General features: G+C 38.3%; 8 protein-coding genes and 4 long non-coding RNA genes across 20 annotated transcripts in view; 8 read left to right on the forward strand and 4 right to left on the reverse strand.

Moving 5' to 3' along the window:
- Positions 1 to 835, forward strand: part of LOC126625403 (uncharacterized) — a 2,407-nt gene extending 1,572 nt beyond the window's left edge. Inside the window, exon 2 of the long non-coding RNA XR_007624426.1 lies at positions 22 to 835. This is a non-coding gene — a long non-coding RNA (uncharacterized LOC126625403). The remainder of the gene's footprint in view (positions 1 to 21) is intronic.
- A 16,981-nt stretch (positions 836 to 17,816) lies between these two features.
- LOC126625756 (uncharacterized) lies at positions 17,817 to 24,344 on the forward strand. 2 transcript variants are annotated; one of them, XM_050294811.1, is made up of 7 exons: positions 17,823 to 18,466; positions 20,787 to 20,861; positions 20,942 to 21,455; positions 22,191 to 22,576; positions 23,289 to 23,515; positions 23,628 to 23,775; positions 23,961 to 24,344. In XM_050294811.1, the coding sequence occupies exons 1-7, from the start codon at positions 17,948 to 17,950 to the stop codon at positions 24,087 to 24,089; spliced, it is 1,998 nt and encodes a 665-aa protein (XP_050150768.1). In that variant the 5' UTR covers positions 17,823 to 17,947; the 3' UTR covers positions 24,090 to 24,344. The 2 variants fall into 2 exon arrangements, with proteins under 2 accessions (XP_050150769.1, XP_050150768.1); XM_050294812.1 differs by lacking the exons at positions 23,628 to 23,775; positions 23,961 to 24,344 and adding an exon at positions 22,677 to 22,810 and having other exon boundaries at positions 17,817 to 18,466; positions 23,289 to 23,458.
- A 3,350-nt stretch (positions 24,345 to 27,694) lies between these two features.
- On the forward strand, positions 27,695 to 34,571 carry LOC126625757 (E3 ubiquitin-protein ligase COP1-like). Of its 7 annotated transcripts, none has more exons than XM_050294813.1 (15): positions 27,695 to 27,785; positions 28,456 to 28,555; positions 28,835 to 29,241; positions 29,324 to 29,401; positions 29,482 to 29,637; positions 29,723 to 30,016; positions 30,519 to 30,676; positions 30,792 to 30,857; positions 30,984 to 31,062; positions 32,242 to 32,397; positions 32,498 to 32,596; positions 33,216 to 33,320; positions 33,641 to 33,820; positions 34,007 to 34,117; positions 34,198 to 34,571. In XM_050294813.1, the coding sequence occupies exons 3-15, from the start codon at positions 28,927 to 28,929 to the stop codon at positions 34,366 to 34,368; spliced, it is 1,968 nt and encodes a 655-aa protein (XP_050150770.1). In that variant the 5' UTR covers positions 27,695 to 27,785; positions 28,456 to 28,555; positions 28,835 to 28,926; the 3' UTR covers positions 34,369 to 34,571. The 7 variants fall into 7 exon arrangements, with proteins under 7 accessions (XP_050150770.1, XP_050150775.1, XP_050150777.1 ...); XM_050294818.1 differs by having other exon boundaries at positions 28,871 to 29,241; XM_050294814.1 differs by having other exon boundaries at positions 27,699 to 27,785; positions 28,462 to 28,555.
- A 4,542-nt stretch (positions 34,572 to 39,113) lies between these two features.
- Positions 39,114 to 41,593, forward strand: LOC126625035 (uncharacterized). The gene is made up of 6 exons (XM_050294114.1): positions 39,114 to 39,414; positions 39,514 to 39,596; positions 40,101 to 40,187; positions 40,359 to 40,507; positions 40,771 to 40,902; positions 41,276 to 41,593. Exons 1-6 carry the CDS (start codon positions 39,273 to 39,275, stop codon positions 41,463 to 41,465), a joined length of 783 nt encoding a protein of 260 aa, XP_050150071.1. The 5' UTR covers positions 39,114 to 39,272; the 3' UTR covers positions 41,466 to 41,593.
- A 5,322-nt stretch (positions 41,594 to 46,915) lies between these two features.
- On the forward strand, positions 46,916 to 52,278 carry LOC126625875 (heat shock factor protein HSF8-like). Its single transcript, XM_050294990.1, has 2 exons — positions 46,916 to 47,494; positions 50,835 to 52,278. The coding sequence occupies exons 1-2, from the start codon at positions 47,192 to 47,194 to the stop codon at positions 52,089 to 52,091; spliced, it is 1,560 nt and encodes a 519-aa protein (XP_050150947.1). The 5' UTR covers positions 46,916 to 47,191; the 3' UTR covers positions 52,092 to 52,278.
- LOC126625888 (uncharacterized) lies at positions 47,569 to 48,130 on the forward strand. The gene is made up of 2 exons (XR_007624497.1): positions 47,569 to 47,764; positions 47,913 to 48,130. It is a non-coding gene; the product is annotated as an uncharacterized LOC126625888 (long non-coding RNA).
- Positions 52,279 to 62,469: 10,191 nt separating the features above from the next.
- LOC126625885 (protein SAMBA) lies at positions 62,470 to 65,477 on the reverse strand. The gene is made up of 3 exons (XM_050295003.1): positions 65,244 to 65,477; positions 64,896 to 65,006; positions 62,470 to 62,884 (listed from the first exon to the last, which is right to left on the reverse strand). Exons 1-3 carry the CDS (start codon positions 65,413 to 65,415, stop codon positions 62,823 to 62,825), a joined length of 345 nt encoding a protein of 114 aa, XP_050150960.1. The 5' UTR covers positions 65,416 to 65,477; the 3' UTR covers positions 62,470 to 62,822.
- A 124-nt stretch (positions 65,478 to 65,601) lies between these two features.
- On the forward strand, positions 65,602 to 68,215 carry LOC126625880 (uncharacterized). Its single transcript, XM_050294997.1, has 4 exons — positions 65,602 to 66,003; positions 66,926 to 67,313; positions 67,448 to 67,614; positions 67,854 to 68,215. The coding sequence occupies exons 1-4, from the start codon at positions 65,857 to 65,859 to the stop codon at positions 68,148 to 68,150; spliced, it is 999 nt and encodes a 332-aa protein (XP_050150954.1). The 5' UTR covers positions 65,602 to 65,856; the 3' UTR covers positions 68,151 to 68,215.
- A 4,157-nt stretch (positions 68,216 to 72,372) lies between these two features.
- LOC126625887 (uncharacterized) lies at positions 72,373 to 81,026 on the reverse strand. Of its 2 annotated transcripts, none has more exons than XR_007624495.1 (3): positions 80,896 to 81,026; positions 73,546 to 73,604; positions 72,373 to 72,558 (listed from the first exon to the last, which is right to left on the reverse strand). It is a non-coding gene; the product is annotated as an uncharacterized LOC126625887 (long non-coding RNA). The 2 variants fall into 2 exon arrangements; XR_007624496.1 differs by lacking the exon at positions 80,896 to 81,026 and adding an exon at positions 74,367 to 74,497.
- Positions 81,027 to 87,468: 6,442 nt separating this feature from the next.
- On the reverse strand, positions 87,469 to 89,242 carry LOC126625889 (uncharacterized). Its single transcript, XR_007624498.1, has 3 exons — positions 88,987 to 89,242; positions 88,153 to 88,264; positions 87,469 to 88,066 (listed from the first exon to the last, which is right to left on the reverse strand). It is a non-coding gene; the product is annotated as an uncharacterized LOC126625889 (long non-coding RNA).
- A 2,284-nt stretch (positions 89,243 to 91,526) lies between these two features.
- LOC126625884 (uncharacterized) lies at positions 91,527 to 95,719 on the forward strand. Its single transcript, XM_050295002.1, has 5 exons — positions 91,527 to 91,636; positions 91,872 to 91,997; positions 92,987 to 93,076; positions 94,128 to 94,395; positions 95,338 to 95,719. The coding sequence occupies exons 2-5, from the start codon at positions 91,955 to 91,957 to the stop codon at positions 95,609 to 95,611; spliced, it is 675 nt and encodes a 224-aa protein (XP_050150959.1). The 5' UTR covers positions 91,527 to 91,636; positions 91,872 to 91,954; the 3' UTR covers positions 95,612 to 95,719.
- An 819-nt stretch (positions 95,720 to 96,538) lies between these two features.
- On the reverse strand, positions 96,539 to 107,443 carry LOC126625883 (syntaxin-22-like). The gene is made up of 7 exons (XM_050295001.1): positions 106,904 to 107,443; positions 106,317 to 106,410; positions 105,973 to 106,112; positions 105,731 to 105,805; positions 97,330 to 97,487; positions 97,146 to 97,246; positions 96,539 to 96,927 (listed from the first exon to the last, which is right to left on the reverse strand). The coding sequence occupies exons 1-7, from the start codon at positions 107,095 to 107,097 to the stop codon at positions 96,862 to 96,864; spliced, it is 828 nt and encodes a 275-aa protein (XP_050150958.1). The 5' UTR covers positions 107,098 to 107,443; the 3' UTR covers positions 96,539 to 96,861.
- Between the last annotated feature and the right edge of the window lie 2,668 nt (positions 107,444 to 110,111).

A 110,111-nucleotide genomic window follows, 5' to 3' on the forward strand; every position in this document is an offset into this window, starting at 1 on the left:
TATGTATACGCCCTATCTCAGGTCCTTGGCAGATAGAATCGTCCAAACCAAACCAAACCAAAAGTTTTGTAGAAGCCCCAAAAGCGACTTCATCGTCGAGTTCCTCAACTTAGTGCTTCCGATTTAGAGCCGAGTTACCAGGTTCCGGTAGTGGTCCGGACCGTCTCCCTCTTGGAGGATGAGCTGTTGACAGACAAGACAACGGAGTTGAGGAAGGTGTCGCTTTTGATCAAAATCTCGGCGTCGGCGACGGCGACGTGGCAGTCGAGGTGGGTCGTGATGGTTCAGGATTGGCTGGGTGGTTTAGGCAGAAAAGAAACAAGTCGAGATATAGGCTGGTCAGCCGGGTTACAAATTGCATTTAATTCAAAGTGGTGAGCAGACAAGTTCGTGGATTCAAAGATCATATTTGGGCATGGTGGTTCTAGCGAATTCCACGATTTCCAACAGCAAGCAGGGTAGCAGCAAAACGGTGAATTTTGGGGTTCTTGAGATCGAACAACAAAGAAAGTGAAGAGAGAGTAAAGAAGGATGGTGAAGGATGAGGAACAGGAAAGCAAAGGTGACATGTAGGGCTAGATTGACATGTGTGGCTTAATCATTGTCTACGTAAGCACCACGTCACAGTTTAGCAGAGAATTTCACGGAAAACTTAATGGATGCTTGAAAGTGTCTCATACTTCTAACATTAGGTATAATATTAAGATGTAAAAAAACTTGATGTATGGAAGTTTGAAAACCACGATACTAATGTAGTAAAGTGAGTATCCTAAAATATTTTTGTAGACATCAAAATTTCGGTGAAATAAATGTTGATCAATAATTAAAATTTCAACATTCACGTGTCACATAAATTTTACATATAGCATGTGACTCAACGAAAAATCGAGAATCATCAGAAAAGTCATCAAACATGACAAGTGTCAACACATGGCAGAAATGATTTATTTCATCTGATTATTTAAATCTAAAAATCAAGTTTTTAAATTCTATAAATAAGAAGCCGAGACATTCATTTTGAAAAACCAATTCATAACCAATTCACATCACACCAAAACCTTGAAGCTTTGAAACTTTAAAGCTTCCAAGCAAATCCCGAATGATCAAAAAAGCTTTCTTCGTTTTTCGTCAAATCCTCCTTCAAAATCAAGCCCCAACTGCCCTTGAAGAACTTCCATCAATTCAAGATCAAGCCCCGACGGCCCTTAAAGAAAGTGTTCATCGTTCATTGTTCGTTCATCCTAAAATCAAGCCCCCGACGGCCCTTAGGATCAACAACATCAATAAATTCATCCATTGTTCTTCAAGATCAAGCCTAAAAGCCCTTGAAGATCCGTATACCACTGTTCATCCTAAAGATCAAGCCCCGACTGTCCTTTGGATCAGCAGCCCATCCACAAATCAACACCTTACGGAGATCGAATTAGAGGATTAAATTTGAGAGAGATTGTAACCTCAAAATCATTAATACAAAATATTATTTTGTACACGTGTTCTTGTCTCATTCATCGCAGGAATTTGTGTTTACAAATTTGGCACTCCCAGTGGGACCTCTCTACCTCTCATATCTTTCTCTGTTCAAGGAAATCAAAGCACACATTTCAAAAATCAAATGGCATCAAAGAAGGTTCAAGCTGTTCTCGCAACCAATGCAAAGAACAAAAGCGTCATCACCATAGGTAGTGTCACTTCGGGCGTCACAACTCGAAGCAAGGTAAGAGCTCTTTTTGCCGCCTCTTCCACTCTTGCATCAATTTCGCCGAATGAACAAGAGGACCCGAGATATGAGCATGTGATCACCCTAGCCTCACTAAAGGCGCCAAAAGAGGAAAGCCCAAGGAAATACTCAGAGCCCTTACTTTCTGATGCCGACTCAAGTAACAGCATAGCCATGCAAGTCATGACTATTGGAGCAACTTCAATCGATGAGCAGCTAGCTAAAATGAATGAAGTGATCGCAAAACTCACACGGACTGTGGAGGAGAAAGACTTGCAAATCACTGCACTCGTCAACCAACTAGATGCGAAGCCCAACGTGAAAGTCGAGCCAGGGGTTGATCCACTAAAGAAATGAGCCGATGAAGAAGAGGAGCCTCCGGTGGAGAAAATCAAAGATAATCTAGAGCCAGACCAAGCAGCGGTGCTCATGGGATCTCTCTCTATCCAACAGTTGTAGGAGATGATTGCTAACACTGTCAAGGCGCAGTACGAATGAAGCTCACATGACTCCGTATTATACTCAAAGCCTTACTCCAAGAAGATTGACCCTTTAAAGATGCCGATGGGTTATCAACCGTCGAAATTCATACAGTTCGATAGAAAGGGAAACCCAAAACAACATGTCGCCCATTTCATTGAAACCTGCAACAATGCCAGGACGGAGGGAGACTACCTTGTTAAGCAGTTTGTGCGCTCGCTGAGAGGTAACGCATTTGACTGGTACACTAACCTCGAGCCCGAATCTGTCAACAATTGGGATCAGCTAGAAAGGGAATTCCTCAACCGCTTCTACAGCACGCGCCGCACTATAAGCATGCTGGAGCTAACCAGTACGAAACAGTGAAAAGATGAACCTGTCGTTGACTACATCAATAGATGGCGTTCGTTAAGTCTGAATTGCAAAGATCAGCTTTCCGAAACTTCCGTCATTGAGATGTGCGTTAAAGGAATGCACTGGGGGTTACATTACATCCTTCAAGGCATAAAACCAAGAACATTTGAGGAGCTGGCAACTCGTTCCCATGACATGGAGCTAAGTATCACCAATCACAGGAAGAAATAACTGATCACCGACTTCAAGAAGGATAAGGTATTTGCCCCAAATGTAGACAATACCAGGAAGAAGCCCACCAATGAAGCTTTTACCGTCAACACTACCCCCATCAAGACCTCATCTACGCCTATCAAGATCTTCTCCAAGACCAAAACACAGGAGATAAAGAGAGGTGAGCCTCCTCGCACCCAAGACAGGTACAAAAACACCTTGAGGGAATTATAGCAGAAGGCGTACCCTTTTCCTGACTTAGATATGGCTACAATGTTAGACAACTTGCTAGAAAAGAAGGTAATCAAGCTACCCAAATGCAAACGTCCCAAGGAGATGAATCGCGTAAACGATCATAAGTACTGCAAGTACCATCGTATCATGAGTCATCTTGTCGGTAAATGCTTCGTCCTCAAATAACTTATCATGAAGCTAACACAACAAGGACAAATCGAGCTTGACCTTGAAGACACAGCAGCAACGCATACTACTATGATTGTGTTTGGATCATTTGATCTAGTGCATCTTCAAGTGACATCTGACCATTCCCGTCAATGCTCAAGCTACATGGAACCTTCTACTCAGCCATCGCTAGGGGCAAACGAATAAGATGCACATGCCAATGATGAAGAAGGATGAACATTGGTAACCTACAAAAAAACGAAGAAGCCAAAACCACAAGCCATAAGGCCAAAAGGGGAGCAAATGAGAAAGCACCGTCATCGCAACAATAGGAAGCTCAAGGAAAACGCAAGAGCTGTTAATCCAACGTACGCTGGGGAACTTATGGAGCAAGAGCCACGCATTCATGTCTCCTTGCACGAGTACTTCCCAAATGACTTCTTCCAATAGTGCACTACCGTCGCCTGTCACATGGTTGAAGTAGAGATGGAAGAAACCTTAAAAGGCAAAGCTATTGCCACTGAGGAAGAAATTACCCTCATACCTAAAAAAGGTCTGCCGACACACTTTATCATTAAGGAAGCACTACAATTGCCAAAGAAGATGCGAATAGCACTAGCAGCGGTCTTGACAAGTCCCGGCGACCACGAAGTGCAAGAAAGCAAGGACGAAGGCTTGAAGCTTCGACCACATGAATGTGCCACATGTTGTGCCACCTATGACGCAATCGACTTCACTGACGAAGACTTATTGTTGGGATCAAAGCCTCATAACCATTCTCTCTTTGTCTCGGGGTACGTAAGGGAGCACAAAGTCAACCACATGCTTGTAGATGGTGGGTCGGCCATAAACATCATGCCAAAGTCAACAATGACAACAATCGGCATCAAGGTGGATGAACTATCCCTAAGCTGTCTGCTGATCCAGGGTTTTAACCAATGAGGACAAATGGCGATGGGCATGATCCGATTGGAAATAACCATTGGTGAACTCAAATCGAACACAATATTCCACATGATTGATGTAAGAACCTCCTGCAGCTTGCTCCTATGAAGGCCTTGGATCCACAAGAATGGAGTAGTGTCATCCACCCTCCACCAATGCTTAAAATTCTACTGAGAAGGGGTAAAGGTGATCCAAGGTGATACCAAGCCATTCACCGAAGCCGAATCACACTTCGCATACGCCAAGTTCTACATGGACGAAGACATGGTGCCTGGAGCTTTTCTAGAAGATATCAAATCCACGGGCAAAACAACACCTAAAAAGCAGAAGTGGCAAGCCATGCCCAAAAAGCAAGAAGGATAAGATACGCCATCTTCAAGCAAAAATGATGATGAGCCTACTAAACCTGCAACAACCAAAGGGAATAGGACGCCCTCAAATGGACCAAGCACACCAGTCTTCCGATACATCCTGATGTCGAGAAGAAAGAATGGTCAATCCCCGTTTGAAACTGGAATAAGCAAAGTCGATGCACAGCGGCACAAGGATAACGTAAAGTTGCTCAAGACGAATGCAATTTTACCTCTGACACAACTAAGCGACGCTAAGGTTGCAAGACTACCACAAGGCTTCATAAAAGCTCTGCCAAAAGGGGTGGAACCAAGCTTTCTTCTAACCAAGAGGACTGAAGAAGGTTTTGATCCAAACGTCTACAAACTCATGTCGAATGTTGGGTACGACTTCGCCTTCTTGTCAAATCCTGGAAAGAAATTTTCAAATATCGTCAAAGACAAAGAACGTGACCTCACCGAGACTCAAAAGAAGTTGAAAAAACATGGTTACGGAGTTGACAACAACAAAGCTAGACTTGGCTTCACACCAAATGCACCTGTTAAGATTTCAAGTAAAGCGAAAAATGCTAGCACTCAACACATTAGCGTGAGCATTGAACAAGATCAAGAGGAACCTAAATCCGCCTCTTAGACGTCAATCTTCGATAGGATGAATCGTTCAAGGCCTAGAATTTCAGCATTTAATTGCATTAGTGGTCAGAATCGAACCTCTATCTTCAAAAGGCTTGACATGCCAACATCCCGAAGCTCTGTTTTTGAAAGGTTGTCAAAACCTAAGAAGCAAAGCAACACGGCTAGCTCTCCTCCTCATCGGTCAGCTTTGGAAAGACTTGAAGACAACAAGAAGCTTTCTAGAAATAGGGAGACAACGTTAAAGGAAGAAAAGCTCGACGGGTTAGTAGAAAAATGCGATATTCGAAGCTCAATTCCTTCAAGGATGAAGCGCCAAGTAATCTTAGAGGTTGACACAAATGGACCATTGAAAGTGAGAAGGCGCACCATCATCCACACTGGACAATCTTCATGCCAACAAGCCCAAGAGGACGCCACTGAAGCGGAGGTCCAAGAAATCTTCCCCGTCATGATCTAAGAAGACAAAGAAGATGAAATCCCTAAGGAAGGCATCACTTCTGGCTCTTTCAACTCAAAGTCTTCACCTCGATCGCCGGGGGCATGCTCCAAGTCAAGTGAAGTTGAAGGATGGATTCATGTCGCTCTAAAGAAATTACACACGAAGCCTACGTTGCATCCAAAAATTCACCGGTCAGAAAGAGGGCAAGAAACCATTGTTAATACACTTTCAAGCCTAGATGAAGCTAAGATTGTCAACATGATCGAAGCTGATTTAATTCAAGAGCTCATGAACTTGAGACAGAACTTAAATGTTGCCCTAAAAAAATCAGGGCAATTCCGCGCTTGCATAGAGTTTTGTAACTCAAAACAATACGACCCCTGAGGAGGCAGCATGATGTTCCTTGTTCGCACGAGCCTAAACTGCACGAACCAATGCTCCTAGCCCGTAAGAGCATAAACTGTGTACGGCAAAATAAAAAAAAATAAAAAATCATCACTCATTTGAACTACGTTATGACTTGATCTCTTCTCTGGATGGGTACGTAGGCAGCTCAAACATTCAATTTCGAATTTAGTCACATCAAAATAAAAAATAAGAGTTTTATTAAAGGCTTGACTAATGAAAGTCAATTTTATTACAAAGGCAACAAATATTATTTTGTTATAAAAAAAATAATAAAAAAGGGAATTCGGTCGCCCCCAACCTCTTCTCCATCGACAGAAAGAGAGTCAGAGCCCAAGCCTCCCTCAATTTCACAGGGCTAGAAGCCGATAAACTGGCTGATACCACTAGTTGCACAAGGGCCCATTCTGCTTCCATCGTCTTCTTCTTCCTCGAACTTCCTCTACATTGGTGCGGTCAAGCCCACCAACACCTTCATCAATCAAATCCCTTCCTCCGCTGCGAAATCCATCTCCATCACTGACCATCGTCTCTGTTCCAAATGGCGATTCAGTTCAAAATCAGAATCCCCGTCAACTTCGGTTCTGTCGCCATCGACGGCCGAGTCTCCATTCCCATTCAATGACCCCAATCTAATGTCGAAGACCAAGAAGAATATCCATTGACGACCGTGAAGTTGTTTCTTGTAACTGAAACGGCAATGGGGGCGAGAGTCCAAGTTGGCACCTTTGCAGTAGCGCTAATCTTGTTCGTGATTTAGAGCGATTTTGCGCAGCAGGTTTCTTTAACGTTCCCCGTGAAACCTAGATTCGATCCGATACGAGTCCCAACCTCCCAGAAGCTGAGCAATTTCGATGATGCGGTCTCCGTTTCTTTGCTGCAACATCCTCAACAACATCTGGACCTACCGCAGACTGCCGCAATTCAATAACTTTCTTCGCGGCTCCACTGCAAGAGGTCTCCGTCCCGTCGTCGGTGGCTGTTGCTGTTGTAGAAACTGGAAGGATCGACTGAGGTGCATCTGCTGCTGCAGATCCGGCGAAACCAGGGATCTCTCAATCCATGCTCGTCTTCTTCAGCGGCCATCGTCATGTTCTCCGTCCAAACTTCACGACCCCTGCGTCTTCCATCACATGTTACTCCAGGAACTCCCTCCTCAGCGCATGCAGCAGCTCTTAGAAGGCCGGCGGTAACTAAGCGATGACTTGAACCTAGACCTGGCATTCGTGTCGTGTTTTTCGTGTTCGTGTCATTTTCGTGTTATACCCGATATCTTAACAGGTCGTGTCGTGTAACACCCGTTAAAATAAACGGGTAAAATGACCCGACCCCAAATCGACTCGATAATATTAACAAGTAATATGACCCGACCCGTTACCCGTTAAGGAAAATATTTTTTAAACCAATAAATAATCAATTGAAAAACATAATACTAAATAAGTATATACATACCATATTGTCACATCCAAAACATAAAAACGCATTTTTCTTTTAAGTATATTTTCACTTACCTAAAGTCTTTAATAGTTTTTTAATTAATGTAGAAGTGGAAAAAAAATATAGAAAAAATATATAAACGCTCGTAATGACAAGCTTTACAAATTTCATGAAGAGTTTAACTTCGAAATTCTCCACTATAATCATATAAATCATAGATCAAAATTTAACCGTTGGTTGTTGTTTACATTTACACTTCATTGTTCTCATCAAATTTTGTTTTTTCAAATTTTCCTTTTTGAAAACTTGTTCTATTAGAAGATGCAGGAAGATGAACGATTTGGATCATTGATATTATATTTAGAGTTTTACGGTTAGTGAAAATATTGCTTGAAGTTTATAAAGTTTCTACAAACTATATGACATCGACTCATATTTTAGTTAATCGTAAATATTGAAACGTGATATCAAAGATCTAAACCGTTCATCTTCTTACATCCGCCAGATGATCATGTTTTCAAAAAAGAAATTTTTTAAAATGAAATTCAGTAAGAAGAATAAAGCGTAAATGGCAATCGACGGTTAAATATAAATTTAAGGTTTATGAATTATAGTGTTGAATTTCGAAGCTGACCCCTTCATGAAAGTTGTAAAGTTTGTCACTATGAGTGATTGTATATTTTTTTTACATTTTTTACACTTCTACAATAATTATGATTAATTTTGCACTCAAATAAAAAACATAATTCATGAAGTTTTGGAGGATTTTAAAAATCTAAACAATAATATAAGTGTAACCATTATCTACTCGTTGATGAATAATGATGACTCACGAGTGTTTATATATTCTTTCACATTTTTCATACTTGTATGTATGTCTTCTTAGTTCTTGCCTATACAAATATTATATTAGTTTATTTTAATTTTGGACAACAACATGTTAAGTAAAATTTATCCTAGTAATGATAATAAGGAACTGTCATAATAAAAATAAATAATGACTAAATTTTTTTTTAAACTTATATAGAATAATAATACAAAACTATATATTTAATATAGAATATATTGTATATATTAATATGGCTATTGTATTTTATAATAAATATTTTAGTAATTAAACTTTAAAATTATCAAAATAATTTTTTTCTTAACGGGTTTCCCGCGTGTATACCTGTTAAGAACCTGTTATTAACGGGTTCTTAACGGGTCACCCGATAATGACCTGATAAGTTATCATATTGACCCAAAACCCGTTATTTTGCCGGGTCTACTCGAACCTCCATATGGAACGTCAGGAGCATGCCAAACAAACTCCTTACCCGACGCCTCAATCTTGGCATCTCTACTCTCCTCTTCGACCTGACCACCGTCTCTGTTCGCCATGGCTTTCCTGTGCAGGGGAGTAAGGTGTCTTGAGAAATTCCTCTCGAGTTTGTCCTTGCCGTTTCTGTCATAACGGATGCGCTTGAAAATTGGGTAATGGATGCATGATGCGGTGATGGCTACCGTTGTTGTGAAGGTGAAGAGGACAGCCGGAGTCAAAGAGCTCGAGAATTGACGAAGCGAAGTCAGGTGGCTGTGCTCAGTGGCTGCGCCTGGCTATACTAAGTAGCTGCGCTCGGTGGTTGTGTTCAGTGGCTGCGCTCGGTGGCTGTGTTCAATGGCTGTGCTCGATGACTGTGTTCAGTGCTCGTGCTCAGTGGTGGTAGTGGTGGAGCTTCTTTCGCTGTCTCTTCGCTCTCTTCTTCCAGCTCTGTATCATCATCTTCTCTGCCAACAACCTCGAGCTTGTCACTTTGGCCACCATGATCAAAATTGGCGAAGAATTTCAGTGACCACTGTCAAACGACTAGCCGGTCGTGAGGCTCGACGCCTTGCACCACCTCAAGCTCGTCATTCTGGCCACCATGATCAAAATCAGCGAAGAGCTTCAATGACTGCTGTCAAACGACTAGCCGGTCATGAAGGTTGACGCCTTACACTCTGCCTCAAGCTCCAACTGCTCCTACACCTCCGCCATGGCTGCTTCCTTTGAATGTGATTAACAAAACCAAAGTTTGTCAACTTGCATTTGCTTGCCTCTGTTGCTCTGCACTGCCTCAAGCTACCGCGGCACTCCTCCTCGCCCATGCTGTCATGCCCTCTGCAAACTTCTGCTCGCCTTTCATCCCATGAAGCACACACACACACACACACATATATATATATATATATATATATATAGATCATAAAAAAAAGTTCAAAAAAAAAAAAACTATTGGTGTGATGACTGTGCAAATAATGGTCTCTAAAGAAGCAAATGAAAAAATGGTCCGCATGCGGAGAAGAGTGTGGTGCAGTGAGGAGGCCCATCGAGGAACCCGCAATGCCAGTCTAACATACTCATCATTGAAACATACACAGACACACATAAAAGGAAGATGCATGCTACTATTAGCAAGTCAAAAGAAAGAAAAGAAAAAAATGGGTGGTGGCGACAAATCATTGAAGGGAAGAAACAAAATGGGGGGAATGGTGCATCAGGCACCATCTTAAAGAAACAAAAAAATAAAAAATAAAAAATAAATAAAAAAATGAAAAGAAAGAGAAGTAACATATCTTAATGAGATATGTGTTTTAGCACAATACACCGAATAAAATAAAGCATGTCTATTGATATCTCCGAGAAATTACAAGTACAAAAAAATATAAAAAATAAATAAATAAAAAATAAAAAGGGGGAGACTTCACAAAGGTTGCTCACGTGAAGCCTCAGCACTCGGCAGAACCCTAGAAGAATAAGGCACTAAAGATTGATGACGTGGTGCCTCAATACTTGGTCGAACGCCAGATAGCGAAGGCAAAAGGTGCCTCTGGAAGAAAGCCACGAACTTCTGATGGTCACTTTGAATCCGACCTTCAGATTCCTGTAGATGATCAAGCTTTCTCTTTATTCTCGTCAAATAATCATTCGCAAGCATGCGCAACTCTCGATTCTCGCGCTTGAGACGTTTGATCTCTCGTCCAAGGGATTCCACCTCGGTCGTCAATGATTCAACCTGGCGAGTTCGAGCAAGTAGGCGCTGACTCATATTAGACACAGAGCCCGCACACTGAACACTGAGAGCCCGGGAGTCTTGAACAACCAACTCATCAAACCACCTTGAAAATAACCTATTATCTCTAGGAGTGAGAAGGTTCCTAGCTACGACCGTAGCCGTTGTTACATCCCTCATCACAGAGTTTTCAACTGTAAGAGGGCCATTAGAAGAAAAGAAGGACGGGCACCATATATTACCCTGACGCTGCGCACCTATATCACTCATGAGACTCAAATCTAAGCAAATGTTAGACGGGTATGCCATTTCCAAAAAATGGTCAAAGAAAAGGGTTTGAGGGAGTAAAATCTCAGAAATACGGCAAAGACAATTTTCAAGGGCGAGCAATCTTCAAAGAATGCATGTTGAATACGATTGACACCTCTTTATAAGGAAATGCAACACAACCATTTGTTCAAAAATTGAAGAGACACCACTCTTCGAATTTCAAAAGACAGATTTTCCTGTGTAAAGTCCGTCAACACTTTTCAGACGCAATCTCAGCTTTTCAGTTATCACGTGCAACTTTGTCAAATATCACTGACTGAGCTGAAAACGAGCGAAGTTCATTATTCCAACCACCACACTTTTGGCCGACAAGCGTGGGTGACAAGGCTGGATCCACACTACCACTTGCTATTGGGAAATCACTATATAGTTCGACCTCCATCCTCTATGGCAAGACACACATCCAAAATGCCTGACTCTTCTTCCTTGCCAAATGCATCTACAATCAAACCCTTCAACACACTCAATTTTCTTCCTCCCTGGAAACACCTCTTCAACCAAGTCACACCAGAGCAAAAGTATCTCATATCACTATGGTTGAAAGCAAGAGTATCTCATAGCATGCTTTCTCCATATCTTTTTCTTTGTCCTCGTTCTTCTCTGCAGAGCAAGAAGAAAGAGAGCAATCAGTCGGCACTTGGAATCAGCCTTCCGATTTGGAACCGACTGTCTAGAATACCTTCCTTGATTGCTCGCCTAGCACTGCTCTCAAGTACTCATCTTCAACTGTTGATGCACTGCCAACGAAGATACCAGATGCCTGGAGAACAGATGAGGCAAGTGAAAATGATGCATCGAAGCATGTGGAGACAAGCGCAACAAATACATGTGTTGATCATCTGTTACTTCTTTAAAAGCAAAAACATCTCATATCATCAGGGTCGAAAGCAAAGGTATCTCATATCATGTTTTTCCTCTATCCTTTCCTTTGCCATTGCTCTTGCCTGCAGAACAAGGAGAATCTTAAAGATGACATAGCTAAAAACAAAATTATATACAATTACAAAAAGGAACAAAAATAGTGGTCCCAAGCTATGGTTTTATTATGAATATAAAGAAGTGTAATCAACTCACAAAGGCCAATTGACGTTTGTGCACGCCGCCTTGTTTGTCTTTTTATCTTCTCTTTGTCATTACCATTAAATAAAATTATTAGATTATTTTTGTTAAAACTTAAAGTTTTAAGCCACTTAGTACTACAGTCTAGTATTATTCCTCTTCACTTGTAAGTGAGAGGTCTTAAGTTTGATTCTTATTAAATGCGAATTTGAACCACATTATTGCTAACTCATTGTGAGGCTAAGCCCCTTAGTGTGGATAGGCTTTTTAGCTAAAATGATCATTGAGATTTGCATAACTTATTACTTTGGTCCCTGAGATTTGAAATCAATAGAAATTGTCCCTGAGTTTGTCCACTATCAATCATTTCGGTCCCTCAATGAAAATTTATATTAAATAAGGATCAAAATGACAAAAATACCCTCAAATTAATAAACAATAGGCCAAATGATTTGATAAAAATTAAAGGTATTTTTATCATTTTAGCCTTATTGAATGAAGATTTTTTTATGGAATGTCCAAATGATTGATGGTGGACAAACTCAGGGGCTACTTCTATTGATTTCAAATCTCAGGTACCAAAGTGAGGAGTTATACAAATCTCAAGAACCATTTTTGCTAAAAAGCCGTGTAGATACTATCGTTTGTCCTTACCATTAAATAAAACTATTAGTTTATTTTTTGTTAAAACTTAAAGTTTTGAGCTACTTAGTATTACAATCTGGTGGTATTCCTCTTCACTTGTAAGTTTTACAAAAGGTGAATTTGAACCACATTATTGCTAGCTCATTGTGAGGCTAAGCTCATCACTCTCCTTTATTGTAGATAATATTGTTTGTTAAAAAAAATAAAAAAATAAAAAAAAACCTTAAAGATTTGAAGTTCTTTCATTTATTTTTCTAATATTTTTTAAGACCATTAAGATAATTAAACGAATATGATAATGGATTTGGATTGTCTGCCTTCTCCATCCCATACCCTCCTTATGCCCTCCTATTTATGTGGTCACGGTTAAGCCACGTCAATATTTTATATTCACATTACTTTTTGTCTTATTATTTCTATAAAAAAAATCAATATAAAATGTTGACGGGGCTTAATCGTGACCACATAATATAGGAAGACACGGGAAGAGCATGGAATGGGGAAGGCAGACAATCAAAGTCCTATGATAATAGCATTCTCAAGCTAGGATGTTTTTCGTGTCAAAAGTTATGGGCTTTACCTCTGTTATTAGTGTACACCTTTTAAAAAGGTATAGGATCCATATGGAACAGTATGATATTTGTTAATATAGGTTTTACCTTTAGTGAGATGATACAATCTATATTAGATAAGACTAACAATTGAGCCCCGTGCGATGCCACGGGTTTTAAGACCGTTTAAGGTCACATTATTTTACATATAATATGTTTACATTGAGAGAGACGATTTTAAAGTGTTATTTACAAAGAGATGATACTTTTTACAATCAACTCAAATCACACTGACAGTATGCTCTTTGAGCAAGTTCTCGACAAACTTGAACAGTAAAATGGACAAATCAATAGGTTGTAGGAGATGAATGAAATTTCAAATTAATTTACCATGAATGGATCAATGAAGAATCAATAGTAACGGTAAACATGGTAGTCATACAGATTAGGAAGCCATCCATCTATAAGCCAGCCCTCATGAATTCACCCACTTCCACTATTCTTCTAGTGATTGATAAAGAAAGCGAAGCTACCAGCTCTGCTGTAGTTCCTGTAAGTAGTCCCTAACCATATGAGCAATAAAGTCTTTTAAAAGGAATCCTAATTTTCTCAACATAAAAGAAAACCATAAAAGCATTACTAATTACTATATCTGCAAGCATGTTGGTATTGATAGACTTGCATGTTTTAATTTATTGCCATTGTCATAAACTTGGTGTTTTCCTAAGGTATAGTGCTTCAAATGTTGAAAAGTTAACATGGTTTTCACACAGTAAGCAGACACCTTCAATCTACATTTCCTTCCATAATGCACTATCAATCAAAGTCCTACTCAAGACTAAAATTAAAAATCCTATTTATACAATGCCAAAATATGCAGATATTCAAATTGAAAAAGGGTTTATTTAAAAACTGATATTACTATTTTCTTAATTTATACAATGCCAAAATCAAATATGCAGATATTCAAATTGAACAAAAGGGTTTATTTAACAACTGATATTACTATTTTCTTAATGAGGTGTGAAGAAACAGCTATTGATTTGGCAAACAATGAAATGAATGCTATTTAAAAACTGATATTACTATTTAGAGTGCCTTACTTTTCAATATCTATTTTCTTAATGCTAGAATTTAGAGTGCCTTACTATTTTCTTAATGAGGTGTGAATAGTATTCAAATATCTATTTAGAGTGAGGCACTCAATATCTATTTTCTTATTCTCTAAATATCAGTAAGGCACTCAATATCTATTTTCTTACTGTTCAATATCTATTTAGAGTGCCTTACTATTTTCTTAATGAGGTGTGAATAGTATTCAAATCACTATAATATCTCAAATCATATTGAACAGTAAGGCACTCTAAATTCTACTTCTTAAAAACTACTTTTGATTTGGTAAACAATGAAATGAATGCTAAAATGAGTTATGAAGAAACAGCTATTGTATTATATAAGTCACTTCTAGCAGTTAAACAAATTATATCAAAATGATGATTTCTCACATCTAGAAACACGAAATAATTAATGTTAGAAATACTAATCAAATGTGTTCATACCAACACTCAAAATCGAAATCACTAATCTGTATATTATAATAAGGTAATGAAGTTTTGAATATATTTATGTTTGTTGCAAACTGAAGTACAACACAATCAAAGATAAATGGAGTCAAAATCCTAACCTTGGTCCACAATCATTTCAACAATATCATATGAAAGAGCCATATCAGACTTGTTCGAAAGAGTCAGCAATCTCCTCGTATTCATATAACTTAAAAACATATGCCATATCAATGTATGTATCCATTTTGGTGTCTATCGTCTGCACATTTGACTTAAGATATGCTAATATTACTGTCAGTTGAAAATCGAAAATTTTCAAGCACATGAGAATTGGCCAATGCAACACTGAAGGTCCCTTCAGACTGAACAGAAAGCTTATTCCAAGAAGTTACCTTAATTCTTGAATGCTTATTCTTTACATATAACAAGTTAGTAACCAAATTCATCACAAAATAACACTCTTTATCATAATTAAAAGAATAATATAATAGTAATAATAGCAGAAGCCTTGGCCATGAGCATGCTGCTTGGTGATATGCATCAGTTGGCCCTGAGCATGCTGTTAGTTGCTTATATGTATCAGTTGTCAGCCGTTCATATGTTGATTGTAAATTTTTTATTGTTCAGTGATGTCCATGTTTACAAATTGAGGAGAACTCTTTCTCAACTACAAAGGATGAAATAAATGAAACAAAAACTAAATAGAAATAATTTTGCTTGTCCCAAAACAAATTTTGGATCAAAGCACAATGGAGAAATATGGAAGGAAAACTAACTACTTGTACTCAATTGTTTAGGTGGGTGCCCCAGAAGTTGAGAGATTTTGCAGGGCATTTCAAAGATACCCAAATTTCAATATTATTATTGATCAAACAACGCAATGAACACACACATTGCATATACAATGAAGACATTACAGAGTACATGATCATCGAGAGAGACTAACAAAGGTGATTGGTTACTTGACCAAGAAATATATCGAATCAAAATTCAAATGGAAGGCTTCACATCAACCGACATAAACAAATAACAATCCAAAGGTACTGATATAGCTACAATGGGAACGACTCCAAAACCCAGAACTTCAAATGTAAAATTCTAAAAATTCATCAAAATTTAACTACAGCCCAATTATATTAAATCACAAATTTGATGCATATTTGGACTTGAATGAGATCTAGAAGGTACCTGAGGTGATGGACAATGGTTTGAGACCAACCTTGATGTTGGGCGTTGCCGGAATTGTCTAATTCACGTCGGAAAATTCAAACCCGAACCAAGCTCGTAGGTTCTAGGGATGATGTTGTGAAAAGCATGTCAATTTCCCCAAGAAAAAGCAGAAATCTACAATCAAACGCACGAAAAGAAGGAAACGATGAACTATTAAAGCAAAAAACAAAATGTTGAGAGAGAGATGAGAACGGACCTTGGAATCGAGGAAACACGGGGGGATTCCGCCGAAGGTTGGAGTGGAGGAGGAGCAAAAGGATGGATGGTGGGTGGTGGGTGGCATCTTCCTTTGTCTTCGTCCAAGGTAAAAGAGGCAGTTGTTTTTGTATGCCCTTTAAGCAGAAGGTTTTGACTGGAAAGATAGTCGAATAGGAAGGAAGAAGTGAGGAGAAAGGGGAGTGCGATCCCACGTGTCAAAAGGAATGTGGCAGACTTGTAATAACATAAAATGAGCGAGGGTAAAACAGGAAGAACACTGTGCTTATGAACAGCGTTTCAGTTGATTTTGAATTTTAGTATAGTTTGAATTTTTTAATGTGTTTCAAAATAGAACGGTGTGCCATACGTTATTATATAAATTGACAGACATATAGTTTATGAGAAAATGATCTTCTCCGGATCATTTTTATGAGGATCCTGGGAATCAATCAATCTTGTTTGTTCATCGTATATCGTGCGGTCAGTTTTCATTAGGTACTATTTATAAAAAATGATTTTTAACCGCACGACGTACGATAAACGGACACAATTGATTAATCATCTTATCCCCATATTGACCCTAAAAACTACCAAGCATACGTGGTGCGCATGCCGAATAATCAGTAAGCTAACTACGTCCTTCGGTTGTATGTGGGGCATGCCAACTCATCGGCTGAGCTCGACCGAGGAGTAAAATATGTTGATGTTGCGTTGGGTGCGTTGCTGACTTTTCGATCTTGCGGCTGCGGCCGAGGAATGAACACTCTCGGCCTTCGGGTTCTAGAGCCTGAAGACAAAGCTGCTAGTTCTGCGAAGTTCAATATCAAATTCGGCTTTCAATGTGTCGAATGTAGTAACTTGTAACACCTCACTTCGCGGAAAAGGCTAATGAGATGACCTCTACCATTAAGGATTCAAAAATCCTTCTCGACCGAGACTTGGATAGATAACCAGTCGGCCTCGACGCAATGCTGTTTATCTAAATTGAAGGTGCTCCGTGGTCGGCTGATTCTACGGCAACAGTGTTGTTTATCCAAACTGAAGATGTTCGCTGGTTGCCTTCACAATGCTGTTTATCCAAACTGAAGATGTGTTGGCGAAAAAGAAAATAAAAAATCTCAAGATGTTTGAGAGGTTTCGCATAGAGCGAGGGTTTGCGCAGGGTAGTTTATGTGTTGAGTTGGAATGGCTTTTTACATTGCACAGCGCCTCGTATTTATAGGATTGATATTTGCTTGACACGGCTAGATAATTGTGGAGTCCAACTGCAACTCTAACTTGCAGAATGAAATATGATCCGTGTGGCTAACTTTTCAAATAAAAACCTATCTAGGTTTATCCCATCATGACCAAAGACCTAGCCTATCTAGGCTTCTTATCATAACTCCATCACTATCAAATCCTAGGCTTATCGCATCACCACATCATCACCAAAAGCCTAGCTTTCCTAGGCTCTCATCATCTTTTACCAAAACTGCCGCATGCATCCTGAACCTCAAATTCATATAGATAATATCTCATCATGCATGCTTCATTATCTGATGCTGTGCATATCCCGGATTTAGAGTAATGTATGTTCAAATAATTTAATATATTACTAAAGATAATACCATGATTAAAATCACAATATTATTTTTCAATAATAATACAAAATTATTTCAACCACTTTGTCATTCAACGGCCTCAATCACTCGGGCCGATAGTGTAAAAACGGGTTCAAACACCCCAAAAGAGGATCCGGAGAGGATGCTATTACTAGTTGTCCTTGTTTTTTTTTGGTAAACAGTTACGTGTCCTTGTTTAGCACTCTGAAATATCTCCCGAGTCTCCCTCCCCTTCCATATAAAGAAAGCACAGAAACCCACACCTCAGTCTCCGTTTTTCCCACGACACCTCAGCCGCCCCTCTTTCTGTTTCTCTCTTCCTCGACCCCGGTAGACTAATTGCGAATCCGCCATGGGAAAGGACAGAGGAGGAGGTGGAAAACAAAAACTCCGACCTCCCAACGGTCCCGACTCACCTTCACTTCCTTCCTCCTCTTCTCAGCCAGAGAGGGTTGAACGCACCGCCTCCACAAGCTACTCCAAACCCCCAAATTTTATCCCAAACCCAAAGAAGCCTAGAAATCCTAATTGGGTTTCACGGAATCGGCGTGGCCCGCTGGTCAAACAGCAGTTTGTGAAGAAATCTGAGGTGGGTTCTTCCAACGATCAAGTGGGGTCTGGGCGTATTGTCGAGACAGCAACTGGGCAGCAAGAAGAACATGAAGAAAAGGAAGAAGAAGAAGAAAAAGAGAGAATCGCTATTGGTGTTGGTGTTGCGGGGGAAGACGTTGGGGCGTCGGATTCCAGAAAATCTCATGAGGATGATGATTATGATGTGGTGAGTAGATTGGAAGAGTTGCAGCTGGGTGTCCAAGAGCCCGAGTTGTTGGACGAGCAGATAAGGATCAACGATCAGGCTCAGGAGGATGAGGTAATATGAGACCTTCAAGTTTTTTTACTTTCTCGTTGATGCTAGCTTTAATTGTTGCCACCATTTTTAAGTATAATTTAGTTATTGTAGCTTGGATTTTAATTCAGGCTTACTTATTTAGCTGTACTGTGCTGAAATCATGAGAATTTCGCCGGTGCCACCGTGCTGGTGGTATCAAATAAGACTCACACATTAGTTGGATATTAGTCTATTAGATGATACCTGATGTAGTATTTATCTCTGCATCATTGCTTGTTTTCTTAAAGTAAAATCTGAGCAATTTGATTTCCTGCTTACTCTTATCACCCCTCTCTTCGAGTCACAAGTCATAGTTATTTGCAAAGCATGCTAGTCTTGACATTTCTGGACAAAGGTTGTACAGGGCAAGTGTTTTGGTTTTATCTACCTGGGTTTATGAAAAATCAAATCAATGGGGATGGAAAATTATTCAGGAAAATTGACTATGGAAGCACTTTAGTTTTTCTTGTGTCTCAAACAATATAAATAAAATTATTCAGGAAAATTGACTATGGAAGCACTTTAGTTTTTCTTGTGTCTCAAACAATATAAATATTTATACAGTGAATTTCAGAGAAAGAATAGAATAAATAGTGAATTTCCCTAGGAAGAGCTTTTGTTGTTGTTTCCAGATTTGAAAAATATTTAATGGATAATTGGATAGTTATATTTGATTTGTCACTTTGGCTTTTCTTGAACTGAATCAGTATTAGTTTTGGTATGGTTAAAACCATACCATTACATTGGTTCATTTTGTCATATCTGAGTTTCTATTATATACAGTCCCTTCAATTGTTTTAAGTTTGAACAAGAAATAGAATTGGGAACATCAGAGGGAGCAAAAAAATAGTGACAGAAATAGAATTGGGGAATGTTAAAAACAAATAACTGTGAACTTTTAAAATTACTGGAGAGCATCTTCAGTCTGAAAGAAAACTCTTGACTCTATGATGTTATCGTGGTTATTTGTAACAGGCTTTTGCATCTTCTTTGTTGGTGACATATTATTCACTTACCAATAAAATATGCTTGAGGTTCGTTTCATCTTGAAAGGTTGGGATTTATATTCATCTCATAACAAACTTTTGGAACCCAGAAAAGAGTTAAAAACCAAAGAAATATTCAAGTTAAATAATGTATGCTGTATGGACTATGGAGACAGAAATATTCAAGTTAAATAATGTTAATCTCACACAAGCTTTGAAGTTTTCATTTATATACCATTCAACAGTTCCTTCAGTACTAATTCCATGTATGCACCCAGTACAGGTTACGATTTAGTTCTGGTATAAATTTCTTTTACTCTTGAAGTTTTTTGAAAATTGATGATTGGCTTTTAATTTGGATACCTTATGTGTCTTTATGCATTCCTCGTCCCCAGATTTGAAATGAATTGTCAAGAAAAAAAAAGAAAATTAATTAATCTACAAGGGCATTGAAGAAGATAGTTGAGAATCAGTACTCGGTATGCCAAGAAAGAAGAAGATGAAGTTTTTGAGGGGTGGAAGGAGAGAGACGAGTATGATTCAGAGCGAAGAGGGAGAAGAGAGTATAAATAATCAAAGAAATTTGAAACATTTTATTCATTTCTATGTTTATTAGTTGCTGTTAATAAAACAAACTAGTAAAATATAATCTAGATACAAGCCTAGCCATTGAAAGATTCAATCTAATTCAATCTAATGACTTAAACAGTGTGTCACAATGAGTGTCAAAAGTGTTTGTCTCGTGTTTGTGAGCCATTTGTTTTAAGCATACCCTTTTTAGTGCTATCTCTTGTGATGTGAAAGCTTTAAACATAATTATAAATCAGTTTAATTTCTTTTGGCTGGTCTATATAAGTATATGCATTTACTTTTAATTTTTTTCTTAAAACTGTTATCCGACATTTAATCATTCTATTGTTTACTTTCTAGGATTCAATTCATCTTTATCATTTTTACTCGTACAAGTGATCTGGTAATTCTACATCATTTTTACTCCCCATAAGTCACCCTCAGTTTCGGGGTGTGACAGATCGGTATAATTTGGTGCTCACATGTTTTTTAATATGCCTAACTTTTTGCTACATAAACATTATAGGGAGGGACTGAAGCTAGAGAAAAGGAATTGCTAATTGAAAGTGAAACATAACAATGAATGATAGGATGATGGATGTGACTCTGTTTATATGTGAGATATATGATCTGGTCCTCGCATGTAGGAGCATTTCGAGCCTCCTTTATGTTACTTTTTCTAATTTTTTCAGCGTGCAATTGCTCTTTTTCTTTGGCACTTTTTCTCATCATTATGTTTTTGGCAGTTGCTCGCTATGGAGTCCATTTATGGAGACCATTTTTGCATTTTTGAAAGACAAAGAGACCTTCGATCTTTTCAGGTTTGGCAATAATCCATGATTTTAGAGTTCCTTTAATTATTTATTTGAAAGAAATTCATATGACACCTGTGCATATGCAGATTCATATACACATTGAAACTCCTGGTGAAATTGCTGTTACTACAAAGTTGAATTCGTCGGATCATAAGACCAGAAGCAACAGTCCTGATGACTTCTCATATCCTTTCAATGTCCAGCATCTTCCACCAATTATATTGACGTGTATATTACCTAAATCATACCCAAGTCACCTACCACCTTATTTTTCAATATCTGTTCAGTGGCTGGATTCTAGTAAAATCTCCAATTTGTGTTCTATGCTGGATTCAATATGGACTGAACAATCAGGACAGGAGGTTATGTACCAATGGGTGGAATGGCTACAAAATTCTTCTCTCTCTTATCTGGGGTTTGATAAAGAAATAATTCTTGGTCCTTATGGTGTAAGGGCTGCTGTAGATAGACGTGCAGTTACAGGAAGTGTTTCTCCAGATGTTGATATTCCGGTTATTAAAAGTTACAACGATGATAAACTACTTGAGAACTTTCACAATAATTTGCACGAGTGCTGCATCTGTTTCAGTGAGTATGCAGGTAATATATTCTTTCATGACATAGGTTCCTTTGAATTTGATATAGAAGTAATTTCTATTATGAAATTGGTCTGTCGTGTTTTTCTCTTTCTTTTTTTTCCTTTTGTGCCAAGGAATATGAAACATATATTCAGTGAGTTCACTTCAAGTTACACTAATTTTTCTTCAAGTTTGGGAATAATCAATAGTGATGGGACTATACGTTCTTTGTCATATGCTATATGGCAAACTTATATTCTGGTTGACTTTAGTATGATCATTGTTCGCATGCACAAAGCCAAATAATTCTTAAAACAATTATGTCAGGGATTTCCAGTCAAATCATTTAGAGTTTAGCAGTAAGATCAACGGTTCAAAACATTTTATGAATCACACAAGTCAAATCGAAATTAACTTTTTGGTAACTTGTGATATTTTTCTAGTCCTTTTCCTTCTGATTTCTGCACATGCATAACTTATACATTAAAAACTTGTATTCTTGTGTCTGTGTTAAACCACATCCTTGTAATGCATCTCTTGAGTATTCCATCCTTAGAATGAATCTATCAGTATCCAATTTTGCCTTTTAATTTATTTTAATTACTTTGTAGTTGATTGTAATTACCGTGTCAAAAGCCCTTGTAATTAGCTTAATTGATTCATCCTTTGTAGGCGGTTTATCACTGTGCCATCTGTTTATTATCAATTCAAAATGAAAATTTCAGGTCTTATTCATCGCACTAATGTATCTTTCTAGGCACTGAGTTTATCAGGCTACCATGCCGGCATTTCTTCTGTGGGGGATGCATGAAGACTTATTCCGACATGCATGTCAAGGAAGGCACCATACACAAACTGCAGTGTCCAGATGCAAAATGTGGGAGTATGATCCCACCAGGTTTGTTAAAACGATTGCTTGGTGATGAAGAGTTTGAACGATGGGATTCCTTAATGTTGACTAAAACACTAGAGTCAATGTCGGATGTCATGTACTGCCCAAGATGTGAAACTCCCTGCATAGTGGATGAAGACCAGCATGCCCAATGCGTAAAGTGCTTCTTTAGCTTTTGCACACTTTGCAGGGAGCGGCGGCATGTGGGTATTGAATGTATGACACCAGAGCTTAAGCTTCGTATCTTGCAGGTAAAGTTTAAACTGCTTTGTCATGTTTATCACCTCATCAAAGCAGGATTTTGTGGTAAAATCATCTGACGTTTGGTAAAAGATATATATGGTTGTGAAGGTTGATACTATATCCTTTTGGGTGGTGCTATCCACACATCCATTTTTACTTCTCACACATCCCTCTCATTTTTCGGGTGTCGGATCAAATGAATTGAAGTTCAATGGACAAAATGTAACAAGGGTGTCTGAGAGGTAAAAAGGGGTGTGTGAATACCACTGCCCATCTTTTTTTATCAGATAGTTTAAGATATACAAGTTTATCTGTGTAGTCTGAGTTCATTGAGTGAGAATATGCAATGGTTGAGTTAAATGGTCCAGAACCCTGCTTTCTGACTCCTCAAACATTCACACAGACAAATTTCTGTTTTTGTTTCTGGTTCAGCATGGATCTAATGATTTTTATTCTCATCTGATTTTTCCATTGTCAATTGATTATTGTTGCAACTTGAATCTAATTATGCGTAAGAGAAAAAAGAATATTGAACAATTTTTATCCTAAGATACATGGTTATTATTCTACTCATAATAAAAATTCGGGTTTGAAGGCATGTTTTCTGCAATGCTGATATGCTAGAGAAAAATATATTCATCTAGTTTCCTAATTGTATGTTAGAAACTTCATTACATTTTGATAGACTAAGAATTAACTGTAAACGAATTTATTGAGCAGGAACGTCAGAGTTCATCTCAATTGAAAGATGATCAAAAGCGCAAAGAACTTGAGATGATCAATGAGGTTCTCAGTGTGAGGGAAATTCTTCGCGATGCAAAGCAATGCCCATCATGTAAGATGGCAATATCCAAAACTGGGGGCTGCAACAAGATGGTGTGTGAAAACTGTGGGCACTACTTCTGCTATCGCTGTGATAAGGAAATTGACGGATATGATCATTTCAGGTGCTTAAATCGATTTAAAGTATTTACAGTCTATTCCTATTGTTGATTTCTACGTGCATGAATATTTACACACCTACTTTCTGTATAACTAATTAACTTGTTTTAATTGAAGAGATGGTGCATGTGAACTATTCACACAAGAAGAAATTCAGAACTGGGAAGCACAGATGAATCCACGACAGGTTTTGGGTCAGATTCAAGCCCAACTCTTTGTTCAGAATGGTCAGGTGTGCCCTAATTGTCGTCAGTTTAATGCCAAGGTGAGTCAAATATTGAGGAAACTTATGTCTCTCTCTCTCTCTCTTTTTGATTTTGTTTTTTTGTTTTTTCAAATTTTGACGTAGCAATTATAATGTTTACAAGCACACCCGCATATGGTATAGTAATTATCCTTTATGTTTTCGAAGTTTTGTGAATACGACTAACAAGAAACTTTTCCGACCAGATTGGCAATAACAATCACATGTTCTGCTGGGCATGTCAAAACCACTATTGCTATTTGTGCAAGAAGATGGTGAGGCGAGGCTCTCATCATTACGGACCTAAAGGTTGCAAACAACACACGCAAGGATAGTTACCAACACAAACACACCATACCAGACTGCATTTCCCTGTTTCAGGGAATTTAACAGCCTCTCTTCATTTTTCTGCTCAAATTATTACGCTTCGTTTTGGCAAGGATATTCAATGTTGTACAGTTTCTTATTCTGTTTTTCTCTCAAATTGGTCCGTTTTGGCCGACGAAACTTTTAGTTATTCTAAAATTTTCATGGGCTTTGATCAAAAATTGAAAACCAACAAGGTTTCAATCAAAGAATATTCATGGCTAGGAACCGCATCCAAAATCTTCCTTTTAAAAATTATAAGTCTCATTACTCCAAAGTATATGCGTTTTAAAAAATAATGAATGATATTTTGTACAAAAATGGAATCATATATATTAATTTTAGGATAATTTTTATTTTATTATTCTCAACTTTTGCAAGATTCGCATTTTATTACACTTATTTTATTTTTTTCGTTTCACTTTATTCTAAAAAGTTTGATTTTTCTATTACCCTCATTTTTCCGTTAATTTTTCTGCCAAGTTCTTTGTTAATTGGTGATGTCATCAATTGACCAACTATTTGTGTAACATGGAATATAAATTAAAATAAATATGAAGTTTTTATTAGTTTAAACATCATGTCATTAGTTAATGCAATGTCGTGTCATTAGTTAACGGAATGATTAATTAAAGTATGAAATTGGCAAAAATTTCAAATCTTAGGTATGAAAGTGAAGCGAAAAAAGTAAGTGTGGTAAAAGGTGAATTTTGCAAAACTTGATGATAGTAAAATAGAAGTTATCCTAAGTTTTATTACATATTAAATTAACCAACTTATACCAAACAGGGATAAACTAGCCAAGTCTACCCAAGCTAGGGGTGTAAGTTAGAATTGTGTTTTGTATTCTGACAATAAAACTTTGCGAATTCAAACCCAGAAGTTCCAAATCCAAATATTTTCCGATAAAATCATAATGAAAATTAGAATGATTTAGAGATTCAAAGAATTTCAAATTTTTAATCCGAATTTTTTTTAACTTATTCCGACAAAAAAAAGTTTTGGAACGTTCTTAGTTTTTATAGCTATATGCTCAGATTATGTATTTTTAGTCAACTTTGTATTATATTGTTAGTTTTGGATATCTTTTGTTCATTGTTTTTATATTAAAGGATAAGCATACTAGTATTTCAAAAAGTTCATTGAGTTTTATTGTTCATTGTTTCTGGTGCACATCATTAAAATACACATGTTATTTACACATTATTTTTGTAGCATTAGATCAATATGAATGATTGTGATTAAAATTTGAAGTTACGCTACAGCTGGGTCAAAAAAACCCAGTTGAAAAATTGTTATCCATTAAGTTGATCTCTTTATCTGTCTTTATTTATTGGCAAGTAGCTTGGAGCTCAGTTGGGTTAGGTGTAGGTCAGCCATCTACCCAGCCTAGAATGGATTGACCCAGTAACCGGCCCATACGATGTTAGCCTAACGCCAACATGATGTCAGACACAAGCAGGAATTTGTTTTGCACCAAGAGTGTGAGAAATACACGCTGGTGGGCGCGCGTTCTCGACAGCATGCAGAGGGCGGGCCCGCACTGCAGATGCAGATTAATTAAATTAATAAAAATTGTTTAAAAATAAAACGAAAATTTATAATTTTTTTTCTATAAATACATAACCATCATCTTCCATCTTACACCACATTTAAATATTTTCAACATTTTCAACCAAAATTTTCATATACTTTTGTGTGAAAAAAATGGCTAATTTGACGATCATCTAAGATTTTACGTTGTGTGAATGTTGGGTTCAAGCTACTCATGACCCGATTACGGGTAATAAGATGCAGTTGCGAGAACTTTGGAGTAAAATTACTACATTATTTTGTGAGAAGCTTGGAAAAAACTCAAAAAGTTGTCAAGGTCTTCAAGGTTGTTGAAAAAAACTCAACCAATCACTTACTTGTTGGAAAAACGCCCTTTCTCAAGCTGCCAATAATCTGAGTAGTGGCAGAAGTTTAACGGATCAGGTGACAATATTTTTATTTTTTTATTTGTATTACACTCGCATTTTATAATATTGTCTTATCCCGCCTTAATTACCTTGATTATAAAATTGTCTTCTCCTGCATTTTATAAACGCTTCAAGCACAAGCTTGTTACAATGCGAACAACAAAAACAAATTATTCAACTGCTGAGAATTTTGGAATGTTGTCAAAGATTGTCCTAGATACACTCTTATGTCAACCGGTCCAAAAGTTGTCATGCATGGCATTCCTCTACACTCTTCGCCAGAAGCAGACTCGGACCAACAGAAAGGCGACCCATTTGAAGTGCTGGAAGGGACACCTGAAGTAGTGCCGAAGCTGAGCTAAGGCCTCAAGGTAAAAAGGCAACAAAGAAAAATGAAGTTCTTCCAAGAATGACTACAAAATATGGGGACAAACTTGCTCGCCAAGGTGAACTAAACTTGCCACGAGACACGGCTAGAGACGAGGCAAAAGCTATGAATACACAAGCAATCTTAGCAGCTACTAAGAGACAAAGATAACTACTTAATCAAGAAAGGGAGATGCTTAGAGAATAAATGATGGTTCTACAAGATCGTGAAACTATGAATAAGCCTATAGAAGGAATGTCTCCGAAATCTAAATATTTTTGGACATCGAAAAATATGGACGTGGTGCGAAGGAGGCGTGCAAGAAACAAGGGAACAAGTGGAAGGGTCCTAGCTACACAGATCCTAACAACGAAGACCCTAGCATCACATATCCTAGCTACTAAGACTTTATGTAATTTCTTATTTATTTTTAATACTTTATGTAGTCTCGCATTTATTTTTAGTACATTATGTAATTTCGTATTTATTTTTAGTACATTATGTAATTTTGTATTTATTTTTAGTACTTTATGTAATTTCTTATTTATTTTTAGTACATTATGTAATTTCGTATTTATTTTTAATACTTTATGTAATTTTTTATTTATTAAATTGGGTACTTTATTTAAATTGAGAGCATATTTATTCAAACAAAATAAAACTACAAAAAAACACCAAATAAACTTAAAAAAACACACCAAATAAAATTACATCAACGCACACAATAAACTTATAAAAAACACACCAAATAAAATTACAAAAACACACCAAACTCTTAAAAAATCATGACATTGACGCTATGGAAATGGTTAAAATTCTCCATTAAAATCTATCCACAAAAATTATACTTTCGAATAATGACACGTGGCATGACAAGATTTGTTAAAAATCTTATTCGAAATTAAAAATAAAATTATTTTTTATTATTTTAAAACAATAATAATAATAATATTTTAATATGAATTGACTAAGCAATTCAATTTAGGGGTGAAGATGAATTTGGACAGTTACTATTCATTTAAGTGGATTGAATTGATTGGAGTTTTTAAATGAGTTCTACCGGGTTTGCAATTCGGGTTTATTTAACCCGATTGAATACTATAATGTCAGCTGGGCCTAGAAGTTGCAGCAATAAAAAGCCCAAATCATGCTATCCGCGAAAAGGCAACAGAATGTCAGCTGGAGGTACACGTGGCTGATTGTGGACTTCTTATATTTTGTGTTACACACTGACAGTTGCCAACCAAACTCATGAACCTATTTAACCTCTCTCCCTCTTTCGATCACTTCTTCTTCCTTTGAGTTCACACTGCAACCAAGTGCTCCCTCCTCAAATTGTAAGCTCTCTCTCTCTCGCTCTCACCTGATTTAGTTTTCTTCTTTTGTGTAATATTATTCTGGATATTTGTTTGGCTTTCATTTGGGTTTTGATCACTGATCTAAAAACCACCGTTCAGGCTCCGTATAGGCGCTAGGCGATGCACCGCCATGATTATTCCTCAAGTGTTTAGAAAATAAAGAAGGTTGTCTAGGTGCCCGCTTAGACTGCATAGATCACGACTCTTACATTAATAAAAAATGGATGGAAATTAGATAACTTTCATTTATATTTTATCAATAAATTATAGTATACTTGTTGGATGTTTGGATGGACACTCTTTATATATTTGGTCTTAATTTTCAATATGTTTTCGTACTTTATAATTTATGTCATTTTATTTTACTACATATTTATCTCAATATAATTATGTATTTGTTTAAGTATAAGTAGACATTTATTTATATGTTATATAATAAATTTAATTAACACTAAATAAAAACCTAGGTCCCCACTAGACGCCTAGGCTCTAGGCCGTGGTCTAGCACCTTTTAGCACTTTGGTTTTGATGCTTTGCTATTTTCCCCAACTAATTAAACTTGCCATTTATGTTGATTTTAAAATAATTGTTGATATTTTTGGCTAATTTGCAATTTTGCATTGATTTGATTGAGTTTACTTGTTTGAAGTTGCAGTGTGGCCAATTTGATTGGATATCGAAGACAAGGGCGGAAGGAGAGGCATTCCTTCTTTAGCGTTATTCTTGCAGGTTGCACCACTGGTCATTTGGTAAGTTTCAAGCACTTGCATCTCTTTCATTTCCTGCTTTTGTTTTGAATATTTTTGGTACTCTGCAATACCTACTGCTATTGGGGGATATATGTTCAAAATCCTTTTCGCTTTCCGGGTGTTTGATTTTAGAACTTGTAAGCATGCTTAAGGTGCCATAGAAGTGCTTGCTATTTGATTATTTAGTAAAATGTGTAACATATGCCATAAATGTTAGAATTGCCCCAGATGACTACATCTTTGAGTATAATACCTGAATCGACACGTTTTGTTTCTTAGTTCACATAAGAAATAGGTAACAGTTTTGATTTCTAGTCCCCGAAGAGCAGTAGCGGTTAATTGAAGCTCAAGCAAAGGTTTAGAGAGAAAGAATGGATGAGTGCTCGACCGGGGCTCTAGTCCCAGCAGTGAAACCAGAACCAAAGGAGTCAAGCGTCGGGGATTTGGCAGATCCAGGCAGCGGTAACATGGGTTGTCCGGTGCATGAGAAAGGACTGGCGGAGGTCGACAGGGACTTGTTATGCCCAATTTGTATGCAGGTGGTAAAGGACGCCTTCCTCACAGCATGTGGTCATAGCTTCTGCTACATGTGCATCAAGACCCACCTCAGCAACAAGAGCGACTGCCCTTGCTGCGCCAAGTTCCTCAGCACCAACCAATTGTTCCCAAATTTTTTGCTGGACAAGGTCTTCTCAAATTCCCACTCCTTAAAGATGAAAAATGATATACTTGGAACTGCAGCTTACTGTTGTACGACGTGTACTGTAGCTTCTGAAGAAGACCTCAGCTCGTCAACTTTCCAAAAATGCATCCCCTGTAGAGCATTTTCACCAGGCATTGCACCAGGTGAGTCTGGCTGTACGAGTCAAGTAAAATAATATATGAATTGTCGTTTGCTGTCTGAATGTGGTGGTGTGCTGTGATAGGGATGTGAAGTGTCAATCAAGGAGCTAGACACCCTGTTGGCACTCCTGGCAGAGAAGAAGAGGAAAATGGAACAAGAAGAGGCGGAGAGAAACATGCAAATACTGCTTGACTTCTTGAATTGCCTAAGGAAGCAAAAAGTTGACGAGCTTAATGAGGTTTCTTCGTATTGGTGTTATTTGAAATATATTTGATTGAATTGAATTAAATGGTATCTGTTACTAAGTCAATTCGATATTGCAGGTGCAAACCCATCTCCAATTTATCAAAGAGGACATAGGTGCAGTAGAGAGACGTAGAATGGAATTATACCGTGCCAGGGACAAATACTCTGTCAAGCTGCGGATGCTTGGAGCGGATGATTCTATTTATGGGGCAAGAAAGCAATGGCATTCCTCTACAGATAACAATACCGGTGCACTTAGTGGACGAGGAGGGATGTCAATTTGGAATCTTCCAAGAAAGGATGCATCAGACTCCCAGTATATGACTCAAACTGGTCTTGCCATAGCCAGAAAAAAGCGGGTCCATGCACAGGTCAGTGACAGTCCTGTAATGATTGTAGACTAATTTTGCACTTTGTGTGCTTCCATTTTATAATGAATATACTACCCCTGGGATCTTTGCTATTATTTATAACAACTTAACATTAGATGGTGGGTTATAAAGGCAACCCTCTCAATCATCCAGAACCTATTTCTTCATTTGCTCCTCAACAAAAGCCACTTCAATTATACCCTACAAATGCATTAATATACCTCTTTGTCAACTTGGCAGGAAATCGATACTTATACTGGATTTTGGTTATTGGGTTTCTCGACTTTAGTTGAGTTTACATTTTTTTTTAGGGAATTGTTTTTAGCACTCCAAAATAGTCGCGCCGTGCTCCTCGCTACCTTTTTTATTCCATTAGGAAGGAGTGAAGAATGAATTTTTTTTCAGTGTCAGCTCCCGTATTGGTCAATTTACTTGAATTTAAGGTTACCCTCCTCATTTTTACGGTTGTCTTGGTTTGTTCTCATTCCATCCCTGGCTGTAGTTTGGTGAACTCCAAGAGTGTTACCTGCAAAAGCGGCATCAGATGGTGAACCAACCATATTCCCAGCAAGAACAGGACAAAGGTGCAATACAAAGAGAAGGTTATACTGCAGGTCTTGCTGATTTTCAAACAGTGCTCACTACGTTAACACGTTACAGGTATGATCACAGATATTGGATCCCTTACATAAATGTACTTTTTGTTTGGGTCAACAGTCAGATATACGATTTTATTAACTATAATCACCATTCCTTTTTGTTGGCTATGAAACAGTCGAATGAGGGTCATTGCTGAACTTAGGCATGGGGATCTATTTCACTCAGCCAATATAGTATCCAGGTGATAGTTACGTTGCATATAATGTCTAACTTTCAGAATTAAATCTCTCGATTCCTTATGGATGAACTATGTTCTGGAGAACTTGTAACTGGTATTGTTAACCTCATATGTTCATTTTCATTGCAGCATTGAATTTGACTGTGATTATGAGTTATTTGCTACTGCCGGAGTATCACGGTGCATAAAAGTTTTTGACTTCTCTTCGGTATGATTTCGATTTTAAGATTGTTTTTACCATTACTTCCAGCAACATTATTTTTCTACCTACAGTCAGTATTGTCAACTTCTAAAAGAAAGGGTGTTGAGATATTTTTGGTTGCTTGAGTGCATCGTCTAGTCAAAATGTCAAATACTAGAAGAAAGGGTGTTCAGATATTTTCAACAAAGACAAATTGCTGTATCTTTTTTATTGTTTGAATGCCTTCCTCTTAACATATCAATATAGTTTTGATTCAATACAAAAGTTGATTTTACTTGGAATATTTGAACAAATAGAATTAGATTAACCATTGAACAATTAGCCAATTTAAAGAAAATTACTTAAATCATAAACATTCATGTATGGTATTTAAAAAATCTCTCACAATTAATGTTTTTTTTTTCTGGATCTGGAGTATGAAGAATATTTGTTGATGGTATGACACAAAAACAACAACAACCAAGCCTTATCCCACTAAGTGGGGTCGGCAGTATGAATCCTAGAACGTTATTGTGCTCGGTTTTGCACCAAGTCTTCTGTTAGCTACAAGTACTTATATATTTTTTTATAGTCTCTTTAAAAGTGTTCATAGGTCTTCATCTACCGTTTTTGCCCTGGGTCTCAGTCTCATAGTCGCATCTTCTAACCGGAGCATCTATAAGTCTTCAGGTTTACATATCCAAACCATCTTAACTGATTTTCTCTCATCTTATCTTCAATTGTGGCCACTCTTATTTTACCTCGGATGTCCTCATTCTTAATCATATCCTTTCTTTTGTGCCCAGACATCCAACAAAGCATTCTCATCTCAGCTACACTCATTTTTTGCACGTATTGCTTTTTGACCGTCTAACATTTCGTGCCATAAAGCATCATTGGCCTTATTGCCGTTCTATAAAATATTCACTTGAGCTTCAGTGGCATACGACTATCGCACAACACACCGGATGCACTCTTCCACTTCATCCATCCAGCTCATATTCTATGGTTGAGATCTCCATCTAATTCTCCGTTATTTTGCAAGATAGACCCAAGACAACTAAAACGTCCACACTTTGGTGAGGGGGTTGGTTTCTTAGACACACTCAAATTATGAAGCCAGCCAATCAGTTGACATCTCATTGACTACTATATATGGCTCTTTGGAAATTTTGATATTGATTGTTTATGATATTTCTTTAACAGGTTTTGAATGATCCAGCTGACGTGCACTGTCCTGTTGTGGAGATGCCTACACGTTCAAAGCTTAGTTGCTTGAGCTGGAACAAGTTTACTAAAAACCATATAGCCAGTACTGATTATGAGGGAATAGTAACAGTTTGGGATGTAAATACTCGGCAGGTATATGATGTTACTTGTTCTGATCGATGTGTCATGCGTGATTTGAACTTTTATTGCATCACCTTCAGTTTTTTTGCTCATGCTTAAACTTTTTCAACAGAGTATCATGGAATATGAAGAGCATGAAAAACGTGCTTGGAGTGTTGATTTTTCATGCACAGAGCCCACAAGGCTTGTATCTGGTAGTGATGATTGTAAGGTACTCTCAAAATCTTTATAATGTTAAACCAAGAATTTTATTATGCTTACGTGACCGGAAATGTAGTACCAGTCTCTTTTTGGAAAAGCAATGAAATATTATTACCATATGCACCATTTTTTACTTATAAAATCATTAGTAAGAAATTTCTGAGAACACCCCTAGGGGGCAAATTGCTATTGTGTATGCTAATATATATTGTTGCGACTTTCGTGTTTAGGCAAATGCTATATTTGCTATGCTTGTCTTAAGGTTGGCTTGGCTGGTTTAGGCTAACAAAATAGTTGATGTGTGCTTGTATCCGATTTATGCACTATGTACAGGACATCATCAATGTTGATGTGTCCTTGTGCCCTTTGACAATGCATATTGGTTGTGGAACTGTTTCCTATGTTTTAACTTTTAGAAGTACCAGTAAATATGTCTTTTATAACAATGCCAAACAATATTAGATCCCCCCTTATATGCTTTGAGGTTGCGCTCACAGCTTACCATCTGACTGTCGGGATTTAAGTGAGCAATTTTGAGTGACACGTACTTTTGCTTTCTCCTTTTTTGATGCTCAAGGAAGGGTTCATTATAAACTAACCACGTCCTCTATACCCTGTATATAAATCAGTTAAAACTTTGGTGCACAAGGCAGGAAGCTAGCGTTATTGATATTGACATGAAAGCCAACATATGTTCCGTCAAGTATAATCCAGGATCTGGAAACTGCATTGCGGTATGCACCTTTCATTGCCTATATTGGAGAAACTTTAAGGCACGCTATCTGCATCATTGTTTGATCATGTTTAGTACTTAAATGATTTGAGAGCAACCTTGTACTTTTCTCGCTTAATTTGCGGTAATATATTGTGCCTGAGAAATGCACTGGACGAACATGCCTTCAGCTGGCATGTGCATACACTAATGTGTGCATGCACACATCTATTAAGTTTTGCTTTGCCATCCTGTGGTGAGTGGGGTATGTGGTGCACGTAAGAGTCATATATATGATTTGTCCTGTAAGCTGAAACCTTCTTCTTCTGCTTCCTTTTCCAGGTTGGTTCAGCAGACCATCACATCCACTATTATGATTTAAGAAATCCGAGCGAACCACTCCATGTGTTCACTGGGCATGGGAAAGCTGTTTCTTATGTAAAGTTCTTGTCAAACTATGAGCTTGCCTCTGCATCCACTGATAGCACATTGCGGTTATGGAATGTGAGGGATAATATTCCAGTAAGTGATTATTCCATGAAGCAAAATCAGTTTAGTACACTTCAATAGTTAACAAGTTATTATATGCTCTAATCTACGTGGTTTATAAAACCAATTGAGAAAATAGAACAGAATTGACTTGTTGACATCATGTTATGAAACTTAATTATCAATTAACTAAGTTGTACTCTTCATCTCTGTTTGAAGGTTCGTACTTTCAAAGGTCACACAAATGAGAAGAACTTTGTAGGTCTTACAGTAAACAGCGAATACATTGCATGTGGCAGCGAAACAAATGAAGTGTTCGTGTATCATAAGGTTAGTGGCATTCAAACTTAACCCATTCCTGCTTTTTGTTACCAAGTGATTAACTAAAATTTCGGGGTATAATTTTTCAGGAAATCTCTAAACCGGTGACTAGGCATAAGTTTGGGTCGCCTGATTTGGATGACGCTGATGATGATGCGGGGTCGTACTTCATCAGTGCTGTATGTTGGAAGAGTGATAGCCCTACCATGCTAACTGCTAACAGTCAAGGAACCATTAAAGTGTTGGTTCTTGCGGCATAGACACAACTAAATGGAAAACTAAAAGAAGGTTTCACGAGAGAGAGTTGTTTCTACGGTTCGATATTCGGTTGTTGAAGTGTAAATGCTAGGATTGAGATGCAATGCCAGTGAATGTTTCATTATTTGTTATACAAAGAAAAGATACTAAAGGTGCCAAAGAAGGTGAATATATATAGAGCAAAAATAGCTTTGGTTTGCGAGTAGACTTGTGTTTTATGCCCCAAGTCTTCGTTTCTTGAGTTCTCTAAGCCAATGGCTTATTGCGTATATCACAAAATTGATATAAACCAATTAGATATTGAACAGGAAGAGTAATAGCATGTTAATATAAGATTATAAGCACTGAAAATCGTATATTAAAGGTGAAACCCAGGTCGGTAGGTTTTTCCGAGGAATATGCAGAAGTTCGTAGTGGACCGCGGTCCCGGGGTGATGGTTAGGCCGAGGCCAAGAGAACCCTGTGAATACCAACATTGACAATGATCCAGAATATAAATCATGAGGATTGAAATAGTTTCTTCAATAACAAATACAAACTTCTCTAAAAAGTCTCTTTTTCTCTCTTTAAAACTCTCTCTATGAAACACAATTCCAGTAACTTTTGCCACCAGCCTTAGCCTTTGGCTTGGGTGCCGAAGGCATCCACCCTTCCTTCATTCCTTTCTTCTTTCCTCTCATCTCTATTTTCTCCCAAGTTTTTCTTGGTTTCTCTCTCCTTTACCCCTCCCTCTTTTCCTCCCCTCTCATCTCCTTTGTTCATTTCCCCCTCCCAGCTTCCTTCCTCTTCTTCCTTCGCCTTTTCCAGTTTTCTCCCTTTCTTTTTTATTCTCGGTTCTCTGCTGAGCGTAATCTCAGTTTTCCTTGAGTCGAGTCTCAACTATCCTGGGTTTCATGTCCCTTATCCGATGTTTTTCGCCTACTTTTACTGCTTTCTTTCTTTTATTTTTCTATCATCTCCTCTCCCTAGTTGTGATACTTCATCCCTATCATACCATGTGCTTGGATTGGTGGGCTCCGATTAGAAATTGGATACCATATCCACTTCTCTTCCTCACTTCCCCTCCCCCCAACTAGCATATGTTACTTGTTTGTATATATTTGCAGGGGCTCTTCTAGGATCTATTTTCTCAATTCGGAATTTGGCTTCCTCTGAGGATGTGATGGGTAGTGTGGTCTTTGCTGCTGGAGGTAGGGTTTTTTATTGTTTGTTTTTGCAGCATTCAGGCCTAAGCTGGTGTGGGCCTCCCGTTGTTTCTTGGATTGCCGCTCTCATTTTGCTTGAGCCTTTTACTTTCTCCGTAGTTGTCTACTCGGTTCTTTTTGGGCTGTGTACTAGTTTTTTATTATAATAAAAATAATGTTCGTGATAAAAAAAAATAACAAATACAAACTGCTAGTTTAGGGACCACTCGACAACTATTTCGTTTTTAGTTTTTATTTTTATTTTTTTAAACATTGAAAATTCGTTTGGTAACTACTTCGAATTTTTAGTTTTTTTTTTTTTTTGGTTAAAAAAATGAAAACCAAATACTAAAAGCCAAAATTTGAAAACTTAATAAAGTAGTTTTTACTCTTTAGTTTTCAAATTTCAAAAATAATAAAAACTGAACGCGCTAACATGGTTATCAAAAGACTTGTTTAGCATTAGATTGGATTTACTAACTCATTGTTTCAATACGTTTAAAGGTCATTTAATAACCAGTTCGTATTCAAATTTTTTTGGGGATTTCACAACTATCATTAATGCTAAATAGAGTAAGTATATGGCGATTGAAGATTATTATTGAAGACATTCGTTGATTGCCCCATCATTTTTCAATATTTTTTGGAGTTATGTTTTTAGAGATAAATTTTTTCCGTTAACAAGATTTTGAGAGAACTTATTTCATGTCGTGTTAACTGCTTCTAATCCTTCCATTTATTTGCTATCACACACTCGTTCTTACTTCTCATACTTCTCTTAATTTTTTGTCGTTAGATCGAGTGAATTGAAGAAGATGAATGACAAATAATTAACAAGAGTGTGTGGAAGGTAAAAATAAATGTGTAAATAACACTATCCTTTAGAAGACACACACTTTGGTAACGGCCGCTTCCGCTTTCTGTCCGATTTTGCTTTTCTGTTGTATTGCATGGTGGGGATTGTACTCGTGATTTCTCTTTCTAATGCATTTTCTTTCCAACTTCAAAAAATATTATAAATTATGAGAATTAATCCACTCCCCCACCTTCTTTGTGAAACCCCGTCCTTAATTTGTTGTATTTTCATATTAACAAACTTATGAACTTACCATTGTACAATTGAGTTGACTTTCGTTGACTTTCGTTGACCGTCTCGTCGAAACATGTAGTCTTAATTTAATTAATTTATTTGTATCGTACTCATCGCCATGAACGCATAGGCAAACGGATTCGAATTCAGATGTATAACGAAGATTCTACGTTCGAATGTTAACCACTTTCGGATATTTTGTGTTTCGTCTTATGCATTCTTAAATTGTGAACCAAGGGGACCCACTTGAGATTCTTGTCCCCTTAGCCTTACCCTATATGAATACCCCCTTCACCTTTTTAGATTTTCTTACTTCCCTTTTTTTATAACTCACTCTCTCTCTATCTCTCTCCCCATCACTTTCTCTCATTCTTTCTAACTCTCACCACCGAACTCTCTCTTTCCCTACAACCCCAAGCTCATCACCTGGACTGAGAGGCTTCGAGAACCTCAGACCAAAACTTGGAACTCCACTATGACAGCCACAGTGTACACCTCCCCCGACGAGCTCCAGTGGCTTTCGAAACTTTTTCGATGTAGGTAAGCTTCTAGAAACCCTTGGGATGTGTTTTAGGGTTAGATTGAAGCTTGTTTTAAGTTGTATACAGGTGTTAAACGTAGAAATAGCTCGGAGTAAGCTTTTCCCAGTTTTTTTTTCGAGCACCGCCATTTTCGAGGTGTTTTTTGGCCAAATCACGACGAGTTAGCCATCGTGCAAGGTATCATTCTCTTCATCTCGTTGAGAACTATGATTTTCATTTTTGAATCACTCGATTTGGTTGAGTAATGACGAAGTTATGAGCGTTTGAAGTTTTACCCAAAAACTAGCCAACCCACGACCTGAAACAAGGTCAACCCGACCCAATTTCCCCAAACTTGAATCCTAACCCAAATGCAACCCAACACAGCTATGCTACCCAAGCCCAGAACCCAAATTCGACCCGACCTGGTCGGATCCCAGATCTAAGGCAGTGCGTGGGTCTGCGTGTGGGCGCACATCTTGGCCGACGCATGGAGCACACACGCCTCCACCAAAGGTACTGTGCTTCACCGCCATGGACGGCAACCAAGGAGGCGCAGGCGAATTTTTTGGCCAACTTTCCGGCAACCCAACTCGACGGGTACGGTGGTGAGTGGCCTTCCGAGCCGCCGCCCCATGACGGTGGGTGCGGCGGTGCGTGGGGGTACCCGAGGTTCCTCCTTAGGTTTTTCGACATTCTGAATCTGTTTATGACGTTCGTTTCCTAAAATTCAATCATGTTAGTATAGTTTTATTAATTGGTCCCTTTATGTGCTTAGGTGCATTTGTTAGTAGCATTTCTGTCCTCTCTAGTTTGCACGACTCTTCGACTACGGAGTATCTATGAGTGGACTCCTTCCAAAATGCATGATTTTACTATTAGAAATGCATACATGAAAAACATGATTTTATGGATACATTTTATGAAACGTTTATGAGAAAATTGGTTTCATGCTTTATGAAATATCATGCCTTATCAGATTTACTTTCTTTGAAGGATTTATGATTTTATATTATGAACATGTTTTATGATATGATGTTTGAGCTACTGAGTTCCGATTAGATATATTTTGGAAATATTATGTTCATGTTTTTATGTGCTGATTTAGTGGTTACTCATACGATCTGTCTACGGGCGAATGATATTGCCTACGGGCGAATGATATTACCTATAGGCGAATGAAGATTTAGTCCTGCCTATGAGCGAATGGTATAATTATATAGCTTCGGTCGGGTGATGTAGGGCCTACGGGTGAATGATACTGCTTTCGGGCGATTTTGATACCACTACTAAGCACACTATTTATGATATTTGTTTTATGAAGTTTTATGGCACGTTAGGGTTTTCAAAAAACTTATTACTTATTATGCTATATAAGTTTTCTAAACTAGGGGTTAGTACGTTGAAGAATAATTGTTTTAGTATTACATATATATAAGCTTGGTCCATTGATATTTTGTTTTGCGCCCCCTCAGAACCTAGGAATAAGGCATACGATTCAAGCTACGAGGCATTCCCATACCAATGGCTTTGTGTCCTTCTCTTCGCTTGGACATTCTTGTAATAGCACTTTCTGTTACACCTTTCGCTTGTATTCTGAATTAGTAGTATGCTTTGAACATGTCGTGCATTATCACTATTATTTTGTTGGCAGTTTAACTTATTATATTATTTTGATAAGGTTGTATTTGAATATTACATTACGTAATTACGCGAAATTTATATACATGTTTCATATGTTCCCAGCATATGCATTCATAAAATAGCTTGAGTCACTCTCGGATGTCTACCAGCACGTGGCCATCTCGTTGTCCTTCGGATACCGGGATTGGAGCGTGTCATTCTTAGTATAGATAGTATCATTTGTAAAAACAAAAACAAAAAAAATTAAAAAAAACAAAGAAACAGTAGCCGTAGGATCTGTTTTAATGAGATTTTGCGGGTGGGATTAACTATGAGTTATAACCAGACATGTAGCTCTGAGGAACACAGACGCCCAATCCTTCAGCCCTAAATTGTCAAATCCCTAACCCTAAACCCCCAATTCCCTCCCCTTCCTCTCAATCTTAGCGTAATTGAGCTTAATTTCGTGTCGAGGGTCCGAAAAGAAAATGGAAGGATTTGAAGTGGAATGGAAGAAACAGGCACAGCAATGGTGGTCTCAATCCCTTCACTACGTTCATCGCATTCCGCCTCAACAGATTTATGCCGCCATGGCCGTACTGCTAGTCACCACGTTTTTGCTCTTACTGGGTATGTATGTATATATGTATATTTGCAGTATAAATTTAGTTCTTGAACTTGTCTGTAATTTTAATTATTTTGATTTGTTTATATATTTTTGTGATGTAGTTAGGTTGTTTAAGCGCCCAAAAGCTAATACGATACTAGTGACTGGGCTTAGCGGCAGTGGCAAGACTGTGCTTTTCTATCAAGTAAGCACTTCCGCCGCTTATTCGATTTTCTTCGTTAAATTAATAACAGTATCATATAACTCAATGTGTAGTAGATAGAAGATAGATTCACCAATTGACCTGCTTTTCACAATCGTTCGTTAGAGCCCGCTAGTCTCATGCTTGGTCCATGATATGTAATGCAATATAATGTTTATGTTAGGCCAATTAATAGGTTAAAAATTGTGCAAGCTTTCTACGAATTGGTTTTGCGTATGGGATTGTTTTTCCGTCAACATTGTAAGATTGTCGTGCATTTGAGATATTATGTTCCTCCTTTGCTTATGTTGTATCCTTTGGTTTTCTTTTCTTTTTATATACTTTCCGTACTCGATGCTTGTTTCTAATAAGATTGCAGCTTGGTAGAAATTCTGAATGCTTTTTTGTTATGTTCTTTTTCCCCCTGTTTTGAGTTTCCTTGATGGCCTATTTATTACATTGCAATGTGGATCTGACTTTTGTGATATGACTTGATGCACATGCCAGCTTCGGGATGGCTCTTTTCATCAAGGTACTGTCACATCTATGGAACCAAATGAGGGAACTTTTGTGCTTCATTCTGAAAAATCAAAGGTGTATTTCAGCTTCTTGTGATCATATCAGATCTTATGTATTTATATCCCTTTGATGTGTGCAAGACCCTAACCACAAACAATTTCGTTGCTTTTCCTTTTACTGTTGTCTTTGTTGATTGTCCTTCAGGCACTTGATGATGCTCACCCTTCTTTTCATTGTCCCTGACAGAATGGAAAGCTAAATCCTATTCATGTTATTGATGTTCCCGGGCATTCTCGCCTTAGAGCCAAACTAGATGATTTCCTCCCTCAAGCTGCTGGTATAGTGTTTGTGGTTGATGCTGTGGAATTCTTACCAAATTGCCGTGCTGCTTCAGAGTAATATTTTCCCCCTTCTAGTATATAGCTAGAATGTGATATTGAACAATGACTATTTTGCCTTCAAGATTATGCTTACATCCATTTTACTACTTCGTGGTAAATGGTGCCAGCCCTACGGGTCTAAGGTCGTAGAGTGATAAAAATGATCATAACAGACAGAGACACCCAAAATTTGGGATGTAAGCATATAGATGTTTACTTTGCATGAAGCTCAAGTTTTTCACTGTAGAGGATGACGTTTGAAGCTTTATTTGCATCAGGTACCTGTATGATATTTTGACCAAGGCGAGTGTGGTGAGGAAGAAAATTCCAGTTCTTATTCTCTGCAATAAGACAGACAAAGTGACTGCACATAGCAAGGAATTTATTCGAAAACAATTGGAGAAGGAAATGTAAGATTTGAATTGTTCTAACATCAGTGTCTTTCTTTTCTCTGATTGATCTTAAACTTGTAACACAAGCTTTCAAGTGGTGTTAATGAGATAACTATATTGGTCGTCTTTGTATCAGGAAGATATTTTATTTTGATAACATCCGGGTTTTCCGTAAATATATTGCTTCCAGTTAACAGTTTTTGCCGTGATTTTCTATTTGGCATCACATTCAGGACAAATTTTTCATTCAATGCTACTCTTGTTTTTTTAACCCTTGTTTCTGCAATTGTTCATTAGCTCGAGAATGCTCTGTGATGTTGTGATTCATATTCATCCTGTTTCTGATTCTTATCTCGAAACCCTGATATATTTGTGACATAACATCTTACAGTGACAAATTACGAGCATCAAGAAGTGCAGTATCAACAGCTGATATTACAAATGAGTTTACACTCGGAGCACCTGGAGAACGATTTGCATTTTTGCAGTGTCAAAACAAAGTTACAGTTGGAGAAGCTTCTGGCCTTGGTGGTGAAATTTCCCAGGTGGAGCAATTTATCAGAGATAACGTAAAGTCGTAGGATATTTGATCCCATTTCATGAATTTGTGGTAATTTCTTGTAAGTTAAAAGATGTTCCAAGTGATTATGGCTCATTGCATTTGGGATGCTCACGCTGCTCTTTTAAATGATTTCTTTTTCCCTTTTAATTGCACTTTTGCAATGTCTAGCCATCCTTGTTTAGTGCTAACCACACGTCCATTTTTACTTCTCACACACCCCTCTTAATTTTCGGCCGTTGGATTGAATGGATTGAAAAAGATTAATGGCCAAAAATTAACAAGGGTGTATGGGAGGTAAAAATTGGTATATGAATAGCACCATCCAAAAACAAAATATGTACAAAACAAAGTTTTGATAAATGGGAAAAAAAAAATTATGTAGGTCACCGCTAGTGGCAAATTAATTAAAAGACCAGGTTGGTCTCACGCTCTCCGGAAGCTCGAAAAAACTTATGGGATAGTCTTTTGAGGACCTTCTGATTGTATAATAGGGACCTAAAAGTGTCCACCAAGTGCTCAATGAAATCTCGTTTGACAAAATCTCGGTAGGACTTGCTCTGCATCTGTCGACAGATTTGCTCGGAAGCTATGGATACATGTCGATAGGCTTACAACATTATTCGGCAGACGATTACACAAGCACCAAGTGCTTGACAAAATAGATCACTTTATAAACTGAAAAAGATTTTGCACATCTCACGTGCTATTTTCGTCTAAGACAGAGAGACGGACTCAATCACATAGAGAGGGTATGGTTTCCCCTTTTTTATCCGACAAAGAATGATTCATGACTCCAAGTCATTTAAAAATAAAACAAAATAAGTCACCTATCATGCGCAGTTTTTCCTAAGTGTCATAACCAATTGTCTAAATGCCTAAGCATTAATTGTGGGCACCTAGGTCTCTTTTGAGAACACCAAGTAGTAGTGGCCTGAAAGGTAATGGTGATGGCGGCATGGGTGATAGCAGTAAAGAATGTGGTGGTGGTGGTAGTGGTGGTGACGGCGATGGTGGTGAGATGTAATGGTGGTGGTGGTGATGGTGGGAGGGGTGATGGCAGTGGAGAATGTGGTGGTGGTGATGGCGGTGATGTTGGTGGCATGTGGTGACAATGTGACAGCAGCGAAGGTGGTGGTGGCAACAATAGTGATTGAGGTGCCCGCTATGATGGTCATGGCAAGGTGGTGGCGGCAGATGTACTTTTATTTCTTAAAACTCTAACTTTGTTTGTCACTTAGTAATACAATCTATTAGTATTATTTCTCTCTTGTAAGTGAAATACATTAGGTTTGTTTCTCATTGAAGGCGTATTCGAACAAATTTTATTATGTCTGGATCATTATGTTGCTTAGCTTAAGTCCCCCACCCCCTTAGTGTAATATATTTTTGTATTCATAAAGAAAACAAAACATGAATGTTGTTATAGCATGCATCATGAGGATCAATCATGATACAACAATAGAAGTTCAAAGGAACTTGCATAGACTGGTTTTATCTAGAACACATAACACCTTCTATACTTCAATCAAGAGTTCATTCTCTAAAGTGTGTATTTGATCAGTCAAGGATAATGTGAATAAATTAAGCCCCTTGCATGTTTTGTAAAGAAGTCATTTTGGACATGCTAGAGCTACAACCTATGTCGTTGATATGAATCTCACTAAAACTTTGGAGGAGTTTGCGAAAGCTAACTCACACTCTAAGTCGAACTTTGAGATGAAGGATCTTGGACTTGTTCATGTCTCGGCATGAGGTTCAAGCATTATTCTAATGGTATCCTAGTCACCAATCAAATTACCCATGATCATCTGTACGCTAGATCCAAAGTGACACCTTTGAAGAGGTTATGGAATCCAAAGTTCCATATCTGAGTACGATTGGAGTTTGTTGTACTTAGCTCATTGCATTAGGTTGGACATCTTTTTCGATGCGCCTACATACCACCATTAGGTTGGTGAAAGACGTTTATATATATATATATATATATATATATATATATATATCTTTATGGAACTACGAAATTTGGGCTTATTTATCCCTAGCATCTCTAGATCCAATCCTTCATCATTGGAGTGATGCTTGCCTTGTTAGTTATGTTGACACAGAGTTCCTTATCAAACCCTCACAAGGCACATTCTCAATGACGTTTTATGCCTTTATCGTTGGGAATACAACAATATTTTGGAGGTCCATTGAATAGAACTTAGTTGCGATGTCTTCGAACCTTGACAAGCTTGCGGTACCTCATTACGACGCTACACCTCACTACGCCACATGTGAGTGAGACACGGTTGAGAGCTCATGTTGAGCTTGTTCGAAGCACTTGTATATTTTTATTCATCTTTGAGTCTCCACAACGATCCATGAAGACTCTGCCACTTGTGTCAACCCAAGGAGACCATACCGTGCTTATGGCGTCTAAGAAGAGTGAAATCAAGAAGATCTCATGTCAAGACAACCTCATTGATCTCTACACAAAGTCACGGCCGAAGTCCACCTTCTCGAAGTTTGTCGGAGGAGTTGGATTGCCTACACTATCTTATTTGCAATATTGGTAGTTTTCAAGGAGAGTTTTGTCGAACTTAGCTAGAGTATTTTGTAGTACATTCACTTGCCTTAATATGCTCTTCATTTTCACTAAGATTTGATAGTTTGATGAAGTTTTACCGAGACACCCAGTTTGGGTTGGTCATAACCTTGACAACCCCGCCGACCCTCTCTCAATATTTAATTACTCCAACCGTTTTTAATTTTTGGGTAAATTACACAGTAACCCCTCAGGTTTGAGGTCTTGCACAAACCCATACAACATCTTTAAAACATTTCACTTTTATACCTCACGTACAATTTTATTTCAAAATAATACGTCCATTAGTTTTTTCATTCATTAATCCGTTAAGTGATGACGTGGCTGCCACATGACTGCCAAATGTGTGCCACGTGACAAAATTAAAATTTTTTTTTTTTAAAACCTAAATCTTCTAACAAAAAAAAATAATAAATAAAAACTTAAATCATAACCCTACCCACGTACCCTCTCCCCCCCCACCCCAAAACCAGAAACCCAAAGCACCCTCCCAACCCCCGACCCTCCCTCCCCAGATCCCCATTCCTACAACCAGTTCGTCTTCTCCCCGCACCCACACTCACCCTCCATCCCCCTTCTCCTTCCTCCATGTTCATCTTCTTCCCCCGAAACCCTTTCCTGCTACCCGAAAAAAAAAAAAAAAAAACAACCCAGCTCGTCTTCCTCCGCACCCGCGACCCTCCTTCCCCAGATCCCCATTCCTACAACCAGTTTGTCTTCTCCTCACACCCGCACTCACCCTCTCTCCCCCTTCTCCTTCCTCCATGTTCATCTTCTTCCGAAAAAAAAAAATCAACCCAGTTCGTCTTCCTCTGCACCCGCACCCATCCTCGCACCCGATTCCACCTCACGAACCCGGCGATGGCGGTGTAGACGCGATCTGATTTTATTTATTTATCTTTTTTCTTCCATTTCTTTTTTGAGTTACAAGGGGAAGAAGAGAGCAGCATGGGGAGAAGGGGGGCTTGAGTGAGATGGGTCGTGGGGTTGGGGGGTGCTACAGTGAGGTTGGTCGCAGAAGGGGGTTGGGGGGGGGATGGATAATCACTGGGGTGGGATAGGGGATCTCGGGAAGGGATAATTGTTTGGGGGGGGGGTGATGGGATCTAGATTTGGGGTTTTTCTTTTGGTTGAAGATTCAGTTTAAAAAAAAAATTAAAAAATTATTTTTTTTACCACGTGGCACAAATGTGTCAGCCACGTCAGCATTTAACGGAGTAATGGATGGAAAATCTAATGGATGTATTATATTGAAATAAAATAGTACTTAATGTATGAAAGTGAAATGTTTTAAAGATGTTTTATGAGGTTGTAATAGACCTCAAACTTGAGCAATGACTAAAATATTGATAATATCGGCGAAATATCGCTAATATTATCGTTTTTCAGAGAGACCGATATTTTCCCACGTATCCCCCTAATTGTAGTTAAAATATTGCGATATTATCGAAACAATCGTCGTGGCTCTATCGTCAGAAAGGCAGCCGAGGCTACGTCGTCACAGCTGCCCATATCTCTCTCTGCAATCCAGGCTTAGACCCAAGATCTGCGCCTCCGTCGTCGGAAATGAAAAATTCATTTTCTCCATATCCCAAAACCCACTCGGGTTTGAATCAAACTGTTTGATGGATCCCCTTGCCTGATGGTGGTCACCGGAAGGTGAGAAAGGGAAGAGGAACGATCCACAAGTGGTGATGGTGCTCGCCGGAGTGTGCGCCACTGTGGTGGAGGTCATGGTGGAGTGTGGGTGTGGTGTGTCTGTGCTCCGAGAAGGAGTTTTGCAGAGATGGGGGGAGAAGAAACAAGGAGAGGAATGGGGGAGAAGGTTCGAGGGATTGGGGAAGGGGGAAACACGAGGAAGTGGGGTGTGTGTGTGTCTGTCTACTCTGGGAAGGAGAGTCGCAGAGAAGAGATGTGGGGGGAGAAGAAAAAGAAAAGTTTGAAAAGTTTGAAAAGTCAGAAGAAGAAGAAAAGTGAAAAGATGAAGAAGAAGATGGAGCGGTGGGGGGAGAAGAAGAAGAAAAGTTTGAAAAGTCAGAAGAAGAAGAAGAAAAGTGAAAAGATGAAGAAGAAGAAAAGTGAAAAGAGAAAAGAGAAAAGTTTGAAAAGATGAAGAAGAAGATGTAGAAGGAGAAAAGTCTGAAAAGATGAAAAGATGTGAACGACAACAAAAACTTGGGAAAGTGAAAAAGTTTCTGAAAAGATGCTTAGTTTGGCGTGGTAAAGTGCATTAGCCTCTGCCTTATGACAAAATAAGGGGTAAACAATAATTACCCATTATCCCGTAATAAATAAATTATATAAATTATTTAGATAATATTTTATTATTTGTTTTTTTTTAAAACAACACCATATTACACTCTTGCATTATATTATTTTATTATTTTTCTTTTTATGATCAGAATAAGATAATCTTATATTATATTTTTATGTGGTACTAAGTCACTCATGTATCTTACCATGCAATGTATAAAGTGTAAAATATAGTATTAATTCATTATTTATAAATGATTATGGTGTGTTTAATTTTTTTTCATTAATTACTACATATTTTCTAAACTCACAATGTTTACCAGCTCGCTATATAATCAACTTAAATCAGTTAAATCCATCATGCAATGCATTTCCTTCCAATTTTTTTTGTGATAAACTAATAGATAATTGACTAAATGAACATCATACAAAGTTTCAATAAAAATTTCAAGTTTTTCTGACAATTTTCGTGGTTTTTATTTAATTTTTATCGATATCGATAATATCCTGATATTTTCATAAAAATTTTCGTATTTTTAGACTACTGGTATTTAATACCTTGAACATGAAGGATTACTATGTAATTTACTTTATTTTTTTTAGTTGAAATTTTGTGGAGGAACATTATCCGTCCCCAGACCCCTGAGGAGGCAAATCGTGCCCGTTTCGTGCGCGGTCTCCCCTTTGCCCCACCTCCCCACCCTATACTTCACCGGTCCCACCACTGTCCGTACACAACACGCAGACTCTTCTCTCTCTCTCTCTCTCTCATAGAAGCAGCAGCCTAGGGTTTTAAAGTCAACCATGGATGGAAATGGCTTCTGAAAGAACCCTATCCAATAATCTTCATTTCTTTCTCATTACGCTAATTTCTCAATTCTACAATCAATTTCTTCAACGGCGATATGGGGGGCGCTGATAACAACAACGGCGACGAGATATCAGTGGCCGCCGGCGGACAACAGGCGGCTTCGGGTTCAAGTTCGGCTCCGGCGCCAGCACCCTTACTGAAATCCAACGCCCCGCCGCCGTTCCTGTGCAAGACGTACGACATGGTGGACGACCCGGCTACCGACCCGGTCGTGTCGTGGACCCCCACCAACAATAGCTTTGTGGTTTGGAACCCGCCGGAGTTCGCCAGGGACCTCCTTCCCAAGTACTTCAAGCACAATAACTTCTCTAGCTTTGTTAGGCAGTTGAACACCTACGTATGTCTCTCTCTCTCTCTCTCTCTTTCTATATACGTGTATATATTTCTCACTGTTTAAAAATATGCTTTTAATGGTGATTGATTTTGGTCAGTGATTGGTGGAGACAGAGATTGGTCTTATCTGCGGATTAGTGTTGTATACAGGTTACCCAAATGTGAGCCAATTAGGCGTATAATTGTGCCGAAAAGACCCTAGATTTTCTGGTTAAGTCTTTGGGTCAATGACTACGATACCCCATTTGGTTTCTAAGAGAATTCAGGGTAACATGTATGGAGTGTTGGGTTTTTTCTTTTATGTTTGTTCTTCCTTGGGAGTTGAAGCTTTTGATTCTGGTTTTTTGTTTTCGGGCTACTAATACCACTTAAAAAATGTGCAATTTGAAAGTTTGATCTCTCTTATTCCTGCATTTTCTCAGCAATCAGATGGAGCAGAAGTGGGATAAAGGGGAAAGAATGTGAGGGCTGATTACAAGGTTAATTATAAATGTAGATATTTTAAATATGTTTGTGGCATATGCAATACTGACCCGGCTGAGGGCTAGCTGCTGATGATAGAGCAGGCGGATGTGTTTTCTAATGTTTCATATAACTGATTGATTAAGAACATCTTAATGAGAACATTTCAACATCAAAACTGAGCTGTTTGTTTATTTTTGAGTTGTACATTGTGCCAGTCTTTAAGTTTCTGACATGACCTTTTGACTGTCTGTTCTTGGAACTATGAAGTATTTAGTATGCTAGCTACTATGTGATCTATGCATAGGCATACTGACTTACTGTCTTTTTTAGTTTTCTAGTATCCTAGTAGTTTGGGTCGTAGTTTTCTCTACGCCTTGGTTATATGTCCTCCTCTTTTTGGTCAGCAACTTGCTAATTGTATGCTTCATATGGTCATTCTGTCTTATGATAGCAAATATATTCACTTACATGTGATGGCTAATGCATTTGACTCTAACCGAGTGTAACGACCACCACTGTGTGCCATTTTTCCATGGATGACTAGAATACTCCATTTGGTTGCTCAGAGAATTTAGGGTAATATGTATGGAGTGTTGGGATTTTTCTTTTGTGTTTTCTTTTTGGGGAGTTGAAGCTTTTGGTTTTTTGTTTTTTTTGTTTTTTTTGTTTTTTTTGTTTTCAGGCAACTATACCATTTAAAGAAATAAGAATGTGCGATTTGAAAGTTTGATCTCTCTTCTTCCTGCATTTTCTCAGCAACCAGATGGAGCAGAAGTGGGATAAAAGGGAAAGAAAGTGAGTGCATGATTACAAGGTTAATTATAAATGCAGATATTTTAAATATATTTGTTGAATATGCAACACTGACCCGGCTGAGGGCTAGTCAAACCTTTATGCAGGTGATGATAGAGTAGGCGGATATGTTTCTTTATGTTTCCTATTACTGATTGAATAAGAACATCATAGTCAGAATATTTTAACAGAAAATCTGTTGTTTTGGACAGTTTTGAGTTTCTAATTTCTTTGGGTCTGGAGCACCGAGCACGTATGGTGTTTGTGTATTTTGAATTGTACCTTGTGCCAGTCATTAAGTTTCTAATGTGACCTTTTGACTGTCCTTGGAACCATGAAGTATTTGGTTTGCTAGCTTTTATTAGATCTATGACTTGGACATGCTAACTTACTTCCTTTTAAGGTTTCTAGTATCCTTGTAGGTTGGGTCATAATTCTGTCTACGCATTAGACATGGTAACTAGCTAAGCTGTAATCTTCATATGGTTATTCTGTCTTATGATAGCAAATATCTGCACTTACTTGTGATGGTTAATTCATTTGGGTTCTAACAGAGTGTAATTGGGTTTGTAACGGCCATCACCGTGTGCCATGTTATCATGGTTGAAGATATCACTGTTGGTAGAAATACCACTATTTCTTTTACGGAAAGGTTGCTGGAAATATGGATATAAAATTACAAATAGAACAGTGGTTAAAATTAAAGACATCTGACTGTGATTTAAAAAGGGTTGTGATTTAAAAAAGGGATAATTCTTTTGTCTTTCTACGTGTTTACCTCATTCATTCTTATGCTTTTCCATCTCCCTATAGTGAAAGGAATTTGTTGCCTTTCTGGCCAGAAATGTGAGACAAGAGGTCTCATACTTTTTATCCTGTTTTATGGCTGTTTGATTAAGGTTGGTCTTTGGACCATGGTGACTTTGCATGCAAAGCATGTAAGACATGTTTAGAAAGAACAATTAGATATTTGCCACCATAGCACTCATTGTTATTTTTATTGAGCCATATTTCAAATAGTATTCTATGAAAAATTTAGTTTAGTTCAAACTCAGAGATTATCTGTATACTGCATTCAAAATTGTTTGTATAGAAATCAGAGATGCAAAACTTGTGAGCGTCTTCTTTCACTATTCATCTTGAAATGACTATGCATTAAGGACATAGCCTGGAAATTTTCATTGTCTGTGGATGTGGAGAAATGTGACATCTATGTGTAAGACTCTTTTTGGTGCTTTTGGAGAGTTTACTTGCTGAATGGTTTCAGTGGGGTGACTTAGACTCCGGCTATGAAACACTTTTGGTTCCTAACATGTCGATGGTCATGTAGTGAGTCAGAGACTGCATGGAATAACTAATTCTATGAAGTTAGTTTTGGAACCTTTTTATGGTTTATGCTTTCCTGTGGACTAGACAGATTGGAAACTGAATTTCGGATAGGCCTCACATGATAGGTTATCTTTTCTGAATGTGATCCTTAATAATGTATCCACATCTATTCTGAATCTGATCCTTAATAATGTATCCACATCTATTTATTCACATCTATTTATTTTGGTAACACTGAGTTACCTCTTCTGCCATCTCCGAATCAAATGGGGAAAGCATTGCAAGGCCAGATTCTTCAGAAAACATTGCTTGAGCAGCCAGTGTTGGCTGGTTTACATATTTTGTTCGTGGAGTGGATAATTGAGTTGTACTCTTCTGGTAGTATTGTGGGATGAAAGAACTCGTTCCTTAAAAATTTTGACGTGGAGAAGTTTCTAAATGTAGGGATTCAAGTTGAGTGGGAGTCCCTTCAGTTCACGTTGAGCTAGGTCGTGAAACCTTCTGATGTTCTTATTTTTTTCTTTGCTTATTTTCGGGATACACTAAGTAGCCTTAAATAATTATTCTCTTCAACTACATTGATCAATTTGCATTTCTCATAAATGATGGGTGTTTGATCCATTGTATTCATCAATGTTTGTCTGCTTATCCTGATATTGTTTTTGTTTCTTTCATTCCTTTGCTAAACCATGAAAAAGTCCCTTCATTTTTACCTTTTCCATCATGTTGATTGAACCCCTTCACTTTTATTCGAAAAGGGATTTAGGAAGGTTGATCCAGACCGCTGGGAGTTTGCGCATGAGGGATTTTTGAGGGGTCAGAAAGATCTCCTTAAGAGCATCAACCGGCGAAAACCTGCCCATGGACATAGTCATCAACAGCCACAGCCATCACATGGACAGAATTCAATGGGTGCATGTGTAGAAGTTGGGAAGTTTGGCCTCAAGGAGGAGGTTGAGAGGCTAAAAAGGGACAAGAATGTGCTTATGCAGGAACTTATCAGGTTAAGGCAGCAGCAACAGTCTACTGATAACCAGCTACAAACAATGGTGCAGCGTCTTCAGGGCATGGAGCAGCGGCAACAACAGATGATGTCATTCCTTGCAAAGGCTATGCATAGCCCTGGTTTATTCACTCAATTTGTACAGCAAAATGAGAGCAGTAGGCGCATAACTGAAGTCAACAAAAAACGGAGACTTAAGAAGGAAGGTATTGCTGAGAGCGAGCGTTCTAATACTCCTGATGGACAGATTGTTAAGTATCATCCTCCCATGAACGAAGCAGCAAAGGCAATGCTCAGGCAAATCATGAATAGAGATATATCTTCTCGGTTGGAATCTTCTAATAACAGTTTTGATAACTTCCTTATTGGTGATGGTTCATCATCATCATCCGGTGCAGTAGACAGTGGGAGTTCTTCAAGCCGCACATCAGGAGTGACTCTTCAAGAGGTGCCGCTAACTTCAGGGCATGGCCTGCCTTCTGTAATTTCTGAAACACATTCTTCTCCACGGGTCACTAACTCTGGAACAGTTATGAGATCTCCATTCTCAGACGTCAATGCCCTTGTTGGAGCACAAGAGTCCCCATCAATTCCCATACCTCAGACAAATGTAATTATCCCGGAGCTATCTCAAATACCAGATTTTCCACCCGAAGGCTTAGTGGATATTCCTGAAGAAAGCATGGCAGGTGAAGACACTGGTGTTGGATTTATTGAAAACATGGCATCTGAAGCAGGTGATGGATTTATTGACCCCACTTCAGAGGTAATGAATGGGTCATTGGCGATAGACTTTGATAATATTTCCTCAGACATAGAAGCATTTCTAAAGGATTGGGATGATATTATACAAAACCCGGGGGCAGATGAAATGGATTCTACTTGTGCAGAAGTAGGATTGCGTATGGAAAATGAAGAGCAGCAGCCAACAGAGAATGGGGACAAAACCCAGAATATGGATAATCTGACGGAAAAAATGGGACTTCTTACATCAGATACCAAAGGGGTATGATCTATTTATCTGCTAATGTACATTAGTCTCATCACTATCTAAACTCCACAGACAACATACTAATGATCGTATTTTGATCTCGGGTCCTTTATATGGCCCCGTTGAAAACCAGCTGTACCTTCATCTGTATCAGTACATCTCGTTCTTTATTTTGCAAATCTTATGCGACTAGAGTTTCTAGTTTCCATTTCCCTTTTGATTTTTTGATTTTTCTTGTCAGTGTTGAATGAAACTGGAAAAGGACACCAGCCTTTTATTTGAAGCAATTGATTACCGAACGCTTTCTCTGCATTAGAGCACTTCCAGTGTAGGGAAGGCCTCAATGGCAATTGGCAATTGAATCCCCTCCACTGAATAGTAATTACCTTTGAACACTAATTGCTTTTTGCATCATTACCCCTAAACTGAGTAACTATGGGCAATAGGCAATAAAATATTAATATTTTTTATTTTATAAAATAATAAAAAATAATTTTTAAATTTTGAATATAATTTTTAACCAATTTCGTCACACCATGTGTCATTATCCAACAACAACAACAACAAAGCCTTTTCCCACTAAGTGGGGTCGGCTATATGAATCCTAGAACGCCATTGCGCTCGGTTTTGTGTCATGTCCTCCGTTAGATCCAAGTACTCTAAGTCTTTTCTTAGAGGCTCTTCCAAAGTTGTCCTAGGTCTTCCTCTACCCCTTCGGCCCTGAACCTCTGTCCCGTAGTCACATCTTCGAACTGGAGCGTCAGTCGGCCTTCTTTGCACATGTTCAAAATCACCGGAGCCGATTTTCTCTCATCTTTCCTACAATTTCGGCTACTCCTACTTTACCTCGGATATCCTCATTCCCAATCTTATCCTTTCTCGTGTGCCCACACATCCCACGAAGCATCCTCATCTCCGCTACACCCATTTTGTGTACGTGTTGATGCTTCACCACCCAACATTCTATGCCATACAACATCGCTAGCCTTATTGCCGTCCTATAAAATTTTCCCTTGAGCTTCAGTGGCCTACGACGGTCACACAACACGCCGGATGCACTCTTTCCATCCAGCTCGTATTCTATGGTTGAGATCTCCATCTAATTCTCCGTTCTCTTGCAAGATAGATCCTAGGTAGCGAAAACGATCGCTTTTTGTGATCTTCGCTAGATTGCTCCGGTCATTAGTGTGGATAAGTATATAAATGGATAGAGATAGGAAAGCAAACACAAGATGTACGTGGTTCACCCAGATTGGCTACGTCCACGGAATAGAAGAGTTCTCATTAATTGTGAAGGGTTTACACAAGTACATAGGTTCAAGCTCTCATTTAGTGAGTACAAGTGAATGATTTAGTACAAATGACATTAGGAAATATTGTGGGAGAATGATCTCGTAATCACGAAACTTCTAAGTATCGGAGTGTGGTGTCGTCTTGACTTGCCTTATCTGTCTCATAGGTAGATGTGGCATCTTCTCTTGAAGTACTCTTCCTCCATCCAGGGGTGGTATCTTTAACTGGTGGAGATGCACAAGGTAATGTATCAATTTCACTTGAAGCTTACTTGTAGTTTCAGGCTTAGTCAAGCGCGATACAAACCATGTAGTAGGAGTCCCCCAAGTCGCCGAGCTAGGGGGTCTGCTGAAAGAGGTGACAGACAAGGTAAGCAATCAGAGCTCCGACTGATTGTTCACCTTCTCCCCATCTTGCAGCAGCATGAAGGATAAAGAGAAGAAAAATGAGAAGAGATGATATGAGATACTTTTGCTTTTGAAGAAGTAACTTTCCACAGGCTTATTCTTGAACTGAGCTGGAGGGTTTTCTGGTTTCCTCCAGAGTATAAGGCCGACTGAAGAATTTGAGGGTCAAAACAAGTCCATCAAATCTAGAGTACGTTCCACCCTGCTGATATGGGATACTTTTGCTTTTGACAGAGTAATGAATGTATCGGCACGTGTGCTGTTACGCTTGTCTCCACATGCTTCCTTGTATCCTTCGCACTTGCCCTATCTGTTCCTCAAGCAGATGCGGAATCTTCCCTGGAAACATAAGATGTTGAAGATGAGTACTCGAGAGCAATGCCAGGTAAGTAATCAGGTAAGGGGTTCCAGGCAGTCAGTTCCTGGCTGGAAGCTTGATTCCAAGTGCTGACTGATTGCTCTCTTTCTCCTTGTCTTGCAGGTAAAAACAAGGCCAAAAGAAAAGACAGGGAAAAAGCATGATATGGGATACTCTTGCTTTTAACCCTGATGATATGAGATATTCTTGCTCTAGTATAGCTTGTTTGCAGAGGTATTATCGGGGGGAAAGAAAGCTGAATATTTCGAAAGGCTTCGTTGGGAGTGCCCTCTCAGATATGATGAAGGGTTGAGCATTTTTGCAGGTCTGCCTGTCCGTTGGGGATGGAGGTCGACATATATAGGAGTCTCCCTAACAACAAGTAGTAATGCTATTCCTTTACCCTGCTTGGTCATAGCACGGTAGTGGGAGCTGCCAGTTTCACATGTTTTAACTCTGTCAGAGCACTTTGAAAAAGTGGTCTGTGGTATCTGACTCTCGAGATTCGGAGAACGATGCCTCTTCGATTTTTGAGAAAGCAATCATGCTGGGGGTATGACTCTCGAGATTCGGAGAGCAGTGTCTCTTCGATTTTTGAGGAAGTAATCATGTTGGGAGTCTGGCTCTCGAGATTCGGAGGGCGGTGCCTCTTCGATTTTGGAGCAAGCAATCTTGTTGGGAGTGTTGTCTCAAATGTGAGTAAAGGTTGGGCATGTTTGCTAGTCTACCTTGCCACGAAGCACAAAGGTTGACACACAGGGACTTTCCAATTATCCAGCAATGGTACTGTTCCTTTACCCTCTCTTCGATTTTGAGAAAGTAGTCATGTTGGGAGTCTGGCTCTCGAGATTCGGAGGACGGTGCCTCTTCGATTTTGGAGCAAGCAATCTTATTGGGAGTGTTTTCTCGAATGTGAGTAAAGGTTGGGCATGTTTGCTAGTCTACCTTGCCACGAAGCACAGAGATTGACACACAGGGACTTTCCAATTATCCAGCAGTGGTACTGTTCCTTTACAGTTGTGGGTAATAATATGGTAGCTAGACCTTCAAAATTTATGTGTCTAAACTTTTGTTAGTGCTGTTTCTTTGCTATTCTTTTACCTTTCTTGGTCAGAGCGATGTAGTGGGAGCTGCAAGCTTCACGTGCTCAACTTTGGCAGAGAACTTTGGCAAAGTTATTTGTGGTACCCATGAGCTATTGTTGCGTGTGGGAAGTGGGTGATTGAACAGTAAGATTCATGTGCTTTCTACTTCACCAGAAGTCTTCGACAGAATGCCCATAATTTCTGCAAAGCTGAGTGTGCGTGTGACAGGTGCTGACAAGGCTAGAAAAGTAGATGCCTCTTCGATTTCTGAGATCGGCCCTCGTGGTCTCTGAGCAGCCCAGCTTTTGAGAAAGCGAGCGCCTCTTCGATTGATTCGGAGAACGATGCCTCATCGATTTTTGAGAAAGCAATCATGCTGGGGGTCTGGCTCTCGAGATTCGGGGAGCAGTGTCTCTTCGATTTTTGAGAAAGTAATCATGTTGGGAGTCTGGCTCTCGAGATTCGGAGGGCGGTGCCTCTTCGATTTTGGAGCAAGCAATCTTGTTGGGAGTGTTTTCTCGAATGTGAGTAAAGGTTGGGCATGTTTGCTAGTCTACCTTGCCACGAAGCACAGAGGTTGACACACAGGGACTTTCCAATTATCCAGCAATGGTACTGTTCCTTTACCCTCTCTTCGATTTTTAAGAAAGTAGTCATGTTGGGAGTCTGGCTCTCGAGATTCGGAGGACGGTGCCTCTTCGATTTTGGAGCAAGCAATCTTATTGGGAGTGTTTTCTCGAATGTGAGTAAAGGTTGGGCATGTTTGCTAGTCTACCTTGCCACGAAGCACAGAGGTTGACACACAGGGACTTTCCAATTATCCAGCAGTGGTACTGTTCCTTTACCCTTGTGGGTAATAATATGGTAGTTAGACCTTCAAAATTTATGGGTCTAAACTTTGTTAGTGCTGTTTCTTTGCTATTCTTTTACCCTTCTTGGTCAGAGCGATGTAGTGGGAGCTGCAAGCTTCACGTGCTCAACTTTGGCAGAGAACTTTGGCAAAGTTATCTGTGGTACCCATGAGCTATTGTTGCGTGTGGGAAGTGGGTGATTGAACAGTAAGATTCATGTGTTTTCTACTTCCCCAGAAGTCTTTGACAGAATGCCCATAATTTCCGCAAAACTGAGTGTGCGTGTGACAGATGCTGACAAGGCTGGAAAAGGCTGGAAAAGTAGGTGCCTCTTCGATTTCTGATATCGGCCCTCGTGGTCTCTGGGGAGCCCAGCTTTTGAGAAAGCGAGCGCCTCTTCGATTTTTGAGATCGGCCTTCGTGGTCTTTGAGCAGCCCGACTTTTGAGAAAGCAAACGCCTCTTCGATTTCTGAGATCAACCCTCGTGATCTCTAAGCAGCCCAGCTTTTGAGAAAGCAAACGCCTCTTCGATTTCTGAGCAGGCGCCTCTTCGATTTCTGAAGCTTCGTCGAGTGCAGATTTTTATAGGGGCTGGCATTAAGTTCCAAAGCACACTTGAATCTCCACCAGTAGAAGCTTCATTCTTGCACTTCTAAGATCTTGATTTGTCCGACCTCTTCTCTCTTCAACACCTTTGAAAATGTCTGGCCCCTCCGACCGTCGTTTTGACTTGAACCTTGTTGAAGAGGCAGCCCCGCCTTCTCCAGACAACATATGGCGCCCATCCTTCGTCTCCCCTACTGGTCCTCTTACCGTTGGGGATTCCGTGATGAAGAATGATATGACCGCTGCGGTGGTGGCCAGGAACCTTCTCACTCTCAAAGATAACAGACTACTTTCCAAACGGTCTGATGAGTTAGCTGTTAAGGATTCGCTGGCTCTCAGTGTTCAGTGTGCAGGTTCTGTGTCTAATATGGCCCAACGCCTATTTGCTCGAACCCGCCAAGTTGAATCATTGGCGGCTGAAGTGATGAGTCTCAAACAGGAGATTAGAGGGCTCAAGCATGAGAATAAACAGTTGCACCGGCTCGCACATGACTATGCTACAAACATGAAGAGGAAGCTTGACCATATGAAGGAAACTGATGGTCAGGTTTTACTTGATCATCAGAGATTTGTGGGTTTGTTCCAAAGGCATTTATTGCCTTCGTCTTCTGGGGCTGTACCGCGTAATGAAGCTCCAAATGATCAACCTCTGATGCCTCTTCCTTCTAGGGTTCTGTCCAATACTGAGGCTCCAAATGATCCCCCTCCGGTGCCTTCTCTTTCTGGGGCTCTACCGACTGCTGAGACTTCTCCTAAGCAACCTTTGTGAAGGCTCCTTCTTGTGTGCTTATTTTGACTCATGTATATGTACATATTTGTAGCTTATCGGGGATATCAATAAATAAGCTTTCCTTCATTTCAACGTATTGTGTTAAATACACCAAAGCCTTCTTCTCTAAGTTCTTTGAATTTTCTTTTGTTAAAGCTTGTATGTTGAAGCTTTCTGAGTGGAACATGTAGGTTGGGGTAGTGTTCCCTTAATTTCCCGAATGAGGAAAACTTCTCGGTTGGAGACTTGGAAAATCCAAGTCACTGAGTGGGATCGGCTATATGAATCTTAGAACGCCATTGTGCTCGATCCTGTGTCATGTCCTTCGTTAGATCCAAGTACTCTAAGTCTTTTCTTAGAGTCTCTTCCAAAGTTTTCCTAGGTCTTCCTCTACCCCTTCGGCCCTGAACCTCTGTCCCATAGTCGCATCTTCTAATCGGAACGTCAGTAGGCCTTCTTTGCACATGTCCAAACCACCGTAACCGATTTTCTCTCATCTTTCCTTCAATTTCGGCTACTCCTACTTTACCCCGGATATCCTCATTCCTAATCTTATCCTTTCTCGTGTGCCCACACATCCAACGAAGCATCCTCATCTCCGCTACACCCATTTTGTGTACGTGTTGATGTTTCACCGCCCAACATTCTGTGCCATACAGCATCGCCGGCCTTATTGCCGTCCTATAAAATTTTCCCTTGAGCTTCAGTGGCATACGGCGGTCACACAACACGCCGGATGCACTCTTCCACTTCATCCATCCAGCTTGTATTCTATGGTTGAGATCTCCATCTAATTCTCCGTTCTTTTGCAAGATAGATCCTAGGTAACGAAAGCGGTCGCTCTTTGGTATTTCTTGATCTCCGATCCTCACCCCTAACTCGTTTTGGCCTCCATTTGCACTGAACTTGCACTCCATATATTCTGTCTTTGATCGGCTTAGGCGAAGACCTTTAGATTCCAACACTTCTCTCCAAAGGTTAAGCTTTGCATTTACCCCTTCCTGAGTTTCATCTATCAACACTATATCGTCTGCGAAAAGCATACACCAAGGAATATCATATTGAATATGTCGTGTTAACTCATCCATTACCAACGCAAAAAGGTAAGGACTTAAGGATGAGCCTTGATGTAATCCTACAGTTATGGGAAAGCTTTCGGTTTGTCCTTCATGAGTTCTTACGGCAGTCTTTGCTCCTTCATACATATCCTTTATAGCTTGGATATATGCTACTCGTACTCCTTTCTTCTCTAAAATCCTCCAAAGAATGTCTCTTGGGACCCTATCATACGCTTTTTCCAAATCTATAAAGACCATGTGTAAATCCTTTTTCCCATCTCTATATCTTTCCATCAATCTTCGTAAGAGATAGATTGCCTCCATGGTTGAGCGCCTTGGCATGAACCCGAATTGGTTGTCCGAAACCCGTGTCTCTTGCCTCAATCTATGCTCAATGACTCTCTCCCAGAGCTTCATTGTATGACTCATTAGCTTAATACCCCTATAGTTCATGCAATTTTGTACGTCGCCCTTATTCTTGTAGATAGGCACCAAAGTGCTCCTCCGCCACTCATTTGGCATCTTCTTCGTTTTCAAAATCCTATTGAAAAGGTCAGTGAGCCATGTTATACCTGTCTCTCCCAAAAGTTTCCACACTTCGATTGGTATATCGTCTGGGCCTATTGCTTTTTTATGCTTCATCTTCTTCAAAGCTACAACCACTTCTTCCTTCCGGATTCGACGATAAAAAGAGTAGTTTCTACACTCTTCTGAGTTACTCAACTCCCCTAAAGAAGCACTCATTTCATGTCCTTCATTGAAAAGATTATGAAAATAACCTCTCCATCTGTCTTTAACCGCGTTCTCTGTAGCAAGAACCTTTCCATCCTCATCCTTGATGCACCTCACTTGGTTTAGGTCCCTTGTCTTCTTTTCCCTTGCTCTAGATAGTTTATAGATATCCAACTCTCCTTCTTTGGTATCTAGTCGTTTATACATATCGTCGTAAGCCGCTAACTTAGCTTCTCTGACAGCTTTCTTCGCCTCTTGCTTCGCTTTTCTATACCTTTCACCATTTTCATCAGTCCTCTCCTTGTATAAGGCTTTACAACATTCCTTCTTAGCCTTCACCTTTGTTTGTACCTCCTCATTCCACCACCAAGATTCCTTTTGGTGTGGGGCAAAGCCCTTGGACTCTCCTAATACCTCTTTTGCTACTTTTCGGATACAACTAGCCATGGAATCCCACATTTGGCTAGCTTCCCCCTCTCTATCCCACACACATTGGGTGATTACCTTCTCTTTGAAAATGGCTTGTTTTTCTTCTTTTAGATTCCACCATCTAGTCCTTGGGCACTTCCAAGTCTTGTTCTTTTGTCTTACTCTTTTGATATGTACATCCATCACCAACAAGCGATGTTGATTAGCCACGCTCTCTCCTGGTATAACTTTGCAATCCTTACAAGTTATACGATCCCCTTTCCTCATTAGAAGAAAATCTATTTGTGTTTTTGACGACCCACTCTTGTAGGTGATCACATGTTCTTCTCTCTTCTTAAAGAAGGTGTTGGCTAAGAAGAGATCATATGCCATTGCAAAATCCAAGATAGCTTCCCCATCCTCGTTTCTCTCCCCAAAACCATGGCCACCATGAAAACCTCCATAGTTGCCTGTCTCCCTGCCCACGTGTCCATTTAAATCTCCTCCTATAAATAACTTCTCCGTCTGAGCAATTCCTTGCACCAAGTCTCCAAGATCTTCCCAAAATTTCTCCTTCGAACTCGTATCCAACCCTACTTGAGGTGCGTACGCACTAATCACATTGATAAGTTCTTGTCCTATTACAATCTTGATTGCCATGATTCTATCTCCTACCCTCTTGACATCTACAACATCTTGTACCAAGGTCTTGTCCACGATGATGCCAACACCGTTTCTCGTTCTATTTGTGCCCGAATACCAAAGTTTAAACCCTGAGTTTTCTAGATCCTTTGCCTTACTACCAACCCACTTAGTTTCTTGTAGGCACATAATATTTATCCTTCTCCTCACCATAACTTCCACTACTTCCATAGATTTTCCCGTTAAGGTTCCTATATTCCACGTTCCTAAACGCATTTTGCTCTCTTGAACTCTACCCTTCTGTCCTAGCTTCTTCACCCTCCCCCGTCTAATAGGATCAAAGTACTTCTTTTGTGTGTCCCGGGTAAAGTTGATAGGAGCATATGCTCCCAAACAACTTTGAGTGGAGTCGTTCGAAAAGAAGTTTCTATGGCCCCCTTGCTCATTTAACACTGCATCCGGGTGCCGATGGAGATACAGCGACCCTTGCTCACTTATCACTGTGCTCAGGCCACACAGCGCGCCACTTACGGGTGACGCCCTAGCTTTAGCGCGATTTTGTTCTGGATTCATTTTCATAAGGATTCGACGTGATCATGGAGTGCCGGCTGTCGACTACCTGACGCCCTCCCCCTCCTCCTTTATCCGGGCTTGGGACCGGCCATGTAAGACATAGGCGTAGTTCCATGTGTCATTATCCGAAAGTAAAATTTTTGTAGATGGATTACGATAAGATTTTTAATCAATTATGTTGTGAGACATGTTTTTAATTGTTTAGCATCGTTGAAAATATTGAAATATGCTGAAAACTGGGAGAAAATTATAAGGTATTTATAGAAAGAAAAAAAATTATAATTTTAAAAAAATTTGTTTGTAATTTTTTGGATCTTTAATATTTTTTTTTAATTTATTAACTTAATTAATCTGGACCGTTGGATTACAAAAAAAAAAATGATATCCAACAGTCTAGAATGTGACACGTGGCCCACCATAACATTTTTTATTTATTTTCCTTTTCTTTTTAATTTTAAAAGCCTAAAAACTTAGACCATTGATCTGGAAATCAACGAGTCCAGATTCAAAGGTAATTGAGTGGGGCTGACATGCAGGTCCCAGCATCTGAAAATGTGTCAAAGACGCGCCCCACGCGCTTGACAGAAATTATTTTAGAACGTGGTTGACTTCATGCTGACGTTAGCCTTGCATCAGTCCCCCTCAGGCACTCGGGCATTGGACTCCTGCTTGCCTTCTCCCATGGGCTCCCTTTTAGCCCAATTGCCTGAATGGGCGGAAGCTAGTTTGGGAGGGGATTGGGTTGCTTCGGTTCCCTTTCCACCGGGCTAAAGAGCATGCTGGAAGCGCTCTTAACATACTCTTTGACTTGCTTTGTGTGTGCGTGTTTTGTATTAAATTTTGAATTTAGTTGTGTTTCGCATCGGATTTTGATTCTAGATTGAAAAAAAAAATTCAAATTTTGGTGTTGGTTTTGGTTCAACATTGTTCGGTGTTTTGGTATATACATTATTCTTCGAATTCCATGTTAATTTCATATTTATTTGTGATTTTTCTTTTCATTTGTAATTCAGGTTTTCAATTTTGTGGCAATTCCATGGTCATTTGTCTGTTCTATTTTAGTGATTTAAATTGTTTTGTTTTTTGTGTTTTGTTTTGACCGCTTGGGACCTACCGTTTTAGAGCATCTCCAATAAAAATGCCAAATGCAAAACATTTATGCGGCAATTTAACGTTGCGAAAAACTTTCTATTCTTACCTGATATGTCAATCTTTTTATTTTATTTTATTGTTTTTGTAATATTTATGACTTGTTTATTAAAGAGCGTAAACTCTTGGTTAAATACACATCAAACAAGCTACATATATGGTGGATCCCACTCTTACTCAATTTATAGAAGGATTTGGCATCAATCTCTTAAAATTCTAATAGAAAACAAGTAACACAACACATCTTTAAGAGTACATAGTGCCCGTGATTAAAAAAACAAAGTCCTTCACACATGCTCATGCAGAGAGGCTAGCGTAAGATAATGGAACTGTCAAACAGCTGAGCACAAAACTTTATTCTTTTACTTTTTGGTCAGAAAGAACTTTCATTAAACACCAAATTGATGGATTTGAAACACGAATCAACTAAAATTAGGAGTTAGGAGTTGGCGGAACCCCAATGATCATTTGTGATAAAAAGTAAAAGGCCAATAGTATATTCAATTTTTGCCAACATTGCAATTCTCAGTATTGTATTTTGATTTCATATCAGATACAACTGCATAGTAGTGACATTCGAGAGCTTGCCCCTTCGGGTTTGACACAACAATAGAGCATTATCCCACTAAGTGGAGTCGGCTATATAAATCTTAGAATGACAACCAAATTGCTTTGCCTTCTCTTATATTCACTCATTTACCAAACAGACAGAAGAAAACCCAAAATGTTTGTAATCATGTACCAAAGCAGCAATCCAGGAGCCCTCATGCTAGTTAACATCATACATAGGCAAGAACGCATTATCCTTCCTGGCTGAAAATCATTTTGGTGGTGCCATATTCCATTTATTTGATGCTTCCTTGTGCTTCTGGAGAAAACCGCCTGATTAAGAAAAAATAACAGCAAGTTACCAACCATTTGAGGTCACAATTCAAATACTGATGAGCGAGCGAGCGTTACCAGAATGAAAATCACCACAAGTCAAACAGGCATGCGAAACTAACTTATTTCTGTTTTGGAAGAAACAAATTAATGATCCTAGCACAGGAAGTCATTTCCTAAGTTGTTGGTTCCAGAAATCAAGCATTCAACCCACCCAAATGAAACCTTCATATCCCCAGGAAAAAAAAAATTATAGCCGATTACCGTCAATGTCCAGAGGTTGTCACCTCCATGCCTCTGCCTTCTCCAAGGTTAGAGGGATAATCGCTAGATGGGTTGGCAGATCAAGGGGTGGGGTGTGGGAGCAAGATCAGAGAACAGGAATTGGAGTTATGCTTCTATGACTACACATTCTTTTATGGCATGCCGTGTTTTCTGGAAAGTGGTTTGTTGTGTTCACTACCTGCCCACATTTCAAAATAAATGACAACGGTGGATGTTCATTATCTCCTCTTGCACAAAATGGATGTCAGTGAATTGGAAGGTTCTAAAAAGCAAACTATGATGAGAAAGATTCTAGAGTATGGCTTCATTTCATTTCGTTTCAAGGTATAACTAGTTAGCTTCATAAGTGCTCCCAAACTCAATTAACACCATCACAGATTTACAAAGAAAGGGTGTACATGTTAACATCTTCTTCCCAGTGTATTATGAATCAAACCATATCTTCTTACAACATGAACAAAGACCCTAGGTGGTATTCTGTTTAGAACTTTGAAGCACAAAAGTGGCTACGGGCATAGGATCTGGGAAGGGAAATGACTCTACATGGAAAGTCCTAATTTTGGGGCATCCAAAAAACATGCATAACCATTTCACTGCAAACTAGTAGGAACCAAAGAGGAAGTCAATTAAAAATCAGAATTTAGCAAGGAAATAGAAACAATAGCAGCAATGCAGCATGATTCCCAAAGCATCTGTAACCTAATAGCATTTTCAGTCTGTGAAAAACAGAGAGCTGCAAACGGTAGAGACTCATGGTGTACATGAAGCAGATTAATAAAATTTGAACCACATATAAAGGCAGATTTGTTTTTATGATTACAATGTCTACGTGTTCTATAATAAATACCATTTATTCCATAAACAAGCACAACTAAGGCATGCAGAGAAAATGAATACCATAAGCGCACGATACTCATTGAGTATTACTCAACAGAGAAAATGAACTGGGCATGCTGTACCAAAACAGTTAGCCACATCCAAGATTACTTTCTACATCAAAAGCTGCATAACCATTCAAGGCGGCTAATGCAAATTGCTTCAAACCCTATGCTACAGGTGTTCAAATAACTGGCTTGAGCTGACCAAGTTGGTTCAGATACTCTACTTCCTGTGGGTTTGTTTCAGTCACAAATTTAGTACATGATCGATATTAAGTTAGTCGACTGTTGGGTGTTATGAAGCCAACAAAACCAATCCCATCGGACTATATATTGAGTGCCAAATATGATGTCTAATCAACATGATGAGGACATGACCATCAACTTTAGGTTTACTGTTGAACGAGATGAAAAGAGAGAAACTGATCTAATCCCCTTTGTACGTATGCAAATTAACTGTACAGCTGTCCAAGTTTTCAATGCATTTAAGCTCTAGTTTTGAAACCTCATGGAAGAAGCTAGATAAGGCGGGTCTTCTATGAGTTACCAGCCCTACCAAACTGATATATATAGTTACAGTACTCTAATTATGTTTTGAGGAATCCTAACTGTAGTTGGTGCCGAATGTCACGAGAAGCTGACACCATAAAAACCTACCGAATTTGAAGCACTTGGAATGAAACGCACTGAAAATCAAGGGCATTGTTGTTTTATTTTGTTCTTGATAAAAATTCAAAAGTTTGATACGGATGACACCAAAGCAGGCGCATAAAAGACACGGTAAATTTCAAGATCGAAACTTTGAATTATCTTGAACCAAAACTAGTTAGGAAGCATAACTAACAAACCTTGTCTTGATATAGGGATAACGCGATGGCGCGACCCTTCGAACATCCAATTATCTTCTTCAAGGGATTTAACCACCTTGTTAAGTGCATCCATCAGATCGGATTTTATAACTGCAACGTCGAAAAGTAAACACTCAGATTTCGCATAAACTATACGCATCAAAACAAAACAAAACAAAAACAAACAAAGCAGAGATGCATTCAATGATCAATCGATTTCTTCGATGACAACAGAAACAAGAAACCAAAATCATGTAATCAAATATTTGAACCAGTAAAAGTGGAAACAAATAAATAAACAAACAATTGGAAAGTGAGATTGGAAAGCGAAAAGTGAGAGGAACGAACCAAGTAATGCTTCTTGTTTGCGATCTTGAATGGAAATGAGGTCGGAGGGGAAGAAGAGGTCGTCGGAGAGAGCGGCGGCGGCGGCAGGATTGGAATTGCTTCGTTCTCTTTCTCCGGCTATCGCTGTCGTCGATATCGACGAATGTGCCGGCGATGAATTCGAATTACTCATTCTCACTGTCGCACAAGGAAGAGATTTGGAAATGTATTTTTTTTTTTTTTTGGAATTTCTGAAACTCTTAAAATCCCTTAATTTAAAAGAAGTCAGTATCCAGTTTACTCACCATGATACGTGGTCCAATAAAATCCTAACACGTGTCCAGTTTGCCCACCTTCTTCGACCTTTGTCCCTGCAAATCCGAAAGCCTTCTCTTCCTCCAACTTTGCCCTTCGTCGATCCATCCCCGTCTTATCCTCCCTCCTCCGTCGACTCCGCGGTCGTCCCCTCCAACCTCTCTCCTCCTTCGCCTCCCTTCCTCTGCAATTCCGACCACCGGACCTGATAATACATGTGTTCTCCTCGGCGCCCTCCGCTGTCCTCTCTCACCACCACCGGCCACCGCCCCTCGACCGAATCCATGGCGCCTCCATTATTTTGAGATCTGAATCTAACATGAAAGTAGAAACCATGAAAGCAAGAACATCCCAGCCATCAGCCGCCGTTGCCTTCTCCAATTCCTTCCTTCTGGGATTTGCCTTGGTATTCTTCTCCGCCATTGGTTTCTGCACACATTCCTCTGCACATTATTCAACTCATCAGGTCAGTGCTTGGTTTTCTCAGATTCCTCAATTTGTTCACATATTTTTATATGCTTCGTTGGATGTTGAGAGAGAAGGATTACAATTTTTTAGTGTTGAGAAATTTTGAGCTCTTCCAAAAAAACTGGTTGTGTCGTTGGGGGAGTAGCTGCTCCTGTTATACATGTTCATGGTGTGTTGTTGCATAAGCATAGCCCCTCATGTTCTTTCGCCTTTTCTTCGTGTTGCTAAAGCAGGTTGTTAGTTACTCGATTGTAATCCGCCTTCGTGTAATCCCCTACCTTTTAGATTTTTAAAATCATGAACAAACTGGATTCACAGTGAGTGCCTTCATGTATTCCACTGCTCAAAAACATAAAAAGAAATGAATGGAACAGAACGATGATGTAGGACAATAGGGGATAGAGAAATAGAAGAGATCCGGACTCACTCCGGCCTTTGGAATCACACCAATAGAAAATTTGGAAAAATTCCGGCATCACACCGGACTTCAGCATAACACCAAAGGTGCCTTGGAAAGGTTGTTGTGCCTCACACACAAGCAGAAACTCTAGGCTTTCTTGTTTTCACTAACAATCTGATTTCAAAAGCTTACAAAGTAGCCCCATTTATAGCATCTTTTGTCAAAGTTATCAGTTCCTTGCTTGTATATTTGTCGATTTACCATTGCAGTCCACTCTATATTCGTTGTATTTTCTGTTCGCGCATGTTTTGTATATGTCCTCTCTTTCTTCTATTTAGATACATGTCATTTATGGCTTATAACCGGTGTCCTTGCATTTTTCTACTTTATTAATCTATGTTTATTTATTCTTCCTTTGCTAACCTTTTTGTATGTATTGACGAGCAGATAAGAAAAGTAAACACTATTATAAATTGTGACTCCATCTTCGTGTCTGTGACATATATTTTTCATTTTTCAGGCGGGCAGTGATTCAAACTATGATGGTGGTGGCTCAAATATCAGTGCCTTTTCTAGTTTCAACAAGTATATTATGCAGTCTTATTACGAAAAATATGAAAACTTGTTCGATTCAGATTTCCAAGATTTTGTAGCACAAGAGCTTCCTTTTGGTTTGTGTGAGGTGCTGCCACATGATCTGAGTCTTGTTGTTAGACCCCCAATTTTGCGCCGCAATTTGATAGGCAAAGGTTCTCATCGTCATCTCACCTCATCCATTAGAGTAAACATCAAACCAGAGCCCATATTTGAGCTACCAACTCACCATTGTGAGCTCATAATCATTGAGAGACTGCCATCTGGAGTATTTGCAGATCCATTTGAGCTTCAACATCTCCTTCAGCGTGGTGGTAAGTGTTCCTTCTTGTTTCTGCTCTACTCCCTACGTGCCACAAATGAAAACAAAATACTACACATTACCCTGTTATTTAGAGATGTTGCACTAATTTCGTTTCTTGTATTTCTGATTTTCCATATATTGCAGCATATAGCGCTATAGCTGTGTGTGGAGATGCAAATTTGGAACTGCCTTCATTTCTTTCTAATCGTACCTCTGTTGAGGTTCACATGGATATTGGTCATAATTTTTTATTGAGGCGTGACAAAGAGTCTAACATCAACATAGAGCTTCCATTGCATGCACGATATCCAGTAAGTGGAAGGGTTTTGAATTAAATTTGTAACTGTATCTGATGTCCCTGTGAAGATATTTTCACCTCGGCAGGTTCTACATTCGTTCTGCATTTGCATATATGGTTTGAAATTGGGATATTTGGCTTTTTTAGTCGTTAAAACTTTGAGGCATGTGCTGTGCGCTGAGGATTCTGAAACCTGATATATTCGTTATTTTGTATCATTTGACCTTGGTTTTTTTCTTTTTCTGACTGCAGCCTCTAGATGAAAGCGGCTATTGGGAAGTCAAATTTGGTATGCCGGATTTGTTCATGCGTTGTAGCATTGAGGGAACTTCACAAAATCAAAGCTGTTTGTATAAGATGCCAGAGATCAATGGTTCTGAATTAGGATACAGTAAACTTGTCTGGAAAATCCCTTCTGGGATGAAGGCGCATGCTGGAATCGTATCCACTCTCACGTTCGTTGCAGCCTTAATGTCGGCTTTTGCAATTGCTGCCACATCCATTTTTCATTCAGGCATTGCCTCCGGCAAACATTTGAAAGAATCTTAATTCATTAAACATGTTTGTTGCTTTACAGTCATTTAGCATTCATTTATATGAATTGGCTTTCATAACTTGCACCGAGTTCTCCTTTTCGATCCATCCTTTGTTTTTAAGTGACTTATTTCCCATTCTCACTTTGTCATATTGATGTTCACCCGTTTGGTTGAAGAGGCATTGGAGGTTTGCGGGCTGAACAATTTATATGCCACGGATACAAAAATACAGTGACCAAATTGGCTGAATTAAAAGCACGACCAAAATAGGTTTTGACCCAAAACACAGTGATAAAACAGGTTGTTAACTTTTGTTGTTAATTTTTTTTAAAAACCAAAATAAGTGGTGACGTGGAAAAACATGGAGTGTTGGATGAGAAGTAGGATGCTGATCAATGAAGGCGCCATTTATTCAGTCAAGGTGGGATTTAAACCCAGAAACAGCATCTGGGTTCTCTCTCTGACAATGTGTGTCAAAGGCAGAGAAAACCTTTAATTTTCTTCAAAAACTTGATAAATTCGCATCGTGCAGTCAAAGGCGGATTCATATTTTGGACTCATATCTGTTAATATTTCCAAGAAAACCTATATTTATAAAACATTGATGCTTATCCCTTGGGGGAAAATCTGGAAAATAATTATTTAAAAACCAAAACGGTAGCCCTCAATCATTCTCCCACCCGCAAAACCCCGACTAACTCCCTCCACCGTTTTCCTCTACCCAGATTTTAGTCCAATAGTACCATGACATGCTTAGCAATGTGTTTGGAAAACAATTAAAAAACTAAAATAAATTTGAAAAATGGTATTTATAATGCAAACATAAGACATGTTCAGAGATTTTTGTAATAAGCTAAAATACTTCCATCAAAATACTAACAATCAAATATATAACATGCCAAAAACCATTAGCAACCTCCTCATAATAAAACAATTAATGTCTAAGTACAAGACATATATTGCTAAGAACTATGACCCATGCTTTGATTGGTTTGGGAGAATTTTGATATTTTTTACATTATGTTTTTATGATGCTTTGACCCATCGTGGCGTCACCTACTAGTCAAATGACCCATTGTCTTTGATGATATATTGCAACAATGTAAGGAAATATTATCAGAGTAAGGTGAGAACGTTTTCATATCTCTGTCTAAGAGAATATTATATATATCATTTATTTTTTCTTCTTTGTTTTGTAGTTAATATGTTTTTTTCTTTTCTTGCAGTGGGAGGGAGTTGACGATGAGGATCTCAATATGGCATTGACTTATTTCTTTCCGGATCTAATGCCCCACTTGTTTACAATGGACAATGTCAAGATGTCTAGCATTTTACTGGATACACTTTGAGACTAAGTTGAGTAAGTGGCAGTTGAAACTTAGGGGCATTTCTATTGTGTTTTTAATTTTTAATTTTCTTGAGGTTTTGTTTTTGTTGTATTTACTGTGTTCTTGCTTTCAGATATTTTTATTAGTTGTACAATCAATTTAGTTTATATATATATATATATATATATAAAATCTATTACTTCTATGAATCACTTTGCTTATATTTGGTATGTATTCAAAACTATTTATTTTCAATCCTCAATACATGACAAAAATGGTCATTCAAGTTAACTTTATATCTCTCACACAAAATATTGCAACACAAGGTTCGAAATTTCAATCTCTAGGTTGGATCCAGGAGACATGGATGGTTGAGATCAGAGAGATCTAATTTGGATATGAAATAAGTATTAAAACAACAAGTTTCACAATACACACTCAAAAACAATATTATTAAATAAAACAGATGAAAGAACTGTGTAGTGAAAAAATTATATTTCAACAATTTTCAAAACAAAAAAAAAAAGCATAACAAAAATAAAATCTCCTTCGTTTAAGATGGAAGCCTAGCATAATAATCAAGGAATTCAAACTAAATCATGAATACCTTCTTTTTTATCATGTGGCAAATTATGCTAATAAATCTCATTAAAATATTAAAAAGTTAAAGGGTAAAAATTAATATGGCAATTGACATTGTCTCTCATCAATATAGCACAAGGCATCTTGCAAAAGAAGTGGATTAATCTAACTTCACTATTCCCATTCTTCTACTCATTGAAGAACAAAACCTCATTTTGAACAACCACGCTACTAATTGAACCCACATTTTAGGTCTTAGTTTTACTCTGATAACATTGGCCCTTTAAAAATATAAGTGTATATAATTTTATATACACACACACATATTATTGCTTTTCAGTAGCACTGATCCATTATCATAACAAAACAATGGTACTTGATGAAGTTTATTAGTTTTATACTTGTTTTACTAGGGGATTGAGCGTTTCCTACATGTCATTCAAAGTTTTCATATTTTGGACCCATATTTGTTAATATATCCAAGATAACCTATATTTATAAAACCTTGATGCTTATCCCTTGGGGTAAAATCTGAAAAAGAATTATTTAAAAACCAAAACGGTAGCCCTCAATCCTTCTCTCACCCGCCAAACCCGTCCTACCACCCACCAACGTTGTCCTCTACCTAGATTTTAGTCCAATAGTACCATGGCATGCTTAGCAATTTGTTTGGAAAACAATTAAAAATGGTATTTATTATGCGAACACATGACATGTTCAGAGATTTTTGTAGTGAGCAAAAATGCTTCCATCAAAATACCAACAATCAAATATATAACATGCCAAAACCATTGGCAACCTCTTCATAAAAAACCAGAGGATGTCTAAGTACAAGATATATATGGTTGAGGACCATGACCCATGTTTTGATTGGTTCGAGAGAATTATGGCATTTTCTACGTTATGTTTTTATGATACTTTGACCCATCGTGGCGTCACCTACTGGTCAAATGACCCATTGTCTTTGATGATATACTGCAACAACGTAAGGAAACAGTATCAGATTAAGGTGAGTACGTTTTCATGTCTCTGTCTAAGAGAATGTTATTTATATGATTTATTTTTCCTTCTTTGTTTTGTAGTTGATATGTGTTTTTCTTTCCTTGCAGTGAGAGAGAGTTGACGATGAGGATCTCAATATGGCATTGACTTATTTCTTTCTGGATTTAATGCCCCACTTGTTTACAATGGACAATGTCAAGATGTCTAGGATTTTACTGTATACACTTTGAGACTGAGTTGAGTAAGTGGCAGATAAAACTTGGGGGTATTTCTATTGTGTTTTTAATTTTTAATTTTCTTGAGGTTTTGTTTTTGTTGGATTTATTGTATTCTCGCCTTCAGACATTTTTATTAGTTGTACAATCAATTTAGTCTATATATATAATCTTTATTTGCAATCCTCAATGCAAATAAATTTAGTTTATATATACAATCAATTTAGTTTATATAATCTTAATTTTGTTGGATTTATTGTATTCTCGCTTTCAGACACTTTTATGAATCACTTTGCTTAGTTTGGGTATGTATTCCAAACTATTTATTTGCAATCCTCAATGCATAACAAAAAGGGACATTCAAGTTAACTTTATATCTCTCACACAAAACATTGCAACACAAGCTTCGAAATTTCAATCTCTGAGTTGGATCCAGGAGACATAGATGGTTGAGATTAAATAGGTCCAATCTAGATATGAAATAAGTATTAAAACAACAGGTTTCACAATACATACTCAAAAATAATATTATGAAATAAAACTGATAAAAGAACTGTGTAGTGAAAAAATTCAATTTCAACAATTTTAAAAACCAAACAAAAATTAACAAAAGTAAAATCTCCTTTGTTGTAGGTGGAGGCCTAGCATAATAATTAAATAATTCAAATCAAATCTTGAATATGTTCTTTTTTATCATGTGGCAAATTATGTTAATAAACCTCATTAAAATATTAAAAAGTTAAAGGGTAAAAATTAATACGGTAATTGACATTGTCTCTCATCAGTATTGCACAAAGCAGCTTGCAAAATAAAAGGATTAATCTAACCTAACTTTTCTCATTCTTCTACTCATTGAAGAACACAACCTCGTTTTGAACAACCACGCTACTAATCAAACCCACGTTTTAGATCTTAGTTTTACTTTGATAATACTGGCCCCTTTAAAAATACGAGTATATATATTTATATATATACACATACATATTATTGCTTTTCAGTAGCACTTATCCATTATCGTATGCTTATCATAGCAAAACAATGGTACTTGATGAATATTATTAGTCTTAACTCTTAACTTGTTTTATTAGGGGATTAAGCATTCCCTATGACACACCCCGTCCCGAAGGAGGGCATGCTGGCCGTCACGTGAGAGTGACGTGACCATTTGCACAGTACGGAAGCTTTAAGATACAATTTATAAGTTGATACACCCGAAGGTGAGTCCTAATTTTGTCCAATCTGTCAGAACACCGTCGAATTCCTCGTAGTCACCACACCTTTGTGATTCCTGAACCTGGAGGGGCGCAAAACCAAAATTGAGTGGGTCAGTAAAACAATTCTTTTCCAAATCCAAACATTTCTCAAAACGTTGTAACCCCTCTCCGTAAAACCTGTATACTTTCCCAGAAATGTAAAATATAAATATACATATATATTCTCAAACTTCATTTTTACTATCTCAACATTTTTCTTTATCAATCATGCCATGCCACATCATCTCAACATTTCTCATATTAATTATGCCATGCCACATCATCTCAACAGTAATAAGGTATGAATGCATCAACATAATCATATCAGGTGCAAGAAAGTAATCAACCGTAGGCCCTCTAATAGCCCTGTACGGTTGAACCTAGAGCTCAAAATCTATCATTATCACTCTACCGGAGTCACCTCTGTGACCCGTCCGGCCTTCTGCACGCAAGTTACGCTCTAGTGCTTCTCATAAATCATCTGTGCACATAATCTAAGGTCACCCACCAGTCGGAATCTCACTAACACTCTCGCGACTGGTCTGTCGTACCCACTCCGCGTGGACTGTACGACTAGCATCTACTTGGATCCAAGGCGAGCGTGCGATGCGGTGAATACTATAAGCACTAAATCATGGTGCAGGATTTGAGCTCAATATATATCATCATCATCATAACAGTAATTAAATACTCATCTGTGCGTCCACCGCACCATTTCATACATATGCATCATAAATCAATTCTTACCTGTGCGTCCACCGCACCAATTCATACATATGCATCATAAATCAATTCTTACATGTGCGTCCACCGCACCAATTCATACATATGCATCATATATTAATTCATGCATGGCATTTCAACTCACATTTCTATATACTTTTCATATCAATTCTATGCATGGTATTTCACTTCCCGTTTTTCCACATAACTCATATGCATTTCATTTTAAACATATTTTCATTTCAATTCAATTTCTGGGAAACGTTAAGTATATATATATACGGAAAACAAAACTGCCCACTCACCTGGAGTTCGTCCAACAACTCCCTAGCACCACACATCAAGGCGTCATGACGATCGCCGCCTAGAATAGTAATCAAATCCAGGCTCAGAATTCATATCGATAGAATACATAACTTATATAAAATATGTCACTACGTTGATCGATCCGGAAGATCTGCCACTCAGATTTTAAATCCATAACTTCCAGAGGTCCACATTATACCTCTAGGACAACATCCTAAAATTTCATTACCATCCAACGGTCGGATCTCCGTCAATTTCCAAAACTAAGTGACGGTTAACATTTTATTTTATGAACTTACAACTCCAATTCCGGAAGATCCGTAACTCGGATTCCCAATCCGTAAGTTCCAATAATCCTCAAACATTACGTATTGCAACGTATTAAAGTTTGGTAACGATCCAACGGTCGGATCATCAATTCACATTTTCACCTAATGCGAAAACTATAAAACGTTATTCGAACACCTAACCAACAATCCTTAATAACTTTCTCATACGGTGCTCAATTTGGGTATATGAATATACCACAGTGATCTACTCGACGTCACGGACGTCGACATATTTTTAAAATAATTTTTTACTGTAGCACGCGCCCCCACGCGCCAAGGAAGGCACGGGTCCACGCGCGCCCACGCGCACCTTCTTCCTCGCGGGTTCGCCGGACTGGTTTTTCCGGTGGCCGGAAAACTGGGGAATTTTCAAATGCTTCGTTCTCCTTCATTTCTCAACCATTTTCTTCGTATAATATATCAATTTAAAGCCCTCAACATGTAGAATCACAATATACTACTTTTAAGCTTCAAAAACAACTAAATCTCACCAGAAAAATCCAAGCAAAACCGGCCAAACTTAACCCTCGTGATCCCGACGTCCAAATCCTTCCAACGAAGCACTCCGAGCTTCCTTGGGACCTCACTAAGCTCACTATGAGCTTGGATTGTCCTGAAAATCAACCAATTCAAAGCTCATGAACAGTACACATTCACGGCAACTTTAGAAACTAGGGTTTTCGAAGTGAAACTTACCTTAAACTGGTACCTACGTGATCGTGGAGTCCTCAGGAGTGCAATGGTGGTTTTAAATCCGGCGTTGGTAATAGTTTTAGGTGGTTTTGATGGTTGCCCGTGTGTTCGAGAGGGTGAGAGAGAGAGAGTGAGGTCTGAGGAAGAGAAAGAGAGTATGAAGGACAGTATACGGGAAATGGGGAGGGAAATAAGGAATGGGGATCCCACGTGGTCCTTTTCCAATCCCCAACTCTAAACCACAAAATTTTAACCTAAAAATCTAAGTTCCATCCTTATTAAATTCCATTTTATTTTCAAAACTTAGGAACCTAGATAATTATCAACTTGAGCTTCACATACTTAGTATTTCTTAAGGGCAATTTCATCCATTCACAGCCACGAATGTAATATTTTGGAACGGGCTGTGACAATCTTCCCTCCTTATAGAATTTCGTCCCCGAAATTCCAGCAACCAACTAAATCAACCATACTCCAACAATAGCTTCGGGTAAATCTCTCTCATCCGATTCTCTTTCTCCCACATAATTTTCTACTGAATGATTTCCTTCACAAAGCTTTTACCACTTACTCTGTCTTAATTCTCAGGACTTTTTTTTTTTTTTTCCAATCCAAAGTCGTCCTTGGTTCCTTATCAAGTCGAATCCAATTTAATTCTCAATAGTTGCACTAGAATCTCATGTGACGACTCTGCCACCTAGCGACAACGCATCGAACACAAAATACATTAAGTACCGTTGCCCTGTCTGGGAAAAAGTTATTACTCAGCACTGGAGTAATTGTACTAACTTGGTACATTGACCAACTATCACTTCAAATTCGATCATAACCATCTTGTGTACAAGGAAGCTTGTACACATAATCCAAAGTAATATCTTTCCATTTCCACTGCGAAACAGAAAATAATTATCTCAATCCAAAGGTTTATCTCTTTCTGCCTCAATCTGCTGACCAAATAAAACTGTCGAATGGTATGATAAATCTTATTACTTTTGGAATATTGCAGAAGTTGAACAGTGAACTTCGTCCAATATTTGCTTGCTTCAAATCCTCAGCATTAGGCACATACTTTTTGTTTTCTTGTATCCACATACCATTTGATTCACGAATCATGTATTCATTCTTTTTCCCTTCTTTCTCTGCCTTGGTTAATTCTTAAATTTCTTCGTCAAGCATTTGAGTCTCGAGTACGACCTTACCAAAAATGCCTAACTTGAAAATTAGCAAGTAGAGCTTCTTCTCGATCTCCAATTCTCAACTTTACTTCAGTTGATTTCCAATCCACAAGAAGATAATCTTGGCAAGCGTACCAAGCATTAATTCTTACTGGAGTCTTCTCATCAAGTGCTTCAGCTACAACAATTCACGATCACCCTGATCGTACAATCATAATCACTAAGTAATTCAATCCACCTTTGTTGCCTCATATCAAAATCCTTCCGAGTAAACAAATATTGGAGACTCTTTTGATTTGTAAAATCTTGCATTCTTATCAACATATAATGTCTCCATAACTTCACAGCAAGAATGGTAATCATGACTTCCAAGTCACCCGTAGGGTAATTCATCTCATGAGATTCCATTTGTCGTGAAACGTATGCAATCACCCTAACATTTACATCAACATGCATCCAATACCATTCAAGAAACATTACTAAAAATTTATGATTACCACTATCTTCTAGGATTACTAAAATACGTGTATGAGTGAGGAAATACTTTAGTTGTTAAATCCCTTACTCACAATTTCCTTCCCACTCATACATAACCTCTTTTCTCATCAGTCTCGTTAATGACAAAGCAATGACTAAAAATTCTTTCACAACCATCCAAAATAGCCTGGTAAGCTAAGAAATTCCAAATCTCAATTACGACTCGTGGTTGTTCCAAATTCTCAATTTCTGCTATCTTTTAAGGATTCACTTGAATACCTTAAGAATATATAACAATTCTCAGAATGCCACTTGATTCATTTAACTTTAGCCTTTGCTAAACTTAGCATACAACCAACGTTCTCTCAAGGCATTATTGGAATACTTCATCCATCAACTCATAAAACAGCATGAGTATCCATATAGCATCACCAAACTTCATAAAGACTATAACAAGTCCAGAAAACCATCTTATGATCAACGTCACTTAAAATATTCAATTGGTAGTAACCAGATCTCAATTCAATCTTTGAATCTTCGCAATTTACTTCTGAGCTGGTTAAATAAACATCAGTACATCACCATGGATAACGGTTCTCAATCGTTACCCGACTCCATTGTCTATAATCAATGAACAGTCTCAAGATCCATTTTCTTCCTCACCAACAAACTGGGGCTCCTCAAAAGTGTTGTACTAGGTTGAATAAAACTTTTATCAACCAATTCTCTCAACTGAATTCCCAATTCCCTTAACTCATCATGAACCAATCTTTAACATAAATTTATACCTGGCAACAAATCAATAATGAACCTCATATCTCTGCCTGAAGACAATCCAGGTATACTTTCAGAGAAGACATCAAGAAAAGTCTAACCCTTTCGACATTATTCACACTACTCCAAACAACATCATTTAGCACCACATGAGCTAAGTATTTTTGACAGCCTTTCAAAACAATCTCTTTGCTTTCACAGCATAAATAATGGCTGAACTCACTTCACTTTGCATACTTACAAAAGTAATCTCTGGTCATCCAGATCGATGGAAAGTGACTGGTTTCCCGTAACAATCCATTTAGTCACAATTATAACCAACCACTCTAATGGAAATAATTTAACCGACACAATACATACTTTATTAATACTGAACATTCTAAATAAGTACAACATTAACATAAAATAACCTACCGGTTTGCTTGCTTAACGAATCCACGAATGAGTTATTAATATTACGGTCTGCAGCCCGCAATACTGATAAATCATCGTTGTCTCGATAAGTAGGCAACCACTCACAAAGATATAACATTACTATTTTGTCACTCAATGCAAAATACATACACTCGTCTCAACTACATTTATTTACCACTCTCTAGGTAATATCATTCATAATAAGAAATATATCAGCCGAAGTCAACTAGAATGACCAATACGGTTGATTCAACTCTTATCTCAATAATACGTCGGCCGGATCCACTCCGCGTGGTCGGTACGGCCGAGCCTATAACTCACTAATTTCTCATGTGTCAATCGAATCCACTTCTCATGGTCTGTACAGCTGAACATATAACTCATCAAATCTCTCTGTACTCACGGTCAATCCGACCAAACTACTAAGTCCATAACTCTGCTGAATCGACACTATGATATCATGGAAAATTATTGAGTACAACTGATTCTAGGGACGATTCACAATTCTGTGTCCCCTCTGTTCACATAAACACATTCATTAATTTCACATTTCCCAAAGTGTTAATTTTGTACCTGCTGCACAAAGTACATTTCCTTTACTCGAGACACCTTGTCTCAAATATCTGGGATTACCAGTATATCCATCACTTTTACTCTGACCAGCGACATTAAAACCTCAGCTGGAAGAATTAACTCTAGCTTCACTTCTTTCGAAGCTCTGAATCTTTCTATATCCTTGATATGACGAATCATTAACTTTATTGTCTTCTTTTAATTCCCATTCTTTTCTTATTCTTCTTTATTCTCGTTGCTCATGTTCTCAGAGTCCTCAAGGCTCAACAACATCTAGCATACTCCTGATAAGAACTACAATGGATAGTGGTCACCCAAAATACCACTTCCCTTTTTGCCACCCAGCTTAAAACAACATAACACCTCCACCAATAACAACCATATCTGGATGGAACGAGGCAAGTCTGAAAACTTTCTATAATATCCCTCGATCATCACCTTCCTTGTCTCATATTTGTAAACTCTTGTTTACTACCATAGATAAATGCCGGAGGGATAAACTTTTCCTTAAAAAATTTTAAATCGGCTGATTCCTCTGGTGACAACAATTAACATTCCTGTTTCCACCAGGATACAATTTCATACCCAAAACCAGGTAGTCGTCTCGACCCACCTGTCAGAAGGAAATTTCCTTTGACTTGCATAACCTGAAACATCTTTTCCAAATGGTTAAACCGTTACTTCGCTCCCTCAGGTTCATCATTTCATAAGGTGATTCAAATTCAACTCATAACCCGTCTTAAAATGTCCATTTTGATAATTTTCCGAATCACCATAATAATAGTTTCCCCCAACCCGCTAAATCGGGGAGACTAAGTTCCTCTAACTACGTGGTTTGCTACGAGGCGGTGTAGTTCTGACAGAATTCACTAGAACTTCTCAAAATGTCCAAGATTGCAACCATGCTCTGATACCAACTGACACACCCCGTCCCGAAGGAGGGCATGCTGGCCGTCACGTGAGAGTGACGTGACCATTTGCACAGTACGGAAGCTTTAAGATACAATTTATAAGTTGATACACCCGAAGGTGAGTCCTAATTTTGTCCAATCTGTCAGAACACCGTCGAATTCCTCGTAGTCACCACACCTTTGTGATTCCTGAACCTGGAGGGGCGCAAAACCAAAATTGAGTGGGTCAGTAAAACAATTCTTTTCCAAATCCAAACATTTCTCAAAACGTTGTAACCCCTCTCCGTAAAACCTGTATACTTTCCCAGAAATGTAAAATATAAATATACATATATATTCTCAAACTTCATTTTTACTATCTCAACATTTTTCTTTATCAATCATGCCATGCCACATCATCTCAACATTTCTCATATTAATTATGCCATGCCACATCATCTCAACAGTAATAAGGTATGAATGCATCAACATAATCATATCAGGTGCAAGAAAGTAATCAACCGTAGGCCCTCTAATAGCCCTGTACGGTTGAACCTAGAGCTCAAAATCTATCATTATCACTCTACCGGAGTCACCTCTGTGACCCGTCCGGCCTTCTGCACGCAAGTTACGCTCTAGTGCTTCTCATAAATCATCTGTGCACATAATCTAAGGTCACCCACCAGTCGGAATCTCACTAACACTCTCGCGACTGGTCTGTCGTACCCACTCCGCGTGGACTGTACGACTAGCATCTACTTGGATCCAAGGCGAGCGTGCGATGCGGTGAATACTATAAGCACTAAATCATGGTGCAGGATTTGAGCTCAATATATATCATCATCATCATAACAGTAATTAAATACTCATCTGTGCGTCCACCGCACCATTTCATACATATGCATCATAAATCAATTCTTACCTGTGCGTCCACCGCACCAATTCATACATATGCATCATAAATCAATTCTTACATGTGCGTCCACCGCACCAATTCATACATATGCATCATATATTAATTCATGCATGGCATTTCAACTCACATTTCTATATACTTTTCATATCAATTCTATGCATGGTATTTCACTTCCCGTTTTTCCACATAACTCATATGCATTTCATTTTAAACATATTTTCATTTCAATTCAATTTCTGGGAAACGTTAAGTATATATATATACGGAAAACAAAACTGCCCACTCACCTGGAGTTCGTCCAACAACTCCCTAGCACCACACATCAAGGCGTCATGACGATCGCCGCCTAGAATAGTAATCAAATCCAGGCTCAGAATTCATATCGATAGAATACATAACTTATATAAAATATGTCACTACGTTGATCGATCCGGAAGATCTGCCACTCAGATTTTAAATCCATAACTTCCAGAGGTCCACATTATACCTCTAGGACAACATCCTAAAATTTCATTACCATCCAACGGTCGGATCTCCGTCAATTTCCAAAACTAAGTGACGGTTAACATTTTATTTTATGAACTTACAACTCCAATTCCGGAAGATCCGTAACTCGGATTCCCAATCCGTAAGTTCCAATAATCCTCAAACATTACGTATTGCAACGTATTAAAGTTTGGTAACGATCCAACGGTCGGATCATCAATTCACATTTTCACCTAATGCGAAAACTATAAAACGTTATTCGAACACCTAACCAACAATCCTTAATAACTTTCTCATACGGTGCTCAATTTGGGTATATGAATATACCACAGTGATCTACTCGACGTCACGGACGTCGACATATTTTTAAAATAATTTTTTACTGTAGCACGCGCCCCCACGCGCCAAGGAAGGCACGGGTCCACGCGCGCCCACGCGCACCTTCTTCCTCGCGGGTTCGCCGGACTGGTTTTTCCGGTGGCCGGAAAACTGGGGAATTTTCAAATGCTTCGTTCTCCTTCATTTCTCAACCATTTTCTTCGTATAATATATCAATTTAAAGCCCTCAACATGTAGAATCACAATATACTACTTTTAAGCTTCAAAAACAACTAAATCTCACCAGAAAAATCCAAGCAAAACCGGCCAAACTTAACCCTCGTGATCCCGACGTCCAAATCCTTCCAACGAAGCACTCCGAGCTTCCTTGGGACCTCACTAAGCTCACTATGAGCTTGGATTGTCCTGAAAATCAACCAATTCAAAGCTCATGAACAGTACACATTCACGGCAACTTTAGAAACTAGGGTTTTCGAAGTGAAACTTACCTTAAACTGGTACCTACGTGATCGTGGAGTCCTCAGGAGTGCAATGGTGGTTTTAAATCCGGCGTTGGTAATAGTTTTAGGTGGTTTTGATGGTTGCCCGTGTGTTCGAGAGGGTGAGAGAGAGAGAGTGAGGTCTGAGGAAGAGAAAGAGAGTATGAAGGACAGTATACGGGAAATGGGGAGGGAAATAAGGAATGGGGATCCCACGTGGTCCTTTTCCAATCCCCAACTCTAAACCACAAAATTTTAACCTAAAAATCTAAGTTCCATCCTTATTAAATTCCATTTTATTTTCAAAACTTAGGAACCTAGATAATTATCAACTTGAGCTTCACATACTTAGTATTTCTTAAGGGCAATTTCGTCCATTCACAGCCACGAATGTAATATTTTGGAACGGGCTGTGACACCCTACATGTCATTCAAAGTTTTCATATTTTGGACCCATATCTGTTAATATTTCCAAGAAAACCTATATTTATAAAACATTGATGCTTATCCCTTGTGGGAAAATCTGGAAAAGAATTATTTAAAAACCAAAACGGCAGCCCTCAATCCTTCTCCCACCCACCAAACCCTGACTAACACCCACCACTGTTTTCCTCTACCCAGATTTTAGTCTAGTAGTACCATGACATGCTTAGCAGTGTGTTTGGAAAATAATTAAAAAACTAAAATAAAATTGAAAAATTGTATTTATAATGCAAACACATGATATGTTCAGAGATTTTTGTAGTAAGCAAAAATGTTCCCATCAAAATACTAACAATCAAATATATAACTTGCCAAATATCATTGGCAAACTCCTCATAATAAAGCAGTAGATGTCTAAGTACAAGACATATAGGGTGAAGGACCATGACCTATGCTTTGATTGGTTTGAGAGAATTATGACATTTTCTACGTTATGTTTTTATGATGTTTTGACCCATAGTGGTGTCTCTTATTGGTCAAATGACCTATTGTCTTTTCTGATATACTGCAACAACGTAAGGAAACATTATCAAATTAAGGTGAGTTCCTTTTCATGTCTCTGTCTAAGAGGATCTTATACATTTGATTTATTTTTAAATCTTTGTTTTGTAGTTGATCTGTGTTTTTTTTCCTTGCAATGGGTGGGAGTTGACGATGAGGATCTCAATATGACATTAACTTCTTTCTTTCCGGATCTAATGCCCCACTTGTTTACAATGGACAAGTCAAAATGTTTGGAATTTTACTGGGTACATTTTGAGACTAAGTTGAGTGAGTGGCAGTTGAAACTTGGGGGCATTTCTATTGTGTTATTAAAATTTTATTTTCTTGTTGTTTTGTTTTTGTTGGATTTATTGGGTTCTCGCTTTTAGATATTTTTACTAGTTGTACAATTAATTTAGTTGATGTATATAATCTTATGCTTGTGTGAATCACTTTGCTTAGATTTGGTATGTATTCAAAACTATTTATTTGCAATCCTCAATGCATGACAAAAAGGGTTATTCAAATTAACTTTATATCTCTCACACAAAAGATTGCAACACAATGTTCAAAATTTTAATCTCTAGGTTGGATTCAGGAGACATGGATGGTTGAGATCAAACAAATCCAATATGGATATGAAATAAGTGCTAAAACAACAAGTTTCACAATACATACCCAAAAATAATATTATTAAAATAAAACAGTTGAAAGAACTATGTAGAGAAAAAAAATTCAATTTCAACAATTTTCATGACAAAAGCAAAATTTCATTTGTTTTAGATGGAGGCCTATCATAATAATCAAAGAATTTAAACCAAATCCTGAATACATTTTTTTTTGTCAAGTGGCAAATTATGCTAATAAACCTTATTTAAAATATTAAAAAGTTAAAGGGTGAAAATTAATACGGCAATTAACATTGTCTCTTATCAATATAGCACAAGGCAGCTTGCAAAAGAAGATGATTAATCTAACCTAACTTTTCCCATTCTTCTACTCATTGAAGAACATAACCTCATTTTGAAAAACCATACTATTGATCAAACTCACGTTTTAGGTTTTAGTTTTACTCTGATAATACTGGCCCCTTTAAAAATACTAGTATATATATTTATATATACACATACACATATTATTGCTTTTCAGTAGCACTTATCCATTATCATAACAAAACAATGGTACTTGATGAAGTTTATTAGTCTTATACTTGTTTTATGGGGATTAAGCATTTCCTACATGTCATTCAAAGTTTTCATATTTTGGACGCATATCTGTTAATATTTTCAAGAACACCTATATTTATAAAACCTTGATGCTTATCCCTTAGGGTAAAATCTAGAAAATAATTATTTAAAAACCAAAAGGGTAGCCCTCAATCATTCTCCCACCCGCCAAACCCCGATTAACACCCACCACCGTTTTCCTCTACCCAGATTTTAGTCTAGTAGTACCTTAACATGCTTAGCAATGTGTTTGGAAAACAATTAAAAAACTAAAATAAAATTGAAAAATGATGTTTATAATGCAAACACCTGACATGCTCAAATATCTGTGGTGAGTAAAAATGCTCCCATCAAAATACCAACAATCAAATATATAACATGCCAAAAACAAAAAAAAAACATGACCAAATTATTTTTTATAAAATTAAATTAGTTGACAAATTAATACCTGCCCCTACGCAAGATGGTAGTACAGAAATGTTGAATTTCGAAGGCACGTTTTGTTGCCTGTCTTGGAACTTGTTGTAGACCATACTGACAAATTGGATATGATCAAGTTCAAGAAGAGGATCTTTTATGTCGCACCCAATTCTGCCTAACTTAGCACACTGAGTATGACCTTCAAGTATGAAAAATGACTCATCAATAACATTGTCATGGCTATATCCCATAGAAAGAAGAAGCAAAAGCACACGAGCACCTTCCATAAGAAAACAGATTACAAGTCCATTGTATAGAACTCACTTTTTATCATGACAATATATTTATGGCAACAAATGAGAAAAAAAATTGAAATAAAATAAAAATATGTGAGACATATTTGAACCATCCGATTAAGCCGCGTCATTTTGTTGTTGTAAAGGCGCTCACTCTTTTCTAAAAATGAAGCTAAGGTTCCCTTAACCGATTCAATCGTTACTACCACATTGCCAGGAGTAATTTCTGAGGTAGACAACCCTAGAACATAAAGAATTTGAGACAGAGGACACACGAAATGATGCAGGAGCCATGGCATACGTCCCCTTGTAAATGTTCTTTGTAAATGTAAGTTATTGGCACAATTTCATTCATCTGCAGAGAAAAATACGAATGCATGATTATGTAAGCAAATATTTGCTAAATAATAAGTTATGCAAGACAGAAGAACAAAAAAGTATTGCACAATTGCTAAACAAAAACTTACAATAGCTGGTAGGTTAGCTCCTGGATGATCCATTGCAACAAGCAAAGAGGATGATTGTTGATTAGTTTTCTTCTAAGTTCAAAGTATGTTAGCAAGGAAGACAACTTTTTTTGTCCAACATTTGTTTAGCTACAGAATCATATCTACCGTTAAGGAGGGACGACTATGTATATATGGTACAAGGATGGATCTTGTTCTACTTTCCATCAAACCAATTTAATCCCATACAAATTTGTCAATGTCTCAAGTAAACTCAGTTATTTTTTCATTGGAAAGTAAACTCAGTCATTGTCATCATCAGGTCTTCAGGTCTTCAGGTATTCATATCTAATTGGATGAAAACTTTGGAATCATAAGGATAGCATCAGGCCTTCAGATCTAATTTGGTGAAAGTTTTGGAATCATGAATGTTCAACAGCAAGAAGCAAAGAGGCAATGAGTCCTCAAAGTCTTGGCTTTTATGGTCTTCTGAATTTTGATAGATAACGTGTATAAGAAGAAAGTATCTTTTGTCAGGTGGACATTTGGTTCCCTCCGCCTAGTCTGTATACAACTTGACAATCAAAGAAAAGAAGAAAAAAAAAGGAAAAAAAGAAAAGAAAATGTGGTAGATGCATAGGGTTTAGGCACAAAATATAAATAGAGAAACAATATATTTTGTAATATTCCTTGCCTTACTATGATACATAGTATATGTTTGGAATGCCTTATAAAATTTTTTCCAACATATGATATTATCCTTAAAATGTTGATTATGATTTGTGACTTTTGTCAAATGAAAGGAAAATTTTTGTGCCATATAGATCTTGTTTTCGAAATTGAGAATTCAAGATATCATTTTGTGATTAACTTTTTAATAATTTATGACTAAGAAATATTTGAGAATCTTCCATAATTGAGTGATGGAATTGACAAAAAAGAACGACTAAATTCTTTTAACCCTTACTATTATTGATTCTAATGAAAATTTTAATTCCAACAAATTGATGTTTTGTATGACTGATGTGGCGTCAACTCATTGGTTGAGTGATCCGTATGTGCCACATCAATGGAGCCGACTACTGCGACTACATGCGCATTGTTTAGTGGCTTTTTTTTTTCTGTATGAAGGTAAATTTTTCATTACCAATATAGAAAAGATTTACATACTGGAATCCAATTACAAATAAAGCTCAATACTAAAATATGAATCCCAAAGCAAAAGCTCCAACCAAAGTTTGAGCCAAAACTAGGGCTGGGTTCGGTTCAAATCAATTTGCTTTTTTGCCAAAACCAAAACCGAATCAAAATTTGGTTCAAGTCAGTTTGATTCATTTTTTTTAACATCTCCAACACAATAAACATTTAAAGTTCAACCAAAATCATCAATCAAGTCTTCCAAAGTCCAAACTTAAAATAAACATCAAAGTTTAAGTCTTCAAAAAGTCCAAATTTAAAATAAACATCAAAGTTCAAGTCTTCCACACCTAAAATAAACATAACAAAATTCAAACTTTAAAGAAATATTCCACTTAACTAAAACCATGAATACAAATAAACCTTCAAGGTTTCATGTGCACACACACTTCTTCTCTTTAAGTCCTCAAGCTCAACGCTTTGGCGTTCTTGGAAGCAACATAGCACATTTCTTTGAACTTCCACTTGCCATTTTTACATACAAATAAAAAAAAGAAAGTACACAATGTAATGCAAGTATGCAACTTAGCATCTAATTAAAATAATCTAACAAAACCAAATGCAATAAGTAAGATTACCTTTCTCAACTTTTTCACAAAACTCAATCTCCTCAATGGTTGGCTCATGATGTAATGCAACATGAATAGACCTAAACCAATTTTGTGTACATATCAAAGCCTCCACCATTTTTAGACTCAAAGAACTACAAAATTGATCAATTATTTGTCCACTTGTGCTAAAAAAGAATTCCGAAGCAATGGTTGATATGGGAATAGCTAAAATCTCTTTTGCAACACATGCAAAAATAAGATACTTCGAAACCTCATTCACCCTCCACCAATTCAAGATATCAAAGTTTTTCTCTTCTTCCCCTTCATTAGAATCGGAAAGATATCTATCCAAATCATTGTGCACAACACGGGGCTCTCTTTGCTTTTCTCATTTCGCTTTTCTCATTTCACTTTTCTCTTTCAACTTTCTTTCGATTTCGGTCATGCTTGATAAAGAATCTCCACTTGTCGTTGCCATTTGCGAACTACCACCACTACTTGTACTTTGTTGTGTATTAATTGACAACTCTTCATAAATCTTGTAAAGATCAATCAACAAATCTTTCACCGCAACGGTGGCAATTTCAACTTTTTCCTCATCCTCACCAATTAGTATCTCATATACTTTCAACCTATCAAAATATCTCATATACTTTCATGATTGTCTTTAATAAAGTATAGAATGTAATGACCATCATATACTTTCAACCTATCAAAAGTCATCTTGAATGTCAAAGCCAATTCTAACATTAAGAATGTGGAATTTCACCTAGTAGGGACATCCAAAATCACGAGCCCTTTGCTATCTATTCTCACTTTCTCAACACACCTTTTAAGCTCTCCAATCTTTGAGGGGAATATCTTACATACCTAACCGCATTACGAATGCTTTGTATAGCGGTATTCAACAACTTTATCTCATTATTCACAACCAAATTAAGGATATGAGCAACACCTCGTATGCAAATATTTTCCATCATACAAAAGTGCATTAGAAATCCCCACCCACTTATTCGGTGCATCAAATCCCTTAAGCCAAGATCATTTGCAGAAGCATTGTCAACTGTAATAGTTAACATCTTTTATATACCCCACTCCACCAAACACTCCTCTAAAAGTTGAGCAATAGATTCTCCTTTATGATTTGGAATGACACAAAAGTTTAAAATATTTTTATGTAACTTCCAATCATCATGAATAAAATACGCAGTGAGAACCATGTAATTTGTTTGTTGAATAGAAGTTTATGTATCCGTTGTTAAGACACACCCTAAATGTCTTCAACTGACTTTTCAATTTCTCCTTTTTCAGAATAAAACAAGTCAAGTACATCATTAGCTATTGTCTTACGACTAGGCACTCTCCACAAAGGACATGCATGCAAAAATTACGAAAATCATCTCCCTCGACGAAAGAAAAAAGTAACTCGTCTATAATTATCATCTCAACACAAGTCTTAGTAACTTCCACTTAAGAAAAACTTATAGCTTCCAACTTATCTTTCGTGCAGGCAAAAGTTAAGATATTTTGCCTATTTGCGAAAAATATTTCCTTATTAGGACCGTAGCTTCTACATCTTGCCAATTGATTTCTTATACTAGTTGTACGGGTCGGCCATAAATGGTTTATTTCAATACTTGCACACCTCTTAACTCTATCTCCCTCAATTATTCTATCAAAGTGCTCCCAAATTGTAGATCTTTCATGATTTTTTAGTGAATCCAAGAAAGCTTCTTTACTTACTTGATCACTTGAGCCACCTTCTTTTAGAGTTGCATCGGAGGAATTTTTGGATCCACCATGAGGATGAGGGAACTTGTTGAGGTGCCACCATGAAGAGTTGAGGTGGAGTTGATTCACAAACAATGTCCTTCTAAAATAAGAGAAAATCATTACAATTAATTATTAAATAAGTTGAGACATAAGAATGATAGAGAAAGTATAGAGATGACAACTTACTTACGATGGAGTAGAAGTAGATGAATTTAGTTTTTTCACGAGAGCTATTTGATGATTTTGATCTCATTGAGTTTGAGCTTGAGCTTGTGGCCTTTAATGCATTTGACTTCATCTAATTAAAATAGAAAACATATAATAAGATTCAATTAGGAAACAAAAAAAATCACAATACAGATTAGTATTAACCAAGCAAGCTCAAAAGCGTGCTGCAAAATTCCAAGCAGTAGAAGATAACCATATTTTGAATTATCCTATGAAAAATCAACATATATGAATCTACTGGATACCACAAGTCGGTGAAATGATTTTAATAGCTAGAAGATAACCATAACAGGATTGAACTACCAAGTTCACTGCCACTACGAATTACTATCAAAATGCCTATTTTGGTACCATCACTAGGTTTTAAGTTCACTAATAATTTTAAAGCATGCTGGTTGTTCACATACTCAAAGGTGGTTTAAGGTCTAGCATCAAAACATCTTCAAACATATAATCCAAATCTTGAAAAGTACGAGTTGTTCCTCCAACCAACCTTTTAAAATAGTGCAATGTATGACCGTCGAAAGTGAAAAACTAGAAACATGCATTGCTGTGGTATTTCTACGTAACTAATTACCTATAAACCCTATCAAATTGAAGGATGCGGATGGTTCAGATTAATATGCAGCAAAACAATTCATAAACGGAATAACATATAATAGAGAGAGAAAGGGATAGAATTAGAGGTTTGGCATTTCTCACTTTCTCTTTTACATTTCGATTTTCCTTTCCAATTTTTTTACTTCCTTCTTTCTGTAACTTCACAAACACCCACCCACCTAGAATACTGACCTTTGTGACAGTTGTCGATTGTCAAGACAGTGAGGTGGGCAAGTGCTCGACGACGGGGTTGTGGGGCTGCGAGGCGCTGCAAGGCTAAGAGGTTACATGGCTTCAAGGCTGCGGGGCTCCCAGCTGTGAGAGTGAAGTGATGGCTGACTGAGAGACAAGGTGAGGAGGCGCATTGAGAGAGATTAGAGAACGGCAGTGACGGGTGAGGGAGTGATGGCTGAGAGACACAGTGATTGAGTGAAGGAGGCACGGGGGGAAGAAAACTCTTCTAGTGTTAATAGCATAGCCAAAATGACACTAACTTAAGGGTAAAAACGACATTAGCGTATCTAAGGGTAAAACGACATCATTTTATACACACTTCGGTTCGGTTTGGTTTGGGAACCCCAAAAAACCAAAACCAAACCAAACCATTTCAGTTGGGTTTTTCACGTATAGTCTGGTTTTTTTTCCAGTTACGGTTCGGTTTTTTCGTTTTTTGGTTTTTTCAACACACCCCTAGCTATAACAAACAAAAGAAAACAAAAACCTTAAGTACACTGACGCCGTCAACTTCTTCTAGATGGGTGAAATACTTAAGTGGTTTGGGGCTTCTCCTCCTTTATTCAGATTATAACTTTGCATCTGACCAATTTCTTCTCACTCAGTTTCAAAAGCAAACATACAACTTCTTCAAAAATAGAAAATTCTCAAATTATTCAACCCAGATCTCCATAAAGTTATAAATAGGAGCCTAAAAGTCTTTTTCAAAAGGATAAACATGTCATTAACATAATAACCTTGAGTGTTGATAGACCCATCTAATTGTTTATCTCCCTACCTAATTTTTTTAATAGAAATCTTGAAACGATTTTTACCCTATTGTAAATTGACATCTAAAGGATCAAAGGGAAAGAAAAAAAAGAAAACTAATGAAAATGACTTGAAAACTTTGAGTTTTAATGATAAGGATAAAATAAAGGGTAAAGTAAATAGTATCAAGATTGACTTTTTAGTGTAAAAATATGGTTTTTCGTTAAAGTAAACAGTATCATGAGTTTTTCGTTAAAACTCCCAAAAAAATAACAATGATTCTCTTTTTTGTTCACTCTCTCTACAATTGTCTCAATTTCTTTAAATAATATTTTCTTCATTTTCTATTCCTCTAGTTTAATCATATATAATAGTTGTTCAAGACATTTTACTAATGAAACAATTATTTAAACACTTGAAAAATAAAATGGGAGATCAGAAGTAGGAATTGGGTTGGAGGGGTGAGATTTGGTTGTCACGAATTTGGAAATGGGGCATGAGAATGAAATTTTAGAAGTGCGGAATGAGGCTTAGGGTTAAGATCTGGAAAGTGGTCAAATTCTGAAATGATAACTGGAATAAAAATTGGGAAAATAGGCCTTGTAGTTGGGCTTATCAGCACTATAATATTTATGCTTTAAATTTTTTTTAAAGAATTTAGATATATGATAGAAGTTATTTTAGTAATGATAGTCATGAGAAAATAACATTATAATTTTATAATTTTTTTATGGTGAGTGAAATTATAATGCTGGTGGAGAAATATGACATTGGGGTGGGTTTAGGCTTGTAGCAGCACTCTAACATTTTCATTAAAAAGCAGCTACTTAGTACTATGGTTTAGCAGTATTCTTCTTCACTTGTAACTAGAAAGGCCTTAGGCCATCTCCAACCGAAGGAGGATGAAACGGCCATGTTTAGCCCTATAGCCCCTATAAGAAATTATATTTTAATACAGTGTCAGACCCTATTTTATACCATCTCCAACTGAGGGAGCCAAAGGGTCATAGGCCAAACATAGCCCTGTGACAAAGAACTCATCTCCAACCAAGGGGATTAAAGGGTCATAGGCCAAACATAACCCCCTCAATAATTTATTATTTTAATTGAATTAATATGGTTAATTAAATATTAAAATAAGATTTTCGGACATATTTTGAATGTCACTTGTCGTTAAATGAATAATCCTCCAAATTTCTTATCTTTATATAATCTCAATAATTTTTTGGATAGTATGAAATGGTGAAAAGTATATGAGAAATTGTGTAGGAATAACTTAGATATTTATAGGAAAAATTAGAATTAAAAAAAATTGTCCAAAAAAAAAATCAAATTCCAACGATAACTTGACGTCTGGCTGGAAATGGCCATCCAGCTGGCCTGATTTGGCTATTTTGGCCTGGTGGGGCCCACAAGCCTTTTGGCCTAACCTTCTATTAAAGACGATTTTCATGTCCTTCCGAACTTTTTTTAACCTTATAGCCCGTTGGCAAGGTCGGTTGGAGATGACCTTAGATTCAATTCTCACCAAAAACAATTTTGAACCATATTATTGTTGGCTATTGTGAAGCTAAGTCCACTTCTTCACCGAGCGCAGATAATATCATTTATTTTCGTTAAAAAGCGAGTTAAAAAAAATAAGAGCAGCACTCATTTTAATATTAAATGTATATGTGGTGACGTGGAAAAACATGGAGCGTTGGATAAGAAGTAGGTGCGATCAATGACAACGCCAATTATTCAGTAAGGGTGGTATTTAATCCAGAAACAGGAGCTGCCTTCGCTCTCGTCTCTCTCTTCTCTCTCTTCTCTCTCTCTGCGGGTGGCTCTGGTGTCAGAAAGAGTTGTATAATACGAGGTAAATCAATACCAGATGATTTAATTTTCTATTGATTTTGTTTTTTGAGTTTCGTTTTATGAATTAAGCATGATTCGATTAACGGAAGATTTTTTAGATAGTCTCTACTCTAGTATTTAATCTTAGGGTTTATGGGAACCCTAATTTCGTACAATTTGGGATTTTTTCGTGTACAATTGAAATCTTGAGCTCAATTGGAGAAGCTGATTGATGTTGTGCTGATTAATTCCGACAGAATTCCGGATCCCAAGACAACCATAGGAAGGAGGCTCCTTCTGATTGCTGAACGTACAACACACGTATACACATCGATCGAATATGTATCATCCCACTAGAGGCGGTGTTCGTGGCGGTCGAGATCGTAAGCCCTCTCCCTCTCTCATTATATATACACGCACGCGCACACACACATGTATATAAATATATGTACATTTTTCTGTATATTCATGCTTTAGTAATCTGTTCTCTGGCTGTTCTTTTTCATTTATCTCTTCTAGTGTCAATAATGAACAGTGTGGTAGAATTTAAACCTAAAAATAAAGTTTCTCTGGAGGGGAATTTATTTACTTAATAAGAAAAGTCCACTAATTTGATACAGATCTGTGTTTGATTTTTGGTGTTTACGAAGATGGTTTTTCCCCCCTATTATTACCCAATTAGCCGTAAAAAAAATAATTGCTTCTAAAATTGCATGTGGAGTAGCTAATCGTATGCTCACAACTAGAATTCATGAAATATTGGTTTTGTTCCGGAGATAGTGACTTGGTGAGGCATTTATTATTCTATTCTGTAAAGTGCATAGAAAAAACTTGAACTTCTGATGTAAAAACATATTTATGTGGGGGAGAAGAGAGGAAAAGTAAGAAGGGAGGATAGAGGAGAAAAACAAGGGAGCAACAGGGTGGCTAGTTCATAGAGGGTCTTTCATTTATCCCCTCATTCTCTACCCATTTTTCCTACTTTTTCTTCTCTCTTTTTCTTCTCCCTAATTTTAAGGTGGGCAATGGCATATGCCTGCCCTCTCAATCCTCCATCCCTGGGCGGCCGTAGGATTTTCAACATTCAATTCAATTCAGTAGTTTAGAATAACGCCCATTATTTAATAGATAGTTGAAGCACGACAAACTCTTAATACCTACAATGAAACTCTGATGGTCGTAGGAAAGTGAACTTAGTAGTTAAAAAAAATCATATTTTTGGTACCCTAAATAATAGGAATATTCATCGCATATTTATGTGTAAATCGTGGACATAATCCTTGTATGTTGTAGGTGCATTCTTATCTTGGGAGGCTTTTAAAATTATTATTATTTTATTTAATCAACTTGCTGCTTCTCCTTTGATGCACAGAATTCAGTTGGGACGATGTTAAGGTTGATAAACATCGAGAGAACTACCTTGGTCACAGCATCAAGGCGCCTGTGGGAAGATGGCAAAAAGGTGACCCGTTTAGTTCCTTCATATTTGGCTATAATCATTCATTTTTCTCATTTCAAATGAACTTTTCAATTTGGTTTTAAGTTGCAAGTAGCTGTCTGGTTCTTCTGAAAAATAGTCAAACCCTCTCCAATTCAAAGATAAGCCACTTAATAGAACAAAATTATAAGTTTAGGTAATTATTAAATGAAAAGACTAAGATACCTTAAATTCACTCCTATAGGTCGTTACTCTCATATTTCTTCGTTCTTTATTTCTTTCTGTTCTTGGATTCCATGTGTTTTTGCCATTGCGTCCTTCCTCAAGATGTAAGAAAAGAGGCAATTAATTTTGAATGCCCTACAATTCTCATGGTTGGAACCATTTTGCAAGAATTCACCTCTCCATATTTCCAGACCAATTATTCAACACTACAGGAATTTGGTCCAAATTATATCAAGTTGGCATGTATTCTAATTTTGTAACATTTCTTGGAATCTTTTCATGGAAGATGAAAAAATGTAAACTTCTGGTTCTCTTAATGTTGCAATGAGGATTGCTGACAATTTTGGATGTAGACTATAGTTCCAAGTTCCTTCTTGTCTGCCAAATTTGCACATTGTATGGCATGAATGGACTTTGTTTGAATCTGTGTGGCTATTGGGAATTTGTTCGTGCAGAGTATCTTAAGTTCGTGTTGTCTGGAACTTAATTCCAGTTTTATTCTACAAATGATTTGAATCTATAATTTATAAAAGCGATTGATGCTTTTCGTTTTCTTTATAAGGCTAATCCACTGCCATGGGTGAAAAATGTATTAGAGAAGTCTCCTTGTCCAATAAAAATAGCGGAGTCATTTTCATTCTGTTTCAAATTTCTTTTATATAAAGGTCTAATCTCTAGAAATTGAAGTGGTTGTCTGGTTGGAGCTACTAGCAAAGACAGCATATATAGTGATTCTTATATAGTTTTATTTTCTTTTGATTTTAACGTTTTTCCCTGTTCCATTCCCATGTATGAAAGTTTTTGCAGTATTTAAAAGATTCTCTCAACTGTTTATTGTATGCTTCCACAGGTAAAGATCTACACTGGTATACTAGAGACAAAAATGCTCAGAAGGCAGAAATGGATGCTGCAAAAGAAGAGATCAAGAGGATTAAGGAAGAGGAGGAGCAGGCTATGAGGGAGGCTCTTGGCTTAGCTCCTAAGCGTGCAAGCCGTGCTCAAGGTAGTCGGCTTGATAAGCATGAGTTTTCGGAACTTGTGAAACGAGGCTCTACTGCAGAGGACGTAGGTGAAGGGCATGCTGAAGCAGCACGTGTGCATGGTCTTGGATTTGCAAGGTGCGTAACACCCCAGAAAAAGGGTTTAAATTGTACCTTCCTTATTCCCATTTTGATATGTAGTCCTAGCTTAATTGCAATAATCCACAGCCACTTATGGGCTCGTTTGGATGTGTTTTTAAAATGATTGAAGGCGTGTGCTTCTTCCACGAAGCACTTTAAGTGCTTTTTCAGGATGTAGTTGCATTTTTACTGAAGATTGATTCCAAAAACATTTTCACCAAAAGCGCTTTCAGTCATTTTAAAAGCACATCCAAACGAGCTCTATATCATCAATCTCTTTGAAGATTGAAAGTTTAATGATGTTGCTGGTTTTGACCGTTTTGTCTAGTATAAGTTGGGAGTTATTTTTGTGGACTTCTGGTGTAATTTGAATCTTCTCTCCAATTATATAATATAATAATTTTGTGTACTATAAAAAAAAATTGTTGCTGGGTTTTCATGACAGCCATTTTCTGAGAGTTCTAAAGAAAATTATGGTATAGAACGGCGAAAGAAGAAAGTTGTATAGAGCTATTCCAAGGGTGATGTTGGAATACTGTCATATTTTCTTGGATTCCCATAATACAAAATGGGGATGTGGCCATTAGAGAAGGAATACATGGATGGTGGGGAAGTAGTAGGGTTTATGGTTTAGTATGTCTTTGTTGATACTTTGAGAAAGGAATTTATGAGATACTTGAGAAATTTGTTAGGCATGGGACGATTAATGTAGTAATTAATGAGCTTGTAGTGTGTGTGTGTGTATGTGTGTGTGTGTGTGTGTGTGTGTGTGTGTGATATATTCGTACTTAGTGCCAATAGCCTGCTGTGTAGTTAGTTTGTGATATATGATTACTAATTTATGTTTTGCCTCCCTCCCATTATGTTTTTTCTTTGCTTAGCGTAATTCTGCTTGATCCATTTTGTCCAAAAATAAATTAATTTATGATGTTACTGCAGAGCACCCTGCCCTTGGGATGAGTCAAGTTCTCTTAATCCAACAGCGAAGGATGTTCCACCTGAAATGGGAAAGTTGGATGTTCCTAATTCACCACCAAAAGAAAAAGTTGAAGAGGAGCTAGAGGATGAAAGCAGTCGAAAGAAGAGGAGGCGTGATGAGAGAAAGCATGAGAAACATGAGAGGCGTGAAAAGCATGGGAAACATCCCTCAGATGAGAGGAGGAAACACAAGAAACACAAGGAGAAGAGAAGACATGGTTCCGACTCCGAATGATATGTCAAGGCTTTTGTGTAATCTTTTTCTCCAAGATTTGATGGAGATTAGTAATTTCATTGTAAATCATGCACAATCTAGCATTATGTTGGTTCCGGTTTCGTTTTACTACTAGTGAGTTTATGAACTTGCCTACTCATACCAAGTTCATCTCTTTGAGCTAATATGCTCCTGGTTAAATGCTCATCCTCTTCACCCGCTACTTGGCTATAAACCCAGAAGACGAAAAGAAACCTGGGCAGGAGATTTACACAAGATGCTGAGAAATGTGAAGTCTGCTGGGGACTGAAAACTGGGAGGGTGATGGAAGGCTTAAGATTAGATGGTGTTGGAAGTTCACAAATAGTGATGATTGGCAGCAAGGAAGTTCAGGTGGTAGATGTCATTGACATTTCGTCTGTGGGTTTTGATGTCTCATCATGCATACAAATTAATGTTTTAGAGGCGCAGGCGTAAGTAGGCTTTTTGCGTATTTCTTACTTATAATTAAAATATAATAGATATGGGTTATAATGGGATGGGAGACGCTCAATTTTTTCACACATTTTGTAGGTATGCTCAAACTTTTTTCTAACAATCGGAACTATCTATATTTCAATTCAACATTCATAATATTAGGGGCGGGCACGGTACAGTATGGTTTGGGATAGGGGTGGAACCGAATCTGAACTCGACAAAATTCCGGTACTAGTACAGTACGGTATTTCAGTACGATATGGGAGAGTTTCGTTACGGTGCCCAATCTGGAAATCTGAGAAAAGATTAATAGAACAAGATATTAACCAGAATGTGTCTGTCCCTTCACCAAAAATCGATAGAGAAACCGACCCTAACCTTGATCGGTTAGTAGAAAGAATGCCTTTTCAGCTCCAAGACTGACTGACTAACCAAGTTCAAACAGCAGAAAACTACATATGAGCAAATAAGTGAAAACCCAAAGAATTATGACTTTTATTTGAACTTATATATGTATAAACGAACATCGTAATATTTAAAGAAAGAAGAAAAGAAAGGAAAAAAAAAAACAACAACAACACACGCACACAGAACGCCATCAGAAGCCCCAAACACCGACTTACAGAACAGAACAGACACCTCACCCAACCGCAACCAGAAATTGCGAAGGATACCCACCCCTATATACGAACATAGAATACAACGGCAAACTCTAGTCAGGCATCGCAGAAATAGCAGAGGGATGCGTATCACAATCTTTAGTTCGCTGTCATTGAGTTTAGACAATCTTCTGATTAAGCTGCAAGTACTACTATCACGATGAGAAGCACAATTCCAAATATTACCAAGAGCAAGCAACTCTGCAAAAAACAAAAAAAAGATAACTATGATTAAACAAACTTAAAAGTGATTAGTTAAAATATTTGTAAAGGAACTGAGAGAACATTTGGAAAAATATACACATACAAATATATATAAAATGTCAGAAAGTATATATACAACTGAAAGAAGAGAACATTTGGAAAAATATATATACAAATATATGTAAAATGTCATAAAATAAATGTGAATAAATTACCAGAGACGAATTTGATCTTTGGGTCTTTGATGCCTTCACAAGTTGGGACTTCGCCTGCCCAGTTGCAGCATGAGCACCCTCAATATTGGAGCCAATGTCATCTACAAAGCAGATATCACCGATAAGAAAACACAAGCCAGATAAGTATAAGTGCCTTCAAAAGAGTAAGGCGAAGGTAAGTTACCAATCATGGTTCCTTGCTCATGAACCAGTATAGCAAGATCTTTAAAAATATCATTCACTTCACCAATCTGCTGCTGGATTTCTTGTATTCCCTGTTCTCTTTCCTCAATGATAGCCTCATTGAAGGCAATCTCGTTGTCCAATAGCACAACCTCTTGTCTGCAGCAAAGCTCACTTAGAACCAAAGATATATGGCAAATACAACCTTGAAAAGAGTTTAAAACTGAAGTAGATAAATCAAACAATCAAAATTTTGGAAACAACTAGCAGAAGGTATCAGATCTGCTCTCTCAATTGGCAACGAAACCAAAGAAGGCTGATGCTAAGGCTCCCAGTGCCAACTATTTTTGTGCACAAGAGAATCATTACGGACAGGAAAAAGGCATTAGCATTTTGATGTAGAACACCACAAGCTGGGTGCGGCATGATTATTGTGAGCTTCAGATGTCAGGAATTTTAATAATTTGGAGGAGGAATGCTAGCCACATTCTCATATGTACCTTCTCACTTTTCCTCACGCCATGTGTCAATTTTCTTGTACCTAAACTTAGCATTTTATGCTAAAATTAATTAAATTTTGTTTTCCAAATTACCCATCTTAAATGTAATAAGTCTTCATAAACCTTTTTCCCTTGCTAATTAAAAGTTGAAATTGGCCGACTGTTCTCCTCCGTCATTTCCTTCACCAATGCCACAATATCGTTTCCTAACTCCTAAATATCATATGGCCTTTCTAATAAGTAAGGACTAGATGTCTTCTGGGATATAATTTTTTTCTAGTAAGAAATGGAGGTGCAATGAGGTTAGTGCCGATGCAGTTCCCTTTTTTATGGCGGTTTTGAAAAAGTTAACAGTGGTTCCACCATTTTTAAGTTTTTCGACCATGAAAAGAGATGGTTATGTTTTTGTTGTTGTGGCTAATCAACATCGCTTGTTGGTGATGGATGTACATATCAAAAGAGTAAGACAAAAGAACAAGACTTGGAAGTGCCCAAGGACTAGATGGTGGAATCTAAAAGAAGAAAAACAAGTCATTTTCAAAGAGAAGGTAATCACCCAATGTGTGTGGGATAGAGAGGGGGAAGCTAGCCAAATGTGGGATTCCATGGCTAGTTGTATCCGAAAAGTAGCAAAAGAGGTATTAGGAGAGTCCAAGGGCTTTGCCCCACACCAAAAGGAATCTTGGTGGTGGAATGAGGAGGTACAAACAAAGGTGAAGGCTAAGAAGGAATGTTGTAAAGCCTTATACAAGGAGAGGACCGATGAAAATGGTGAAAAGTATAGAAAAGCGAAGCAAGAGGCGAAAAAAGCTGTCAGAGAAGCTAAGTTAGCGGCTTACGACGATATGTATAAACGACTAGATACCAAAGAAGGAGAGTTGGATATCTATAAACTATCTAGAGCAAGGGAAAAGAAGACAAGGGACCTAAACCAAGTGAGGTGCATCAAGGATGAGGATGGAAAGGTTCTTGCTACAGAGAACGCGGTTAAAGACAGATGGAGAGGTTATTTTCATAACCTTTTCAATGAAGGACATGAAATGAGTGATTCTTTAGGGGAGTTGAGTAACTCAGAAGAGTGTAGAAACTACTCTTTTTATCGTCGAATCCGGAAGGAAGAAGTGGTTGTAGCTTTGAAGAAGATGAAGCATAAAAAAGCAATAGGCCCAGACAATATACCAATCGAAGTGTGGAAACTTTTGGGAGAGACAGGTATAACATGGCTCACTGACCTTTTCAATAGGATTTTGAAAACGAAGAAGATGCCAAATGAGTGGCGAACGAGCACTTTGGTGCCTATCTACAAGAACAAGGGCGACGTACAAAATTGCATGAACTATAGGGGTATTAAGCTAATGAGTCATACAATGAAGCTCTGGGAGAGAGTCATTGAGCATAGATTGAGGCAAGAGACACGGGTTTCGGACAACCAATTCGGGTTCATGCCAGGGCGCTCAACCATGGAGACAATCTATCTCTTACGAAGATTGATGGAAAGATATAGAGATGGGAAAAAGGATTTACACATGGTCTTTATAGATTTGGAAAAAGCGTATGATAGGGTCCCAAGAGACATTCTTTGGAGGATTTTAGAGAAGAAATGAGTACGAGTAGCATATATCCAAGCTATAAAGGATATGTATGAAGGAGCAAAGACTGCCGTAAGAACTCATGAAGGACAAACCGAAAGCTTTCCCATAACTGTAGGATTACATCAAGGCTCATCCTTAAGTCCTTACCTTTTTGCGTTGGTAATGGATGAGTTAACAGGACATATTCAAGATGATATTCCTTGGTGTATGCTTTTCGCAGACGATATAGTGTTGATAGATGAAACTCAGGAAGGGGTAAATGCAAAGCTTAACCTTTGGAGAGAAGTGTTGGAATCTAAAGGTCTTCGCCTAAGCCGATCAAAGACAGAATATATGGAGTGCAAGTTCAGTGCAAATGGAGGCCAAAACGAGTTAGGGGTGAGGATCGGAGATCAAGAAATACCAAAAAGCGACCGTTTTCGTTACCTAGGATCTATCTTGCAAAAGAACGGAGAATTAGATGGAGATCTCAACCATAGAATACAAGCTGGATGGATGAAGTGGAAGAGTGCATCCGGCGTGTTGTGTGACCGCCGTATGCCATTGAAGCTCAAGGGAAAATTTTATAGGACGGCAATAAGGCCGGCGATGCTGTATGGCACAGAATGTTGGGCGGTGAAACATCAACACGTACACAAAATGGGTGTAGCGGAGATGAGGATGCTTCGTTGGATGTGTGGGCACACGAGAAAGGATAAGATTAGGAATGAGGATATCCGGGGTAAAGTAGGAGTAGCCGAAATTGAAGGAAAGATGAGAGAAAATCGGTTACGGTGGTTTGGACATGTGCAAAGAAGGTCTACTGACGCTCCGATTAGAAGATGCGACTATGGGACAGAGGTTCAGGGCCGAAGGGGTAGAGGAAGACCTAGGAAAACTTTGGAAGAGACTCTAAGAAAAGACTTAGAGTACTTGGATCTAACGAAGGACATGACACAGGATCGAGCACAATGGCGTTCTAAGATTCATATAGCCGATCCCACTCAGTGACTTGGATTTTCCAAGTCTCCAACCGAGAAGTTTTCCTCACTCGGGAAATTAAGGGAACACTACCCCAACCTACATGCTCCACTCAGAAAGCTTCAACATACAAGCTTCAACAAAAGAAAATTCAAAGAACTTAGCGAAGAAGGCTTTGGTGTATTTAACACAATACGTTGAAATGAAGGAAAGCTTATTTATTGATATCCCCGATCAGCTACAAATATGTACATATACATGAGTCAAAATAAACACACAAGACGGAGCCTTCACAAAGGTTGCTTAGGAGAAGTCTCAGCAGTCGGTAGAGCCCCAGAAAGAGAAGGCACCGGAGGAGGATCATTTGGAGCCTCAGTACTGGACAAAACCCTAGAAGGAGGAGGCATCAGAGGTTGATCATTCGGAGCTTCATTACGCGGTACAGCCCCAGAAGACGAAGGCAATAAATGTCTTTGGAACAAACCCACAAATCTCTGATGATCAAGTAAAACCTGACCATCAGTTTCCTTCATCTGGTCAAGCTTCCTCTTCATGTTTGTAGCATAGTCATGTGCGAGCCGGTGCAACTGTTTATTCTCATGCTTGAGCCCTCTAATCTCCTGTTTGAGACTCATCACTTCAGCCGCCAAGGATTCAACTTGGCGAGTTCGAGCAAATAGGCGTTGGGCCATATTAGACACAGAACCTGCACACTGAACACTGAGAGCCAGCGAATCCTTAACAGCTAACTCATCAGACCGTTTAGAAAGTAGTCTGTTATCTTTGGGAGTGAGAAGGTTCCTGGCCACCACCGCAGCGGTCATATCATTCTTCATCACGGAATCCCCAACGGTAAGAGGACCAGTAGGGGAGACGAAGGATGGGCGCCATATGTTGTCTGGAGAAGGCGGGGCTGCCTCTTCAACAAGGTTCAAGTCAAAACGACGGTCGGAGGGGCCAGACATTTTCAAAGGTGTTGAAGAGAGAAGAGGTCGGACAAATCAAGATCTTAGAAGTGCAAGAATGAAGCTTCTACTGGTGGAGATTCAAGTGTGCTTTGGAACTTAATGTCAGCCTCTATAAAAATCTGCACTCGACGGAGCTTCAGAAATCGAAGAGGCGCCTGCTCAGAAATCGAAGAGGCGTTTGCTTTCTCAAAAGCTGGGCTGCTTAGAGATCACGAGGGTTGATCTCAGAAATCGAAGAGGCATTTGCTTTCTCAAAAGTTGGGCTGCTCAAAGACCACGAAGGCCGATCTCAGAAATCGAAGAGGCGCTCGCTTTCTCAAAAGCTGGGCTCCCTAGAGACCACGAGGGCCGATCTCAGAAATCGAAGAGGCACCTACTTTTCCAGCCTTGTCAGCACCCGTCACACGCACACTCAGCTTTGCAGAAATTATGGGCATTCTGTCGAAGACTTCTGGGGAAGTAGAAAACACATGAATCTTACTGTTCAATCACCCACTTCCCACACGCAACAATAGCTCATGGGTACCACAGATAACTTTGCCAAAGTTCTCTGCCAAAGTTGAGCACGTGAAGCTTGCAGCTCCCACTACATCGCTCTGACCAAGAAGGGTAAAAGAATAGCAAAGAAACAGCACTAACAAAGTTTAGACCCATAAATTTTGAAGGTCTAGCTACCATATTATTACCCACAAGGGTAAAGGAACAGTACCACTGCTGAATAATTGGAAAGTCCTTGTGTGTCAACCTCTGTGCTTCGTGGCAAGGTAGACTAGCAAACATGCCCAACCTTTACTCACATTCGAGAAAACACTCCCAATAAGATTGTTTGCTCCAAAATCGAAGAGGCACCGTCCTCCGAATCTCGAGAGCCAGACTCCCAACATGACTACTTTCTTAAAAATTGAAGAGAGGGTAAAGGAACAGTACCATTGCTGGATAATTGGAAAGTCTCTGTGTGTCAACCTTTGTGCTTCGTGGCAAGGTAGACTAGCAAACATGTCCAACCTTTACTCACATTCGAGAAAACACTCCCAACAAGATTGCTTGCTCCAAAATCGAAGAGGCACCGCCCTTCGAATCTCGAGAGCCAGACTCCCAACGTGATTACTTTCTCAAAAATCGAAGAGACACTGCTCCCCGAATCTTCGAGAGTCAGACCCCCAGCATGATTGCTTTCTCAAAAATCGATGAGGCATCGTTCTCCGAATCAATCGAAGAGGCGCTCGCTTTCTCAAAAGCTGGGCTGCTCAGAGACCACGAGGGCCGATCTCAGAAATCGAAGAGGCACCTACTTTTCTAGCCTTGTCAGCACCTGTCACACGCACACTCAGCTTTGCAGAAATTATGGGCATTCTGTCGAAGACTTCTGGTGAAGTAGAAAGCACATGAATCTTACTGTTCAATCACCCACTTCCCACACGCAACAATAGCTCATGGGTACCACAGATAACTTTGCCAAAGTTCTCTGCCAAAGTTGAGCACGTGAAGCTTGCAGCTCCCACTACATCGCTCTGACCAAGAAAGGTAAAAGAATAGCAAAGAAACAGCACTAACAAAGTTTAGACACATAAATGTTGAAGGTCTAGCTACCATATTATTACCCACAAGGGTAAAGGAACAGTACCACTGCTGGATAATTGGAAAGTCCTTGTGTGTCAACCTCTGTGCTTCGTGGCAAGGTAGACTAGCAAACATGCCCAACCTTTACTCACTTTCGAGAAAACACTCCCAACAAGATTGCTTGCTCCAAAATCGAAGAGGCACCGTCCTCCGAATCTCGAGAGCCAGACTCCCAACATGACTACTTTCTCAAAAGCGAAGAGAGGGTAAAGGAACAGTACCATTGCAACTGGCAGCTCCCACTACCGTGCTATGACCAAGCAGGGTAAAGGAATAGCATTACTACTTGTTGTTAGGGAGACTCCTATATATGTCGACCTCCATCCCCAACGGACAGGCAGACCTGCAAAAATGCTCAACCCTTCATCATATCTGAGAGGGCACTCCCAACGAAGCCTTTCGAAATATTCAGCTTTCTTTCCCCCCGATAATACCTCTGCAAACAAGCTATACTAGAGCAAGAATATCTCATATCATCAGGGTTAAAAGCAAGAGTATCTCATATCATGCTTTTTCCCTGTCTTTTCCTTTGGCCTTGTTTTTACCTGCAAGACAAGGAGAAAGAGAGCAATCAGTCAGCACTTGGAATCAAGCTTCCAGCCAGGAACTGACTGCCTGGAACCCCTTACCTGATTACTTACCTGGCATTGCTCTCGAGTACTCATCTTCAACATCTTATGTTTCCAGGGAAGATTCTGCATCTGCTTGAGGAACAGATAGGGCAAGTGCGAAGGATACAAGGAAGCATGTGGAGACAAGCGTAACAGCACACGTGCCGATACACCCATTACTCTGTCAAAAGCAAAAGTATCCCATATCAGTAGGGTGGAACGTACTCTAGATTTGATGGACTTGTTTTGACCCTCAAATTCTTCAGTCGGCCTTATACTCTGGAGGAAACTAGAAAACCCTCCAGCTCAGTTCAAGAATAAGCCTGTGGAAAGTTACTTCTTCAAAAGCAAAAGTATCTCATATCATCTCTTCTCATTTTTCTTCTCTTTATCCTTCATGCTGCTGCAAGATGGGGAGAAGGTGAACAATCAGTCGGAGCTCTGATTGCTTACCTTGTCTGTCACCTCTTTCAGCAGACCCCCTAGCTCGGCGACTTGGGGGACTCCTACTACATGGTTTGTATCGCGCTTGACCAAGCCTGAGACTACAAGTAAGCTTCAAGTGAAATTGATACATTACCTTGTGCATCTCCACCAGTTAAAGATACCACCCCTGGATGGAGGAAGAGTACTTTCAGAGAAGATGCCACATCTACCTATGAGACAGATAAGGCAAGTCAAGACGACACCACACTCCGATACTTAGAAGTTTCGTGATTACGAGATCATTCTCCCACAATATTTCCTAATGTCATTTGTACAAAATCATTCACTTGTACTCACTAAAGGAGAGCTTGAACCTATGTACTTGTGTAAACCCTTCACAATTAATGAGAACTCTTCTATTCTGTGGACGTAGCCAATCTGGGTGAACCACGTACATCTTGTGTTTGCTTTCCTATCTCTATCCATTTATATACTTATCCACACTAATGACCGGAGCAATCTAGCGAAGATCACAAAAAGCGACCGTTTTCGCTACCTAGGATCTATCTTGCAAGAGAACGGAGAATTAGATGGAGATCTCAACCATAGAATACGAGCTGGATGGATGAAGTGTAAGAGTGCATCCGGCGTGTTGTGTGACCGTCGTAGGCCACTGAAGCTCAAGGGAAAATTTTATAGGACGGCAATAAGGCCAGCGATGTTGTATGGCACAGAATGTTGGGCGGTGAAGCATCAACACGTACACAAAATGGGTGTAGCGGAGATGATGATGCTTCGTGGGATGTGTGGGCACACGAGAAAGGATAAGATTGGGAATGAGGATATCCGAGGTAAAGTAGGAGTAGCCGAAATTGTAGGAAAGATGAGAGAAAATCGGCTCCGATGATTTGGACATGTGCAAAGAAGGCCGACTGACGCTCCGGTTCGAAGATGTGACTACGGGACAGAGGTTCAGGGCCAAAGGGGTAGAGGAAGACCTAGGAAAACTTTGGAAGAGACTCTAAGAAAAGACTTAGAGTACTTGGATCTAACGGAGGACATGACACAAAACCGAGCGCAATGGCGTTCTAGGATTCATATAGCCGACCCCACTTAGTGGGAAAAGGCTTTGTTGTTGTTGTTGTTGTTGTTGTCTTTTTTGAAGAAGGGAGAGTATTAAATCTAGACTAGACAATGAAGACACAAAAAATTTCAAAGACAGCTCCTAGACCAAAATACTAGAAGAACCAAGACACGGCTCCGACACCACAGCACACATCAAACACTTCACTCAATCTCATGGTCTGACCTGCACTTTGTTCCAAAGGGATTGCAACCCACCAATAATAGTCTCTGACACCCTATCCCATGACTACCAATAAAATACCCATTTTCTATGAACCATATTACACTTCACCACTTCCCACCAAAGGCTCTATCCCTCCACCATAAGCCTAAAACCGGACTTGGAAAAACATTCATTTATATATCATTGATTGACTCCAAATTATAGTAGATAACTCATTGTCTTCCCATTAAACATAATTTCATTCAATTTCCTTCTACTTGAAAATGCATGATTCCACTGGTTTGTCCCTTGTCTTTTCTTCATTTTCAACGGCAATTCGACTAATGCCTTTCCGCATTTGATTTGAATTTATTTTCGAATAACAACCTCTTTCTGCAAAACAGTTAAATTCCGTATCAAAATCAAGTAAAACTCACCTTCTAGATTCCACAAGAAGAGCACGCTGTTCTGGACTCTTTTCTGAGTTTACATCTATCTCGCTAGCGGTGTAACTGCGTGAAACATTAAGAATAATTATACAAGTTAAGATTGAGGGCCTCCAACACTAGATGTAATGCAAACTAAACAAAACAAAAATATCTTCTGGATGATATCACATAAATAGTGCAGACAAATAAAAGACTGGAATTGATTGTGTACATCCTCCAACAAAATTTACCTGGAAGGAAGAACAGCTTGAGGAACAAAAGGAGCATATGCTGTTTCCCTCTCAGCTGCAAGTCGTTGAGCCTTCTGAAATTCTTTCAGCACTGCTTGAAAATCTTTTGCAAGCTTAGCATCTGTAATCTTCTTGCTTGCCTGCAATTAAGTTGAAGACATCCAAGATCATCACACCAAAAAGTTTGAATTTTCAAAGACTGAACCTATCGTTTGCACAATTGTCAAGGAATAAATGTTCATATTTGTAATAAATACCATAGACATGCTCTCTAATTTTGGGTGTGTGTGTGTGTCTGTGTGAGGGACAGATGGAAGAAGAAGGGGTGAAAGTGACAGACTTACATTAACTTCAGTATGATGATCTCTTTCGCTGACTTGTTTAAGTTTTTCTGAAGTATCCTTCACCAATTGCCCAATATGTAGTCTCGTCTTGTGCCTGCAATCAGGAAAAGTCAATACGGGGAGCATTAGACAATGGAATTTATCATGCAAGCAGTATTTTGCTGAAACCTTTCACAAGAAAAGAGAATGAATAATGACCAGAAATGACATTTTACAACTTGAAAGAAGTAATCGTTGTTGCTATCCAGGATGTCGCTCTTCCTTATGATCGGGTCACAATCAAGTTGTACAGCAGCCCTTAAGCTATTTTTTCTTAAATATTTCAAATTTTAAGTAAATCCTACATGCACCCCGAAAACGATAGCGAAACAGATAATCCTAATCCATGGAATTACACAGCATCCAGAAACCCATAATTTTAAACAATCAAATCCAGCTTATTATTATAATACTCACAATTAATTCAACCTTGATAACACAAAATCATCAATAACTCAATCATGGAACAGAAAATCAAAACCCCACAATTCAAACAGAATTCAAGAAACAATACAAAATTGACACATGAAAGTGAAGAAACAACTCACAGCTTTTCGCGGAGCTCCGGCGTGTCTTTGGGGGTGCCGATGGTGTTGACGAGCCTCTGGAAGGTGGATACGGCGGTGTTGATCTGGAAAATGCCGGAGGCCACAGCTTGGGTGGGATCCTGCTTTCCAGTGCCGAGGTCTCCTCGCCGGGAATAATTGGAGCCCCGACCCGCTTCCAGATCCCGAAAGCTCATCTTGTTGTTTCCCTCCCAAACCCTAGCCCTTACTTTCCCGAGAAAATCCCGACGCGAATTTCGAGGACGTAGAAGGAAAGTTGGTGTTTGGGTACAGGGATCTTCAAGGACCTCGATGCGAATTGAGAATTGGGGCGAAAAGGGCAGCTACGCACCAGGAGATTTTTGGGGAGGGAGGGAGAGAAAGAGGAGAGAGAGAGAGAGAGAGAGAGAAGGTATTTTTGACGCGGTGAGGTGGTTTTTCCTGGTGGAGCTATGGAAGGGAAGCCGGTGCCGGCACGTTGATTGTACTACACGTGGGTGGCGCTGATAGGTCAAGCTTTTGAAGGGACGCTGAGTTCAATACCCCTATAGTTATCTACCAACAAGAACATTCTTCACGAGCACATAATTGGTACGGCTCAACTTTTTTTTTCATAATATTCTTCTTTATTTGTTTAGTCTTTTTGGTATTTTTTTTTATTTGTCGTTTTTCGACCATCTTCAATTTTAAACATAAAATCTAAATTTGACAACTTATTTCCAATTTTAAATATAAAATTCAAATTTAAACTAAAATAAAAATTCATATTTATTTTCTTTGCATTGCTAATGAAAGAAAATGAATTAAAAGGTATAAAAATATTTAACCATTGCATTGGTAATGAAAATAAATTAAAAGGAAAGGTTTTAAACCAATAAAAAGTATTTAATAATTAATTTAAAAAAAAAATTAAAGTTGATGTCAAATTTGGTAGCAAGGGAGAGAGATGCCATTTTATGTGATGACACATCAAATTTTGCTTCTCGGTGGGAAACATTGTTTTTTTTATTTTTTATCGTTATTGCTTGTTTGGATATTTGATATCTCCTTTAGAAATGCTTTTAGTGATATTCTTCTTTATTTATTGGCTTTTTATATTAGCACCTCACAAAATATTGAATGCACCTCACATTAAAATTTAATGTTAGATGATTTATTTACCTACTATGCAATGGCAATTTTGACCTTATTAGGTTGAAAAAAAATAAAAAATTTCTAAATACACCCCAAATAACTTTTAACATATTATTTATCTTATTCAACTATCAAAATCCCTCTGACCCTCCATTGTTAAACAAAACCCTAACCAATGAAACTACAAACATGTTCATTTGAGAAAAATTATTTTTGACGAATGCAACACGAAATCGATGTTTCGGAAGCTTCACATGTAATAAGACTTCATATTTTTTATTGTTTTAGTGATTTTGACGACATCGATAATTATTTAATCTTTTTTTTGCTTCGTTATTCAAGCTTCTATGTTTGTATTCATTTTTTAGAGATCACAGGGATTACATGAAGAATTAAACACTTAAAATTACCACCAAATATTAAAAATAGATGACATGGGTTTTAATGGTGGAATTAAAAACAACCCACATATGCTTTAAATCTCAGGCGGCATCTTTTGTCAAAATTCCAATCGGCATTTTTTGTCCAAATTAAAAGCTTTATAAGACTTGAAAAATGTGGGATATATAGAAAATACGGGGTGCATGTAGAAAATGTAAGGTGTATATTGAAAATGTGAGGGTATTATGGGGAAGTATGTGGGGTGTATTAAGATAATTTTTCGTTGAAAAAGCAAATGTGGGGTTTATTCAACAATTTGTGAGGTGTTAATATAATAAGTCTTCTTCACTCATTGTGAGGCTAAACCCATCTCCACCTTAGTGTAGATAATATCATTTGTTCAAAATAAAAGTTCAAATTGCAGGAATGATGAGTTTGTAACCAATTTATTTATCTACTCCTATAGTATGAATATATCGTTGGAGCAAAAAACTGGTTTTTTCATTTAAACTAGCCACTCTCTGCACCCATTTCTAATTATGTGCGTGTGAACACGGAAAATTCCTGAAACGAAAGAGACAAGAACAACGTGCACAAACAAATATTTGTATTTGATGATTTTGGGTTACAATCTCTCTCTAATTTGATCCTCTGATTCGATCTCCGTAAGGTGTGTATTTGTGGGTGTTTCGTTGATCCAAGGGCCGTCGGGGCTTGATCTTGGATGAAATGTTGGAAGTTTCTTCAAAGGGCCGTGGGCTTGATCTTTGAAGGTGGATTTGAGCGGATATTCAAGGAGCCGTTGGGGCTTGATCTTGAGTAACGGTGATGAACGGATCTTCAAGGGCTTTTGGGCTTGATCTTGAAGAAACAGTGATGAACAGATCTTCAAGGGCTTTTGGGCTTAATCTTGAAGAACGGTTGGATGTGTGTGGATTTGTCGACGTTGTTGATCCAAAGGGCCGTTGGGGCTTGATCTTGGATGAACGGATGATGAACGATGGTGCTTTCTTCAAGGGCCGTCGGGGCTTGATCTTGAATTGGTGGATGATTGTTGATCCAAAGGGCCGTTGGGGCTTGATCTTGGATGAACGATGAACGAAGAACGAAGAGAGCTTTCTTGATTTTTCGGGAACCTGGATGCTTGAGAGCTTCGGAGTTTCAGAGCTTCAGAGCTTCAAGAGTTTTGCCTAATGATTTTTGGTTCCTCCAAATGAATGAAATGGGCTTGTATTTATAGAAATTTCCAAGGCCTAATTTTGAATATAATATTCCAGATGAAATAAGTCGTTTCTGCCAGGTGTTGACACGTGTCCTATTTGATGACTTTTCCAACTCATTTCAATTTTCGTTGAGTCACACGCTACGTGTAAAATTTATGTAATACATGAGCGTTGACACTTTGATTTATCGGTCAACATTTATTTACCGAAATTTCGATGTCTACAGTGCGACTTACAAATTTTATTTTATTTTCAAAAATTTTATTTGCCAAGTTACTTTTTCGCAAATTTTTTATTTATTTACCAAGTTACTTTTGATATGCACAAAGTTGAAATACCAATAAAATAGAAATATGCAAGTCACTTCGTTCATCTCTTCTCTTCATAATTCTCTCTCTTCCAAAATAACCCAACCCCCAACCCCGCCAGAGCAGGCCCAAACAAGATTTGTAAATTGTGTAAACACCTCCTAA

The sequence above is a fragment of the Malus sylvestris genome, chromosome 6 (assembly GCF_916048215.2).
Source record: "Malus sylvestris chromosome 6, drMalSylv7.2, whole genome shotgun sequence".
Classification (NCBI taxonomy): Eukaryota; Viridiplantae; Streptophyta; class Magnoliopsida; order Rosales; family Rosaceae; genus Malus; species Malus sylvestris.

Coding starts and splice junctions, on each gene's coding strand:
- LOC126625756 (XM_050294811.1), top strand. CDS start 17,948: ATGGGAAAGGACAGAGGAGGAGGTGGAAAACAAAAACTCCGACCTCCC. Junction 21,456..22,190: donor CTGTTTCAGTGAGTATGCAG/GTAATATATTCT, acceptor GTATCTTTCTAG/GCACTGAGTTTATCAGGCTA. Junction 23,516..23,627: donor GACGGATATGATCATTTCAG/GTGCTTAAATCG, acceptor TTTTAATTGAAG/AGATGGTGCATGTGAACTAT.
- LOC126625757 (XM_050294813.1), top strand. CDS start 28,927: ATGGATGAGTGCTCGACCGGGGCTCTAGTCCCAGCAGTGAAACCAGAA. Junction 30,677..30,791: donor ACTACGTTAACACGTTACAG/GTATGATCACAG, acceptor GCTATGAAACAG/TCGAATGAGGGTCATTGCTG. Junction 32,398..32,497: donor GGGATGTAAATACTCGGCAG/GTATATGATGTT, acceptor CTTTTTCAACAG/AGTATCATGGAATATGAAGA.
- LOC126625035 (XM_050294114.1), top strand. CDS start 39,273: ATGGAAGGATTTGAAGTGGAATGGAAGAAACAGGCACAGCAATGGTGG. Junction 39,597..40,100: donor AGACTGTGCTTTTCTATCAA/GTAAGCACTTCC, acceptor TGCACATGCCAG/CTTCGGGATGGCTCTTTTCA. Junction 40,508..40,770: donor AATTGCCGTGCTGCTTCAGA/GTAATATTTTCC, acceptor TATTTGCATCAG/GTACCTGTATGATATTTTGA.
- LOC126625875 (XM_050294990.1), top strand. CDS start 47,192: ATGGGGGGCGCTGATAACAACAACGGCGACGAGATATCAGTGGCCGCC. Junction 47,495..50,834: donor TTAGGCAGTTGAACACCTAC/GTATGTCTCTCT, acceptor TTATTCGAAAAG/GGATTTAGGAAGGTTGATCC.
- LOC126625885 (XM_050295003.1), bottom strand. CDS start 65,415: ATGAGTAATTCGAATTCATCGCCGGCACATTCGTCGATATCGACGACA. Junction 65,007..65,243: donor CAAACAAGAAGCATTACTTG/GTTCGTTCCTCT, acceptor TCGACGTTGCAG/TTATAAAATCCGATCTGATG. Junction 62,885..64,895: donor TATCCCTATATCAAGACAAG/GTTTGTTAGTTA, acceptor TTTCTTAATCAG/GCGGTTTTCTCCAGAAGCAC.
- LOC126625880 (XM_050294997.1), top strand. CDS start 65,857: ATGAAAGTAGAAACCATGAAAGCAAGAACATCCCAGCCATCAGCCGCC. Junction 66,004..66,925: donor CACATTATTCAACTCATCAG/GTCAGTGCTTGG, acceptor TTCATTTTTCAG/GCGGGCAGTGATTCAAACTA. Junction 67,314..67,447: donor ACATCTCCTTCAGCGTGGTG/GTAAGTGTTCCT, acceptor CATATATTGCAG/CATATAGCGCTATAGCTGTG.
- LOC126625884 (XM_050295002.1), top strand. CDS start 91,955: ATGTATCATCCCACTAGAGGCGGTGTTCGTGGCGGTCGAGATC. Junction 91,998..92,986: donor TGTTCGTGGCGGTCGAGATC/GTAAGCCCTCTC, acceptor TTTGATGCACAG/AATTCAGTTGGGACGATGTT. Junction 93,077..94,127: donor TGTGGGAAGATGGCAAAAAG/GTGACCCGTTTA, acceptor ATGCTTCCACAG/GTAAAGATCTACACTGGTAT.
- LOC126625883 (XM_050295001.1), bottom strand. CDS start 107,097: ATGAGCTTTCGGGATCTGGAAGCGGGTCGGGGCTCCAATTATTCCCGG. Junction 97,247..97,329: donor TGAGCAAGGAACCATGATTG/GTAACTTACCTT, acceptor TCTGCTTTGTAG/ATGACATTGGCTCCAATATT. Junction 96,928..97,145: donor AAAGATCAAATTCGTCTCTG/GTAATTTATTCA, acceptor TGTTTTTTGCAG/AGTTGCTTGCTCTTGGTAAT.